Below are 121,896 nucleotides of genomic sequence, written 5' to 3'. Positions count from 1 at the left end.
TGAGATAAATGTGTATTCTATACCATAATTTATTCAGCAGTGAACGATCATTATAAACAAACAACCCAACTGTCAGAAATAAAAGTTATTTCTTGCAATTTTACAAACTTTTGGCCACAACACTAGTTCCACAATTACCAGTAAACAAAATGTGTAACAAGAGATAAATTCAAGCTCCCCATAGAATTAGTGAAGATGTCTAAATTTCAGTTTTTCTTTCAGTCACGAAAGAAACAAAATTAGTTAAAGGTGACGGACACATAATTGATAATTAGGAAATGTTACTAATAATTCTTCACAGCTGACATACAATGTTTGCATGTTATTCTCACATTTAAAGTCATGATGTTTTCTATATAACTAGTGTGAAAATAGAATTTTTGAATCACATTATTCACGGTACATCAATAAATGAGTCACCCATCCCTCCCCCCAACCAAAAAACATTTGAAGCATTATTAGCCAGTCTGCATTCCAACTAAATGCTGAAAGAATGGCTTTACCATCCAGTTTTTAGCATTTACCAGTCATTTGTCTACTAACTAGATTGTTTCCTAAGTACAAATGCCTCATATTAGTCCCTTCTTCTTTTTGTATTCTTCCAGGTTTAGGGATCTCTTAGGAGCTGAACCATTGGAACTCTCATTGGTGGCGTTCCCCAGTGTTTGTCTGGGTCCAAGCGGAGCAGAAGCTGAAACACAAACATTACATTATTATTACATATAGTACAAGATGACAGGTATATCTTGCTACTTCTACTTACACTTGGGTCGCACTACACATGCATGCGGAGATACACTGCAGTTTTTGAACTATAGTATTGGCATGCCTCTGGCAAGATAGTGATGGAGTGAGTGATGATGAAAGTGTTTCCTCTTTTTCAGGTCACCTGACTCACTGGGAAACAGCTAATGTGTTAAAAAATTCAAGTGGGAATAAATGGTATGGTGATACTGGCAAGATGTGGAAAAAAACACTTGTGTAGAGTTCAGCACATTTATTGAAGACAATATTTTACCAGCTCCATGGGGAAGTGGAAAAGAATTCCTCCTCAGTAAGCCATGCATGTCGTAAGAGGCAACTAAAGTGCCGGGAGCAAGGGGCTAGTAATCCTCTTCTCCTGTATAAATTGCTAAATTTAAAAAGAGAAACTTTTGTTTTTCTTTTTGGGCCACCTTGCCTGGGTGGGATACAGCCTATTTATTGAAAGAATAAGAAGAATATTTTCACTAGGAGTGGCTTCTTAAGCCATGATTACTGTACATAAGTGTCTTTCTCCACACAGGTGAGAATGGTTGGGTGTGAGAAGAACCTACCTAGCATAGGTCAGGAAGCCAACTCCAGTACTCCTTTACTTTTATGTAGTTAACTGTTAGTGATGAACAAAACTCACCGGGCATTGTGACATCCAGGTCAATCTTGACATCAAAGTCGTGGGCTGCAAACAGATCCTCTGCTTGTACTCTCTTACGTTCTTCATCTTTCTTCTTCTCTTCATCCTGCTTCTTTCTGCTTATCTCCTCATCCTACGATGTAAATAACAAATATTGAAACTGATTATTCTTATTAGTGTTGTATATTTAAGTAGACATGCTAAATTAAGTTATATAGAGCCTGGGGAATGGAAGGTAATTAACTCAGCTTGAAGGAAGGAAATGGTGGCTCCAATTCCAAGGATTAACCCTCTCAGTGTCCAGACTCCTGATCTGAGAGGTGCTCTCAGTGTCCAGACTCCTGATCTGAGAGGTGCTCTCAGTGTCCAGACTCCTGATCTGAGAGGTGCTCTCAGTGTCCAGACTCCTGATCTGAGAGGTGCTCTCAGTGTCCAGACTCCTGATCTGAGAGGTGCTCTCAGTGTCCAGACTCCTGACCTGAGAGGTGCTCTCAGTGTCCAGACTCCTGATCTGAGAGGTGCTCTCAGTGTCCAGACTCCTGATCTGAGAGGTGCTCTCAGTGTCCAGACTCCTGATCTGAGAGGTGCTCTCAGTGACCAGACTCCTGATCTGAGAGGTGCTCTCAGTGTCCAGACTCCTGATCTGAGAGGTGCTCTCAGTGTCCAGACTCCTGATCTGAGAGGTGCTCTCAGTCTCCAGACTCCTGATCTGAGAGGTGCTCTCAGTGTCCAGACTCCTGATCTGAGAGGTGCTCTCAGTGTCCAGACTTCTGATCTGAGAGGTGCTCTCAGTGACCAGACTCTTGATCTGAGAGGTGCTCTCAGTGTCCAGACTCTTGATCTGAGAGGTGCTTTCAGTGTCCAGACTCCTGATCTGAGAGGTGCTCTCAGTGTCCAGACTCTTGATCTGAGAGGTGCTCTCAGTGTCCAGACTCCTGATCTGAGAGGTGCTCTCAGTGTCCAGACTCTTGATCTGAGAGGTGCTCTCAGTGTCCAGACTCTTGATCTGAGAGGTGCTCTCAGTGTCCAGACTCCTGACCTGAGAGGTGCTCTCAGTGTCCAGACTCTTGATCTGAGAGGTGCTCTCAGTGTCCAGACTCTTGATCTGAGAGGTGCTCTCAGTGTCCAGACTCCTGACCTGAGAGGTGCTCTCAGTGTCCAGACTCTTGATCTGAGAGGTGCTCTCAGTGTCCAGACTCCTGATCTAAGAGGTGCTCTCAGTGTCCAGACTCCTGATCTGAGAGGTGCTCTCAGTGTCCAAACTCCTGATCTGAGAGGTGCTCTCAGTGTCCAGACTCTTGATCTGAGAGGTGCTCTCAGTGTCCAGACTCTTGATCTGAGAGGTGCTCTCAGTGTCCAGACTCCTGATCTGAGAGGTGCTCTCAGTGTCCAGACTCCTGATCTGAGAGGTGCTCTCAGTGTCCAGACTCCTGATCTGAGAGGTGCTCTCAGTGTCCAGACTCCTGATCTGAGAGGTGCTCTCAGTGTCCAGACTCCTGATCTGAGAGGTGCTCTCAGTGTCCAGACTCTTGATCTGAGAGGTGCTCTCAGTGTCCAAGAATTTAGAAAAAAAAAATATCTTATGAAATGATAGTGAATCATTTTTTGAAGGTAATGAAACTAAAAGTATTAAATTTAATGGAAAACTTACTGAATTACGCTCTTGCAAAATTAACAGTTTCGACAATATTTATGCATCAGCAATTTTGCGGACTTTGAGTCCTATTTTCTGCAAATTCCATTGTCCCAGTCAGCCAAAGTCATAGATATTTTGCTAGTATTCCTTCTATTCTATTGATTGAATACAAGAAAGAGCTCAATACCTATTTCAACTACCCAATAAAGTGATCAGAAATGAGTAATGCAGCTAATTTCACAGAACATTAAAACCTGTTAATTTAGAGGATCCAGAACAGACAATGTAGACATTCTTTGGAGTAAAACAACATTAGCTCTGTTCATTAGTTATGTCCCCAAACCTCTGCTCACTCAACAACAGAGTTGCATTCCTAAGACCACATCAGTAAACAAATTTGTTGCTAAGTGAGGAACATAGTATAATGGCAGTGGGTTTGTGTCAACCATCTTTGATACTGTTTTAATGTCACCTTTGTACCATTTACACTATATTACACTTGCTTTCTTCCTAACTAACTAAATACATACCAACACTGAAGAGTAAATAAATGAATACAAATTGATCCTATCAATAAATGTACAGTACTGAAGAGTACAAGAAATAAGTTACATAGTACAATGTACCATTGTAAAGTTGAGACACCATACAGCCAGGAGCAGCTGTATTATATTACGACTGAACAATATTGTACGTTACAAGAAACTGGAGACTTTTATCATGACATCAACGTATCATCCATGATATTATATATAGGTACCAATATTATATATAGGTACCAATATTATATATAGGTACCAATATTATATATAGGTACCAATATTATATATATGTTTTTTTTTTTTTCAACAAGTCGGTCGTCTCCCACCAAGGCAGGGTGACCCAAAAAAGAAAGAAAATCCCCAAAAAGAAAATACTTTCATCATCATCCAACACTTTCACCACACTCACACATTATCACTGTTTTTGCAGAGGTGCTCAGAATACAACAGTTTAGAAGCATATACGTATAAAGATACACAACATATCCCTCCAAACTGCCAATAACCCAAACCCTCCTTTAAAGTGCAGGCATTGTACTTCCCATTTCCAGGACTCAAGTCCGACTATATGAAAATAGGTACCAATATTATATATTATTATTATTATTATTATTATTATTATCACACTGGCCGATTCCCACCAAGGCAGGGTGGCCCGAAAAAGAAAAACTTTCACCATCATTCACTCCATCACTGACTTGCCAGAAGGGTGCTTTACACTCCAGTTTTTAAACTGCAACATTAACACCCCTCCTTCAGAGTGCAGACACTGTACTTCCCATCTCCAGGACTCAAGTCCGGCCTGCCAGTTTCCCTGAACCCCTTCATAAATGTTACTTTGCTCACACTCCAACAGCACGTCAAGTATTAAAAACCATTTGTCTCCATTCACTCCTATCAAACACGCTCACGCATGCCTGCTGGAAGTCCAAGCCCCTCGCACACAAAACCTCCTTTACCCCCTCCCTCCAACCTTTCCTAGGCCGACCCCTACCCCGCCTTCCTTCCACTACTGACTGATACACTCTTGAAGTCACTCTGTTTCGCTCCATTCTCTCTACATGTCCGAACCACCTAAACAACCCTTCCTCAGCCCTCTGGACAACAGTTTTGGTAATCCCGCACCTCCTCCTAACTTCCAAACTACGAATTCTCTGCATTATATTCACACCACACATTGCCCTCAGACATGACATCTCCACTGCTTCCAGCCTTCTCCTCCCTGCAACATTCATCACCCATGCTTCACACCCATATAAGAGCGTTGGTAAAACTATACTCTCATACATTCCCCTCTTTGCCTCCAAGGACAAAGTTATTATATATAGGTACCAATATTATATATAGGTACCAATATTATATATAGGTACCAATATTATATATAGGTACCAATATTATATATAGGTACCAATATTATATATAGGTACCAATATTATTATTATTATAATCAAAAAGAAGCGCTAAGCCACAAGGGCTATACAGCTTAGGTACCAATAGATCCCTTTACTAAGTAACCAAAAAATATTAAAATCACCTTTTTCTTTTTATCTTCATCCATTTTCTTTTTTCTTTCCATTTCCATTCTTAGCAACATTTCCGAGGAATGAATTTCTGGCTCTTTGGTTTTGGTGACCATGGTTGGCCGAGTGGAGCGTCTGGTGAAGGGATCTTCCACTTTTAAACCTTTCTTAGCTTCAATTTCTGCCTGAAATTATAAAGACAGGAAAGACATTAACTGAAGGTGTTAGCAAATTTTCAATGGGGAGAAACAAATGGGATTATGTCAGGTGTATGTGAGTTAGAGCTAGGCAAGAAGTTGCAGTAATGTTAAATGATCAGTTATGGAAGGAAAAGAGGGAATGTAAATGTATAAATTTAAGAATTATGTGAATTAAAATAAGGGTTGGATGCAAAAAGTGGGGGAAAAGAGGAGTGTACAGAAGAGAGATTTTGGCAGATGCTAAGTTAGTATTTATGGAGTTCTGAATCAAGTGAGAGAGTAATTGTGGTAGGAGACCTGAATGTTAAAGTGAAATAAACTGTTGTGAAGGACATGGTAGGTGAGTTTAAGGTGCCAGGGGTAAATGATAATGTGGGGCCCTTAACTCAATTTGTATAGAAACAAGTTTGGTAAAAAGTAATATATTTATAAAAAAAGGAGGATAAATAAGTATGCAAGATATGAATAACTCAAGTGAAATGAACACTTGTTAATGTTTAATAAAAACCCACATGGAGACAGAAACACAACAGACTGATTGATCTGTATATATTCAACCCTTCTGGGATCCTCTTTAACAACTGAAACTTATAGGAAAAGTTACACCTCTAACTGCACAGGGGAGTAGGGAGTGCCAGGTGAGTGCATGGGAGGACAGGTCAAGGAGGGAGTGCCAGGTGAGTGCATGGGAGGGCAGGTCAAGGAGGGAGTGCCAGGTGAGTGCATGGGAGGACAGGTCAAGGAGGGAGTGCCAGGTGAGTGCATGGGAGGACAGGTCAAGGAGGGAGTGCCAGGTGAGTGCATGGGAGGACAGGTCAAGGAGGGAGTGCCAGGTGAGTGCATGGGAGGACAGGTCAAGGAGGGAGTGCCAGGTGAGTGCATGGGAGGACAGGTCAAGGAGGGAGTGCCAGGTGAGTGCATGGGAGGACAGGTCAAGGAGGGAGTGCCAGGTGAGTGCATGGGAGGACAGGTCAAGGAGGGAGTGCCAGGTGAGTGCATGGGAGGACAGGTCAAGGAGGGAGTGCCAGGTGAGTGCATGGGAGGACAGGTCAAGTAGGTGAGTGCATGGGAGGACAGGTGAGTGCATGGGAGGACAGGTCAAGGAGGGAGTGCCAGGTGAGTGCATGGGAGGACAGGTCAAGGAGGGAGTGTCAGGTGAGTGCATGGGAGGACAGGTCAAGGAGGGAGTGCCAGGTGAGTGCATGGGAGGACAGGTCAAGGAGGGAGTGTCAGGTGAGTGCATGGGAGGACAGGTCAAGGAGGGAGTGCCAGGTGAGTGCATGGGAGGACAGGTCAAGGAGGGAGTGACAGGTGAGTGCATGGGAGGACAGGTCAAGGAGGGAGTGCCAGGTCAAGAGGGAGTGCAGGTGAGTGCATGGACAGGTCAAGGAGGGAGTGTCAGGTGAGTGCATGGGAGGACAGGTCAAGGAGGGAGTGGCAGGTGAGTGCATGGGAGGACAGGTCAAGGAGGGAGTGCCAGGTCAAGGAGTGCATGAGTGCAGGACAGGTCAAGGAGGGAGTGTCAGGTGAGTGCATGGGAGGACAGGTCAAGGAGGGAGTGCCAGGTGAGTGCATGGGAGGACAGGTCAAGGAGGGAGTGCCAGGTGAGTGCATGGGAGGACAGGTCAAGGAGGGAGTGCCAGGTGAGTGCATGGGAGGACAGGTCAAGGAGGGAGTGCCAGGTGAGTGCATGGGAGGACAGGTCAAGGAGGGAGTGCCAGGTGAGTGCATGGGAGGACAGGTCAAGGAGGGAGTGTCAGGTGAGTGCATGGGAGGACAGGTCAAGGAGGGAGTGCCAGGTGAGTGCATGGGAGGACAGGTCAAGGAGGGAGTGCCAGGTGAGTGCATGGGAGGACAGGTCAAGGAGGGAGTGCCAGGTGAGTGCATGGGAGGACAGGTCAAGGAGGGAGTGTCAGGTGAGTGCATGGGAGGACAGGTCAAGGAGGGAGTGCCAGGTGAGTGCATGGGAGGACAGGTCAAGGAGGGAGTGCCAGGTGAGTGCATGGGAGGACAGGTCAAGGAGGGAGTGTCAGGTGAGTGCATGGGAGGACAGGTCAAGGAGGGAGTGCCAGGTGAGTGCATGGGAGGACAGGTCAAGGAGGGAGTGCCAGGTGAGTGCATGGGAGGACAGGTCAAGGAGGGAGTGTCAGGTGAGTGCATGGGAGGACAGGTCAAGGAGGGAGTGCCAGGTGAGTGCATGGGAGGACAGGTCAAGGAGGGAGTGTCAGGTGAGTGCATGGGAGGACAGGTCAAGGAGGGAGTGCCAGGTGAGTGTATGGGAGGACAGGTCAAGGAGGGAGTGCCAGGTGAGTGCATGGGAGGACAGGTCAAGGAGGGAGTGCCAGGTGAGTGCATGGGAGGACAGGTCAAGGAGGGAGTGTCAGGTGAGTGTATGGGAGGACAGGTCAAGGAGGGAGTGCCAGGTGAGTGCATGGGAGGACAGGTCAAGGAGGGAGTGCCAGGTGAGTGCATGGGAGGACAGGTCAAGGAGGGAGTGCCAGGTGAGTGCATGGGAGGACAGGTCAAGGAGGGAGTGCCAGGTGAGTGCATGGGAGGACAGGTCAAGGAGGGAGTGTCAGGTGAGTGCATGGGAGGACAGGTCAAGGAGGGAGTGTCAGGTGAGTGTATGGGAGGACAGGTCAAGGAGGGAGTGCCAGGTGAGTGCATGGGAGGACAGGTCAAGGAGGGAGTGCCAGGTGAGTGCATGGGAGGACAGGTCAAGGAGGGAGTGTCAGGTGAGTGTATGGGAGGACAGGTCAAGGAGGGAGTGCCAGGTGAGTGCATGGGAGGACAGGTCAAGGAGGGAGTGCCAGGTGAGTGCATGGGAGGACAGGTCAAGGAGGGAGTGCCAGGTGAGTGCATGGGAGGACAGGTCAAGGAGGGAGTGTCAGGTGAGTGCATGGGAGGACAGGTCAAGGAGGGAGTGCCAGGTGAGTGCATGGGAGGACAGGTCAAGGAGGGAGTGTCAGGTGAGTGCATGGGAGGACAGGTCAAGGAGGGAGTGCCAGGTGAGTGCATGGGAGGACAGGTCAAGGAGGGAGTGCCAGGTGAGTGCATGGGAGGACAGGTCAAGGAGGGAGTGTCAGGTGAGTGCATGGGAGGACAGGTCAAGGAGGGAGTGCCAGGTGAGTGCATGGGAGGACAGGTCAAGGAGGGAGTGTCAGGTGAGTGCATGGGAGGACAGGTCAAGGAGGGAGTGTCAGGTGAGTGCATGGGAGGACAGGTCAAGGAGGGAGTGTCAGGTGAGAGCATGGGAGGACAGGTCAAGGAGGGAGTGTCAGGTGAGTGCATGGGAGGACAGGTCAAGGAGGGAGTGCCAGGTGAGTGCATGGGAGGACAGGTCAAGGAGGGAGTGCCAGGTGAGTGCATGGGAGGACAGGTCAAGGAGGGAGTGTCAGGTGAGTGCATGGGAGGACAGGTCAAGGAGGGAGTGTCAGGTGAGTGCATGGGAGGACAGGTCAAGGAGGGAGTGTCAGGTGAGTGCATGGGAGGACAGGTCAAGGAGGGAGTGTCAGGTGAGTGCATGGGAGGACAGGTCAAGGAGGGAGTGCCAGGTGAGTGCATGGGAGGACAGGTCAAGGAGGGAGTGTCAGGTGAGTGCATGGGAGGACAGGTCAAGGAGGGAGTGTCAGGTGAGTGCATGGGAGGACAGGTCAAGGAGGGAGTGTCAGGTGAGTGCATGGGAGGACAGGTCAAGGAGGGAGTGCCAGGTGAGTGCATGGGAGGACAGGTCAAGGAGGGAGTGTCAGGTGAGTGCATGGGAGGACAGGTCAAGGAGGGAGTGCCAGGTGAGTGCATGGGAGGACAGGTCAAGGAGGGAGTGTCAGGTGAGTGCATGGGAGGACAGGTCAAGGAGGGAGTGCCAGGTGAGTGCATGGGAGGACAGGTCAAGGAGGGAGTGTCAGGTGAGTGTATGGAAGGACAGGTCAAGGAGGGAGTGTCAGGTGAGTGCATAAGAGGACAGGTCAAGGAGGGAGTGCCAGGTGAGTGCATGGGAGGACAGGTCAAGGAGAGAGTGTCAGGAGAGTGCATGGGAGGACAGGTCAAGGAGGGAGTGTCAGGTGAGTGCATGGGAGGACAGGTCAAGGAGAGAGTGTCAGGAGAGTGTATGGAAGGACAGGTCAAGGAGGGAGTGAGAAAGCTCCTGTAGAGAAGCTAAGTATCTGTGTAAGAAGTTCCTTTGTGCTATGTGATTCCTGTTGTTGTACTGGCACAGGATCAGTCAACCTTCTATGTTTGTGTCTCTACACAAGATATTGGTAGATAAAAGGTGGATGGGTAAACTTCCAGATGTATATGCTTTTAGAGGGGTAACAGATATATCAGATCATTATTTAGCTACAGCTACAATGAGAGTAAGTGGTAGGTGAGGTACAAGGAGAATGGTATCAGTAAGAAAGAAGTGTAAATTTATAAATTAAAGAAGAGTGTAGTAACTATATGATATAAACAACTGTTGAGAGATGGTTAAGTGAGACTATAATGAGGAGGAGGAGGAGGAGGAGGAGGTTGAAGAGGTATGGGGTAGATTTAAGAATGCAGTGTTAGTGTGTTCAGGAGAAGTTTGTGGATACAAGAGGGTGGGTGTGGGAGGGAAGAGGAGCGACTGGTGAAACGATGACGTGAAGTGAGTGATAAGAGAGGAAAAGTTATCATGTGAGAGGGTTTTTACAAAGCAGAAGTGATATAAGGAGAGAGGAGTATATGGAGAGTAAAAAATTGGGTAAGAGAGTGGTGAGTGAGTATGAAAGGAGAACAAGTGAAAGAAAATACGAAAATGCTTTGGAGCGAGACTAATAAAGTTGAGAAAGCCTGGGGAATGAATGGATTTAACAGTTAAAAACAGAAGAGGAAGGAAAGTTACTAGATGGGGAAGATGGAGGTATTGGCAAGATTGAGGGAATATTTAATGTTCATGAGGATAAGAAATAATTTCATGGATTGGGCAGGGAGATATACCATCTTTTAGAAGTGAGGAAGAGCCATTCGTGAGTGTGGGGTACAGTACACAAGGTTGTGCATATAATGAGAGGGGGTAAACTAACCACATAGATGGGATCACGATAGAAATGTTATAAGTAGGTAGGAATATAGTTTTAGAATGGTTGGTGCTTTTTAATAAATGTATGAAAGAGGGGAAGGAAGTAGGCTGGTAGACAGCTACCATCAAGTGACATACCATCCTCATCAGGTTGGCAGACAGCTACCATCCAGGGAGGTACTATCCTCCTCAGGTTGGTAGACAGCTACTATCCAGGGAGATACTATCCTCCTCCAGTGAGAAATGGGAAACCCTTTTCATTTTTTAGCACTCCGATAGACTTGCTCATATTTTCTTTCTGTCTTAGTAACACAAGATGATACCTCCTTTCCAACCTAGGAGGTCTGGTCTGAATCAGCCATAGGGAAGGTAATCCCTGGAACCATAAACATTTTCCAATCTAAGAGGTCTGGTCTGTGATACAGCCACGGAAAGATGATCCACAGAACCAATAACAGATAACTCATGTTATTTTTTTTTTAATCTGACTTATATACTGTATTTTTCAACTTTCCCTTGATCCTAAAAATATGAATCAGTAATGTTTTATCTAAAGTGTACATATATCAAAAATTTGCAAGGCCTATCCTCCTATTATTATTATTATAATCAAGGGGGAAGCGCTAAACCCAGAGAATTATACAGCGCCTGGGGGAGGGGGGGGGGGATGTGGAAGGCATTCAGGCTTAATTTGGGGAACTGGAGCACAGATCCAATTCCCTAAATCAAGAGCCCCTCACCAACATCAAGGAACCTTCCTTGAGGGGGCCTACCCTCCTAAACTTACTTACCAAAATGGCCTTCTCTGCCTTTTCAACATTATTTTTTCTGTTTCGTTCATTGATGTATGAGATTGCTGCGATAGTTTGAGTTCTGCGTTTGTCAAGGCTGTTGGCTTTTTCATCGAGGTCTGCAATCTTTTCGTTAAGCTTTTCCACAGTCTGCAATTAAAAAAAATGTTTATAATTTTATATACTTCATTGAGCAAATTAAAATAAGTACAAAATGATAGTGAGCAGAGTATGAGAGGAAAGAAGTGAGGAAGAAGTGTGGAGGGAAGAAGAGTGGCTGAGAGGAAGAAGTGTGGAGGGAAGAAGAGAGGCTGAGAGGAAGAAGTGTGGAGGGAAGAAGAGTGGCTGAGAGGAAGAAGTGTGGAGGGAAGAAGAGTGGCTGAGAGGAAGAATATCAAATTATTACTTTTTTACTGCTCGGAAGCACCTCACAGCTTCTCTTAGGCTTTGAACAACTGCCAGCTTCTCTTACTTTTGCACTTTGGGATCATTATTATGCAAAATTAAGAGGTATTTTTGGGTCACAGTAGACCATGGATAACTAAAACAGCAGATACCAAATCAATGGATACGGGGTTCTACTGTATCCGTTTTATACAGCTTTGACCCTTCAACTGTCCAAACGTAGATCTACATTTACTTGCATAGCACTCCAAACGTAGATCTACGTTTTATTTTACATTTGAAAGTATGTAAAATAAAACGTAGATCTATGTTTGGAGTGCTACCGGTACAAACGTAGATCTACGTTTGGACAGTTTAATTTAGTTCAGTCTTGGGTTTTTGGAAGACTGAGCCTTCCAGTTTGATTTCAGTTTTTGCTAGGTTATTCTCTCTTTCAAACAGTGGTCAATATCATTTAAACTGGGTAACCAAATTTTATTTTTGCTTACATTACTGCATAATGAAACAATATAAATTATTAGTGTATGTAACATTGTTGAAGAAGATCATCTAGTGAAGAATCACTGACTCACCTCATCATCACCTTTCTGCTGGGCCATATCTTTCTCCTTCATAAGTAAAGTCTTGGCCACAGCAAAGTTGGTAGGGTTGTGGTTGAAGCGAGCTTTCTCCTCCACTATCTGGTAAGATACATATCTACTACAATCTTCTCCATATAAAGACACATAAACATTATCAAAATATAGCTGTGCATAATAAAGACCCACTGTGTTGGAAATCTTCTCAAATAAATATCTCCCGTGCCAAGTATCTCAATTATCTGTGGTTATTAAACACTGAATATATCAATATTATTATTTTCCCTCAGACACTCAAGGAAGTGGAAGTTAATCTGTAGTTATTTTACTAATATATACCTCTATTGCTTTCGTTTTTCTTTTTGGGCCACCCTGCCTTGGTGGGATACGGCCGGTTTGTTGAAAAAAAAAAAATTACCTCTATTGCTATTATGTCCAAGAGTAATGTAGCCTTGAGAAGTACTGCAGCCACCAGTCATCTGGTTAGACAAGCATACTCTACAATTATAGGGAGGCTAATACTGGCACACTGTGTGAGTGGCACACAAGACAAACTCTACAAGAACAGGTAGGTTAATACTGACACATTGTGTGAGTTGTAGACAAGTCATAATCTACAGGAACAGAATCGTTCAACTCTCAGAGCCTGGCCGTGGGCCAAGCTCATCAAAAGAACCATTTGCCCAGATGTGTATGTTATTCTCACAGGTCTATCATATATCAGACAAGACCCAGCTGAAGATGGGTCAAGGGTCAACTAGAGGAGAGGGAAAGCAGCAGCAAAAATATGAAGTTTAACACAGACAAACCCCAAATAATATTCAGAATTTGTTATAATGGTACTTCAAGACACAATATTGTTGCTGCCAACACAAACAACTTCTCAACATTTACCTACCCAAAAACTCACCTATAACAGGAAAAATATATTTTATTTTATAGAGTTTTACCTTGTAATAAAATAATAATTATACTAATCTGTGAAAGGTGAATTAAAGCTATGAGACTTACTCTGTCAATATCCTCACTACTAAACTGGTAATATAGCAGATCTTTGATATCTTTCTGCTTCTGTTCGACATGTTCCATAGTTGGCAGTTCTGTCCCGTGTGCAGCACAGTCCTCCACCCACTTGTTGAACTCAGAATCAGAGAAGGTGCTGTTACTGACAAATTCTAAACGGAAGACTCGTTCCTGATTGCCATGTCTGCAGGAAGAAAGATGCAAACTTTAATTCTGGACAAGAAGAAAGACAGGCAGAAGAAGCTGTGACCCAACAAGTACATGAAAAAATACACATTCTCACTTTTATGTTATACTTTATTTCTGTTTAGTTTTTTACATCAGACATCAGACATCACCATCATTCATTCAACACCTGTCTCGTCAGACGTGCGTAGATATTATTAGTTTAACTGACCCTTCCTTCAAATTTAAGCTTATATAGTATTTCAAAAACCACATTTCATTTAATATTGATCTAATCTGATAAATGCTGACACTGATAAAAAAAAAAAACGCATTAAAAAATTGAAAGATGTAGACATGGAAAAAGTCCTGAGCACATTTACTGCAAAATCCTACCATTAGTTATCCATTTATGTGTTGTTGTATACCAACCCCTAACTATCATGGTCTTACCTACACAGTCTAAGCTAATTAACCTAATATTGATGCAGTGTACTACAATTATTATTATTATTATATTCAGAACATAATGCTAAACCCACAAGAGTCATACAGTGCTGCAGGGTAGGACGTGCTAAAGATGTGCTATGCTAGATCAGACACTAGTGAAGGTGAAGAGTATGCCAGAGGTTGAGTTAGGAAGGGCAGTAGGGATCAGACACTAGTGAATGTGAAGAGTATGCCAGAGGTAGAGTTAGGAAGGGCAGTAGGGATCAGACACTAGTGAAGGTGAAGAGTATGCCAGAGGTTGAGTTAGGAAGGGCAGTAGGGATCAGACACTAGTGAAGGTGAAGAGTATGCCAGAGGTAGAGTTAGGAAGGGCAGTAGGGATCAGACACTAGTGAAGGTGAAGAGTATGCCAGAGGTAGAGTTAGGAAGGGCAGTAGGGATCAGACACTAGTGAAGGTGAAGAGTATGCCAGAGGTAGAGTTAGGAAGGGCAGTAGGGATCAGACACTAGTGAAGGTGAAGAGTACAAAGTCTGCTGTAACATACTGTGTACAAAGTCTGCTGTAACATACTGTGTACAAAGTCTGCTGTAACATACTGTGTACACAGTCTGCTGTAACATACTATGTACAAAGTCTGCTGTAACATACTGTGTACAAAGTCTGCTGTAACATACTATGTACACAGTCTGCTGTAACATACTGTGTACAAAGTCTGCTGTAACATACTGTGTACAAAGTCTGCTGTAACATACTATGTACAAAGTCTGCTGTAACATACTGTGTACAAAGTCTGCTGTAACATACTGTGTACAAAGTCTGCTGTAACATACTGTGTACAAAGTCTGCTGTAACATACTATGTACACAGTCTGCTGTAACATACTGTGTACAAAGTCTGCTGTAACATACTGTGTACAAAGTCTGCTGTAACATACTGTGTACAAAGTCTGCTGTAACATACTGTGTACAAAGTCTGCTGTAACATACTGTGTACAAAGTCTGCTGTAACATACTGTGTACAAAGTCTGCTGTAACATACTGTATACAAAGTCTGCTGTAACATACTGTGTACAAAGTCTGCTGTAACATACTGTGTACAAAGTCTGCTGTAACATACTGTGTACAAAGTCTGCTGTAACATACTATGTACACAGTCTGCTGTAACATACTGTGTATAAAGTCTGCTGTAACATACTGTGTACAAAGTCTGCTGTAACATACTGTATACAAAGTCTGCTGTAACATACTGTGTACAAAGTCTGCTGTAACATACTGTGTACAAAGTCTGCTGTAACATACTGTGTACAAAGTCTGCTATAACATACTGTATACAAAGTCTGCTGTAACATACTGTGTACAAAGTCTGCTGTAACATACTGTGTACAAAGTCTGCTGTAACATACTGTGTACAAAGTCTGCTGTAACATACTATGTACACAGTCTGCTGTAACATACTGTGTATAAAGTCTGCTGTAACATACTGTGTACAAAGTCTGCTGTAACATACTGTATACAAAGTCTGCTGTAACATACTGTGTACAAAGTCTGCTGTAACATACTGTGTACAAAGTCTGCTGTAACATACTGTGTACACAGTCTGCTGTAACATACTATGTACAAAGTCTGCTGTAACATACTATGTACAAAGTCTGCTGTAACATACTGTGTACAAAGTCTGCTGTAACATACTATGTACACAGTCTGCTGTAACATACTGTGTACAAAGTCTGCTGTAACATACTATGTACAAAGTCTGCTGTAACATACTGTGTACAAAGTCTGCTGTAACATACTATGTACAAAGTCTGCTGTAACATACTGTGTACAAAGTCTGCTGTAACATACTGTGTACAAAGTCTGCTGTAACATACTATGTACACAGTCTGCTGTAACATACTATGTACAAAGTCTGCTGTAACATACTGTGTACAAAGTCTGCTGTAACATACTATGTACAAAGTCTGCTGTAACATACTATGTACAAAGTCTGCTGTAACATACTATGTACAAAGTCTGCTGTAACATACTGTGTACAAAGTCTGCTGTAACATACTATGTACAAAGTCTGCTGTAACATACTATGTACAAAGTCTGCTGTAACATACTATGTACAAAGTCTGCTGTAACATACTATGTACAAAGTCTGCTGTAATATACTATGTACAAAGTCTGCTATAACATACTATGTACAAAGTCTGCTGTAATATACTATGTACAAAGTCTGCTGTAACATACTATGTACAAAGTCTGCTGTAACATACTATGTACAAAGTCTGCTGTAACATACTATGTACAAAGTCTGCTGTAACATACTTTGTACAAAGTCTGCTGTAACATACTATGTACAAAGTCTGCTGTAACATACTATGTACAAAGTCTGCTGTAACATACTATGTACAAAGTCTGCTGTAACATACTATGTACAAAGTCTGCTGTAACATACTTTGTACAAAGTCTGCTGTAACATACTATGTACAAAGTCTGCTGTAACATACTATGTACAAAGTCTGCTGTAACATACTATGTACAAAGTCTGCTGTAACATACTATGTACAAAGTCTGCTGTAACATACTATGTACAAAGTCTGCTGTAATATACTATGTACAAAGTCTGCTGTAACGTACTATGTACAAAGTCTGCTGTAACGTAACTCACTTGAGACGAAGACCTTTGTTGGTTCTAGTGTTGCCCAACTGATAGATTTTCGCAGTTTCACAAACTTCAGTAATCTCTGCCACCTGAAAAATATCAAATTGAACTTGGAACTTAACTAAGACTTTGATCATTATCTTCCACGGAGGACAAGTGACTCCAAAAAAGAAAAACTTCCTTATTAACTAACATGTCACACATTAACTTTCAAAATGGAATAATTTTGTTGACTATTATATAAATCTTAAGGGATTATATAATGCTGGACTTACAAAATAAATTTGTTTGCCCATATATATTAAAATATTAAAATATCAGTCTTCATTCTGGTAAAAACAGAAGTCCAAAAGTATAAGAGGACTAAATAATATAAAATGTTGAGTTCTACTTGACAAAATGTTAATATATTTGTTATTATTGTTATTTTTAGCACACTGGCCGTCTCCCACCTTGGCAGGGTGACCCAAAAAAAGAAACTTTCACCATCATTCACACTATCATTGTCTTGCCAGAGAAGTGAAGATATGACAGTTTAGATGTCACTCTCAACAGCAAATATCCCAAACTCCTCCTTTAAAAGTACAGCTGGCAATGTACTTCCCACCTCCAGGACTCAAGTACAGCTGGCAATGTACTTCCCACCTCCAGGACTCAAGTACAGCTGGCAATGTACTTCCCACCTCCAGGACTCAAGTACAGCTGGCAATGTACTTCCCACCTCCAGGACTCAAGTACAGCTGGCAATGTACTTCCCACCTCCAGGACTCAAGTACAGCTGGCAATGTACTTCCCACCTCCAGGACTCAAGTACAGCTGGCAATGTACTTCCCACCTCCAGGACTCAAGTACAGCTGGCAATGTACTTCCCACCTCCAGGACTCAAGTACAGCTGGCAATGTACTTCCCACCTCCAGGACTCAAGTACAGCTGGCAATGTACTTCCCACCTCCAGGACTCAAGTACAGCTGGCAATGTACTTCCCACCTCCAGGACTCAAGTACAGCTGGCAATGTACTTCCCACCTCCAGGACTCAAGTACAGCTGGCAATGTACTTCCCACCTCCAGGACTCAAGTACAGCTGGCAATGTACTTCCCACCTCCAGGACTCAAGTCTAGATAACTAGCTGCCCTGAATCTCTTGACAAATTATTATCATCATTATCAAAACATTATCTAGTTATATCTTCAGTCTTAGGTAGTAGGTTGGTAGACAACAACCACCCAGGGAGGTACTACCGTCCTGTGGTAGTAGGTTGGTAGACAACAACCACCCAGGGAGGTACTACCGTCCTGTGGTAGTAGGTTGGTAGACAACAACCACCCAGGGAGGTACTACCGTCCTGTGGTAGTAGGTTGGTAGACAACAACCACCCAGGGAGGTACTACCGTCCTGTGGTAGTAGGTTGGTAGACAACAACCACCCAGGGAGGTACTACCATCCTGTGGTAGTAGGTTGGTAGACAACAACCACCCAGGGAGGTACTACCGTCCTGTGGTAGTAGGTTGGTAGACAACAACCACCCAGGGAGGTACTACCGTCCTGTGGTAGTAGGTTGGTAGACAACAACCACCCAGGGAGGTACTACCATCCTGTGGTAGTAGGTTGGTAGACAACAACCACCCAGGGAGGTACTACCGTCCTGTGGTAGTAGGTTGGTAGACAACAACCACCCAGGGAGGTACTACCGTCCTGTGGTAGTAGGTTGGTAGACAACAACCACCCAGGGAGGTACTACCATCCTGTGGTAGTAGGTTGGTAGACAACAACCACCCAGGGAGGTACTACCATCCTGTGGTAGTAGGTTGGTAGACAACAACCACCCAGGGAGGTACTACCATCCTGTGGTAGTAGGTTGGTAGACAACAACCACCCAGCGAGGTACTACCGTCCTGTGGTAGTAGGTTGGTAGACAACAACCACCCAGCGAGGTACTACCATCCTGTGGTAGTAGGTTGGTAGACAGCAACCACCCAGGGAGGTACTACCATCCTGTGGTAGTAGGTTGGTAGAGAGCAACCACCCAGGGAGGTACTACCATCCTGTGGTAGTAGGTTGGTAGACAGCAACCACCCAGGGAGGTACTACCATCCTGTGGTAGTAGGTTGGTAGAGAGCAACCACCCAGGGAGGTACTACCATCCTGTGGTAGTAGGTTGGTAGACAGCAACCACCCAGGGAGGTACTACCATCCTGTGGTAGTAGGTTGGTAGACAACAACCACCCAGGGAGGTACTACCGTCCTGTGGTAGTAGGTTGGTAGACAACAACCACCCAGGGAGGTACTACCATCCTGTGGTAGTAGGTTGGTAGACAACAACCACCCAGGGAGGTACTACCGTCCTGTGGTAGTAGGTTGGTATACAGTAACTGCCCAGGGAGGTACTACCATCCTGTGGTAGTAGGTTGGTAGACAGCAACCACCCAGGGAGGTACTACCATCCTGTGGTAGTAGGTTGGTAGACAACAACCACCCTGGGAGGTACTACCATCCTGTGGTAGTAGGTTGGTAGACAACAACCACCCAGGGAGGTACTACCGTCTTGTGGTAGTAGGTTGGTAGACAGTAACCACCCAGGGAGGTACTACCATCCTATGGTAGTAGGTTGGTAGACAGTAACTGCCCAGGGAGGTACTACCATCCTGTGGTAGTAGGTTGGTAGACAGCAACCGCCCAGGGAGGTACTACCGTCCTGCCAAGTGAGTGTAAAATGAAAGCCTGTAATTGTTTTACATGATGGTAGGATTGCTGGTGTCTTTTTTTTCTGTCTCATACACATGCAATATTTCAGGTACGTCTTGCTACTTCTACTTACACTTAGATCACACTACACATACATGTACAAGCATATATATATACACACCCCTCTGGGTTTTCTTCTATTCTCTTTCTAGTTCTTGTTCTTGTCTATTTCCTCTTACCTCCATGGGGAAGTGGAACAGAATTGTTCCTCCATAAGCCATGCGTGTCGTAAGAGGCGACTAAAATGCTGGGAGCAAGGGGCTAGTAACCCCTTCTCCTGTATATATTACTAAATGTAAAAGGAGAAACTTTTGTTTTTCCTTTTGGGCCGCCCCGCCTCGGTGGTCCACCCCGCCTCGGTGGGCCACCCCGCCTCGGTGGGATACGGCCGGTGTGTTGGAAGAAAGAAGAAGATGTTCAGTCTATGTATTTGATGCATACTGACCCAACAAAAGTGATTTATACAGATAACATGCATTTAGGACACTGAAACTCATGATGGTAAGTGTGAGTTTGATAAGTGAAGTGTGAGTTTGATAAGTGAAGTGTGAGTTTGATAAGTGAAGTGTGAGTTTGATAAGTGAAGTGTGAGTTATTATTTGTTCATTGTTCCAGTACACATTATTATGACTTTCCAATCTTCAAAATTGTTTTACTTTGCATATGTTATACAAGTTGAGGAGTGGGAAGCCGGACCTCACAGGTGAACCAACTACTGCAATAATAATTGAGTTCATAAACAAGTGCTCGACTCAGTGGAAAAACTATTTTCCAATTATCATCAGAAAAGTCAATTAGAAGCAGAAAAACTGAACCAAGACTATGAAAGTAAAACAACATAGGGATGACCATTGTTTTGGATTATTATGTTCAGAGATAAGCTGCATCACAAAATGAGTGGTACAATATACAGGAGGGCAAGTTTCTACGGCTGGTAGGTTCCCGAAAATCACCCACGAGTGGAAAAGAGCAGTTGTTTTATTATCAAATGTGTCTAAAATACCTGATAACATGTTTACACTATCACATATTTAGTGCTTAATACAGCTAAGAATAAAAAAAAATACAGAAGTAAAATAAACAGTACATACAATATTCACGTTAAAATATTGTGGTGGTTACTCTTCCCTTACACAACTGTTGTTCAAAAAAGCCAGAAAAGCATAAAAATCACCAAATATAATGAACAATGGCTCAACTGTAAACCACCACAAATGTGGAACAAAAAGTGACTGCCAATAATGCAGGGCCCTCCTGTATATACTACTGTTAATAAAATTAAATATACAATTTAGGTAAGATAGACTGCAGTAATCAAAGTGATATTCACTCACCCTATAAACTGGCAAGCCTTGGTGATTGCCAATACCTATTTTAACAAAACAACCAATAATAGCCTTGGAGAAAATTGGTAGGTGGACAAAACGCTCCATTTTGTGACGAGAGAGACGAATTTTTTCAAGATCTTCTTTAGTGGATACGTGCTTGGGCTTCTCATCCCTCGAGCGATAACTGTCTTTGGATCTGTAGACACAAGAAACTTTCACATAACAAGTGTAAGAGTTTTTATAGCATCAGTATCATGATGGCAAAATTTCCTGAGGCATTTGTCAACAAAACTGTACCTGTACATAACTTCTCAACTCAGATTGGTTCTTAAACCCTTAAACTGTCCATACGTAGATCTACATTCACTTGCGTAGAGCTCCGAACATAGATCTACGTTTTTTTTTTTTACATTTGAAAGCATGTAAAATAAAACGTAGATCTACATTCAGAGCACTACGCAAGTGAACATAGATCTACGTTTGGACAGTTTAAGGGGTAATACAGTGGCCATCTTCCACCAAGGCAGAGTGACCAGAAAAACAAATGAAAGTTTTTTTCCTTTTACATTTATAAATTGGTACAGGTGTTACTAGTCCCTTGCTCCCTCAAGTGATACTAACAAAATCTATTTCAAACAAACCATTAGTTTTACAATTAAAAACACAACGCATGCATCTCAACACAGCTGTAGAACCCGAACGTTTATTATTTTTGCTGCTTTGAACAAGATGGTGGCTATGGGCAAGGTGATACCTGAATGACTGGTGGCTCAAGTAACAACTTGGCTGAGAAACAGTAAGTTGTGGCATCCATGGAGACCCTGAGTGTGATAATCGTTAAATGATTTGCAGTCTAATTAACAACTAAACAGTGAGTTGGAAGCCCAAGGTGGTTGTGAACCTTACATGACTGCTGGCTTGTCTGACAATGTTGAGAACCCAAGGTGGTTGTGAGCAAGGTGAACCTTACATGACTGCTGGCTTGTCTGACAATGTTGAGAACCCAAGGTGGTTGTGAGCAAGGTGAACCTTACATGACTGCTGGCTTGTCTGACAATGTTGAGAGCCCAAGGTGGTTGTGAACCTTACATGACTGCTGGCTTGTCTGACAATGTTGAGAACCCAAGGTGGTTGTGAGCAAGGTGAACCTTACATGACTGCTGGCTTGTCTGACAATGTTGAGAACCCAAGGTGGTTGTGAGCAAGGTGAACCTTACATGACTGCTGGCTTGTCTGACAATGTTGAGAACCCAAGGTGGTTGTGAGCAAGGTGAACCTTACATGACTGCTGGCTTGTCTGACAATGTGACTCACAAACAGTCTTAGATAACTTCAACAATGAGTCTTAGATAACTTCAACAATGAGTCTTAGATAACTTCAACAATGAGTCTTAGATAACTTCAACAATGAGTCTTAGATAACTTCAACAACTTCAACAATAAGAGTCTTAGATAACTTCAACAATAAGAGTCTTAGATAACTTCAACAATAAGAGTCTTAGATAACTTCAACAATAAGAGTCTTAGATAACTTCAACAATAAGAGACCTAACAAGATGTACCCAACTACTGCAGGTGTAATAATGGTAGAATTACCCATAAAGTGTTAGGTAAATGGCTACAAATGCAACTAATGTGGCAGTTCACTCTCCAGGATCTTTGTCAAGCTGGAGAGTGAAACATTGCCACAATACAAAGTCACATTAGTTGCATCTAACATATTGTAGGTGTACAGCCTCTCCTGACTTAGCGATGTACTTGTTTAACCCTTAAACTGTCCAAACGTATATCTACGTTTGGGCGAGTAGCGCTTCGACCTTGATTTTCTTCATAAGAATGTAAAAAAATGTAGATCTACATTCGGAGTGCTACGCGAGCGAACGTAGATCTACGTTTGGACAGTTTAAGGGTTAATGATGTGATCTTAGGAACGGAACTCCATCGTTAAGTGAGGAGAGGTTTTATTTCTATACTCTAGGAAGGTTAGCATGGGACCCACTATGATCACAATGCAGATTTTAAAACTGATTTGCCAAAGGTTCAAACCCCCATCCATTCTGCGAGATATTACTACTTATAAAAATTCAAGATGGGAAATGCAGAGGGTAATCTAAAAGTAAAAGCATGTACATGAATATTTTGAACTGATGACCATAGAAATATCTGAGTAGCTCCTGGCAACATGTTGATATTCATGCAGTATTTTATGAATAATATTGGAGAGTCAAATTTCTAAATTTTTCATAAAAACTTAAGAGTAAACATTGCCAGGGTTTATCATGCACAGATATTAATGTTTAACTTAAAAAAAACTTAAAACAGATGCATTAAACATACAAATGTATAAAATTTGTTAAAAAAATTCCAAATGCATATTTTTCACAAAAATATAAAGTTTTTATATTTACTTTGCAAAACGTATAATGTGACTCCATCTTATAGAGACTTGACATTATTTAGACCACATTCATAAGGTGCCTCTTAAAGCTTATAACAATGTGTTAAACTTACCATTAAATTCCCACACATACACACAAAATAATATTCAATATTATGGTTTGATCTTTTTCACTGAGCTCAAACAAAGCTAAGGTATTAATCAAATTCTCTTAAAAATAATGGGAATTAGTCAGTGGAATTAAGGTGGTCACTGCTGGTTGAATGTTAGCAGTGTTTAGTTACACACCACACACTGCTAAGATAACTACCTGCCAAGTTTACTGCTGGTTGAATGTTAGCAGTGTTTAGTTACACACCACACACTACTATGCTAACTACCTGCCAAGTTTAGCCTTCTTAGGTGCAATATCACTGTCGCTGGAATCACTAAAAGATGAAGAGGAAGAGAGAGAAGAGCAAGAGGAAGAAGAAGGTAGAATCTTTTGCTCTACCCTCTTTATCAACTTGGCATCATGTTGCTTGCTGGGTCGTCTTAACGTTGTCGCCCCGACACTTCTCTTCGGAGCTTCTTCACCACATGGGCTGAGTATTACCACCAATAATTGAGCAAAATTCAATAAGTCACAAAGATTCCTTTATGCAAAACCCTTTTAAGTTTGTAATAATGTTGGCAATATTACCAGCGATAAGTTAGGTAAAACATGCTTGTGCAACTGGTGCAATATTTTATTGTTGCAGTGTTTGGCTTCCAGAGCTGTGTCAAGATGTTGCAAACAATACAAGCATAGAGAGGATAGTAGGGTGAGATGTAGAGGAATAATATTATTGTTGTAGTAGTATTAGTGGTAGTAACAGTACTAGTTGTTATATTACTACTACCTTCAACAATAATATTATGCCTCTACATCTCACTCTATTATCCTGCGTGCACTTGTATTGTCTGCAACATCTTGGCACAGCTCTGGGAGCCAAACACTGCAACAATGTTACACTTGTCGTACAAGTGTCTTTTACCTTACATCTGCAGTTTAGTTGCACTGATCAACTGTATCTCACGTATTCAACGTTATTTCTTCTAGAAATAACTTAAGAAAACTCAAGTTACTACAGGTTGTTATACTGGCTACATTAACCCTTTGACTGTCGCGGCCGTATATATACGTCTTACGAGGTACCGTGTTTGACGTATATATACTCATAAATTCTAGCGGCTTCAAATCAAGCAGGAGAAAGCTGGTAGGCACATATGTGAGAGAATGGGTCTGTGTGGTCAGTGTGCACCATATAAAAAAAATCCTGGAGCATGCAGTGCATAATGAGAAAAAAAAAACTCCGACCGTTTTTTTTAATTAAAATGCCGACTTTGTGGTCTATTTTCGTATAGTATTTATGGTTGTATTCTCGTTTTCTTGGTCTCATTTGATAGAATGGAAAACATATTATAGAAATAGAGGTGATTTTGATTGATTTTACTATAAAAAGAACCTGGAAATGGAGATCAAAGTACGGGAAATGTTTGATTTTTGCCCATGTTTAAAAGTAAACAAATGATGTCATTGTCCAATAAATGTCCAACTAGCCATTCTAATATGCAGTCATGAATGGGTTGATGTTATTTATACAATTATTACAGTATTGCAGTAGTCTGCATAATAGTAAGTCTTCTATTTTTTGTTTGAATAAAAATTCAAAATAGAAAGCAAGAGTAATATCAGAGGGGCCTGGAGACATGACTGATGAACAAAGAAAGTGTTATTTTAGAGCCAGGAATGTCTGCATTGTTCATTCTGGACCTTATTTTGAAATTGTCATATTTTTTAGTTTTCGTGAAATTGGCCAAATTGCAAATTTCTGACCACATTATTAGGTAGTTGAAATCGGTAAATGGGCAGTTTCTTGTACTCAATCGATAGAAAAAATGGAGTTCTAAAGAAATAGCTATGAGTTTGGGCGACTGGGACAATAGAATTAGCCGAAAATAGGGCTCAAAGTGGGCGAAATCGCCGATTTGTAAACAGCGCCGAGGTCGCTAACTTCGCGAGAGCATAATTCCGTCAGTTTTCCATCAAATTTCGTTTTTTTGGTGTCAGTACAATCGGGAAAAGATTCTCTACCATTTCATAAGAAAAAAATAATTTTTTTTTATATTTTGCGACACCAGGAGACACCTCAGGATTGGGGGTTGCGACAGTCAAAGGGTTAATAAAATATAAATTTGAATATTAACATTGAGAAGCCATTGCAACAGTACAGGTTTAAGACTAACATGTTAGTAGTTGGTTAATACTTAATATAAGTCTCAGTAGTATGTGTGATATTGCTAGTTCAATTATCAGCCAGCCACCAGCTAGCTAGCTAGTTGTTGTATGATGTATAATACAGCTAGCTAGTTGTTGTATGATGTTGTATAATGCAGCTAGCTAGTTGTTGTATGATGTATAATGCAGCTAGCTAGTTGTTGTATGATGTATAATACAGCTAGCTAGTTGTATAATGTATAATACAGCTAGCTAGTTGTTGTATAATGTATAATACAGCTAGCTAGTTGTTGTATGATGTATAATACAGCTAGCTAGTTGTTGAATGATGTATAATGCAGCTAGCTAGTTGTTGTATGATGTATAATACAGCTAGCTAGTTGTTGTATGATGTATAATACAGCTAGCTAGTTGTTGTATAATGTATAATACAGCTAGCTAGTTGTTGTATGATGTATAATACAGCTAGCTAGTTGTTGTATGATGTATAATACAGCTAGCTAGTTGTTGTATGATGTATAATACAGCTATCTAGTTGTTGTATGATGTATAATACAGCTAGCTAGTTGTTGTATGATGTATAATACAACTAGCTAGTTGTTGTATGATGTATAATACAGCTAGCTAGTTGTTGTATGATGTATAATACAGCTAACTAGTTGTTGTATGATGTATAATACAGCTAGCTAGTTGTTGTATGATGTATAATACAGCTAGCTAGTTGTTGTATGATGTATAATACAGCTAGCTAGTTGTTGTATGATGTATAATACAGCTAGCTAGTTGTTGTATGAAGTTGTACATGTACCAGTGTGTTATTAACCCAGGATAACATCAGTGTGTTATTAACCCAGGATAACATCAGTGTGTTATTAACCCAGGATAACATCAGTGTGTTATTAACCCAGGATAACATCAGTGTGTCATTAACCCAGGATAACATCAGTGTGTTATTAACCCAGGATAACATCAGTGTGTTATTACCCCAGGATAACATCAGTGTGTTATTACCCCAGGATAACATCAGTGTGTTATTAACCCAGGATAACATCAGTGTTATTAACTCAGGATAACATCAGTGGGTTATTAACCCAGGATAACATCAGTGTGTTATTAACCTAGGATAACATCAGTGTGTTATTAACCCAGGATAACATCAGTGTGTTATTAACCCAGGATAACATCAGTGTGTTATTAACTCAGGATAACATCAGTGGGTTATTAACCCAGGATAACATCAGTGTGTCATTAACCCAGGATAACATCAGTGGGTTATTAACCCAGGATAACATCAGTGTGTTATTAACCCAGGATAACATCAGTGTGTTATTAACCCAGGATAACATCAGTGGGTTATTAACCCAGGATAACATCAGTGTGTCATTAACCCAGGATAACATCAGTGTGTTATTAACCCAGGATAACATCAGTGTGTTATTAACCCAGGATAACATCAGTGTGTTATTAACCCAGGATAACACCAGTGGGTTACTAACCCAGGATAACACCAGTGGGTTACTAACCCAGGATAACACCAGTGGGTTACTAACCCAGGATAACACCAGTGTGTTACACCCAGGATAACATCAGTGGGTTACTAACCCAGAATAACACCAGTGTGTTACTAACCCATGAAAACACCAGTGTGTTACTAACCCTGTGTGTGTGCACATGCATGTGTGTGTGTGTGTGTGTGCATGTGTGTGTGTGCGTGCATGTGTGTGTGTGCGTGCATGTGTGTGTGTGTGTACTCACCTAATTGTACTCACCTAATTGTGGTTGCAGGGGTCGAGACTCAGCTCCTGGCCCCGCCTCTTCACTGATCGCTACTGGATCCTCTCTCTCTCTGCTTCCTGAGCTTTGTCATACCTCTTCTTAAAACTATGTATGGTTCCTGCCTCCACTACTTCACTTGCTAGGCTATTCCACTTGCTGACAACTCTATGACTGAAGAAATACTTCCTAACGTCCCTGTGACTCGTCTGAGTCTTCAGCTTCCAGTTGTGACCCCTTGTCCCTGTGTCCCCTCTCTGGAACATCCTATCTCTGTCCACCTTGTCTATTCCCCGCAGTATCTTGTATGTCGTTATCATGTCTCCCCTGACCCTTCTGTCCTCCAGTGTCGTCAGTCCGATTTCCCTTAACCTTTCCTCGTACGACATTCCCTTGAGCTCTGGGACTAGCCTTGTTGCAAACCTTTGTACTTTCTCTAACTTCTTGACGTGCTTGACCAGGTGTGGGTTCCAGACTGGTGCTGCATACTCCAGTATGGGCCTAACATACACAGTGTACAGTGTCTTGAACGATTCCTTATTGAGGTATCGGAACGCTATTCTCAGGTTTGCCAGGCGCCCGTATGCTGCAGCGGTTATTTGGTTGATGTGTGCCTCCGGTGATGTACTCGGTGTTATGGTCACCCCAAGGTCTTTCTCCCTGAGTGAGGTCTGTAGTCTTTGTCCACCTAGCCTATATTCTGTCTGCGGTCTTCTTTGCCCCTCCCCAATCTTCATGACTTTGCATTTGGCTGGATTGAATTCGAGGAGCCAGTTACTGGACCACATGTCCAGCCTCTCCAGGTCTCTTTGCAGTCCTGCCTCATCCTCGTCCGATTTAATTCTTCTCATCAACTTCACGTCATCTGCGAACAGGGACACTTCAGAGTCTATTCCTTCCATCATGTCGTTCACATATATCAAAAATAGCACTGGTCCTAGAACTGACCCCTGTGGGACCCCGCTCGTAACAGGCGCCCACTGTGATACCTCTTCACGTACCATGACTCGTTGCTGCCTCCCTGTCAGGTATTCCCTTATCCATTGCAGTGCCCTGCCTTTTATGTGTGCCTGATCCTCCAGCTTCTGCACTAATCTCTTGTGGGGAACTGTGTCAAAGGCCTTCCTGCAGTCTAGGAAAACGCAATCTACCCAACCCTCTCTCTCGTGTCTTACTTCTGTTACCTTGTCATAAAACTCCAGGAGGTTTGTGATACAAGATTTGCCTTCCATGAACCCATGCTGGTTTTCATTTATAATCTTGTTCCTTTCCAGGTGTTCGACCACTCTCCTCCTGATAATCTTCTCCATGACTTTGCACACAATACATGTCAGAGACACAGGTCTGTAGTTTAGTGCCTCGTTTCTGTTTCCTTTCTTAAATATGGGGACTACATTAGCTGTCTTCCATTTCTCAGGTAGTTGCCCAGTTTCAAGGGATGTGTTGAAGATTGTGGTTAGAGGCACACACAGCATCTCTGCTCCTTCTCTAAGGACCCATGGGGAGATGTTGTCCGGTCCCATCGCCTTTGAGGTGTCAAGGTCACTTAAGAGCTTCTTCACCTCCTCCTCAGTTGTTCGTATGTCATCCAACACTTGTTGGTATATTCCCTCTTGATGTTCCCTTCTGTGCTGTCTTCCCACAGCCCTTCCTGTCTCTACTGTAAAAACTTCCTTAAATCTCCTGTTCAGCTCCTCACATACCTCCTGATCATTTCTTGTGAGTTCTCCACCTTCTGTCCTTAATCTGATCACCTGGTCTTTGACTGTTGTCTTCCTCCTGATGTGGCTATACAACAGTTTCGGGTCAGTCTTGATTCTCGATGCTATGTCATTTTCATACTGTCGCTGGGCCTCCCTCCTTACCTGTGCGTACTCATTCCTGGCTCTGCGACTGATCTCCCTATTTTCGTGTGTTCTCTGCCTTCTGTACTTTTTCCATTCTCTATTGCACTTTGTTTTTGCCTCCTTACACCGTCGGGTAAACCAGGGGCTTGTTCTGGTCTTCCCGTTGTTACTGTTGCCCTTGGGAATGAACCTTTCCACTGCCTCCTTGCATTTTGTTGCTACATATTCCATCATTTCATTTACTGGCTTTCCTGCCAGTTCTCTGTCCCACTGGACCTCCCGCATGAAGTTCTTCAACCCTATGTAGTCCCCTCTTTTATAGTCAGGCTTTTCCCATTCTACTCCTGTTATTCTCTCCACTTGCAGCTCTACTATGTATTCAAAGCACAGAACCACGTGGTCGCTAGCTCCTAGGGGACTCTCATACTTGATATCCTCAATGTCTGAGCTGCCCAGGGTGAACACAAGGTCCAATCTTGCTGGTTCATCCTCCCCTCTCACTCTGGTAGTGTCCTTAACATGTTGGTGCATGAGGTTTTCCAGCACCACGTCCAACATCCTGGCTCTCCATGTTTCGGGACCCCCATGTGGCTCCAGGTTTTCCCAGTCAATCTCCCTGTGGTTGAAATCCCCCATAACCAGCAACTTTGCTCTGCTGGAGTGAGCTCTTCTTGCCACCTCAGCAAGTGTGTCCACCATTGCTCTGTTGCTCTCTTCATATTCCTCTCTTGGCCTCCTGCAGTTCTGTGGTGGATTATACATCACTGCAATGACCACTTTGTGTTCCCCAGACTGAAGTGTACCTGCTATGTAGTCTCTTTCTCCTGTCTCATCTATTCCTTCCATTTTCTCGAATTTCCATCTGTTTTTTACGAGCAGAGCAACCCCACCTCCCCCCCTACCCCTTCTATCTTTCCTCATGATCTGGTATCCTTGTGGGAAGATTGCATCTGTTATTGTCTCCATGAGTTTTGTTTCTGTAACTGCTATGATGTCTGGGGACTTCTCATTGATTCTTTCTTGTGCGTGCATGCGTGCGTGCGTGTGTGTGTGCGCGTGCATGCGTGCGTGCGTGCGTGCGTGTGTGTGTGTGTGTGTGTGTGTGTGTGTGTGTGTGTGTGTGTGTGTGTGTGTGTGTGCGTACATGTGTGTGTGCGCATACATGTGTGTGTGCGTACATGTGTGTGTGTGTGCGTACATGTGTGTGTGTGTGCGTACATGTGTGTGTGTGTGTGTACATGTGTGTGTGTGTGCACGTGTGTGCACGTGTGTGCGCACATGTGTGCATGCATGCATGCGTGTGTATATATACAGGTACAACATCAATTTTCTGGAACCTTTGGTTCCAAAACCTTTCCAGATTACTGCTTTTCTGCCTGTAGAGAGTGCAATATTTCTTGGTTGGATAAGTGACGTACAGTTTGTTGGTAAATACAATGCTGTAGGAATTTCAAATTCCTGCTTGTAAATTTGTATGGTTCTGGACCATCAGTGTCCAAAACCATACAAATTTATATATACAAACAAACATTATCTCTATGTCCACAGCAGGACTCGAACCTGCAAACTCGGCATCAGAGTACACAGTACTTTATCTGCGAAGCCAGACCCCAGAATCAATAATATAGACATTGCTGGCACTAAAACAACATTTTCTCTCTTAATTAGTCATGTCCCCAGGCCTCTCCTATACAGTGGACCCCGCATAACAATATTATTTCAATCCAAAAGTCTGTTTGGGTGCCGTTACAGACTGAATTTGTTCCCATAAGAGATATTGTGAAGTAGATTAGTCCGTTTCAGACCCCCAAAAATACACCTACAAAAGCACTTACAAAAATACACTTACATAATTGGTCGCGTTGGGAGCTGATCGTTATGCGGGGGTCCACTGTATTACACTTGTTTTCCATTTTGAATTTTTATTCACACACAAAAAATAGAAGATTTCCTGTTATGTAGAACTACTGCAATATTGTAATAATTGTATAAATAATGTCAGCTCGTTCATAAATGCATATTAGACTGTTGTTTTTGACACGTTAGGAACGAGTTTTTCTCAGGCACGTACAGACTGGTGTAATGAAAGCCTCTGGAAGATATGTTTCAGATTCATGAAATTGTAAATTGTAATAACACACACACTGGCCTGTGAGTTTCAGGACTCACTTGCCATGGTTCAACCCCCACCTGTTCCCTGATATATTAAGTTTCAGGACTCACTTGCCATGGTTCAACCCCCACCTGTTCCCTGATATATTAAGTTTCAGGACTCACTTGCTATGGTTCAACCCCCACCTGTTCCCTGATATATTAAGTTTCAGGATTCACTTGCCATGGTTCAACCCCCACCTGTTCCCTGATATATTAAGTTTCAGGACTCACTTGCTATGGTTCAACCCCCACCTGTTCCCTGATATATTAAGTTTCAGGACTCACTTGCCATGGTTCAACCCCCACCTGTTCCCTGATATATTAAGTTTCAGGACTCACTTGCCATGGTTCAACCCCCACCTGTTTCCTGATATATTAAGTTTCAGGACTCACTTGCCATGGTTCAACCCCCACCTGTTCCCTGATATATTAAGTTTCAGGACTCACTTGCCATGGTTCAACCCCCACCTGTTCCCTGATATATTAAGTTTCAGGACTCACTTGACATGGTTCAACCCCCACCTGTTCCCTGATATATTAAGTTTCAGGACTCACTTGCCATGGTTCAACCCCCACCTGTTCCCTGATATATTAAGTTTCAGGACTCACTTGCTATGGTTCAAACCCCACCTGTTCCCTGATATATTAAGTTTCAGGATTCACTTGCCATGGTTCAACCCCCACCTGTTCCCTGATATATTAAGTTTCAGGACTCACTTGCCATGGTTCAACCCCCACCTGTTCCCTGATATATTAAGTTTCAGGACTCACTTGCCATGGTTCAACCCCCACCTGTTCCCTGATATATTAAGTTTCAGGACTCACTTGCTATGGTTCAACCCCCACCTGTTCCCTGATATATTAAGTTTCAGGACTCACTTGCCATGGTTCAACCCCCACCTGTTCCCTGATATATTAAGTTTCAGGACTCACTTGCCATGGTTCAACCCCCACCTGTTCCCTGATATATTAAGTTTCAGGACTCACTTGCTATGGTTCAACCCCCACCTGTTCCCTAATATATTAAGTTTCAGGACTCACTTGCCATGGTTCAACCCCCACCTGTTCCCTGATATATTAAGTTTCAGGAATCACTTGCTATGGTTCAACCCCCACCTGTTCCCTGATATATTAAGTTTCAGGACTCACTTGCTATGGTTCAACCCCCACCTGTTCCCTGATATATTAAGTTTCAGGACTCACTTGCCATGGTTCAACCCCCACCTGTTCCCTGATATATTAAGTTTCAGGACTCACTTGCCATGGTTCAACCCCCACCTGTTCCCTGATATATTAAGTTTCAGGACTCACTTGCTATGGTTCAACCCCCACCTGTTCCCTGATATATTAAGTTTCAGGACTCACTTGCTATGGTTCAACCCCCACCTGTTCCCTAATATATTAAGTTTCAGGACTCACTTGCCATGGTTCAACCCCCACCTGTTCCCTGATATATTAAGTTTCAGGAATCACTTGCTATGGTTCAACCCCCACCTGTTCCCTGATATATTAAGTTTCAGGACTCACTTGCCATGGTTCAACCCCCACCTGTTCCCTGATATATTAAGTTTCAGGACTCACTTGCCATGGTTCAACCCCCACCTGTTCCCTGATATATTAAGTTTCAGGACTCACTTGCTATGGTTCAACCCCCACCTGTTCCCTGATATATTAAGTTTCAGGACTCACTTGCCATGGTTCAACCCCCACCTGTTCCCTGATATATTAAGTTTCAGGACTCACTTGCCATGGTTCAACCCCCACCTGTTCCCTGATATATTAAGTTTCAGGACTCACTTGCTATGGTTCAACCCCCACCTGTTCCCTGATATATTAAGTTTCAGGATTCACTTGCCATGGTTCAACCCCCACCTGTTCCCTGGTATATTTCACATTACAAGACATACTTGAACAAAGGTTGTGGGTATGTAAGAGCCACATGTAGAGGGAAGAGTCTGTATCATGCTCTTTGTTTCCAGTCTTTCAAAAGTTTGTAAAAAATCAAACTACCCATAATTCTCTATCAATGTTATCCTCAGTATTTTAAAATACAAAAAAAATGTTCATCTGTGAACTGATTTTTTTCCTTTTTCCATTTTAAATACTGGACAGCATTTAATAGTTAAGATAAATTACACAATATACAAAGGCTTCTCATACATTAAAAATATTTTTTTTAACACATTGGCTGTCTCCCACTGAGGCAGGGTGACCCCACTGAGGCAGGGTGACCCCACTGAGGCAGGGTGACCCCACTGAGGCAGGGTGACCCCACTGAGGCAGGGTGACCCCACTGAGGCAGGGTGACCCCACTGAGGCAGGGTGACCCCACTGAGGCAGGGTGACCCCACTGAGGCAGGGTGACCCCACTGAGGCAGGGTGACCCCACTGAGGCAGGGTGACCCCACTGAGGCAGGGTGACCCCACTGAGGCAGGGTGACCCCACTGAGGCAAGGTGACCCAGAAAGAAGAAACTCACCAGTGGACAGGCATCTAAAGTCAGTGCCTGACCAGCCGGGCTGTAGTTCATACGTCAATTTGTGTCCGGCCAGCAGTAACAGCCTGGTTGATCAGACCCTGATCCACCACAAGGCCTGGTCTCAGACCAAGCCGTGGGGCGTTGACCCCAAAACTCTCTCCAGGTAAACTCCAGGTATTACTCACTCCATCACTGTCTTGCCAGAGGGGCACCAATACCACAGTTCAGAACTACAAATATGCCCGCACCTCCTCCTCCTTTCATCACTCCAGATATTTCTTCCACCATAAAGTACAACAAGGAAATCCAACAACTTTGAAGACCATCTTTGTTTTTGGAATGCTCTGGCCTCCTACACTGAGGTACAGTGACTCAACAAAGAAAAAATAATTTTCACTATCACTCATTCCGTACCTGCCAGAATCACTATCACTGTCGGAAGAGGAAGACGATGACGAGGAGGAGGAACGGCGCTTCGTTGATTTTTCAGATTTTGTCGATTTATCGCTTTCAGATCCACTGTCGTCCGAGCTGAATACTTCCGATGCCTGAAATATTAAGAAATAAATTATGATTCTTTATGTAGAGAAAGTAGAGGAGGATGTAGAGAAAGTTGAGGACCTACCTAGTAGGTCCAGTGTTATTATTCACTACCTAGTAGGTCCAGTGTTATTATTCACTACCTAGTAGGTCCAGTGTTATTATTCACTACCTAGTAGGTCCAGTGTTATTATTCACTACCTAGTAGGTCCAGTGTTATTATTCACTACCTAGTAGGTCCAGTGTTATTATTCACTACCTAGTAGGTCCAGTGTTATTATTCACTACCTAGTAGGTCCAGTGTTATTATTCACTACCTAGTAGGTCCAGTGTTATTATTCACCACCTAGTAGGTCCAGTGTTATTATTCACTACCTAGTAGGATCAGTGTTATTATTCACTACCTAGTAGGTCCAGTGTTATTATTCACTACCTAGTAGGTCCAGTGTTATTATTCACTACCTAGTAGGTCCAGTGTTATTATTCACTACCTAGTAGGTCCAGTGTTATTATTCACTACCTAGTAGGATCAGTGTTATTATTCACTACCTAGTAGGTCCAGTGTTATTATTCACTACCTAGTAGGATCAGTGTTATTATTCACTACCTAGTAGGATCAGTGTTATTATTCACTACCTAGTAGGTCCAGTGTTATTATTCACTACCTAGTAGGTCCAGTGTTATTATTCACTACCTAGTAGGTCCAGTGTTATTATTCACTACCTAGTAGGTCCAGTGTTATTATTCACTACCTAGTAGGATCAGTGTTATTATTCACTACCTAGTAGGTCCAGTGTTATTATTCACTACCTAGTAGGATCAGTGTTATTATTCACTACCTAGTAGGTCCAGTGTTATTATTCACTACCTAGTAGGATCAGTGTTATTATTCACTACCTAGTAGGTCCAGTGTTATTATTCACTACCTAGTAGGTCCAGTGTTATTCACTACCTAGTAGGTCCAGTGTTATTATTCACTACCTAGTAGGATCAGTGTTATTATTCACTACCTAGTAGGTCCAGTGTTATTATTCACTACCTAGTAGGATCAGTGTTATTATTCACTACCTAGTAGGTCCAGTGTTATTATTCACTACCTAGTAGGATCAGTGTTATTATTCACTACCTAGTAGGATCAGTGTTATTATTCACTACCTAGTAGGATCAGTGTTATTATTCACTACCTAGTAGGATCAGTGTTATTATTCACTACCTAGTAGGTCCAGTGTTATTATTCACTACCTAGTAGGATCAGTGTTATTCACTAGCTAGTTACTATGTATTATACAGTGTCTAGGAACACCTGGTTAGGCAACTTAATTAAGAGTCGTTATTTAAAGTGTTTAAAACAATGTATTAAGCTTCACCTTAAGTTTGTGCTTAGATTTTCCTTCATTATTAGAGTCCGAGTCCATCGATCTCTCCTTTTCTTCCTCTTTTCTTCTCTTCTCTTCTGCTTCCTTTTCTTTCTTTTGTCTCTCCTCTTCAGCTAAAACAGTAAAGACATAATTAGTAAAGTAACATTATTACGAGTACGGTGAAACATTACAACATGAGGGTAATACAAGACAGGGGCGGCAGATAAACTCACTTTATCTTGGGATCAAGAACACTTAATTAGCATCAAGACACTTACTCTATCAAGGGTAATGATGTAACAAATGGCTTAAAATTTGTAGCAGTTCATTATAAAACGATAACCGAGTGTGATGTGCTATTATTTTTATTGTTATTTTATTAACACACTGGCCGTTTCCCACCAAGGCAGGATGGCCCGAAAAAGAAAAACTTTCATCATCATTCACTCCATCACTGTCTTGCCAGAGGTGCATTTACACTACAGCTATAAAACTGCAACATTAACACCCCTCCTTCAGAGTGCAGGCACTGTACTTCCCACCTCCAAGACTCAAGTCCGACGTGCCGGTGATATGCTTCTCTATTGAAAATTCTTTGCAATGCAGCTAACCTTAATTACCATATACAGTGGACCCCCGGTTTACGATATTATTTCATTCCAGAAGTATGTTCAGGTGCCAGTACTGACCGAATTTGTTCCCATAAGGAATATTGTGAATTAGATTAGTCCATTTCAGACCCCCAAACATACACATACAAACGCACTTACATAAATACACTTACATAATTGGTTGCATTGGGAGGTGATGGTAAACCGGGGGTCCACTGTACATATAAAGCTAACCATGGCCATTATCACTGCATCAGCTGTGACACCTTACAACCAGTTGAAAGCTTACTATCTATTATATCACATCCAGCGCTTTTTTTTTAGCACACTGGCCATCTCTCACCAAGGTAAACTGACAGAGTACAGGCACTGTACTCACTACCTCCAGAACTGTGCTATCACCACCCCTCCTTCAGAGTACAGGCACTGTACTCACTACCTCCAGAACTGTGCTATCACCACCCCTCCTTCAGAGTACAGGCACTGTACTCACTACCTCCAGAATTATGCTATCACCACCCCTCCTTCAGAGTACAGGCACTGTACTCACTACCTCCTTGAATCAAGAGCCCTTCAAGAGAATCAGTGAATTTGGTTTAACTATATTTATAAATGCAATGGAAAACTATTTTTAAAGCTGATCTACTTACTAAAATAATATTGTTACTCCTAACATAATACATTGTTACTATTACAGTGGACTCCCGCATAACGATCACCTCCCAATGCGACCAATTATGTAAGTGTATTTATGTAAGTACGTTTGTACGTGTATGTTTGGGGGTCTGAAATGGACTAATCTACTTCACAATATTCCTTATGGGAACAAATTCGGTCAGTACTGGCACCTGAACATACTTCTGGAGTGAAAAAATATCGTTAACCGGGGGTCCACTGTATTATTAACCTTTAAATGGTCCAAACGTATATATACGTTTTTTCAACATTTGAAAGTATGTAAAAAAATGTAGATCTTCTTTTTTGTTTTACATTTGAAAACTTGTAAAAAAAAACTTTTATAAACATTTTTTTGTTATATTTGAAAATATGTAAAAAAAAGTAGATCTACTTTTGTAGCTACGAATTTGAACGTCGATCTGTTTGGACCGTTTAAGTGTTAAAGTCAACATAGGAAATATTAAATACATAAGGGATCATATAGCACTTGGGGAATGGAAGTCAATCATGTTTGATCCAAGAAAAAGGAGAGCAGCTCCATTACCTTGGAACACAAATCCTTCACCCTTGAAGGTTGCTAAAAGTTATGTATATAAAACTAAGACAATCTTATTAGTAAACAAATTACCAAGACATAAATTTTGCCTACCTTTCTGAATTTTATTTTCTCGCTTTGCTTTTAGAGCGGCAAATTTATCGTTCCTTCCCGCCCTCTCCTCTAGTGTTTTCTTCCTGTCAGTCAACACTGGCTGTTTTTTCTCCTGAATTAAGAAAATAAGACACAGAATACATTTTAATTTGAATCCATCGATAAAAAACATCCACATGAAAAACAATTCAGACAAGAACTAATAACAAAAGAACTAACTAAATGATACACTTCAATACTTACTAATCTAATATGGAAGTTCAAACAAATGTATTATGTAAACAGTTACAATGAAATAAAAGGTGATATGAAAAAGACCCCTTAAACCGTAGTCGTAATTCTACCTGGACATTCCATCAGTAATTGGCTACTATACGGTATTATTATTAAAGGGTTTTATTACTGTTAAAGGGTTTTATAATTGACTGGATGATTTTATGCAGTAGACTGAAGCTACTTTGTACCTGCAGTACCTGTGGCTGCTACTTTGTACCTGCAGTACCTGTGGCTGCTACTTTGTACCTGCAGTACCTGTGGCTGCTACTTTGTACCTGCAGTACCTGTGGCTGCTACTTTGTACCTGCAGTACCTGTGGCTGCTACTTTGTACCTGCAGTACCTGTGGCTGCTACTTTGTACACTATATTATTGAAGTCATATTAATTACAAAATGTTAAATAATTCTCATTAATTACTGTAATACATTCCTCACACATCACAACATTGTACATATCAATATGTGATCGGGCTTCAATGTGTTTTACTTATAATATAGAACCTTAATCACAAAAATTTGCATAATAATTGAGCAAAAACGTTCTTACATTAATGTGTAATCACTCGCTGTTAAGATTAAATATGAGAGAATAATGTTGGTGCTGCACAAAAGATCATTTTTGAAAACTTCCCAAATTGGCCGTCTCACATGACGGTAGAGAGACTCAGAAGAAAACACTCTGATAATCATCCATTCAAAGACATTATAATCTGGTAACTGTCTTGCCACAAGTGAAGTGTGGAGGATTTTTCTTCTTTTTTCAACATACTGGCTGTCTCCCACCCAGGCAGGGTGACCCATAGAAGAAGAAACATTTCTTCTGACATTTAGTAATTTACACAGGAGAAGGGGTTACTAACCTATTGGTGGCAGCATTTTAGTTGCCTGTTATGACACACAGAGGAAGGATTCTACTTGCCCAGTGTGGGGGTTATCACAAGGAAAGAAGCAAATTGTTACATCTGATATCTTAAATTACCTTAAATTATCTTAAATTCTGACTAACCTTTGGCTTGTCACCTTCTTTTTCTTTTCTCTTTTTCTGTTCTTTCTTCTTGGCAAGCTTCAGCTTTTTTTCTATCTCAAAACGGGTGCGTAAAACTTCTCTCTTCTCAATTCTGTTGTAAATCTCCTGTTCGCGCTCTTTCTCGGTCATTTGTTCCAGGCGCGCCCTGTCTTCCTCATCGCCAATCATGTTCTCGTCAAGTCCATCATCAAACTCTTCGTCCAGGTCGACTTCAGAATCACTGCTGTTGCTGTCCGACACTTCACCTGTACAGTATATACAAATGTAGTAACAAACATAATACACTACACTCTTACTGGAAATGAAAACCTACATTTAAATTGTAGAATACTGAGAAGTGGAGTTATGACTGTACGACTTAAACTTGTCCACTGAAGATCTTGTTTGTCTTCAAGAGAAAGATACACAAAAATAGGGTATTATATTTAGGCATCTCAGCAACTGCAACAACACTGCCCATACAGTGTCCCAACTATATTTATAATTTTCATTAAAAGAAATCATTGATTTATTACAGGTAAGAAACTCTGTCAAAGATGAATAAAAAGTATTATTCTGTGGTGTGTATGAACTTATACGACTTATGAATGTTCCTTGTTTTACCATGTTTCAACTGTGTGTATGAACTTAGACGACTTATGAATGTTCCTTGTTTTACCATGTTTCAACTGTGTGTATGAACTTAGACGACTTATGAATGTTCCTTGTTTTACCATGTTTCAACTGTGTGTATGAACTTATACGACTTATGAATGTTCCTTGTTTTACCATGTTTCAACTGTGTGTATGAACTTATACGACTTATGAATGTTCCTTGTTTTACCATGTTTCAACTGTGTGTATGAACTTATACGACTTATGAATGTTCCTTGTTTTACCATGTTTCAACTGTACCAATGTTCCTTGTTTTACCATGTTTCAACTTTACCAATGTTCCTTGTTTTACCATGTTTCAACTTTACCAATGTTCCTTGTTTTACCATGTTTCAACTTTACCAATGTTCCTTGTTTTACCATGTTTCAACTTTACCAATGGTGCCATAAAACTCTAAAACTTATTTGTATTCATCTATTTACTTTTCAAAAATGGTATTTAATTAGTAACAGTAATTATTTATTTGCTTATTCTGTGACAGTAGTTATTTATTTACTCATTTGTCTTTTTTTTTTATCATGCTGGCCGTCTCCCACTGAGGCCGGGTGACCTGAGAAAGAAACTTCCACCATCATTCACACTATCAATGTCCACTCATCCTTCAGAGTACAGGCACTGTACTTCCCACCTCCACCCATCCTTCAGAGTACAGGCACTGTACTTCCCACCTCCACCCATCCTTCAGCGTACAGACACTGTACTTCCCACCTCCACCCATCCTTCAGAGTACAGACACTGTACTTCCCACCTCCACCCATCCTTCAGAGTACAGGCACTGTACTTCCCACCTCCACCCATCCTTCAGAGTACAGGCACTGTACTTCCCACCTCCACCCATCCTTCAGAGTACAGGCACTGTACTTCCCACCTCTACCCATCCTTCAGCGTACAGACACTGTACTTCCCACCTCCACCCATCCTTCAGAGTACAGGCACTGTACTTCCCACCTCCACCCATCCTTCAGAGTACAGGCACTGTACTTCCCACCTCCACCCATCCTTCAGAGTACAGGCACTGTACTTCCCACCTCCACTCATCCTTCAGAGTACAGGCACTGTACTTCCCACCTCCACCCATCCTTCAGAGTACAGGCACTGTACTTCCCACCTCCACCCATCCTTCAGAGTACAGGCACTGTACTTCCCACCTCCACCCATCCTTCAGAGTACAGGCACTGTACTTCCCACCTCCACCCATCCTTCAGAGTACAGGCACTGTACTTCCCACCTCCACCCATCCTTCAGCGTACAGGCACTGTACTTCCCACCTCCACCCATCCTTCAGAGTACAGGCACTGTACTTCCCACCTCCACTCATCCTTCAGAGTACAGGCACTGTACTTCCCACCTCCACCCATCCTTCAGAGTACAGGCACTGTACTTCCCACCTCCACTCATCCTTCAGAGTACAGACACTGTACTTCCCACCTCCACCCATCCTTCAGCGTACAGGCACTGTACTTCCCACCTCCACCCATCCTTCAGAGTACAGGCACTGTACTTCCCACCTCCACCCATCCTTCAGAGTACAGGCACTGTACTTCCCACCTCCACCCATCCTTCAGCGTACAGGCACTGTACTTCCCACCTCCACCCATCCTTCAGAGTACAGGCACTGTACTTCCCACCTCCACTCATCCTTCAGAGTACAGGCACTGTACTTCCCACCTCCACCCATCCTTCAGAGTACAGGCACTGTACTTCCCACCTCCACTCATCCTTCAGAGTACAGACACTGTACTTCCCACCTCCACCCATCCTTCAGCGTACAGGCACTGTACTTCCCACCTCCACCCATCCTTCAGAGTACAGGCACTGTACTTCCCACCTCCACCCATCCTTCAGAGTACAGGCACTGTACTTCCCACCTCCACCCATCCTTCAGAGTACAGACACTGTACTTCCCACCTCCACCCATCCTTCAGCGTACAGGCACTGTACTTCCCACCTCCACCCATCCTTCAGAGTACAGGCACTGTACTTCCCACCTCCACCCATCCTTCAGAGTACAGGCACTGTACTTCCCACCTCCACCCATCCTTCAGAGTACAGGCACTGTACTTCCCACCTCCACCCATCCTTCAGAGTACAGGCACTGTACTTCCCACCTCCAGGACTCAAGTCCTGGGTATTTTCTACTTACATCGGTTTCATGAAACATAACCCCACTGTGAGTCAAGCAGCACAAATTTTGTTGTACAGAAGCTCAATCATGAGAAAATTTAAATCAAGTAGATAGAAGTTAAGCAATATAAAGACTCACCTTCTTCTGTCTCCGAGTCGCTAGCCTTCGCTGGTCGACTTTCATCGGAGTCACTGTCTCTTGCAACCACCGCTCGCTTGTTCCTAGTCTTGCTGCCACCTTTACCCTGACGACAAAATAAACCTTATATAAATGTGTACTGTATTATGGTGCAGGTGTTTCAGTGTGACTGGTCTACACAGGAATAATTATAAAGTGTAACAATAATTATAAAGTATAACAATACAGTGGACCCGCGGTTAACGATATTTTTCCACTCCAGAAGTATGTTCAGGTGCCAGTACTGACCGAATTTGTTCCCATAAGGAATATTGTGAAGTAGATTAGTCCATTTCAGACCCCCAAACATACACATACAAACGCACTTACATAAATACACTTACATAATTGGTCGCATTGGGAGGTGATCGTTATGCGGGGTCCACTGTAATTATAAAGTATAATAATAATTATAAAGTATAATAATAATTATAAAGTATAATAATAATTATAAAGTATAACAATAATTATAAAGTATAATAATAATTATAAAGTATAATAATAATTATAAAGTATAATAATAATTATAAAGTATAATAATTATAAAGTATAATAATAATTATAAAGTATAACAATAATTATAAAGTATAATAATTATAAAGTATAATAATAATTATAAAGTATAATAATAATTCTAAAGTATAATAATAATTATAAAGTATAATAATAATTATAAAGTATAATAATAATTATAAAGTATAATAATAATTATAAAGTATAATAATAATTATAAAGTATAATAATAATTATAAAGTATAATAATTATAAAGTATAATAATAATTATAAAGTATAATAATTATAAAGTATAATAATAATTATAAAGTATAATAATTATCAATGATCAGTAAATCACAGTATTTAAATAGCTGGTCACGACAAATTTTTATTTGCTTAATTAATTTTAATTAAAACCTTACTGAATTTAACTGACATTTTTAAATTGATTATTTATTATTCATGTCCGTAATTAAGCGCGAGAGAGACCACCAGCAGCACGAGACAGGTCAGCAGCAGCGCGAGAGAGACCACCAGCAGCACGAGACAGGTCAGCAGCAGCGCGAGAGAGACCACCAGCAGCACGAGACAGGTCAGCAGCAGCGCGAGAGAGACCACCAGCAGCACGAGACAGGTCAGCAGCAGCGCGAGAGAGACCACCAGCAGCACAGTCCTTCAGCAGCAGCGCGAGAGAGACCACCAGCAGCACAGTCCTTCAGCAGCAGCGCGAGAGAGACCACCAGCAGCACAGTCCTTCAGCAGCAGCGCGAGAGAGACCACCAGCAGCACAGTCCTTCAGCAGCAGCGCGAGAGAGACCACCAGCAGCACAGTCCTTCAGCAGCAGCGCGAGAGAGACCACCAGCAGCACAGTCCTTCAGCAGCAGCGCGAGAGAGACCACCAGCAGCACAGTCCTTCAGCAGCAGCGCGAGAGAGACCACCAGCAGCACAGTCCTTCAGCAGCAGCGCGAGAGAGACCACCAGCAGCACAGTCCTTCAGCAGCAGCGCGAGAGAGACCACCAGCAGCACAGTCCTTCAGCAGCAGCGCGAGAGAGACCACCAGCAGCACAGTCCTTCAGCAGCAGCGCGAGAGAGACCACCAGCAGCACAGTCCTTCAGCAGCAGCATCAAGGAATACTCCTCAACTTTCTCTTCTTCCTTCATGAACTAATTATAGTGGGAAGGGGAGGGGGGAGGGGGGAGGGGGGAGGGGGAGGGGGAGGGGGAGGGGGGGAGGAGTACTAGGTTTGTCGGGAAACAAGACGAGTGTTTCCTGACATGGATCATAGTCATGTGATGACCTACAGCAGCAGCTTTTGGTCATCTGACCGAGGCCTTCCACTGGCTTACCACTCCACCCCTTTCAAAATTATGGTTACAATTATAACCTAAGTTATATAGGGGGAAGCAGGTGGCTGGTAATAACAAGTGTAGTGGATAGAGAGATTGATTTAACTCTTAAATGGTCCAAATGTATATATACGTTTTTTCAACATCTGAAAGTATGTAAAAAAATGTAAATCTTCTTTTTTGTTTTACATTTGAAAACCTGTAAAAAAAAAACTTTTATCTACATTTTTTTTTGTTACATTTGAAAATATGTTAAAAAAAGTAGATCTACTTTTGTAGCTACGAATTTGAATGTCGATTTGTTTGGACCGTTTAGGTGTTAAAGTGATAGTAACAATAGTCAGTAAACAACACTACTGTGTTCACTGTTCCTGAATTAACCGACCCAATGGATTTTGTTACCAATTTATAGAGGTTCGATATATCCAACATTTAATTATAATCACAGGAAGATGTTAAATGCACAGGGAGAACATTCAGTGTTTGGAGGTTAATCAAGGTTGATCCAAGAAAGAGGAGAGTAGCCCCACATTCCTTAAATCAAGAGCCTTTCAACAACATCAAGACACCTCTATTTATTCAACAACATCAAGACACCTCTATTTATTCAACAACATCAAGACACATCTATTTATTCAACATCAAGACACCTCTATTTATTCAACAACATCAAGACACCTCTATTTATTCAACAACATCAAGACACCTCTATTTATTCAACAACATCAAGACACCTCTATTTATTCAACAACATCAAGACACCTCTATTTATTCAACAACATCAAGACATCTATTTATTCAACAACATCAAGACACATCTATTTATTCAACATCAAGACACATGTAAAGTAAAATGACACAAGTGCAACTAATGTGACATTTATTGTGGCAACGTTTCGCTCTCCAGGAGCTTTATCAAGCTTGATAAAGCTCCTGGAGAGCGAAACGTTGCCACAATAAATGTCACATTAGTTGCACTTGTGTCCTTTTACTTTACATATTGTCGGTAATTCTATCATCAAGACACATCTATAAATAGATGACCATGTTACTCATAATAAATATCTATTACAGTTAAGGTCATATCTCACCATTTTCTTTTTTCTGCCCTTGGGAGCATCCCAGTCTGAGTCGGAGTCGCTGGTTTCAGAGTCGGAGTCGGAGGCAACCTTAACCTTAGTCTGTGGCGCAGACTTTTGTTTGGGGGATGACCCGCCGGATGACTCGCTGCCAGATCGTTTCTTCTTCTTTTTGGCCAATGCCAGTAACTCCTGGAAAATATTAGCCACATTAATGTAGTGATAACAACATAAGAACACTGGCTGGGTCTGGGAGCCACACCTGAGGTCTGGCTCTGTCTGGGAGCCACACCTGAGGTCTGGCTGGGTCTGGGAGCCACACCTGAGGTCTGGCTGGGTCTGGGAGCTGCACCTGAGGTCTGGCTGGATCTGGGAGCTACACCTGAGGTCTGGCTGGGTCTGGGAGCCAAACCTGAGGTCTGACTGGGTCTGGGAGCCACACCTGAGGTTTGGCTGGGTCTGGAAGCCACACCTGAGGTCTGGCTGGGTCTGGGAGCCACACCTGAGGTCTGACTGGGTCTGGGAGCCACACCCGAGGTCTGGCTGGGTTCAGGAGCCACACCTGAGGTCTGACTGGGTCCATGACCCGGAGACACAGCCAGACTGATTCACGAACACGCGAGCGGCTGGCAGGCAGGCCAATAAGCGAAATAATGGCAGATACCGAGTTGGTTGATAAGAGGAACAGCCGATAACCCCTCGGTTACTGGCCGTTCCACCTATCGGCCAACTTGGTTATCGGCTGGTATTTGGGCTTCCGGTTATCGGCCGTTATTTTGCTTAGTGGCCGTATGGGATGCGTCAATCTGCCTGCCCACAGGCCACTCGCGTGTTCATGAGTCAGTCTGGCTGTGTCTCTGGGCAAGTGAGGGCACTTCTGCTCATTCATCCACTATACTGTAAATAAGAACGTTAAAACAATTTACAATACGAAGCATTACAATTTAAAACAATAAAACTGAAGCAATTTTAAGCTTGAAGTTCATGATCAAAGAGCGAAGCAGTCTTAAATTATACACAAGTTTCTTGAGTGGCTTTTGAGTAATTGGTAGGTATTAAGTATAGTGTTTGTCTGGTTAATGTTGCGTGATGACGTGACAACGGATATCGTAGAGTGTTTGTGTCTTGTATTATGGTAACTGTCGTAGTAGAGACAAGTAATAATGATACCAGTGGTAGTACAGATGAGTAATAATGATACCAGTGGTAGTAGAGATGAGTAATAATGATACCAGTGGTAGTAGAGATGAGTAATAGTGATACCAGTGGTAGTAGTGATAAGTAATAATGATACCAGTGGTAGTAGATACGAGTAATAATGATACCAGTGGTAGGAGAGATGAGTAATAATGATACCAGTGGTAGTAGTGATAAGTAATAATGATACCAGTGGTAGTAGTGATAAGTAATAATGATACCAGTGGTAGTAGAGATGAGTAATAATGATACCAGTGGTAGGAGAGATGAGTAATAATGATACCAGTGGTAGTAGAGATGAGTAATAATGATACCAGTGGTAGTAGTGATAAGTAATAATGATACCAGTGGTAGTAGAGATGAGTAATAATGATACAAGTGGTAGTAGAGATGAGTAATAATGATACCAGTGGTAGGAGAGATGAGTAATAATGATAACAGTGGTAGTAGAGATGAGTAATAATGATACCAGTGGTAGTAGTGATAAGTAATAATGATACCAGTGGTAGTAGAGATGAGTAATAATGATACCAGTGGTAGGAGAGATGAGTAATAATGATACCAGTGGTAGTAGAGTAATAATGATACCAGTGGTAGTAGAGATGAGTAATAATGATACCAGTGGTAGTAGAGATGAGTAATAATGATACCAGTGGTAGTAGAGATGAGTAATAATGATACCAGTGGTAGTAGAGATGAGTAATAATGATACCAGTGGTAGTAGAGATGAGTAATAATGATACCAGTGGTAGTAGAGATGAGTAATAATGATACCAGTGGTAGTAGAGATGAGTAATAATGATACCAGTGGTAGTAGAGATGAGTAATAATGATACCAGTGGTAGTAGAGATGAGTAATAATGATACCAGTGGTAGTAGAGTAATAATGATACCAGTGGTAGTAGAGTAATAATGATACCAGTGGTAGTAGAGTAATAATGATACCAGTGGTAGTAGAGATGAGTAATAATGATACCAGTGGTAGTAGAGATGAGTAATAATGATACCAGTGGTAGTAGAGTAATAATGATACCAGTGGTAGTAGAGTAATAATGATACCAGTGGTAGTAGAGTAATAATGATACCAGTGGTAGTAGAGTAATAATGATACCAGTGGTAGTAGAGTAATAATGATACCAGTGGTAGTAGAGTAATAATGATACCAGTATCAGAAGTACCAGTGATACCACTTACCACTGGTATCAGTGGCATTAGTGATACCAGTGGTAGTAATACCACTGGTAGTGGAATCAGTGGTACTAGTGATACCAGTGGTAGTGGTATCACTGGTACTAGTGATACCAGTGGTAGTAATACCAATGATAGTGGAATCGGTGGTACCAATGGTACTCATTGGAACCAGTAACACCAATGATACTAGTAACACCAGTGGTACCTGAGATACCAGTAGTAGTACCAGTGGTATCAGTGGTACCACAGGTACCAGTGGTATCAGTAGTACCACAGGTATCAGTGGTATCACAGGTATCAGTGGCGCCACAGGTATCAGTGGCACCACAGGTATCAGTGGTACCACAGGTATCAGTGACACAGGTATCAGTGGTACCACAGGTATCAGTGGCACCACAGGTATCATTGGTACCACAGGCATCAGTGACACAGGTATCAGTGGTACCACAGGTGTCAGTGGCACCACAGGTATCAGTGGTACCACAGGTATCAGTGGCACCACAGGTATCAGTGGCACCACAGGTATCAGTGGTACCAGAGGTATCAGTGGCACCACAGGTATCAGTGGTACCACAGGCATCAGTGACACAGGTATCAGTGGTACCACAGGTATCAGTGGCACCACAGGAATCAGTGGTACCACAGGTATCAGTGGGACCACAGGTATCAGTGGCACCACAGGTATCAGTGGTACCACAGGTATCGGTGGTACCACAGGTATCAGTGGCACCACAGGTATCAGTGGCACCACAGGTATCAGTGGTACCACAGGTATCGGTGGTACCACAGGTATCAGTGGCACCACAGGTATCAGTGGTACCAGAAGTACCAGTGGCACCACAGGTACCAGTGGTATCAGTGGTAGTACCAGTAGTACCAGTGGTACCTGTGGTACCAGTGGTACTAACAGTGGTACTCACAGAGTCAATATCAGTAGCACTTCCATCTTCACTCTCAGAGTCAATAACAGTGGTAGTACCACAGGTACCAGTGGTACAGTGGTAGTACCAGTAGTACCAGTGGTACTCACAGAGTCAATATCAGTAGCACTTCCATCTTCACTCTCAGAGTCAATAACAGTGGTAGTACCACAGGTACCAGTGGTACAGTGGTAGTACCAGTAGTACCAGTGGTACCTGTGGTACCAGTGGTACTAACAGTGGTACTCACAGAGTCAATATCAGTAGCACTTCCATCTTCACTCTCAGAGTCAATAACAGTGGTAGTACCACAGGTACCAGTGGTACAGTGGTAGTACCAGTAGTACCAGTGGTACCTGTGGTACTAACAGTGGTATCAGTGGTACTCACAGAGTCAATATCAGTAGCACTTCCATCTTCACTCTCAGAGTCAATAACAGTGGTAGTACCACAGGTACCAGTGGTACAGTGGTAGTACCAGTAGTACCAGTGGTACCTGTGGTATCAGTGGTACTAACAGTGGTATTAGTGGTACTAACAGTGGTACTCACAGAGTCAATATCAGTAGCACTTCCATCTTCACTCTCAGAGTCAATAACAGTGGTAGTACCACAGGTACCAGTGGTACAGTGGTAGTACCAGTAGTACCAGTGGTACCTGTGGTATCAGTGGTACTAACAGTGGTATCAGTGGTACCTGTGGTATCAGTGGTACTAACAGTGGTATCAGTGGTACTAACAGTGGTACTCACAGAGTCAATATCAGTAGCACTTCCATCTTCACTCTCAGAGTCAATAACAGTGGTAGTACCACAGGTACCAGTGGTACAGTGGTAGTACCAGTAGTACCAGTGGTACCAGTGGTACCTGTGGTACCAGTGGTACTCACAGAGTCAATATCAGTAGCACTTCCATCTTCACTCTCAGAGTCAATAACAGTGGTAGTACCACAGGTACCAGTGGTACAGTGGTAGTACCAGTAGTACCAGTGGTACCTGTGGTATCAGTGGTACTAACAGTGGTACTCACAGAGTCAATATCAGTAGCACTTCCATCTTCACTCTCAGAGTCAATAACAGTGGTAGTACCACAGGTACCAGTGGTACAGTGGTAGTACCAGTAGTACCAGTGGTACCAGTGGTACCTGTGGTACCAGTGGTACTCACAGAGTCAATATCAGTAGCACTTCCATCTTCACTCTCAGAGTCAATAACAGTGGTAGTACCACAGGTACCAGTGGTACAGTGGTAGTACCAGTGGTACCTGTGGTACCTGTGGTATCAGTGGTACTAACAGTGGTATCAGTGGTACTAACAGTGGTACTCACAGAGTCAATATCAGTAGCACTTCCATCTTCACTCTCAGAGTCAATAACAGTGGTAGTACCACAGGTACCAGTGGTACAGTGGTAGTACCAGTGGTACCAGTGGTACCTGTGGTACCAGTGGTACTAACGGTGGTATCAGTGGTACTAACAGTGGTATCAGTGGTACTAACAGTGGTACTCACAGAGTCAATATCAGTAGCACTTCCATCTTCACTCTCAGAGTCAATAACAGTGGTAGTACCACAGGTACCAGTGGTACAGTGGTAGTACCAGTAGTACCAGTGGTACCTGTGGTATCAGTGGTACTAACAGTGGTACTCACAGAGTCAATATCAGTAGCACTTCCATCTTCACTCTCAGAGTCAATAACAGTGGTAGTACCACAGGTACCAGTGGTACAGTGGTAGTACCAGTAGTACCAGTGGTACCTGTGGTACCAGTGGTACCTGTGGTACCAGTGGTACCTGTGGTACCAGTGGTACTAACAGTGGTACTCACAGAGTCAATATCAGTAGCACTTCCATCTTCATTCTCAGAGTCAATAACAGTGGTAGTACCACAGGTACCAGTGGTACAGTGGTAGTACCAGTGGTACCAGTGGTACCTGTGGTATCAGTGGTACTAACAGTGGTATCAGTGGTACTAACAGTGGTACTCACAGAGTCAATATCAGTAGCACTTCCATCTTCACTCTCAGAGTCAATAACAGTGGTAGTACCACAGGTACCAGTGGTACAGTGGTAGTACCAGTAGTACCAGTGGTACCTGTGGTACCAGTGGTACTAACAGTGGTATCAGTGGTACTAACAGTGGTATCAGTGGTACTAACAGTGGTACTCACAGAGTCAATATCAGTAGCACTTCCATCTTCACTCTCAGAGTCAATAACAGTGGTAGTACCACAGGTACCAGTGGTACAGTGGTAGTACCAGTAGTACCAGTGGTACCTGTGGTATCAGTGGTACTAACAGTGGTACTCACAGAGTCAATATCAGTAGCACTTCCATCTTCACTCTCAGAGTCAATAACAGTGGTAGTACCACAGGTACCAGTGGTACAGTGGTAGTACCAGTAGTACCAGTGGTACCTGTGGTACCAGTGGTACTCACAGAGTCAATATCAGTAGCACTTCCATCTTCACTCTCAGAGTCAATAACAGTGGTAGTACCACAGGTACCAGTGGTACAGTGGTAGTACCAGTGGTACCAGTGGTACCTGTGGTATCAGTGGTACTAACAGTGGTATCAGTGGTACTCACAGAGTCAATATCAGTAGCACTTCCATCTTCACTCTCAGAGTCAATAACAGTGGTAGTACCACAGGTACCAGTGGTACAGTGGTAGTACCAGTAGTACCAGTGGTACCTGTGGTATCAGTGGTACTAACAGTGGTATCAGTGGTACTAACAGTGGTACTCACAGAGTCAATATCAGTAGCACTTCCATCTTCACTCTCAGAGTCAATAACAGTGGTAGTACCACAGGTACCAGTGGTACAGTGGTAGTACCAGTGGTACTAACAGTGGTATCAGTGGTACTAACAGTGGTATCAGTGGTACTCACAGAGTCAATATCAGTAGCACTTCCATCTTCACTCTCAGAGTCAATAACAGTGGTAGTACCACAGGTACCAGTGGTACAGTGGTAGTACCAGTGGTACCAGTGGTACTAACAGTGGTATCAGTGGTACTAACAGTGGTATCAGTGGTACTCACAGAGTCAATATCAGTAGCACTTCCATCTTCACTCTCAGAGTCAATAACAGTGGTAGTACCACAGGTACCAGTGGTACAGTGGTAGTACCAGTAGTACCAGTGGTACCTGTGGTACCAGTGGTACTAACAGTGGTACCAGTGGTACTAACAGTGGTATCAGTGGTACTAACAGTGGTACTCACAGAGTCAATATCAGTAGCACTTCCATCTTCACTCTCAGAGTCAATAACAGTGGTAGTACCACAGGTACCAGTGGTACAGTGGTAGTACCAGTAGTACCAGTGGTACCTGTGGTATCAGTGGTACTAACAGTGGTATCAGTGGTACTAACAGTGGTACTCACAGAGTCAATATCAGTAGCACTTCCATCTTCACTCTCAGAGTCAATAACAGTGGTAGTACCACAGGTACCAGTGGTACAGTGGTAGTACCAGTGGTACCAGTGGTACTAACAGTGGTATCAGTGGTACTAACAGTGGTACTCACAGAGTCAATATCAGTAGCACTTCCATCTTTACTCTCAGAGTCAATAACAGTGGTAGTACCACAGGTACCAGTGGTACAGTGGTAGTACCAGTAGTACCAGTGGTACCTGTGGTACCAGTGGTACTAACAGTGGTACTCACAGAGTCAATATCAGTAGCACTTCCATCTTCACTCTCAGAGTCAATAACAGTGGTAGTACCACAGGTACCAGTGGTACAGTGGTAGTACCAGTAGTACCAGTGGTACCTGTGGTACCAGTGGTACTAACAGTGGTACTCACAGAGTCAATATCAGTAGCACTTCCATCTTCACTCTCAGAGTCAATAACAGTGGTAGTACCACAGGTACCAGTGGTACAGTGGTAGTACCAGTAGTACCAGTGGTACTCACAGAGTCAATATCAGTAGCACTTCCATCTTCACTCTCAGAGTCAATAACAGTGGTAGTACCACAGGTACCAGTGGTACAGTGGTAGTACCAGTGGTACCTGTGGTACCAGTGGTACTAACAGTGGTACTCACAGAGTCAATATCAGTAGCACTTCCATCTTCACTCTCAGAGTCAATAACAGTGGTAGTACCACAGGTACCAGTGGTACAGTGGTAGTACCAGTGGTACCTGTGGTACCAGTGGTACTAACAGTGGTACTCACAGAGTCAATATCAGTAGCACTTCCATCTTCACTCTCAGAGTCAATAACAGTGGTAGTACCACAGGTACCAGTGGTACAGTGGTAGTACCAGTGGTACCTGTGGTACCAGTGGTACTAACAGTGGTACTCACAGAGTCAATATCAGTAGCACTTCCATCTTCACTCTCAGAGTCAATAACAGTGGTAGTACCACAGGTACCAGTGGTACAGTGGTAGTACCAGTAGTACCAGTGGTACCTGTGGTACCAGTGGTACTAACAGTGGTATCAGTGGTACTAACAGTGGTACTCACAGAGTCAATATCAGTAGCACTTCCATCTTCACTCTCAGAGTCAATAACAGTGGTAGTACCACAGGTACCAGTGGTACAGTGGTAGTACCAGTAGTACCAGTGGTACCTGTGGTACCAGTGGTACTAACAGTGGTACTCACAGAGTCAATATCAGTAGCACTTCCATCTTCACTCTCAGAGTCAATAACAGTGGTAGTACCACAGGTACCAGTGGTACAGTGGTAGTACCAGTAGTACCAGTGGTACTCACAGAGTCAATATCAGTAGCACTTCCATTTTCACTCTCAGAGTCAATAACAGTGGTAGTACCACAGGTACCAGTGGTACAGTGGTAGTACCAGTGGTACAGTGGTAGTACCAGTGGTACTAACAGTGGTATCAGTGGTACTAACAGTGGTACTCACAGAGTCAATATCAGTAGCACTTCCATCTTCACTCTCAGAGTCAATAACAGTGGTAGTACCACAGGTACCAGTGGTACAGTGGTAGTACCAGTAGTACCAGTGGTACAGTGGTAGTACCAGTAGTACCAGTGGTACAGTGGTAGTACCAGTGGTACTAACAGTGGTATCAGTGGTACTCACAGAGTCAATATCAGTAGCACTTCCATCTTCACTCTCAGAGTCAATAACAGTGGTAGTACCACAGGTACCAGTGGTACAGTGGTAGTACCAGTAGTACCTGTGGTACCTGTGGTACCTGTGGTATCAGTGGTACTAACAGTGGTATCAGTGGTACTAACAGTGGTATCAGTGGTACTAACAGTGGTACTCACAGAGTCAATATCAGTAGCACTTCCATCTTCACTCTCAGAGTCAATAACAGTGGTAGTACCACAGGTACCAGTGGTACAGTGGTAGTACCAGTGGTACCTGTGGTACCTGTGGTATCAGTGGTACTAACAGTGGTACTCACAGAGTCAATATCAGTAGCACTTCCATCTTCACTCTCAGAGTCAATAACAGTGGTAGTACCACAGGTACCAGTGGTACAGTGGTAGTACCAGTGGTACCAGTGGTACCTGTGGTATCAGTGGTACTCACAGAGTCAATATCAGTAGCACTTCCATCTTCACTCTCAGAGTCAATAACAGCATTAACTTTCCTCTTGTTCATCTTCACAACAATTATAATAATAATAATTAATAATAATAATAATAATTAATAATAATAATAAAGGAGCCGCCGCCGCCGCCGCCGCCGCCGCCGCCGCCGCTCAACAACAACAACAATAATTTTGGTTCTAATTTATTATTTATATTTTGATGTTTTAAATAGTTTTTGTTAATAATGAAAGTTATATATTAATTAACAAATTTATATTTTATATGTACTCTCAGTTTTTTTTTGTTTTAAATTCAAAATTTTTTTTTTTTTTTTACTCTCGAAATTAACCAAATCGAAAGAAAAGTTAAAATAATGTTAAATATTTATGATAGAAATTAATATATGTTAAATAATAATGTTATTCTTGTTATAATGTTAATAACAATTATTATTTTAAGTATTTTGGTTTAATTTTGGATAAATAATTTTTTGGTTAGCAAATCAAACATTATATATCAAAAATACTCATTAAATTTTGTGTTATATTATAACAATGCCAGAAAAAAATTAACTTAACATAAATATAACATCAAAATACAGATAAATATTTTTTAACCCACCGCAAAATTACATCAAAAATAATAATTTTCTGGTCTTAAACCTCAATTATATCCCACAAAGAAAACAATAAACCATCAAAATATTTTTCCATGACATTTTCTTTACTAAAACACAAAGAAAAGTGAGAATAAATATAATAATAATATTAAATAAGAGTAATGGCGGCGCGCATGGTAAGTGTCGCCTCGTATATACCTTGGTGTGTATCCCCCTCCTGGGGGGGTATATACCGTGTCTGGTATACCTGCTGGGTACTGCTGCAACCCTCAAGCATGGCTGGTCTTGATCCAAGGCGGGGGAGCTAGTTCTATATTACTACTGACAACTGTGAGTTAACATCGTCTGCTACAACCTGTTATCCCTCCGGGTATACCAGGGTATACCTGGGTATACCTGGGTATACCTGGTATACCTGGGTATACCTGGGTAGACCTGGTATACCAGGGTATACTAGGGTATACCTGGTGTATACTGCAGCTACAACCTGTCATCCCTCCGGGTATACCAGGTATACCAGGGTATACCTGGGTATACCTGGGTATACCAGGGTATACCAGGGTATACCTGGTATACCTGGGTATACCAGGGTATACCTGGTATACCTGGGTATACCTGGTATACCAGGGTATACCTGTTATACCAGGGTAGACCTGGTATACCAGGGTATACCTGGGTAGACCTGGTATACCAGGGTATACCTGGGTAGACCTGGTATACCAGGGTATACCTGGGTATACTAGGGTATACCTGGTGTATACTGCAGCTACAACCTGTCATCCCTCCGGGTATATCAGGTATACCAGGGTATACCTGGGTATACTAGGGTATACCTGGGTATACTAGGGTATACCAGGGTATACCTGGTGTATACTGCAGCTACAACCTGTCATCCCTCCGGGTATACCAGGTATACCAGGGTATACCTGGGTATACTAGGGTATACCTGGGTATACTAGGGTATACCTGGGTATACCAGGGTATACCTGGTGTATACTGCAGCTACAACCTGTCATCCCTCCGTGTATACCAGGGTGTACCTGGGTATACTAGGGTATACCTGGGTATACGAGGTATACCTGGGTATACTAGGGTATACCTGGGTATACTAGGGTATACCTGGGTATACTAGGGTATACCAGGGTATACCTGGTGTATACTGCAGCTACAACCTGTCATCCCTCCGTGTGTACCAGGTATACCAGGTTATACCTGGGTATACTAGGGTATACCAGGTATACCTGGTGTATACTGCAGCTACAACCTGTCATCCCTTCGTGTATACCAGGGTATACCTGGTATACTAGGGTATACCAGGGTATACCTGGTGTATAATGCAGCTACAACCTGTCATCCCTTCGTGTATACCAGGGTATACCTGGTATACTAGGGTATACCAGGGTATACCTGGTGTATACTGCAGCTACAACCTATCGTCCCTTCGTGTATACCAGGGTATACCTGGTATACTAGGGTATACCTGGTATACTAGGGTATACCTTGTATACTAGGGTATACCTGGTATACTAGGGTATACCTGGTATACCAGGGTATACCAGGGTATACCTGGTGTATACTGCAGCTACAACCTGTCATCCCTTCGTGTATACCAGGGTATACCTGGTATACTAGGGTATACCAGGGTATACCTGGTGTATACTGTAGCAACAGCCTATCATCCCTCCGTATATACCTGGTATACCTGGTATATACTGCAGTATATACATTGTGACACGTAAGATATATTGACCGTGGTTTTTGTAATAGGAATAATAAGATGAGAGAGATAATATTAACAGGCTGGGTAATATTAACAGGCTGGATAATATTAACAGGCTGGGTAATATTAACAGGCTGGATAATATTAACAGGCTGGATAATATTAACAGGCTGGGTAATATTAACAGGCTGGATAATATTAACAGGCTGGATAATATTAACAGGCTGGATAATATTAACAGGCTGGATAATATTAACAGGCTGGGTAATATTAACAGGCTGGATAATATTAACAGGCTGGATAATATTAACAGGCTGGGTAATATTAACAGGCTGGGTAATATTAACAGGCTGGATAATATTAACAGGCTGGGTAATATTAACAGGCTGGGTAATATTAACAGGCTGGGTAATATTAACAGGCTGGATAATATTAACAGGCTGGATAATATTAACAGGCTGGATAATATTAACAGGCTGGGTAATATTAACAGGCTGGGTAATATTAACAGGCTGGGTAATATTAACAGGCTGGATAATATTAACAGGCTGGATAATATTAACAGGCTGGATAATATTAACAGGCTGGGTAATATTAACAGGCTGGGTAATATTAACAGGCTGGGTAATATTAACAGGCTGGGTAATATTAACAGGCTGGGTAATATTAACAGGCTGGATAATATTAACAGGCTGGATAATATTAACAGGCTGGGTAATATTAACAGGCTGGGTAATATTAACAGGCTGGGTAATAACAGGCTGGGTAATATTAACAGGCTGGATAATATTAACAGGCTGGATAATATTAACAGGCTGGATAATATCATATTGGGAAGGGTAGGAGAGAAGAGCTGCTAGGTAAGTACAGGTCAACTATAGATTATATTAAGACTAAGGGAGGGGTCCCAGTTATATGTAGCATCTTGCCTAGAAGGGGAGTAGGAAATAAATAACAAAAAAGGCACAATACCGTGACTGGAACTATACACAAATAACCCGCACATAAAAGAGAGAATCTTACGACGACGTTTCGGTCCGACTTTGTCAATGGTCCAAGTCGGACCTAAACGTCGTCGTAAGCTTCTCTCTTTTATGTGCGGGTTATTTGTGTAGGAAATGAATGGTTGTCTAGGGCAATTGGTGTAAATTGCTGGCTAGACAGATACTGCAAGGAACTTGCAATCCCATTCATTGACAACTGGAACAACTTTTATGGCAAACATGATATGTATGCAAGGGATGGGGTACATCTCTCTGGGGCTGGGGTGGTAGCACTTGCAAACTTAATTGAGAAGCCCATTGGTGAAATGCCTGTGATTTTAAACTGATAGAAGATAGAGGTATGGTTGTGTGTGGGAAACAGTCAGGTTGCAACACTAGGGTTGGACACAGTAAATGTATAAAAGGCATTCAGCATGAAGTTATAAATAAAGACAATAGATCAGGTCAGCAAACAAAGGGGGACAGCAGAGGGCAGCAAATGACTAGCTCCCTTAAGGTTTACTATACTAATAGCAGGAGTGTAAGAAATAAGATAGATGAGCTAGGATTAATTGCAAGTGCAGGAAACATAGATATTATTGCTATAACAGAGACCTGGCTCAATCTGAAAGATAGAGAGATGTTTTCTGAATGTCACATACAAGGCTATAAATTATTCCACACTGACAGGGTCAACAGGAAGGGTGGTGGAGTAGCGATGTATGTCAGAGACAATTTAAATTGTTGTGTTAGACAAGATATAAAATTAGAAGCGTCGGCCACTGAATCTGTTTGGTTACAGCTTCTCGAGGGCCGAGAAAAACTAATTTTGGGTGTGATTTACAGGGCCCCAAATCTTGATAGGGAGTGCAGTAAACTTCTATGGGACGAAATTCATAAGGCATCTACATACGAAAATGTTGTGCTAATGGGAGATTTCAACTATAGACAGATTGACTGGAGCAATTTGACAGGAAATTTAGAGTCAGGTGACTTTCTTGATACGATCCAGGATTGTTTTTTAAAACAGTTTGTGACAGAGCCAACTAGGGGAAATAACCTCCTTGACTTGGTTCTTGCCAGTAGGGAAACACTAATTAATAATCTTGAGGTTAATGATGAGCTTGGGGAAAGTGATCACAAATCACTCAGATTTAATATATCGTGGAATTCCCCTAATAATGGCAATCAAGTCTCCGTCCCTGACTTTCGCTTGGCTGATTTCATAGGACTGAAAAATTACTTAGGTGGGCTGAACTGGAATGACCTGACTAAGGGTCAGGTAGGTGGTGATGGTTGCCGATATGACGCTTTCCAGGGCATAGTTCTAGCTGCTCAGTCAAATTATGTTCCAAATAGGGAAATCAGATCAAACAAAAATGATCCTAAATGGATGAACAATAGATTAAAATATCTGATTGGTCAAAAGAGAGGCATATACAGTATAGGCAAATCAAAAGAGAAAAGGGGCAATTAAGAAATCAATATATTCAGTTAAAGAGAGAAATAAAAAAGGGAATTAGAAAAGCAAAAAGAGATTATGAGGTTAAAGTTGCAAGAGAATCGAAGACTAACCCAAAAGGATTCTTTCAGGTATACAGAAGTAAGATCAGGGACAAGATAGGCCCACTCAAAAGTTACTCTCAGTTTTTACAGAGGAAAATACTAGCGATATTCCAGAAATAATAAATTATGTAGAACAGGACGATAAGACTAACCCAAAAGGATTCTTTCAGGTATACAGAAGTAAGATCAGGGACAAGATAGGCCCACTCAAAAGTTCCTGGGGTCAGCTCACTGACAGTGATAAGGAAATGTGTAGAATTTTTAACACATACTTCCTCTCAGTTTTTACACAGGAGGATACCAGCGATATTCCAGAAATGATAAATTATGTAGAACAGGACGATAATAAACTGTGCACGATTAGGGTTACAAGTGACATGGTCCTTAGGCAAATAGATAAATTAAAACCTAACAAATCCCCAGGCCCTGATGAACTGTATGCAAGGGTTCTAAAGGAATGTAAAGAGGAGCTTAGCAAACCTTTGGCTAATCTTTTCAACATATCACTACAAACTGGCATGGTGCCAGATAAGTGGAAAATAGCAAATGTGATACCTATTTTCAAAGCAGGTGACAGGTCCTTAGCTTCGAACTATAGACCAATAAGCCTAACCTCCATAGTGGGAAAATTTATGGAGTCAATAATTGCCGAGGCAGTTTGTAGCCACCTTGAAAAGCATAAATTAATCAACGAATCTCAGCATGGTTTTACAAAGGGACGTTCCTGCCTTACGAATTTATTAACTTTTTTCACTAAGGTATTTGAGGAGGTAGATCATGGTAATGAATATATTGTGTATATGGACTTCAGTAAGGCTTTTGACAGGGTCCCACATCAGAGACTCTTGAGGAAAATTAAGGCACATGGAATAGGAGGAGAAATTTTTTCCTGGATAGAGGCATGGTTGACAAATAGGCAGCAGAGAGTTTGCATAAATGGGGAGAAATCAGAGTGGGGAAGCGTCACGAGCGGTGTTCCACAGGGGTCAGTGTTGGGCCCCCTGCTGTTCACAATCTACATAAACGACATAGATGAGGGCATAAAGAGCGACATCAGCAAGTTTGCTGATGACACCAAAATAGGCCGTCGAATTCATTCTGACTAGAACATTAGAGCACTCCAGGAAGATTTGAATAGACTGATGCAGTGGTCGGAGAAGTGGCAGATGCAGTTTAATATAGACAAATGCAAAGTTCTAAATGTTGGACAGGACAATAACCATGCCTCATATAAACTAAAGAATGTAGATCTTAATATTACGGATTGCGAAAAAGATTTAGGAGTTCTGGTTAGCAGTAATCTGAAACCAAGACAACAGTGCATAAGTGTTCGCAGTAAAGCTAATAGAATCCTTGGCTTCATATCAAGAAGCATAAATAATAGGAGTCCTCAGGTTGTTCTTCAACTCTATACATCCTTGGTTAGGCCTCATTTAGATTATGCTGCACAGTTTTGGTCACCGTATTACAGAATGGATATAAATGCTCTGGAAAATGTACAAAGGAGGATGACAAAGATGATCCCATGTATCAGAAACCTTCCCTATGAGGATAGACTAAGGGCCCTGAATCTGCACTCTCTAGAAAGACGTAGAATTAGGGGGGATATGATTGGGATGTATAAATGGAAGACAGGAATAAATAAAGGGGATGTAAATAGTGTGCTGAAAATATATAGCCTAGACAGGACTCGCAGCAATGGTTTTAAGTTGGAAAAATTCAGATTCAGGAAGGATATAGGAAAGTACTTGTTTGGTAAAGGAGTTGTGGATGAGTGGAACAAACTCCCAAGTATAGTGATAGAGGCCAGAACATTGTGTAGCTTTAAAAATAGGTTGGATAAATACATGAGTGGGTGTGAGTTGGACCTGATAGCTTGTGCTACCAGGTCGGTTGCCATGTTCCTCCCTTAAGTCAATGTGACCTGACCTGACTGGGTTGGGTGCATTGGCTTAAGCCGGTAGGAGACTTGGACCTGCCTCGCATGGGCCAGTAGGCCTGCTGCAGTGTTCCTTCGTTCTTATGTTCTTATATACATTGTGGCAGGTATATACATTGTGACAGGTATATACATTGTGGCAGGTATATACATTGTGGCAGGTATATACATTGTGACAGGTATATACATTGTGACAGGTATATACATAGTGGCAGGTATATACATTGTGACAGGTATATACATTGTGACAGGTATATACACTGTGGCAGGTATATACACTGTGGCAGGTATATACATTGTGACAGGTATATACATTGTGACAGGTATATACACTGTGGCAGGTATATACATTGTGACAGGTATATACACTGTGGCAGGTATATACATTATGGCAGGTATATACATTATGGCAGGTATATACATTATGGCAGGAATATACATTATGGCAGATATATACACTGTGACAGGTATATACACTGTGACAGGTATATACTGGGTATATAAACCACCTGGTCAACACTATATATACATTGTGACATATATATACACTGTGACAGGTATATGCAGTATACTGGGTATATAAACCACCTGGTCAACACTATATATACATTGTGACAGGTATATACAGTATACTAGGTATATAAACCACCTGGTCACCACTATATATACATTATGACAGGTATATACAGTATACTGGGTATATAAACCACCTGGTCAACACTATATATACATTGTGACAGGTATATACAGTATACTGGGTATATAAACCACCTGGTCAACACTATATATACATTGTGACAGGTATATACACTGTGACAGGTATATACAGTATACTGGGTATATAAACCACCTGGTCACCACTATATATACATTATGACAGGTATATACAGTATACTGGGTATATAAACCACCTGGTCAACACTATATATACATTGTGACAGGTATATACAGTATACTGGGTATATAAACCACCTGGTCAACACTATATATACATTGTGACAGGTATATACACTGTGACAGGTATATACAGTATACTGGGTATATAAACCACCTGGTCAACACTATATATACATTGTGACAGGTATATACAGTTTACTGGGTATATAAACCAGCCGGGATTGATGGGATAAAGATAGAAATGTTAAAAGCAGGTGGGGATATAGTTTTGGAGTGGTTGGTGCAATTAATAAATGTATGGAAGAGGGTAAGGTACCTAGGGATTGGCAGAGAGCATGCATAGTTCCTTTGTATAAAGGCAAAGGGGGCAAAAGAGAGTGCAAAAATTATAGGGGGATAAGTCTGTTGAGTATACCTGGTAAAGTGTATGGTAGAGTTATTGTTGAAAGAATTAAAAGTAAGACTGAGAATAGGGTAGCAGATGAACAAGGAGGCTTTAGGAAAGGTAGGGGGTGTGTGGACCAGGTGTTTACAGTGAAACATATAAGTGAACAGTATTTAGATAAGGCTAAAGAGGTCTTTGTGGCATTTATGGATTTGGAAAAGGCATATGACAGGGTGGATAGGGGGGCAATGTGGCAGATGTTGCAGGTGTATGGTGTAGGAGGTAGGTTACTGAAAGCAGTGAAGAGTTTTTACGAGGATAGTGAGGCTCAGGTTAGAGTATGTAGGAAAGAGGGAAATTATTTCCCAGTAAAAGTAGGCCTTAGACAAGGATGTGTGATGTCACCGTGGTTGTTTAATATATTTATAGATGGGGTTGTAAGAGAAGTAAATGCGAGGGTCTTGGCAAGAGACATGGAGTTAAAAGATAAAGAATCACACATAAAGTGGGAGTTGTCACAGTTGCTCTTTGCTGATGACACTGTGCTCTTGGGAGATTCTGAAGAGAAGTTGCAGAGATTGGTGGATAAATTTGGTAGGGTGTGCAAAAGAAGAAAATTAAAGGTGAATACAGGAAAGAGTAAAGTTATGAGGATAAAAAGATTAGGTGATGAAAGATTGGATATCAGATTGGAGGGAGAGAGTATGGAGGAGGTGAGTGTATTCAGATATTTGGGAGTGGACGTGTCAGCGGATGGGTCTATGAAAGATGAGGCGAATCATAGAATTGACGAGGGGAAAAGGGTGAGTGGTGCACTTAGGAGTCTGTGGAGACAAAGAACTTTGTCCTTGGAGGCAAAGAGGGGAATGTATGAGAGTATAGTTTTACAAACGCTCTTATGTGGGTGTGAAGCATGGGCGATGAATGTTGCAGCGAGGAGAAGGCTGGAGGCAGTGGAGATGTCATGTTTGAGGGCAATGTGTGGTGTGAATATAATGCAGAGAATTCGTAGTTTGGAAGTTAGGAGGAGGTGCGGGATTACCAAAACTGTTGTCCAGAGGGCTGAGGAAGGGTTGTTGAGGTGGTTCGGACATGTAGAGAGAATGGAGCGAAACAGAGTGACTTCAAGAGTGTATCAATCTGTAGTGGAAGGAAGGCGGGGTAGGGGCCGGCCTAGGAAAGGTTGGAGGGAGGGGGTAAAGGAGGTTTTGTGTGCGAGGGGCTTGGACTTCCAGCAGGCGTGCGTGAGCATGTTTGATAGGAGTGAATGGAGATGAATGGTTTTTAATACATGACGTGCTGTTGGAGTGTGAGCAAAGTAACATTTATGAAGGGGTTCAGGGAAACCGGCAGGCCGGACTTGAGTCCTGGAGATGGGAAGTACAGTGCCTGCACTCTGAAGGAGGGGTGTTAATGTTGCATTTTAAAAACTGTAGTGTAAAGCACCCTTCTGGCAAGACAGTGATGGAGTGAATGATGGTGAAAGTTTTTCTTTTTCGGGCCACCCTGCCTTGGTGGCCACCCTGCATTGGTGGGAATTGGCCAGTGTGATAATAAAAAATAATAAAAAAAAATAAACCACCTGGTCAACACTATATATACACTGTGGCAGGTATATACTTGGTATATAAACCACCCGGTCAACACTATACATATACATTGTGACAGGTATATACATTATGGCAGGTATGTACAGTATACTGGGTATATAAACCACCTGGTATATACACTGGGTATATACACTGGGTATATACACTGTGACAGGTATATGCAGTATACTGGGTATATAAACCACCTGGTCTACACTATATATAAACCAGTGTTTGAGCTACACTTGGTTTATATTATGATAAAGTTAAGACACATGTACAACATCTGTGTATCTTTATTGTAGATGTTTTGCCCTCCAGTGACTTTATTGTAGATGTTTCGCCCCCCAGTGACTTTATTGTAGATGTTTCGCCCTCCAGTGACTATTGTAGATGTTTCACCCTCCAGTGACTTTATTGTAGATGTTTCACCCTCCAGTGACTTTATTGTAGATGTTTCGCCCTCCAGTGACTTTATTGTAGATGTTTCGCCCTCCAGTGACTTTATTGTAGATGTTTCGCCCTCCAGTGACTTTATTGTAGATGTTTTGCCCTCCAGTGACTTTATTGTAGATGTTTTGCCCTCCAGTGACTTTATTGTAGATGTTTCACCCTCCAGTGACTTTATTGTAGATGTTTTGCCCTCCAGTGACTTTATTGTAGATGTTTTGCCCTCCAGTGACTTTATTGTAGATGTTTCGCCCTCCAGTGACTTTATCAGTACAGTTGCCAGGACATAACTTAAGACAGTGGAACTATGTACACAAGATGAGGTAATTAGTGCCTCAACCTGGCAGTAGGTGCCTCAACCTGGCAGTAGGTGCCTCAACCTGGCAGTAGGTGCCTCATCCTGGCAGTAGGTGCCTCAGCCTGGCAGTAGGTGCCTCAACCTGGCAGTAGGTGCCTCAGCCTGTCAGTAGGTGCGACGATCACCGTAGTCGTGGAGATCCTGAAGCAGAAGTATTTTTTTTTTATTCGCAGGTATTCTCCCGGTCCGGGTCTTTTACAAGTAGTGGTGACCCGGCCTTGGCTCTCTATCTGGGGAGTATCTCCAGACTTAAGTCTCCCATGGTAGGAGGTACAAGTTCCCCCTCATCTTTGGGACCAAGTGTCCCCAGGCCTAGCCACATTCCCTCATCTTTGGGACCAAGTGTCCCCAGGCCTAGCCATAGTCCCTCATCTTTGGGACCAAGTGTCCCCAGGCCTAGCCACATTCCCTCATCTTTGGGACCAAGTGTCCCCAGACCTAGCCACAGTCCCTCATCTTTGGGACCAAGTGTCCCCAGACCTAGCCACAGTCCCTCATCTTTGGGACCAAGTGTCCCCAGGCCTAGCCACATTCCCTCATCTTTGGGACCAAGTGTCCCCAGGCCTAGCCACATTCCTGACGCATATATAATAACGTCAGGTGCAAATGGGACGTGCAGCAGACGAGGACATAGTTACTGGTAGGTGGGCCTCCCCAGTGGAAGTAGGTCCTTCCCAAAGAGATGTGTTAGTTGCAGTAGTAGTGGTGAAGGTAATGAACATGTCCTCAGTAGTAGTGGTGAAGGTAATGAACATGTCCTCAGTAGTAGTGGTGAAGGTAATGAACATGTCCTCAGTAGTAGTGGTGAAGGTAATGAACATGTCCTCAGTAGTAGTGGTGAAGGTAATGAACATGTCCTCAGTAGTAGTGGTGAAGGTAATGAACATGTCCTCAGTAGTAGTGGTGAAGGTTATGTCCTCAGTAGTAGTGGTGAAGGTTATGTCCTCAGTAGTAGTGGTGAAGGTAATGAACATGTCCTCAGTAGTAGTGGTGAAGGTAATGAACATGTCCTCAGTAGTAGTGGTGAAGATAATGAACATGTCCTCAGTAGTAGTGGTGAAGGTAATGAACATGTCCTCAGTAGTAGTGGTGAAGGTTATGTCCTCAGTAGTAGTGGTGAAGGTTATGTCCTCAGTAGTAGTGGTGAAGGTAATGAACATGTCCTCAGTAGTAGTGGTGAAGGTAATGAACATGTCCTCAGTAGTAGTGGTGAAGGTTATGTCCTCAGTAGTAGTGGTGAAGGTAATGAACATGTCCTCAGTAGTAGTGGTGAAGGTAATGAACATGTCCTCAGTAGTAGTGGTGAAGGTAATGAACATGTCCTCAGTAGTAGTGGTGAAGGTAATGAACATGTCCTCAGTAGTAGTGGTGAAGGTAATGAACATGTCCTCAGTAGTAGTGGTGAAGGTAATGAACATGTCCTCAGTAGTAGTGGTGAAGGTAATGAACATGTCCTCAGTAGTAGTGGTGAAGGTTATGTCCTCAGTAGTAGTGGTGAAAGTTATGTCCTCAGTAGTAGTGGTGAAGGTTATGTCCTCAGTAGTAGTGGTGAAGGTTATGTCCTCAGTAGTAGTGGTGAAGGTTATGTCCTCAGTAGTAGTGGTGAAGGTAATGTCCTCAGTAGTAGTGGTGAAGGTTATGTCCTCAGTAGTAGTGGTGAAGGTAATGAACATGTCCTCAGTAGTAGTGGTGAAGGTAATGAACATGTCCTCAGTAGTAGTGGTGAAGGTTATGTCCTCAGTAGTAGTGGTGAAGGTAATGAACATGTCCTCAGTAGTAGTGGTGAAGGTAATGAACATGTCCTCAGTAGTAGTTGTGAAGGTTATGTCCTCAGTAGTAGTGGTGAAGGTTATGTCCTCAGTAGTAGTGGTGAAGGTTATGTCCTCAGTAGTAGTGGTGAAGGTAATGAACATGTCCTCAGTAGTAGTGGTGAAGGTTATGTCCTCAGTAGTAGTGGTGAAGGTTATGTCCTCAGTAGTAGTGGTGAAGGTTATGTCCTCAGTAGTAGTGGTGAAGGTTATGTCCTCAGTAGTAGTGGTGAAGGTTATGTCCTCAGTAGTAGTGGTGAAGGTTATGTCCTCAGTAGTAGTGGTGAAGGTTATGTCCTCAGTAGTAGTGGTGAAGGTTATGTCCTCAGTAGTAGTGGTGAAGGTAATGAACATGTCCTCAGTAGTAGTGGTGAAGGTAATGAACATGTCCTCAGTAGTAGTGGTGAAGGTTATGTCCTCAGTAGTAGTGGTGAAGGTTATGTCCTCAGTAGTAGTGGTGAAGGTTATGTCCTCAGTAGTAGTGGTGAAGGTTATGTCCTCAGTAGTAGTGGTGAAGGTTATGTCCTCAGTAGTAGTGGTGAAGGTTATGTCCTCAGTAGTAGTGGTGAAGGTAATGAACATGTCCTCAGTAGTAGTGGTGAAGGTAATGTCCTCAGTAGTAGTGGTGAAGATAATGAACATGTCCTCAGTAGTAGTGGTGAAGGTAATGAACATGTCCTCAGTAGTAGTGGTGAAGGTTATGTCCTCAGTAGTAGTGGTGAAGGTTATGTCCTCAGTAGTAGTGGTGAAGGTTATGTCCTCAGTAGTAGTGGTGAAGGTTATGTCCTCAGTAGTAGTGGTGAAGGTAATGAACATGTCCTCAGTAGTAGTGGTGAAGGTAATGAACATGTCCTCAGTAGTAGTGGTGAAGGTAATGAACATGTCCTCAGTAGTAGTGGTGAAGGTAATGAACATGTCCTCAGTAGTAGTGGTGAAGGTTATGTCCTCAGTAGTAGTGGTGAAGGTTATGTCCTCAGTAGTAGTGGTGAAGGTTATGTCCTCAGTAGTAGTGGTGAAGGTTATGTCCTCAGTAGTAGTGGTGAAGGTAATGAACATGTCCTCAGTAGTAGTGGTGAAGGTAATGAACATGTCCTCAGTAGTAGTGGTGAAGGTTATGTCCTCAGTAGTAGTGGTGAAGGTTATGTCCTCAGTAGTAGTGGTGAAGGTTATGTCCTCAGTAGTAGTGTTGAAGGTTAACTCCTCAGTAGTAGTCAGTAGTAGAAGGTTAAGTCCTCAGTAGTAGTGGTGAAGGTTATGTCCTCAGTAGTAGTGGTGAAGGTTATGTCCTCAGTAGTAGTGGTGAAGGTTATGTCCTCAGTAGTAGTGGTGAAGGTTATGTCCTCAGTAGTAGTGGTGAAGGTTATGTCCTCAGTAGTAGTGGTGAAGGTAATGAACATGTCCTCAGTAGTAGTGGTGAAGGTAATGTCCTCAGTAGTAGTGGTGAAGATAATGAACATGTCCTCAGTAGTAGTGGTGAAGATAATGAACATGTCCTCAGTAGTAGTGGTGAAGATAATGAACATGTCCTCAGTAATAGTGGTGAAGGTAATGTACATGTCCTCAGTAGTAGTGGTGAAGGTAATGAACATGTCCTCAGTAGTAGTGGTGAAGGTTATGAACATGTCCTCAGTAGTAGTGGTGAAGGTAATGAACATGTCCTCAGTAGTAGTGGTGAAGGTTATGTCCTCAGTAGTAGTGGTGAAGGTTATGTCCTCAGTAGTAGTGGTGAAGATAATGAACATGTCCTCAGTAGTAGTGGTGAAGGTAATGAACATGTCCTCAGTAGTAGTGGTGAAGGTTATGAACATGTCCTCAGTAGTAGTGGTGAAGGTTATGAACATGTCCTCAGTAGTAGTGGTGAAGGTAATGAACATGTCCTCAGTAGTAGTGGTGAAGGTAATGAACATGTCCTCAGTAGTAGTGGTGAAGGTAATGTCCTCAGTAGTAGTGGTGAAGGTAATGAACATGTCCTCAGTAGTAGTGGTGAAGGTAATGAACATGTCCTCAGTAGTAGTGGTGAAGGTAATGAACATGTCCTCAGTAGTAGTGGTGAAGGTAATGAACATGTCCTCAGTAGTAGTGGTGAAGGTAATGAACATGTCCTCAGTAGTAGTGGTGAAGGTAATGTCCTCAGTAGTAGTGGTGAAGGTAATGAACATGTCCTCAGTAGTAGTGGTGAAGGTAATGAACATGTCCTCAGTAGTAGTGGTGAAGGTAATGTCCTCAGTAGTAGTGGTGAAGGTAATGAACATGTCCTCAGTAGTAGTGGTGAAGGTAATGAACATGTCCTCAGTAGTAGTGGTGAAGGTAATGAACATGTCCTCAGTAGTAGTGGTGAAGGTTATGAACATGTCCTCAGTAGTAGTGGTGAAGGTAATGAACATGTCCTCAGTAGTAGTGGTGAAGGTTATGTCCTCAGTAGTAGTGGTGAAGGTTATGTCCTCAGTAGTAGTGGTGAAGGTAATGAACATGTCCTCAGTAGTAGTGGTGAAGGTAATGAACATGTCCTCAGTAGTAGTGGTGAAGGTTATGTCCTCAGTAGTAGTGGTGAAGGTTATGTCCTCAGTAGTAGTGGTGAAGGTTATGTCCTCAGTAGTAGTGGTGAAGGTTATGTCCTCAGTAGTAGTGGTGAAGGTTATGTCCTCAGTAGTAGTGGTGAAGGTAATGAACATGTCCTCAGTAGTAGTGGTGAAGGTAATGAACATGTCCTCAGTAGTAGTGGTGAAGGTAATGAACATGTCCTCAGTAGTAGTGGTGAAGGTAATGTCCTCAGTAGTAGTGGTGAAGGTAATGAACATGTCCTCAGTAGTAGTGGTGAAGGTAATGAACATGTCCTCAGTAGTAGTGGTGAAGGTAATGAACATGTCCTCAGTAGTAGTGGTGAAGGTAATGTCCTCAGTAGTAGTGGTGAAGGTAATGAACATGTCCTCAGTAGTAGTGGTGAAGGTAATGAACATGTCCTCAGTAGTAGTGGTGAAGGTAATGAACATGTCCTCAGTAGTAGTGGTGAAGGTTATGAACATGTCCTCAGTAGTAGTGGTGAAGGTAATGAACATGTCCTCAGTAGTAGTGGTGAAGGTTATGTCCTCAGTAGTAGTGGTGAAGGTTATGTCCTCAGTAGTAGTGGTGAAGGTAATGAACATGTCCTCAGTAGTAGTGGTGAAGGTTATGTCCTCAGTAGTAGTGGTGAAGGTTATGTCCTCAGTAGTAGTGGTGAAGGTAATGAACATGTCCTCAGTAGTAGTGGTGAAGGTAATGAACATGTCCTCAGTAGTAGTGGTGAAGGTTATGTCCTCAGTAGTAGTGGTGAAGGTTATGTCCTCAGTAGTAGTGGTGAAGGTTATGTCCTCAGTAGTAGTGGTGAAGGTAATGAACATGTCCTCAGTAGTAGTGGTGAAGGTTATGTCCTCAGTAGTAGTGGTGAAGGTTATGTCCTCAGTAGTAGTGGTGAAGGTAATGAACATGTCCTCAGTAGTAGTGGTGAAGGTTATGTCCTCAGTAGTAGTGGTGAAGGTTATGTCCTCAGTAGTAGTGGTGAAGGTAATGAACATGTCCTCAGTAGTAGTGGTGAAGGTAATGAACATGTCCTCAGTAGTAGTGGTGAAGGTAATGAACATGTCCTCAGTAGTAGTGGTGAAGGTAATGAGTGGTGAAGGTTATGTCCTCAGTAGTAGTGGTGAAGGTTATGTCCTCAGTAGTAGTGGTGAAGGTAATGAACATGTCCTCAGTAGTAGTGGTGAAGGTTATGTCCTCAGTAGTAGTGGTGAAGGTAATGAACATGTCCTCAGTAGTAGTGGTGAAGGTAATGAACATGTCCTCAGTAGTAGTGGTGAAGGTTATGTCCTCAGTGAACATGTCCTCAGTAGTAGTGGTGAAGGTAATGAACATGTCCTCAGTAGTAGTGGTGAAGGTAATGAACATGTCCTCAGTAGTAGTGGTGAAGGTAATGAACATGTCCTCAGTAGTAGTGGTGAAGGTAATGAACATGTCCTCAGTAGTAGTGGTGAAGGTTATGTCCTCAGTAGTAGTGGTGAAGGTTATGTCCTCAGTAGTAGTGGTGAAGGTAATGAACATGTCCTCAGTAGTAGTGGTGAAGGTTATGTCCTCAGTAGTAGTGGTGAAGGTAATGAACATGTCCTCAGTAGTAGTGGTGAAGGTAATGAACATGTCCTCAGTAGTAGTGGTGAAGGTAATGAACATGTCCTCAGTAGTAGTGGTGAAGGTAATGAACATGTCCTCAGTAGTAGTGGTGAAGGTAATGAACATGTCCTCAGTAGTAGTGGTGAAGGTTATGTCCTCAGTAGTAGTGGTGAAGGTAATGAACATGTCCTCAGTAGTAGTGGTGAAGGTAAGTGAACATGTCCTCAGTAGTAGTGGTGAAGGTAATGAACATGTCCTCAGTAGTAGTGGTGAAGGTAATGAACATGTCCTCAGTAGTAGTGGTGAAGGTTATGTCCTCAGTAGTAGTGGTGAAGGTTATGTCCTCAGTAGTAGTGGTGAAGGTTATGTCCTCAGTAGTAGTGGTGAAGGTTATGTCCTCAGTAGTAGTGGTGAAGGTTATGTCCTCAGTAGTAGTGGTGAAGGTTATGTCCTCAGTAGTAGTGGTGAAGGTTATGTCCTCAGTAGTAGTGGTGAAGGTTATGTCCTCAGTAGTAGTGGTGAAGGTTATGTCCTCAGTAGTAGTGGTGAAGGTTATGTCCTCAGTAGTAGTGGTGAAGGTTATGTCCTCAGTAGTAGTGGTGAAGGTAATGATGTCCTCAGTAGTAGTGGTGAAGGTTATGTCCTCAGTAGTAGTGGTGAAGGTTATGTCCTCAGTAGTAGTGGTGAAGGTTATGTCCTCAGTAGTAGTGGTGAAGGTTATGTCCTCAGTAGTAGTGGTGAAGGTTATGTCCTCAGTAGTAGTGGTGAAGGTAATGAACATGTCCTCAGTAGTAGTGGTGAAGGTTATGTCCTCAGTAGTAGTGGTGAAGGTTATGTCCTCAGTAGTAGTGGTGAAGGTTATGTCCTCAGTAGTAGTGGTGAAGGTTATGTCCTCAGTAGTAGTGGTGAAGGTTATGTCCTCAGTAGTAGTGGTGAAGGTTATGTCCTCAGTAGTAGTGGTGAAGGTTATGTCCTCAGTAGTAGTGGTGAAGGTTATGTCCTCAGTAGTAGTGGTGAAGGTAATGAACATGTCCTCAGTAGTAGTGGTGAAGGTAATGAACATGTCCTCAGTAGTAGTGGTGAAGGTTATGTCCTCAGTAGTAGTGGTGAAGGTTATGTCCTCAGTAGTAGTGGTGAAGGTTATGTCCTCAGTAGTAGTGGTGAAGGTTATGTCCTCAGTAGTAGTGGTGAAGGTTATGTCCTCAGTAGTAGTGGTGAAGGTAATGAACATGTCCTCAGTAGTAGTGGTGAAGGTTATGTCCTCAGTAGTAGTGGTGAAGGTTATGTCCTCAGTAGTAGTGGTGAAGGTTATGTCCTCAGTAGTAGTGGTGAAGGTAATGAACATGTCCTCAGTAGTAGTGGTGAAGGTTATGTCCTCAGTAGTAGTGGTGAAGGTTATGTCCTCAGTAGTAGTGGTGAAGGTAATGAACATGTCCTCAGTAGTAGTGGTGAAGGTAAGTAGTAGTGGTGAAGGTATGTCCTCAGTAGTAGTGGTGAAGGTAATGTCCTCAGTAGTAGTGGTGAAGGTAATGAACATGTCCTCAGTAGTAGTGGTGAAGGTAATGTCCTCAGTAGTAGTGGTGAAGGTAATGAACATGTCCTCAGTAGTAGTGGTGAAGGTAATGTCCTCAGCAGTAGTGGTGAAGGTAATGAACATGTCCTCAGTAGTAGTGGTGAAGGTAATGTCCTCAGTAGTAGTGGTGAAGGTAATGAACATGTCCTCAGTAGTAGTGGTGAAGGTAATGTCCTCAGTAGTAGTGGTGAAGGTTATGTCCTCAGTAGTAGTGGTGAAGGTTATGTCCTCAGTAGTAGTGGTGAAGGTAGTGGTGAAGGTTATGTCCTCAGTAGTAGTGGTGAAGGTTATGTCCTCAGTAGTAGTGGTGAAGGTAATGAACATGTCCTCAGTAGTAGTGGTGAAGGTAATGATGTCCTCAGTAGTAGTGGTGAAGGTTATGTCCTCAGTAGTAGTGGTGAAGGTAATGAACATGTCCTCAGTAGTAGTGTGGTGAAGGTAATGAACATGTCCTCAGTAGTAGTGGTGAAGGTTATGTCCTCAGTAGTAGTGGTGAAGGTTATGTCCTCAGTAGTAGTGGTGAAGGTAATGAACATGTCCTCAGTAGTAGTGGTGAAGGTAATGAACATGTCCTCAGTAGTAGTGGTGAAGGTAATGAACATGTCCTCAGTAGTAGTGGTGAAGGTTATGTCCTCAGTAGTAGTGGTGAAGGTTATGTCCTCAGTAGTAGTGGTGAAGGTTATGTCCTCAGTAGTAGTGGTGAAGGTTATGTCCTCAGTAGTAGTGGTGAAGGTTATGTCCTCAGTAGGAGTGGTGAAGGTAATGAACTGTCCTCAGTAGTAGTGGTGAAGGTAATGTCCTCAGTAGTAGTGGTGAAGGTAATGAACATGTCCTCAGTAGTAGTGGTGAAGGTTATGTCCTCAGTAGTAGTGGTGAAGGTAATGAACATGTCCTCAGTAGTAGTGGTGAAGGTTATGTCCTCAGTAGTAGTGGTGAAGGTTATGTCCTCAGTAGTAGTGGTGAAGGTAATATGTCCTCAGTAGTAGTGGTGAAGGTAATGAACATGTCCTCAGTAGTAGTGGTGAAGGTTATGTCCTCAGTAGTAGTGGTGAAGGTTATGTCCTCAGTAGTAGTGGTGAAGGTTATGTCCTCAGTAGTAGTGGTGAAGGTAATGTCCTCAGTAGTAGTGGTGAAGGTAATGAACATGTCCTCAGTAGTAGTGGTGAAGGTTATGTCCTCAGTAGTAGTGGTGAAGGTTATGTCCTCAGTAGTAGTGGTGAAGGTTATGTCCTCAGTAGTAGTGGTGAAGGTTATGTCCTCAGTAGTAGTGGTGAAGGTAATGAACATGTCCTCAGTAGTAGTGGTGAAGGTTATGTCCTCAGTAGTAGTGGTGAAGGTAATGAACATGTCCTCAGTAGTAGTGGTGAAGGTAATGAACATGTCCTCAGTAGTAGTGGTGAAGGTTATGTCCTCAGTAGTAGTGGTGAAGGTTATGTCCTCAGTAGTAGTGGTGAAGGTAATGAGTAGTAGTGGTGAAGGTAATGAACATGTCCTCAGTAGTAGTGGTGAAGGTTATGTCCTCAGTAGTAGTGGTGAAGGTTATGTCCTCAGTAGTAGTGGTGAAGGTTATGTCCTCAGTAGTAGTGGTGAAGGTTATGTCCTCAGTAGTAGTGGTGAAGGTTATGTCCTCAGTAGTAGTGGTGAAGGTTATGTCCTCAGTAGTAGTGGTGAAGGTTATGTCCTCAGTAGTAGTGGTGAAGGTTATGTCCTCAGTAGTAGTGGTGAAGGTTATGTCCTCAGTAGTAGTGGTGAAGGTAATGAACATGTCCTCAGTAGTAGTGGTGAAGGTTATGTCCTCAGTAGTAGTGGTGAAGGTAATGTCCTCAGTAGTAGTGGTGAAGGTTATGTCCTCAGTAGTAGTGGTGAAGGTTATGTCCTCAGTAGTAGTGGTGAAGGTTATGTCCTCAGTAGTAGTGGTGAAGGTTATGTCCTCAGTAGTAGTGGTGAAGGTTATGTCCTCAGTAGTAGTGGTGAAGGTAATGAACATGTCCTCAGTAGTAGTGGTGAAGGTAATGAACATGTCCTCAGTAGTAGTGGTGAAGGTTATGTCCTCAGTAGTAGTGGTGAAGGTTATGTCCTCAGTAGTAGTGGTGAAGGTAATGTCCTCAGTAGTAGTGGTGAAGGTAATGAACATGTCCTCAGTAGTAGTGGTGAAGGTTATGTCCTCAGTAGTAGTGGTGAAGGTTATGTCCTCAGTAGTAGTGGTGAAGGTTATGTCCTCAGTAGTAGTGGTGAAGGTTATGTCCTCAGTAGTAGTGGTGAAGGTTATGTCCTCAGTAGTAGTGGTGAAGGTTATGTCCTCAGTAGTAGTGGTGAAGGTTATGTCCTCAGTAGTAGTGGTGAAGGTTATGTCCTCAGTAGTAGTGGTGAAGGTAATGAACATGTCCTCAGTAGTAGTGGTGAAGGTAATGAACATGTCCTCAGTAGTAGTGGTGAAGGTAATGTCCTCAGTAGTAGTGGTGAAGGTAATGAACATGTCCTCAGTAGTAGTGGTGAAAGTAATGTCCTCAGTAGTAGTGGTGAAGGTAATGTCCTCAGTAGTAGTGGTGAAGGTAATGTCCTCAGTAGTAGTGGTGAAGGTAATGAACATGTCCTCAGTAGTAGTGGTGAAGGTAATGTCCTCAGTAGTAGTGGTGAAGGTAATGAACATGTCCTCAGTAGTAGTGGTGAAGGTAATGTCCTCAGTAGTAGTGGTGAAGGTTATGTCCTCAGTAGTAGTGGTGAAGGTAATGAACATGTCCTCAGTAGTAGTGGTGAAGGTAATGAACATGTCCTCAGTAGTAGTGGTGAAGGTTATGTCCTCAGTAGTAGTGGTGAAGGTAATGAACATGTCCTCAGTAGTAGTGGTGAAGGTAATGAACATGTCCTCAGTAGTAGTGGTGAAGGTAATGAACATGTCCTCAGTAGTAATGGTGAAGGTTATGTCCTCAGTAGTAGTGGTGAAGGTTATGTCCTCAGTAGTAGTGGTGAAGGTAATGAACATGTCCTCAGTAGTAGTGGTGAAGGTAATGAACATGTCCTCAGTAGTAGTGGTGAAGGTAATGAACATGTCCTCAGTAGTAATGGTGAAGGTTATGTCCTCAGTAGTAGTGGTGAAGGTTATGTCCTCAGTAATAGTGGTGAAGGTTATGTCCTCAGTAGTAGTGGTGAAGGTTATGTCCTCAGTAGTAGTGGTGAAGGTTATGTCCTCAGTAGTAGTGGTGAAGGTAATGAACATGTCCTCAGTAGTAGTGGTGAAGGTAATGTCCTCAGTAGTAGTGGTGAAGGTAATGAACATGTCCTCAGTAGTAGTGGTGAAGGTTATGTCCTCAGTAGTAGTGGTGAAGGTAATGAACATGTCCTCAGTAGTAGTGGTGAAGGTTATGTCCTCAGTAGTAGTGGTGAAGGTTATGTCCTCAGTAGTAGTGGTGAAGGTTATGTCCTCAGTAGTAGTGGTGAAGGTAATGAACATGTCCTCAGTAGTAGTGGTGAAGGTTATGTCCTCAGTAGTAGTGGTGAAGGTTATGTCCTCAGTAGTAGTGGTGAAGGTTATGTCCTCAGTAGTAGTGGTGAAGGTAATGTCCTCAGTAGTAGTGGTGAAGGTAATGAACATGTCCTCAGTAGTAGTGGTGAAGGTTATGTCCTCAGTAGTAGTGGTGAAGGTTATGTCCTCAGTAGTAGTGGTGAAGGTTATGTCCTCAGTAGTAGTGGTGAAGGTTATGTCCTCAGTAGTAGTGGTGAAGGTAATGAACATGTCCTCAGTAGTAGTGGTGAAGGTTATGTCCTCAGTAGTAGTGGTGAAGGTTATGTCCTCAGTAGTAGTGGTGAAGGTAATGAACATGTCCTCAGTAGTAGTGGTGAAGGTTATGTCCTCAGTAGTAGTGGTGAAGGTAATGAACATGTCCTCAGTAGTAGTGGTGAAGGTTATGTCCTCAGTAGTAGTGGTGAAGGTTATGTCCTCAGTAGTAGTGGTGAAGGTAATGAACATGTCCTCAGTAGTAGTGGTGAAGGTTATGTCCTCAGTAGTAGTGGTGAAGGTTATGTCCTCAGTAGTAGTGGTGAAGGTTATGTCCTCAGTAGTAGTGGTGAAGGTTATGTCCTCAGTAGTAGTGGTGAAGGTTATGTCCTCAGTAGTAGTGGTGAAGGTAATGAACATCCTCAGTAGTAGTGGTGAAGGTTATGTCCTCAGTAGTAGTGGTGAAGGTTATGTCCTCAGTAGTAGTGGTGAAGGTTATGTCCTCAGTAGTAGTGGTGAAGGTTATGTCCTCAGTAGTAGTGGTGAAGGTTATGTCCTCAGTAGTAGTGGTGAAGGTAATGAACATGTCCTCAGTAGTAGTGGTGAAGGTGTCCTCAGTAGTAGTGGTGAAGGTTATGTCCTCAGTAGTAGTGGTGAAGGTTATGTCCTCAGTAGTAGTGGTGAAGGTTATGTCCTCAGTAGTAGTGGTGAAGGTTATGTCCTCAGTAGTAGTGGTGAAGGTTATGTCCTCAGTAGTAGTGGTGAAGGTAATGAACATGTCCTCAGTAGTAGTGGTGAAGGTAATGTCCTCAGTAGTAGTGGTGAAGGTTATGTCCTCAGTAGTAGTGGTGAAGGTTATGTCCTCAGTAGTAGTGGTGAAGGTAATGTCCTCAGTAGTAGTGGTGAAGGTAATGAACATGTCCTCAGTAGTAGTGGTGAAGGTTATGTCCTCAGTAGTAGTGGTGAAGGTAATGAACATGTCCTCAGTAGTAGTGGTGAAGGTTATGTCCTCAGTAGTAGTGGTGAAGGTAATGAACATGTCCTCAGTAGTAGTGGTGAAGGTTATGTCCTCAGTAGTAGTGGTGAAGGTAATGAACATGTCCTCAGTAGTAGTGGTGAAGGTTATGTCCTCAGTAGTAGTGGTGAAGGTTGTCCTCAGTAGTAGTGGTGAAGGTTATGTCCTCAGTAGTAGTGGTGAAGGTTATGTCCTCAGTAGTAGTGGTGAAGGTAAGTAGTAGTGGTGAAGGTTATGTCCTCAGTAGTAGTGGTGAAGGTAATGAACATGTCCTCAGTAGTAGTGGTGAAGGTAATGAACATGTCCTCAGTAGTAGTGGTGAAGGTTATGTCCTCAGTAGTAGTGGTGAAGGTAATGAACATGTCCTCAGTAGTAGTGGTGAAGGTTATGTCCTCAGTAGTAGTGGTGAAGGTAATGAACATGTCCTCAGTAGTAGTGGTGAAGGTTATGTCCTCAGTAGTAGTGGTGAAGGTTATGTCCTCAGTAGTAGTGGTGAAGGTTATGTCCTCAGTAGTAGTGGTGAAGGTAATGTCCTCAGTAGTAGTGGTGAAGGTTATGTCCTCAGTAGTAGTGGTGAAGGTAATGAACATGTCCTCAGTAGTAGTGGTGAAGGTAATGAACATGTCCTCAGTAGTAGTGGTGAAGGTTATGTCCTCAGTAGTAGTGGTGAAGGTAATGAACATGTCCTCAGTAGTAGTGGTGAAGGTAATGAACATGTCCTCAGTAGTAGTGGTGAAGGTTATGTCCTCAGTAGTAGTGGTGAAGGTAATGAACATGTCCTCAGTAGTAGTGGTGAAGGTTATGTCCTCAGTAGTAGTGGTGAAGGTAATGAACATGTCCTCAGTAGTAGTGGTGAAGGTAATGAACATGTCCTCAGTAGTAGTGGTGAAGGTTATGTCCTCAGTAGTAGTGGTGAAGGTAATGAACATGTCCTCAGTAGTAGTGGTGAAGGTAATGAACATGTCCTCAGTAGTAGTGGTGAAGGTTATGTCCTCAGTAGTAGTGGTGAAGGTAATGAACATGTCCTCAGTAGTAGTGGTGAAGGTTATGTCCTCAGTAGTAGTGGTGAAGGTAATGAACATGTCCTCAGTAGGAGTGGTGAAGGTTATGTCCTCAGTAGTAGTGGTGAAGGTTATGTCCTCAGTAGTAGTGGTGAAGGTAATGAACATGTCCTCAGTAGTAGTGGTGAAGGTAATGAACATGTCCTCAGTAGTAGTGGTGAAGGTAATGAACATGTCCTCAGTAGTAGTGGTGAAGGTAATGAACATGTCCTCAGTAGTAGTGGTGAAGGTTATGTCCTCAGTAGTAGTGGTGAAGGTAATGAACATGTCCTCAGTAGTAGTGGTGAAGGTTATGTCCTCAGTAGTAGTGGTGAAGGTAATGAACATGTCCTCAGTAGTAGTGGTGAAGGTTATGTCCTCAGTAGTAGTGGTGAAGGTTATGTCCTCAGTAGTAGTGGTGAAGGTAATGAACATGTCCTCAGTAGTAGTGGTGAAGGTAATGAACATGTCCTCAGTAGTAGTGGTGAAGGTAATGAACATGTCCTCAGTAGTAGTGGTGAAGGTAATGAACATGTCCTCAGTAGTAGTGGTGAAGATAATGAACATGTCCTCAGTAGTAGTGGTGAAGGTTATGTCCTCAGTAGTAGTGGTGAAGGTAATGAACATGTCCTCAGTAGTTGTGGTGAAGATAATGAACATGTCCTCAGTAGTTGTGGTGAAGGTAATGAACATGTCCTCAGTAGTAGTGGTGAAGATAATGAACATGTCCTCAGTAGTAGTGGTGAAGGTAATGAACATGTCCTCAGTATCAAGACTCCATGATGTTACAGTGTCTGACAAGTTGTACAACAACGATATAATACCAACAACATGATGGTTTATATTAACTTAATTCTTAAACGGTTTATCCCATGTTTTATGTACTAGTGTGCTGGGGGTTTATCCTAGGTTTTTTACTAGTAGTGTCCTGGTGGTTTATCCTAGGTTTTATGTACTAGTAATGTCCTGGGGTTTATCCTAGGTTTTTTGTACTAGTAGTGTCCTGGGGTTTATCCTAGGTTTTATGTACTAGTAATGTCCTGGGGTTTATCCTAGGTTTTTTGTACTAGTAGTGTCCTGGTGGTTTATCCTAGGTTTTTTGTACTAGTAATGTCCTGGGGTTTATCCTAGGTTTTTTGTACTAGTAATGTCCTGGGGTTTATCCTAGGTTTTTTATATTAGTAGTGTCCTGGGGTTTATCCTAGGTTTTTTATGTTAGTAGTGTCCTGGGGTTTATCCTAGGTTTTTTGTATTAGTAGTGTCCTGGGGGTTTATCCTAGTTTTTTTGTACTAGTAATGTCCTTGGGTTTATCCTAGGTTTTTTGTATTAGTAGTGTCCTGGGGGTTTATCCTAGTTTTTTTGTACTAGTAATGTCCTGGGGTTTATCCTAGGTTTTTTTGTACTAGTAGTGTCCTGGGGTTTATCCTAGGTTTTTTGTATTAGTAGTGTCCTGGGGGTTTATCCTAGATTTTTTTTGTATTAGTAGTGTCTTGGGGGTTTATCCTAGGTTTTTTGTATTAGTAGTGTCCTGGGGGTTTATCCTAGGTTTTTTTGTATTAGTAGTGTCCTGGGGTTTATCCTAGGTTTTTTGTATTAGTAGTGTCCTGGGGGTTTATCCTTGGCTTTTTGTACTAGTAATGTCCTGGGGGTTTATCCTTGGTTTTATGTACTAGTAGTGTCCTGGGGGTTTATCCTAGGTTTTTTGTATTAGTAGTGTCCTGGGGGTTTATCCTAGGTTTTATGTATTAGTAGTGTCCTGGGGGTTTATCCTAGGTTTTATGTATTAGTAGTGTCCTGGGGGTTTATCCTAGGCTTTTTGTACTAGTAGTGTCCTGGGGGTTTATCCTAGGTTTTTTTTACTAGTGTCCTGGGGGTTTATCCTAGGTATTTTACTAGTAGTGTCCTGGGGTTTATCCTAGGTTTTATGTACTAGTAATGTCCTGGGGTTTTATCCTAGGCTTTTTGTACTAGTAGTGTCCTGTGGGTTTATCCTAGGTTTTATGTATTAGTAATGTCCTGGGTGTTTTTATCCTTGTTTTAGTTAACTCGGGTGTCGTATCCTATAATAATTTTTTTGTTACTATATAAGTAAGAAAATATAGTTTTAACTCCAGAATGTCAATGCATCATTGAGGACTGTCAGTCTTATTTCCATTGTGGTCCTTAGTCTTGTCCCCCAGGATGCCACCCTTACCAGTTACCTAACACCCAAGTACCTACTTGCTTGCTAGGTGAACTATGTCAGTGGGTGTTAAGTAACACACCCAGTGTTTCCATCCTTGCTGGGGATTGAACCCCGGACACTCAGCATATGAGGCCAGAGTGTTGTCTACCAGGCCACGGGCCTAACAATATTATATGTAAACTACAGTACTTGTATACTGTAGAAAACAAGTCCTTCTGATTGGTTCCTTCTTGTGTTGAATCAGTGTTGCAATTTTGTAGGGAATTGTTGGGTGCAACATGGCGCAGGTATGGCGGCGACGGCCGGTGTCACTGTACAGAGTGGAGCCAGGAGCTAGAGCACTAACAGCGGTTACTATCAAGTCCCATCAACACCTCACCCACAATCTTCAAGTGAGAATGACTCTTATGTATCTTCCATATTCTCCCTCTATGTATCTTCCATATTCTCCCTCTATGTATCTTCCATATTCTCCCTCTATGTATCTTCCATATTCTCCCTCTATGTATCTTCCATATTCTCCCTCTATGTATCTTCCATATTCTCCCTCTATGTATCTTCCATATTCTCCCTCTATGTATCTTCCATATTCTCCCTCTATGTATCTTCCATATTCCCCCTCTATGTATCTTCCATATTCTCCCTCTATGTATCTTCCATATTCTCCCTCTATGTATCTTCCATATTCTCCCTCTATGTATCTTCCATATTCTCCCTCTATGTATCTTCCATATTCTCCCTCTATGTATCTTCCATATTCTCCCTCTATGTATCTTCCATATTCTCCCTCTATGTATCTTCCATATTCTCCCTCTCTGTGTCTTCCATATTCTCCCTCTCTGTATTGTCTATATTCTCCCTCTTTATGTATCTTCCATATTCTCTCTCTCTGTGTATCGTCCATATGTGATGTTTGTTGATGACTGAACGAGGGTTGGAGGCTCCACCACTCCTTGTGCTCAACAACACAGACTGAACGAGGGTTGGAGGCTCCACCACTCCTTGTGTTGAATGACACAGACTGAACGAGGGTTGGAGGCTCCACCACTCCTTGTGCTCAACAACACAGACTGAACGAGGGTTGGAGGCTCCACCACTCCTTGTGTTGAATGACACAGACTGAACGAGGGTTGGAGGCTCCACCACTCCTTGTGCTCAACAACACAGACTGAACGAGGGTTGGAGGCTCCACCACTCCTTGTGTTGAATGACACAGACTGAACGAGGGTTGGAGGCTCCACCACTCCTTGTGTTGAACGCCCGGAACAAGTTGAGTGCCTCAGATAAATATAATAATAATATTGAGACACTCTCACCCTCCCAGATTGTGTTTGGCATTTCAAACGTTAATGCTCAGTAATAACCCACGTGGAAACAAACTCTGGGGATTAATTGGTGTGTATATTTCAACCCTCTTCTGGGATCCTCTTCTGTTGAAGAGGATCCCAGGAGTCAAAATACAAGTACCATCTGACTTCCGACCTGCTTGACATACTACCGCTCGCACTTATGACTGTACATCTGGCAGCATATACAGTAGTAAAATATTTAGTAAAAAGTAACATATGATACTGTGTAGGTACTTTATATAGCAAAGATTTGACATTATGCCCTGCCCAGTATGTCGGCAATTTTCTAAGGTTCGACTTGTGTCCATTTTGACTCGTGACCAGTTCGTCAGAACCAAGCTCGGTCATAAGTCGAATGGCACTTGTACTATACACATTAATTAATCTCCCGAGTTTGTGTCTCCAGGTGGGTTATTATTGAACATTGACAAATGTTCATTGCACTTTAGTTATTGATGGTATTTAATATTCAGGTAGAAAGATGTTACAGCGCTACACCGCCGCCTCAACGGCCGCCAACCTTCTTCGGCAAGATCATCGAAAATTTAAGAGAAGAGATGACCAGAAATCAGAAGATGAAAGAAAGTATAAAAGAGTTCAGAAAAGATATGCAGAAACTGGAGAAGTCTGAAGCGCTACAGAAAGTCAGGTTTGTAATCTTTGATGAGTTGAGCTCCAGCTCTGGTTCTGCTATGTGGGTTTGAAAAGAATAAGAAGGTGCAGTGCCGTGACTGGAACAATACACAACTAACCCGCACATAGGAGAAAGATTACATCGATGTGCATTTCAGTTCAACTTGTAAAAACGTATATCATGTTAAAATAAAATATCATTATTATTATTATTATTATTATTATTAACTTGGACTATTAACAAGTTACACACTTGTTAATAGTCCAGAACATTGTCATAAGGGTCAATCTCCCATGTGCTGGTTATTTGTGCGGTGCGGGTTAAGATCCAACTTCATGTTTACATCTCTGCAATCTTTCATATATTTAACCTTCATCAATTTGAAACCTTGAGTATTTCAACATTAAGTTCCCAGAATAAGTTTTGTTTCAGTTTTCTTTATTTTATATTTGATGGAGTTTATCACTGTAATATATCACTAATCTGGTTAATATTGATATCTTCAGAAATAATTGCCAGAAGAAACCAAAATTTAGTGTGGAAAAAGTCAATGAATCAAACAAGATGGAAAATTGAACCTATTAGTTGGTTCACAAAATTTAACCTATTAGTTGGTTCACAAAATTGAGCCTATTAGTTCACAAAATTGAACCTTTTAGCTGGTTCACAAAATTGAACCTATTAGTTGGTTCACAAAATTGATCCTATTAATTGGTTCACTAAATTGAACCTATTAGATCACAAAATTGAAGCTCTTAGCTGGTTGACAAAATTGTAATAAGAGAATTATAAAAGCATCAGGGACCGGCTGGGTCCCATGCTAACCTCTCTGTTAGGGTGTATAGAAATGTACTTAGTTGAATGACTCTTATTGTAGCCAGTTGGTGCAGTGGTTAACACACTGGCCTGGAGTTTTAGGTCTCACTGGCCATGGGTTGAAACTGCACCCGTTCTGGTTGCACTTCAGTGTAAATCATAGATAGTCAAAGTTTAAAGGGACGATTGTACTCCTTATTGTCAAGTTTTCATTATCTCCTTTGTTTCCTGCCTTTCTCTTCTGGCTGGGACACACGACCACGCATTCTGCACATGGCAGAATGAGCGGTTATGATCAGTGTTAAGATGAAATGCTTGAGACTAACATTATTCTGAATTATACAATTTCCCAATCCAAGAAATAAGTTTTATTGAACCAAACCATACCACAGGCAGGGATTGAACTCATGGCGAGGGAGTCATAAAACTCCAGGCCAGCGCGTAAGCCACTGGGCCAGCGCGTAAGCCACTGGGCCAGCGCGTAAGCCACTGGGCCAGCGCGTAAGCCACTGGGCCAGCGCGTAAGCCACTCGGCCAGCGCGTAAGCCACTGGGCCAGCGCGTAAGCCACTGGGCCAGCGCGTAAGCCACTGGGCCAGCGCGTAAGCCACTGGGCCAGCGCGTAAGCCACTGGGCCAGCGCGTAAGCCACTGGGCCAGCGCGTAAGCCACTGGGCCAGCGCGTAAGCCACTGGGCCAGCGCGTAAGCCACTGGGCCAGCGCGTAAGCCACTGGGCCAGCGCGTAAGCCACTGGGCCAGCGCGTAAGCCACTGGGCCAGCGCGTAAGCCACTGGGCCAGCGCGTAAGCCACTGGGCCAGCGCGTAAGCCACTGGGCCAGCGCGTAAGCCACTGGGCCAGTGCGTAAGCCACTGGGCCAGCGCGTAAGCCACTGGGCAAGCGCGTAAGCCACTGGGCCAGCGCGTAAGCCACTGGGCAAGCGCGTAAGCCACTGGGCCAGCGCGTAAGCCACTGTGCCAGCTGGCTACAGTAAGATTCATCCAACTAGGTATACTTATACACCATAGGGAGGTTGGCACAGGCCACCACTGCAACCACAAATGCAAGTTTTTTCAGATGAATCTCCCATCATTGTGGCGGGATTACGACTTCATGAGTCAATAAGTTATCATATAGAGTAGAACCCCTGCCCTGCATCAGTTTTAATATGCAGTAGAAACCCTGCTGTGTGTCAGTTATATTTGGTAGAACCCCCACCCTGTGTCACTTATATACAGTAGAACCCCCATTCGTATCTGGATTTGCTTTCCGCAGGTTCAGTCATCTCCGGTTTACCACGACCCAAAAATATTAAATGGAAAATTCAAGAAATAAATGATTCACAAGTTTCAAATTGTGGGCCATTCTGAATAATGTGGCAAAACCATCTTAAAAATGTAACGTGTTTAAGCTGTGTGTGTGTGTACAAAATATTTTTCATTGTTCCATTGTCCCTTGAGGGTTAAGCTATGATGTTAGAATCCCATGTATTAGAGAGGGAGGAGAGAAAAAAAAGAGAGGGGGAGAGAGGGAGGGGAGGGAAAGAGAGTGGGGGAGAGAGGGAGAGAAGGGAAAGAGAGTGGGGAGAGGGGGGAGAGAGAGAGAGAGAGCACAAATATGATAATGTACAATGTATTTTATTATTTAATGTTAGTAATGTCTTATTGTGTATAATTTATTAATTAAATTTTATCATAGGGATGTATGTTAGTGAAAAATAACTTACATAAAGTGTTGTATACCATCCTGGGTTTCAGGTAGTCTCAGCAGGTCTTGCAACTTATCATCCGTGGATACCAGGGGGGACTCCTGGGTTTCTGGGGGTCTCAGCAGGTCTTGCAACTTATCATCCATGGATACCAGGGGGGACTCCTGGATTTCCGGTAGTCTCAGCAGGTCTTGCAACTTATCATCCATGGATGCCAGGGGGGACTCCTGGATTTCCGGTAGTCTCAGCAGGTCTTGCAACTTATCGTCCATGGATGCCAGGGGGGACTCCTGGATTTCCGGTAGTCTCAGCAGGTCTTGCAACTTATCATCCGTGGATACCAGGGGGGACTCCTGGGTTTCAGGTAGTCTCAGCAGGTCTTGCAACTTATCATCCATGGATACCAGGGGGGACTCCTGGGTTTCAGGTAGTCTCAGCAGGTCTTGCAACTTATCATCCATGGATACCAGGGGGGACTCCTGGGTTTCAGGTAGTCTCAGCAGGTCTTGCAACTTATCATCCATGGATACCAGGGGGGACTCCTGGGTTTCAGGTAGTCTCAGCAGGTCTTGCAACTTATCATCCGTGGATACTAGGGGGGACTCCTGTAATGGGGAAAGTTTGTGTCTGGTTATTAGTGCATGGAGGATAAAGCCTTTGAAACTCCTTAATGACCCACACAAACTTTGCATTTCACAATTGAAATATTATCTAGTAGAACCCCCATATCCACTGTTTCGGTGTCCATGGTTTCGGTTATCCACTATTTACTGTGACCCAATTATGCCTCTTAATTTTGGATAATAATGGCCCCAAAGTGCAAAAGTAGAGAAGCTGGCAGTTGTTCAAAGCCAAAGAGAAGCCGTCAAGTGCTTCCTATCAGTGAAAAAGTGATAATTCCCCACTTATTGTGTATAATTTATCAATTAAACTTTATAATAGGACGTATATATAAGGTTTGCCACTGTCCAGGATTTAGTATCCCCAGCAGGTCCCTGGAATGTATCCCTGTGGATACAGGGGTCCCGCTGTATAATGAACAGTCATTTAGTGAGGATTATCTGTAATTATATCTGTAAGATGTCTGTAATACTGGACTGTGAGACAAAAACAGTATGGAATTTGATAACAGAAATGCTGTTTCTGCCTTATGAACAAAACATTGTAATCATTAAGAGTTCATGCTTTTGTCTTACTGTACCTTTCCAGAGTACAGATACAAAGTTATTGTACCTTTCTAGGGTGCAACTGTTATTGTAACTTTCCAGGGTACAACTCTGTTATTATACCTTTCCAGGGTACAACTCTAATTTTATTTTTGTTTGTGTTACAGAGAAAAGTATCACACTGTGGAGGAAGAGACCGCAGAAGGCAGCAAACGTGCCAGACAGCAGTTTTATACCATCAAAAAGCGAGTCGCAGAAACTGTAGAGGAAGCTCAAAAAGCAGAAATTCTTCAGAAAGCCTGTTAGTAAACTGCATTTCTTTAATTTGTGACATAACTCATCTTCTAGCTATTGAAAGAACTTTTTTACAGATGGAAAAAAGTTAGTTGTTCCAGTGACTGGTAGAGGAATGCTAGTGATGGTGTTTTGATCCAAGGAATTCTAACTAGCAGGTGCTCCTTGACTTACCGTGAGGTTACGTTCCAACGAACCCGTTGGAAATTGAAAATATCGCTAGTTGAATATGAATATATGATTAATAATTAAAATGCTACAGTTACTGAATAAGTAAATAAACAGTTGATGTAACTAGAAGTATTGAAAATTAAATAAATGGATACAAGTTATGGGTAGTTATCTTAAGTTTTATCTGCTGTTGGAGTGTGAGCGAGGCAATATTTATGACGGGATTCAGGGAAACTGGCAGGTCGGACTTGAGTCCTGGAGGTGGGAAGCACAGTGCCGGCACTCTGAAGGAGGGGTGTTAATGTTGCAGTTTTATAACTGTACTGCAGTTTTATAACTGTACTGTGTGCCTCTGGCAAGACAGTGATGGAGTGAATGATGAAAGTTTTTCTTTTTTGGGCCACTGTGCCTTGGTGTGAGATGGCTGATGTGTTAATAAAAAAAACATTTATCTGCAAAGTAATTCCTCTTGCACCATGGTAAAGCTGATGAAATATTCAAGTTGAACCATTGTAAGTCAATGATCACCTGTAGTCTCCCATTCCTCAACTCTCACTGCCTCCCATTCCCTAGATGATGTATGTCACTTTTTGGTTTCTTGTTTTCCCATGAATATAATATTATTGTAATGCTAATTTATGACAGAGTAAAAGTATGTGAAAGTAAAACAAAAACCTGTAATTTTTACATGATAGTAAGATTGCTGGTGTCTTTTTTCTGTCTCATAAACATGCAAGGTTTCAGGTACATCTTGCTACTTCTACTTACACTTAGGTCACACTACACATATATGTACAAGCATATATATACACACCTTCTTTCTAGTTCTTGTTTATTTCTGCTTATCTCCATTGAGAAGTGCAACAGAATTCTTCCTCCATAAGCCATGCGTGTCATAAGAGGCGACTAAAATACTGGGAGCAAGGGGCTAGTAACCCCTTCTCCTGTATACATTACTAAAGTTGAAAGAGAAAGAAGAAAATATGTACATTCTTGTTTAATATCTTTCCAGCCAAACTTACTGAAGAGGCCACTAAACAAGCACAGAAAGTTGGCCAGACAATCTCCCAGAAGAGTGAGGAACTTAGCAAAACACAGACTTACAAAACTATCTCGGACACAGCTAAGGCAGTCAAAGAAGAAATTGATCATTCCACTTTTGGCGGAGCCGGAGCGAGAGTCTACAGAGCTCCAGTCACCTTACGTAAGCGAGTGGAACGAGATCCAGAAGCTGAAAAAAGAATTATTCAGGTATTTGTGTGTATTTGGCGCATAAAATTAATCATTGGACTTTTACTTCGAAAGATAGTAATTAATCAGGTGTGAGTATGTCATAGTAGAGTGAGTGGAGAGGAGGTTGGTGGGAGGGAGTAAAGGAGGTTTTGTGTGCAAGGGGCTTTGATTTTCAGCAAGTGTGCCTGAGCACGTTAGATAGGAGTGTGTGGAACCAAATGGATTTTATGACTTGAAATGCTGTTGGAGTGTGAGCAACACAACATTTATTAAGGGATTCGAGAAACCAAGTAGCTGGACTTGAGTCCTGGAGGGTGGGAAATACAGTGCTTACACTCTGAAGGAGTTGTGGCAGTCTTGCTCCTCTGACAACTGTTTGAACTGTTATGTCAGCACACTTCTATTGAGACGGTAATTGACTGAGTGATGGTGAATATGTTTTCTCTTTTCTTTTGGGTCTCACACACTGGTGGGAGATAATTGGTGTATTAAAAGTGGCCAAGAAGAAATATTTACAATGTAAGTCATTCATTCCTGAGTAAAATAATAGTGATAACATTGACAATAATAGTGGTAACATTAACAATACTACATAGTGGTAACATTGCAGGCCAATACTGAGGCAAGAGGTGTAACGCTTCACAAGGATTCCCAGTTCGCTCAAAGTTGGCAAAACTTCCGAGACAATAATGCTTACATTAACCGACTACTGGTGTGGAAAACTAAGTTAGACGAGAGTGATAATCCCATTGTACGAGCCTCCGCTCTCGTCAAGGATAAGGTATGTGGCAGCACCTCTCTATTATTATAATAATAATAATAATAATAATCCTAGGTAGTAGGTTGGTAGACAGTAACCGCCCAGGGAGGTACTACCGTCCTGCCAAGTGAGTGTAAAACGAAAGCCTGTAATTGTTTTGCATGATGGTAGGATTGCTGGTGTCTTCTTTTTTCTGTCTCATAAACAAGCAATATTTCAGGTATGTCTTGCTACTTCTACTTACACTTATGTCACACTACACATACATGTACAAGCATATATATATACACACCTCTCTGGGTTTTCTCCTATTTTCTTAGTAGTTCTTCTTCTTGTTTATTTCCTCTTACCTCCATGGGGAAGTGGAACAGAATTCTTCCTCCATAAGCCATGCGTGTTGTAAGAGGCGACTAAAATGCCGGGAGCAAGGGGCTAGTAACCCCTTCTCCTGTATACATTACTAAAGTTAAAAAGAGAAACTTTTGTTTTTCTTTTTGGGTCACCCTCCCTGGGTGGGATACTGCCAGCGCATAGAAAGAATAATAATATTAATAATAATAATAATAATAATAATATTTTCTTTTTCGGGCCACCCTGCCTTGGTGGGAATCGGCCAGTGTGATAATAAAAATAATATTTCAGCATGATACAATGTGATGATTGACATTTAGTTACGCATGTTGCAACCCCATAGTTATTGCAGAACATTTTGGCCAAACTGAAGACTAAAATGGCAATAACTAATTAATTGCTTATATACAAGGACATTAAGAGTTTGTAAACAATAAATTTATGAATTTCAAGAAAAAAAAAAGTCAGTTATTACTTAAGGTTGGATTATGATTATAAGTATTTAAAATAGAATCTTTGGAAACTTATTTACAAAATGCACTATGTTATTAATCCTTAAACTGCCCAAACGTAGATCTACGTTTGCTCGCATAGTGCTCTGAACATATATCTATGTTTTTTTTTACATTCTTATGGAGAAAATCAAGGTCGGAGCGCTACACGTACAAACGTAGATCTATGTTTGGACAGTTTAAGGATTAAATATGCTTATTTAAGATTCAAATGTAAGTTTAAATTTTTGCAATGGTCTTATATACGGCCTCTCCTCACTTAACGACGAAGTTCCATTCCTACGACCACATCGGTAAACAAATTTGTCACTGAGGAGCATAATATACAACCATCTTTGATATTGTTTTAATGTCGCCTTTGTACCATTTATAACATTTTTAGTATATTTTTAAATGTTTATACAGCAGTGTACTGTATATTGTAATAAACAAAATAGAGGAAATCAGCTCTAATATACATTATTTAGGTATACAAACTGCTCAGAGACGCCGTCGTAAATTTGAATCGTCGGTAAACGAGTACGTTGCTAAACAAGGAGAGGCCATATTGTAGTAATACTGTAGAATGTAACTTAACATAATATGATAGGCAGTGTAGAACGTGATAAAGTTAAGCAGTATAGAACATGATGGTTAGGCAGTGTAAAATGTGATAGTCAGGCAGTGTAAAATGTGATAGTCAGGCAGTGTAAAATGTGATAGTCAGGCAGTGTAGTTTGTCAAACTATCAACACCACCGCATAAAATTATTTAATACACGCTTGTTCTGTATGACCCTTGTAGGTTCAGTGCTTTTTGATTATAATAATAATAATATACGTACACACATGTTGTTCACATTAATTTCCTGCAGTACATTTAGGTGAGTGGCGCGTTGAGGTATGTGTGGAGTCAAAAAACATTATCTATGGAGGCAAAGAAGGGAATGTATGAAAGTATAGTAGTATCAACACTCTTATATGGGTGTGAAGCTTGGGTGGTAAATGCAGCAGCGAGGAGACGGTTGGAGGCAGTGGAGATGTCCTGTTTAAGGGCAATGTGTGGTGTAAATATTATGCAGAAAATTCGGAGTGTGGAAATTAGGAAAAGGTGTGGAGTTAATAAAAGTATTAGTCAGAGGGCAGAAGAGGGGTTGTTGAGGTGGTTTGGTCATTTAGAGAGAATGGATCAAAGTAGAATGACATGGAAAGCATATAAATCTATAGGGGAAGGAAGTTGGGGTAGGGGTCGTCCTCGAAAGGGTTGGAGAGAGGGGGTAAAGGAGGTTTTGTGGGCAAGGGGCTTGGACTTCCAGCAAGCGTGCGTGAGCGTGTTAGATAGGAGTGAATGGAGACGAATGGTACTTGGGACCTGACGATCTGTTGGAGTGTGAGCAGGGTAATATTTAGTGAAGGGATTCAGGGAAACCGGTTGTTTTCTTATAGTCGGACTTGAGTCCTGGAAATGGGAAGTACAATGCCTGCACTTTAAAGGAGGTGTTCGGGATATTAGCAGTTTGGAGGGATATGTTGTGTATCTTTATACGTATATGCTTCTAAACTGTTGTATTCTGAGCACCTCTGCAAAAACAGTGATAATGTGTGAGTGTGGTGAAAGTGTTGAATGATGATGGAAGTATTTTCTTTTTGGGGATTTTCTTTCTTTTTTGGGTCACCCTGCCTCGGTGGGTCACCCTGCCTCGGTGGGTCACCCTGCCTCGGTGGGTCACCCTGCCTCGGTGGGAGACAACCGACTTGTTGAAAAAAAAAAAAAACATTTATGTGGCAGAATGAATACGACAGCTAGAAAATGTTTCGTGCTTAATAAGCTGCTGGAGAATCGGTGATATACTGTATCTACATTGGTTTACTAAGAATGTATTTATTGTATTATGGCACCAAAAATAAGTTAAATGGCTGGAGATACGACTAGATTTTGTAATAAATTAATTTTAGTTTTCAAAGCTAGACCAGTGTCACACAGTGATATCAGTATTTATAAGTACTTAAAAGTACAGAAAAGTACTTATACAATGTGCTACTGGTAGTGTACAGTACCAGTATTACATTGTATAAAGCCAACATATGTATGATGATTCTCCATGGAAGAATGGAACAGAATCCTTCCCCTGTAAGCCATGCTTGTCGTCAGAGGTGACTAAAGTGCCGGGAACAAGGGGCTAGTAACCCCCTTCTCCTGTATACATTACTAAATTTAACCCTTAAATGGTCCAAGCGTATATATACGTTTTTTGCAACATCTGAAAGTATGTAAAAAATGTAGATCTTTTTTGTTTTACATTTGAAAATGTGTAAAAAAAACTTTTATCTACATTTTTTTTTGTTATATTTGAAAATATGTAAAAAAAAATAGATCTGCTTTTGGAGCATTATGAATTTGAACGTCGATCTGTTTGGACCGTTGAAGGGTTAAAAAAAAAAAAATTTTCTTTTTCGGTCGCCTTGCTTCAGTGGGATATGGCCAGTTTGTTGGGGAAAAAAAGTATGATAGATATCCCTGTAGAGAGTAATATTGATGTTAATGTTATCCTTAATGTGAGTAAAATAACAATTTTAACTTTAGTACAGTATTATAGAGATAATTCATCTGCCAAGCACCAGTTATATACATCTTGATGTGAAGATAATCCCAGCTTAGGAGGTCTGGTCTGAGACCAGACTGTTAGGAGGTCTGGTCTGAGACCAGACTGTTAGGAGGTCTGGTCTGAGACCAGACTGTTAGGAGGTCTGGTCTGAGACCAGACTGTTAGGAGGTCTGGTCTGAGACCAGACTGTTAGGAGGTCTGGTCTGAGACCAGACTGTTAGGAGGTCTGGTCTGAGACCACACTGTTAGGAGGTCTGGTCTGAGACCAGACTGTTAGGAGGTCTGGTCTGAGACCACACTGTTAGGAGGTCTGGTCTGAGACCAGACTGTTAGGAGGTCTGGTCTGAGACCAGACTGTAGGGAGGTCTGGTCTGAGACCAGACTGTTAGGAGGTCTGGTCTGAGACCAGACTGTAGGGAAGCATACTCCCCAAAACCATTAACAGGTAACAGATTCTTGATCATAGCACATCTTAAAGAATAAAGACAATACTGTGACTGGAACAATACTGTGACTGGAACAATACTGTGACTGGAACAATACTGTGACTGGAACAATACTGTGACTGGAACAATACTGTGACTGGAACAATACTGTGACTGGAACAATACTGTGACTGGAACAATACTGTGACTGGAACAATACTGTGACTGGAACAATACTGTGACTGGAACAATACATGGATAACACATAGAGGGAAAATTATAACTAGTTAATGTTTGAAGTCAGAGCAAAAACGTCATGATAATTTTCTTTCTGCTCTTTGTGGGTTATTGATGTATCGTACATCTTAACTAAGTTATTGATGTATCGTACATCTTAACTAAGTTATTGATGTATCGTACATCTTAACTAAGTTATTGATGTATCGTACATCTTAACTAAGTTATTGATGTATCGTACATCTTAACTAAGTTATTGATGTATCGTACATCTTAACTAAGTTATTGATGTATCGTACATCTTAACTAAGTTATTGATGTATCGTACATCTTAACTAAGTTATTGATGTATCGCACATCTTAACTAAGTTATTGATGTATCGTACATCTTAACTAAGTTATTGATGTATCGTACATCTTAACTAAGTTATTGATGTATCGTACATCTTAACTAAGTTATTGATGTATCGTACATCTTAACTAATCATCTCAAATTGTAATTTTGCAGGTCACTGAATTATTTGGGGGAGTCTTCCAGCGCACAGAATTATCTGAAGCCCTCACTGAAATCTGTAAAATGGACCCAACCTTTGACAAGGAGAAATTCCTGCTAGAATGTGAATACGACATGATTCCTAATGTTTTGGAAGCCATGATCCGACCAGATTTAGAGGTAATATTGAAGGTGTAATTTTGTTATGAAGTGATTCCAGGCCGATGGCAACTGTACGAAGCTCATTTAGGCCATCAACACTTAGTGCTTCATAACAAGAATCTTGTATGTAAACTTGACCAATCATGTAGAATGTGTATTACTGATAGAAATGAAACATTACGTATTAGTGAATTAATTCATATATGGATTTCAACGTAGTTCTCTGTGTAGAATGTTATCTGTATGTTTAGACATTATCTTTGGCTGTCCAGTACAGTGGTCCCTCAATAATCGTCCATAATCCGTTCCTGGAAGTGGGACTATTATTGAAATGGACGATTTTCAAATCAATTTTCCCCATAAGAAATAATGTAAATCCAATTAATTCGTTCCAGACACCCAGAAGTATCAACAAAAATTTTTTTTTTTACCTAAAAGATAGATTTACATGCACAAAAGAATGAACATTCAACATGACAGTTACCTTTACTGAAGGCTGTTGTTGATGAATGGAAGACAGGGAGGAGAGAGGGAAGAGAGATTATTTGGAAGGGGAATCCCCCTCCATAAGGACTCTAGGGCACTAATAAAATGTATAAATGAACATTGGTAATAGGGGTAGTTGATGAGTGGAACGGTCTACCTAGTAGGGTGATCAAAGCTAAAACATTGGGTAGTTTCAAATTTAGGTTGGATAAATACACGAGTGAGAGAGGTTGGATTTGAGTCGGATTTGCACCTGAGCTTATTGCTTGGGTAGCATTTGTTCTGTTAGTGGGTTGGATTTGTGAAGGACTGGCCTAGTATGGGCCAGCAGGCCTGTTGCAGTGTTCCTACTTTCTTAAGTTCTTATTTAACATCACACTTACCAGTAGGGTGATCGAGGCTAGAACCTTGGGTAGCTTTAAGAAGAGATTGGACAAATATACGAGTTGGAGGAGCTGAGTTTGATTTGTGTCATTGGGTACGGGAGTAAATTGTTGGGTAGCTTTGGGTGGAGGTCATTTTGATAAGGACCTGCCTTGTATGGGCCAGTAGACCTGCAGTGTTCTTCCATTGTTATGTTCTTATTGGCTATTTGTTTGTGTGAGGGAGGGATGGCAAGTTTATTGTTGGAGAATATGACACTAATATCAACTCTATGGCTTATTTATCTATCACAATTCAACTAATATGACATAATAAACAATATTAATAACATAGAAACATGGAATATACTCTAGAATGAATAAAATAAGTCATTACGTATGTCATGAGAGGTGTTGTGTTGTTATTGGGTATATAAGGGCCACTGAGTGTAAGCCGTCCATAATGGTGGTGAAGCAGCAGCTGAGGCAGCGGTGGTTTTTGTAGCCTTATATAACTCCAACAACATTGGAGGAGTTGGTAGAATCACTGAATCACTAAAGAAGGAACCCACTACCACCATCACTACGACCTTCTACCACTATTACAACTGTTACCACCATCACTACTACTTTCTACCACCATCACTACTACCTTCTACCACCATCACTACTACCTTCTACCACCATCACTACCACCAAAGAAAGCTTCTAGTGCCAGCCCTTTGGTAAAGAATGTGAGAAACACATAATTTATGAAAAAATTTGTAGAAAAATACAAAGATGGTGGTGGTAGAGTGGAAGCAGTTGTGATAGTGGTTGATGAACATAAGAACATAAGAAAGGAGGATCACTGCAGCAGGCCTGTTGGCCCATGCTCGGCAGGTCCTTTACAATTCATCCCACTAACGAAACATTTTCCCAACCCAGTCCTCAATGCTACCCAAGAAATAAGCTCTGATAACTCTATCTACTCATTTGGGACTTGCAAATGAGTGGACAGAGTTATCAGAGCTTATTTCTTGGGTAGCATTGAGGACTGGGTTGGGAAAATGTTTCGTTAGTGGGATGAATTGTAAAGGACTTGCCGAGCATGGGCCAACAGGCCTGCTGCAGTGATCCTCATTTCTTATGTTCTTATGTTCATCAACCACTATCACAACTGCTTCCACTCTACCACCACCATCTTTGTATTTTTCTACAAACTTTTTCATAAATTATGTGTTTCTCACATTCTTTACCAAAGGGCTGGCACTAGAAGCTTTATTTGGAGCCAAGGTAGCTTATTTAGCACATGCAAGCACTAAAATCAATGGAATATTATGAAATATTTCATAGGAGCATGTGAGGGGACCGTCACTCACTGGTAAACAATGGCACACTGGCTGGGAAGGAAAGGCCGAGGCGGCTCAGAGCGTGAGTACGTGTCCAGGACGAAGGACTATTAGTGAGTTACCGGACCATTTGCGAGCCAATATTTTGATGAAAAACAGGACTATTTCCGAAATGGACGACTTTCAGGCCGGACGATTATTGAGGGACCACTGTATATAGTTTTGTACCAGGAACAATGTCTGATGGGAGGCCGTGGATGGCACCAAGTAACACCATTATGCTGGATTTTGCTCATCCATTACGATGACAAATATCTTTTATGGTGACTTTTTTCTGTCTCCAAGAAAATATACTATATGGGTTTTTTCCCCCTCACACTTTATCTTTAACCCTTTGACTGTTTCGGTCGTATATATACATCTTATGAGCCACCGTGTTGGACGTATATATACTCATAAATATATACTTCAAATCAAGCAGGAGAAAGCTGGTAGGCCCACATGTGAGAGAATGGGTCTGTGTGGTCAGTGTGCACCATATAAAAAAAATCCTGCAGCATGCAGTGCATAATGAGAAAAAAACTGATCGCTTTTTTTAATTAAAATGCCGACTTTGTGGTCTATTTTTGTATAGTATTTATGGTTGTATTCTCATTTTCTTGGTCTCATTTGATAGAATGGAAAACATATTATAGAAATAGAGGTGATTTTGATAGGTTTTACTATGAAAAGAACCTGGAAATGGAGCTCAAAGTAGGGGAAATGTTTGATTTTTGCCCATGTTCAAAAGTAAACAAATGATGTCATTGTCCAATAAATGTCCAACTAGCCATTCTAATATGCAGTCATGAATATGTTGATATTATTTATACAATTATTACAATAATGCAGTAGTCTGCATAACAGTAAATCTTCTATTTTTTGTTTGAATAAAAATTCAAAATAGAAAGCAAGAGTAATATCAGAGGGGCCTGGAGACGTGACTGATGAACAAAGAAAATGTTATTTTAGAGCCAGGAATGTCTGCATTGTTCATTCTGGACCTTATTTTGAAATTGGCATATTTTTTAATTTTCGTGAAATTGGCCAAATTGCAAATTTCTGACCACGTTATTGAGTAGTTGAAATTGGTAAATGGGCAGTTTCTTGTACTCAGTCGATAGAAAAGATGGAGTTCTAAAGAAATAGCTATGAGTTTGGTCGACTGGAACAATGCAATTAGCCGAAAATAGGGCTCAAAATGGGTGAAATCGCCGATTTGTGAATATCGCCGAGGTTGCTAACTTCGCGAGAGTGTAATTCCGTCAGTTTTCCATCAAATTTCGTTCTTTTGGTGTCATTACATTTGGGAAAAGATTCTCTATCATTTCATAAGAGAAAATAATTTTTTTTTTCTTTATTTGGAAATTTTGCGACACTAGGAGACACCTCAGGATTTGGGGTTGCGACAGTCAAGGGGTTAAGTGACCCATATTTATCCACTTGTTACAAAATTACACAGAACAAATTCTGGGCAGTTGGAAGTAGAGCAGTGCACTTTATCCCACTGCTGTATACAAGTGCACTGAGAGGCAATACTACATTAACTCAAGAGAGTTGATAGGTACGTCCAGAAAACATTCAGTTGAATTATAACGTCAAATACACAGTATGAATCTGCTCTATACTGTTTATAATGAAGGCAGGTCTGAATTATTATTACTGGCATTGTATGTACTGAGGATTAAAACACTTAACAATATATGTACTAGGAATATATGTACCAGAAATAAAGGAGCTACCGTATTTTGCGGCTTATTAAATGCACGTTTTTTCCATAAAATGTCTCCAAAAACCACCCTGCATCCTGTAAACTGAAGGTCAGTGACGGGAGCTATAAGTCTGGCATGTGGGATGGGCTATAGCTCTCCCAGTTACCTCCGATGCTGAGCCATTGAAACTAAAGCGAGTCTTATAAGCCGTGAAATACGGTAACACTAATGTTAGGAATGTTGTGTATAAGAGTTGATTCAAGGAGAATGTATCTGTTAAATGTATGTGTTAAAACTTAGAGAAGGGATGTAGAGTATTAACTGAGCACCACCACATTAGTGGACATAGGTCTCTTAACACAGCCACAAGACAGTAGTATACAATACCTGTGGATATTTGCAGTTTTGAACTGTAGTATTGGAACCCCTTGGGCAAGACAGTGATGGAGTGAATGATGATCAAAGTTTCTTCTTTTTTGGGTCACCCTGCCTAGGTGGGAGACAGCCAGTATGTTGAAAAATATGACAAGTTCCTGAATAACACACATGCCAGTTGAACATTGAAGACATCAGAATTAGTTGTAGTAGTTGTGAAGTGATCAGTTTTAAGGGGCTGACCACTTCCTACCAAGGCTTGAGGGGCTGACCACTTCCTACCAAGGCTTGAGGGGCTGACCACTTCCTACCAAGGCTTGAGGGGCTGACCACTTCCTACCAAGGCTTGAGGGGCTGACCACTTCCTACCAAGGCTTGAGGGAGTGACCACTTCCTACCAAGTCTTGAGGGGCTGACCACTTCCTACCAAGGCTTGAGGGGCTGACCACTTCCTACCAAGGCTTGAGGGGCTGACCACTTCCTACCAAGGCTTGAGGGGCTGACCACTTCCTACCATGGCTTGAGGGGCTGACCACTTCCTATGAAGGCTTGAGGGGCTGACCACTTCCTACCAAGGCTTGAGGGGCTGACCACTTCCTACCAAGGCTTGAGGGGCTGACCACTTCCTACCATGGATTTAGGGGCTGACCACTTCCTACCAAGGCTTGAGGGGCTGACCACTTCCTACCATGGATTTAGAGGCTGACCACTTCCTACCAAGGCTTGAGGGGCTGACCACTTCCTACCAAGGCTTGAGGGGCTGACCACTTCCTACCATGGCTTGAGGGGCTGACCACTTCCTACCATGGCTTGAGGGGCTGACCACTTCCTACCAAGGCTTGAGGGGCTGACCACTTCCTACCAAGGCTTGAGGGAGTGACCACTTCCTACTAAGGCTTGAGGGGCTGACCACTTCCTACCAAGGCTTGAGGGGCTGACCACTTCCTACCAAGGCTTGAGGGAGTGACCACTTCCTACCAAGGCTTGAGGGGCTGACCACTTCCTACCATGGCTTGAGGGGCTGACCACTTCCTACCATGGCTTGAGGGGCTGACCACTTCTTACCAAGGCTTGAGGGGCTGACCACTTCCTACCAAGGCTTGAGGGGCTGACCACTTCCATTTCATGGATTTAGGGGCTGACCACTTCCTACCAAGGCTTGAGGGGCTGACCACTTCCTACCATGGATTTAGGGGCTGACCACTTCCTACCAAGGCTTGAGGGGCTGACCACTTCCTACCAAGGCTTGAGGGGCTGACCACTTCCTACCATGGCTTGAGGGGCTGACCACTTCCTACCATGGCTTGAGGGGCTGACCACTTCCTACCATGGCTTGAGGGGCTGACCACTTCCTACCAAGGCTGGAGGGGCTGACCACTTCCTACCATGGATTTAGGGGCTGACCACTTCCTACCAAGGCTTGAGGGGCTGACCACTTCCTACCAAGGCTTGAGGGGCTCACCACTTCCTACCAAGGCTTGAGGGGCTCACCACTTCCTACCATGGATTTAGGGGCTGACCACTTCCTACCAAGGCTTGAGGGGCTGACCACTTCCTACCATGGATTTAGGGGCTGACCACTTCCTACCAAGGCTTGAGGGGCTGACCACTTCCTACCAAGGCTTGAGGGGCTGACCACTTCCTACCAAGGCTTGAGGGGCTGACCACTTCCTACCAAGGCTTGAGGGGCTGACCACTTCCTACCATGGCTTGAGGGGCTGACCAATTCCTACCATGGCTTGAGGGGCTGACCACTTCCTACCAAGGCTTGAGGGGCTGACCACTTCCTACCATGGCTTGAGAGGCTGACCACTTCCTACCATGGCTTGAGGGGCTGACCACTTCCTACCAAGGCTTGAGGGGCTGAACACTTCCTACCATGGCTTGAGAGGCTGACCACTTCCTACCATGGCTTGAGGGGCTGACCACTTCCTACCATGGCTTGAGGGGCTGAACACTTCCTACCATGGCTTGAGAGGCTGACCACTTCCTACCATGGCTTGAGGGGCTGAACACTTCCTACCATGGCTTGAGAGGCTGACCACTTCCTACCATGGCTTGAGAGGCTGACCACTTCCTACCATGGCTTGAGGGGCTGAACACTTCCTACCATGGCTTGAGAGGCTGACCACTTCCTACCATGGCTTGAGGGGCTGGCCACTTCCTACCATGGCTTGAGGGGCTGAACACTTCCTACCATGGCTTGAGAGGCTGACCACTTCCTACCATGGCTTGAGGGGCTGGCCACTTCCTACCATGGCTTGAGGGGCTGAACACTTCCTACCAAGGCATACACTCACGGCTATACTTTCCACGCACTATATCTCTCTTCATCTCATTCTCTCTTATCCACAATAACGACAATTTTTCCATCTCCGTGATAATTTCTCTGCGCCTTTTTTCACTAGTTTATGTTCATCAGCCACTTTAATACAGACATACCTGACTAATACAGACATACCTGACTAATACAGACATCCCTGACTAATACAGACATACCTGACTAATACAGACATCCCTCACTAATACAGACATACCTGACTAATACAGACATACCTGACTAATACAGACATCCCTCACTAATACAGACATCCCTGACTAATACAGACATCCCTGACTAATACAGACATACCTGACTAATACAGACATGCCTCACTAATACAGACATGCCTCACTAATACAGACATGCCTCACTAATACAGACATGCCTCACTAATACAGACATGCCTCACTAATACAGCATGCCTCACTAATACAGACATGCCTCACTAATACAGACATGCCTCACTAATACAGACATGCCTCACTAATACAGACATGCCTCACTAATACAGCATGCCTCACTAATACAGACATGCCTCACTAATACAGACATGCCTCACTAATACAACATGTTACGTGCCAGACCACCGCTGTAAAGTCAGTATCACATTATAGTGAGTCACAGCCTTTTTTTTTTTCACTTGCCAGTGCATATAAAAGCCTAAAAACACATTTACAATATCATTCAGTAAGTGTGCAGTAGCACTTGGCCTGAAAAAATTATACAAAAGTGAAAATAATAATTTTTTTTTTTTTGGAAGATTGCCGAAAACCATGTTAAGAGGAAGGCGAACGTTGATATAGTAAGTTAATTGTTTGTGGAAAGTTATGTTGCTGCACTCTTGATCCTCGGACAAACTAAGTTATGTTGCCGCACTCTTGATCCTCGGACAAACTAAGTCATGTTGCCGCACTCTTGATCCTCAGACAAACTAAGTCATGTTGCCGCACTCTTGATCCTCAGACAAACTAACTCATGTTGCCGCACTCTTGATCCTCAGACAAACTAAGTCGTGTTGCCACACTCTTGATCCTCAGACAAACTAAGTCATGTTGCCGCACTCTTGATCCTCAGACAAACTAAGTCATGTTGCCGCACTCTTGATCCTCAGACAAACTAAGTCATGTTGCCGCACTCTTGATCCTCAGACAAACTAAGTCATGTTGCCACACTCTTGATCCTCAGACAAACTAAGTCATGTTGCCGCACTCTTGATCCTCAGACAAACTAAGTCATGTTGCCGCACTCTTGATCCTCAGACAAACTAAGTCATGTTGCCGCACTCTTGATCCTCAGACAAACTAAGTCATGTTGCCGCACTCTTGATCCTCAGACAAACTAAGTCATGTTGCCGCACTCTTGATACTCTGCACTTTACAACGTACATAATAACTCAGAGTTATTATAAAAGTATTATAACTCAAGGTACCACTGTAGGGACCATTGTACATTATAACACAAGGTACCACTGTAGGGACCACTGTACATTATAACTCAAGGTACCACTGTAGGGACCATTGTACATTATAACTCAAGGCACCACTGTAGAGACCATTGTACATTATAACACAAGGTACCACTGTAGAGACCACTGTACATTATAACACAAGGTACCACTGTAGGGACCACTGTACATTATAACACAAGGTACCACTGTAGGGACCATTGTACATTATAACACAAGGTACCACTGTAGGGACCATTGTACATTATAACACAAGTTACCACTGTAGGGACCACTGTACATTATAACACAAGGTACCACTGTAGGGATCACTGTACATTATAACACAAGGTACCACTGTAGGGACCATTGTACATTATAACACAAGGTACCACTGTAGGGACCACTGTACATTATAACACAAGGTACCACTGAAGGGACCATTGTACATTATAACACAAGGTTCTACTGTAGGGACCATTGTACATTATAACACAAGGTACCACTGTAGGGACCATTGTACATTATAACACAAGGTACCACTGTAGGGACCACTGTACATTATAACACAAGGTACCACTGTAGGGACCACTGTACATTATAACACAAGGTACCACTGTAGGGACCATTGTACATTATAACACAAGGTACCACTGTACATTATAACACAAGGTATCACTGTAGGGACCATTGTACATTATAACACAAGGTACCACTGTAGGGACCACCACTGTAGGGACCACTGTACATTATAACACAAGGTACCACTGTAGGGACCACCACTGTAGGGACCACTGTACATTATAACACAAGGTACCACTGTAGGGACCACCACTGTAGGGACCACTGTACATTATAACACGAGGTACCACTGTACATTATAACACAAGGTACCATTGTACATTATAACACAAGGTACCACTGTAGGGACCACTGTACATTATAACACAAGGTACCACTGTACATTATAACACAAGGTACCACTGTAGGGACCACTGTACATTATAACACAAGGTACCACTGTACATTATAACACAAGGTACCACTGTAGGGACCACTGTACATTATAACACAAGGTACCACTGTAGGGACCATTGTACATTATAACACAAGGTACCACTGTACATTATAACACAAGGTACCACTGTAGGGACCACTGTACATTATAACACAAGGTACCACTGTACATTATAACACAAGGTACCACTGTAGGGACCACTGTACATTATAACACAAGGTACCACTGTAGGGACCACTGTACATTATAACAAGGTACCACTGTAGGGACCACCACTGTAGGGACCACCACTGTAGGGACCACCACTGTAGGGACCACTGTACATTATAACAAGGTACCACTGTAGGGACCACCACTGTAGGGACCACCACTGTAGGGACCACCACTGTAGGGACCACTGTACATTATAACAAGGTACCACTGTAGGGACCACCACTGTAGGGACCACCACTGTAGGGACCACTGTAGGGACCACCACTGTAGGGACCACCACTGTAGGGACCACCACTGTAGGGACCACTGTACATTATAACAAGGTACCACTGTAGGGACCACCACTGTAGGGACCACCACTGTAGGGACCACTGTAGGGACCACCACTGTAGGGACCACCACTGTAGGGACCACTGTACATTATAACAAGGTACCACTGTAGGGACCACCACTGTAGGGACCACCACTGTAGGGACCACCACTGTAGGGACCACTGTACATTATAACAAGGTACCACTGTAGGGACCACCACTGTAGGGACCACCACTGTAGGGACCACTGTACATTATAACAAGGTACCACTGTAGGGACCACCACTGTAGGGACCACCACTGTAGGGACCACTGTAGGGACCACCACTGTAGGGACCACCACTGTAGGGACCACCACTGTAGGGACCACTGTACATTATAACAAGGTACCACTGTAGGGACCACCACTGTAGGGACCACCACTGTAGGGACCACCACTGTAGGGACCACCACTGTAGGGACCACTGTACATTATAACAAGGTACCACTGTAGGGACCACCACTGTAGGGACCACCACTGTAGGGACCACTGTACATTATAACAAGGTACCACTGTAGGGACCACCACTGTAGGGACCACCACTGTAGGGACCACTGTAGGGACCACCACTGTAGGGACCACCACTGTAGGGACCACCACTGTAGGGACCACTGTACATTATAACAAGGTACCACTGTAGGGACCACCACTGTAGGGACCACCACTGTAGGGACCACCACTGTAGGGACCACCACTGTAGGGACCACCACTGTAGGGACCACTGTAGGGACCACCACTGTAGGGACCACCACTGTAGGGACCACTGTACATTATAACAAGGTACCACTGTAGGGACCACCACTGTAGGGACCACCACTGTAGGGACCACCACTGTAGGGACCACCACTGTAGGGACCACTATACACTGTATTATACAGTCTTGTACAGTGTTATACAACTTGTAATATAATTATACCTTACTAGAGTACATTATATAACAAAACTATCATGTAGAACTGTTAACTATCATGTACAACTGTTAACTATCATGTACAACTGTTAACTATCATGTACAACTGTTAACTATCATGTACAACTGTTAACTATCATGTACAACTGTTAACTATCATGTACAACTGTTAACTATCATTTACAACTGTTAACTATCATGTACAACTGTTAACTATCATGTACAACTGTTAACTATCATGTACAACTGTTAACTATCATGTAGAACTGTTAACTATCATGTACAACTGTTAACTATCATGTACAACTGTTAACTATCATGTACAACTGTTAACTATCATGTACAACTGTTAACTATCATGTACAACTGTTAACTATCATGTACAACTGTTAACTATCATTTACAACTGTTAACTATCATGTACAACTGTTAACTATCATGTAGAACTGTTAACTATCATGTAGAACTGTTAACTATCATGTACAACTGTTAACTATCATGTACAACTGTTAACTATCATGTACAACTGTTAACTATCATGTAGAACTGTTAACTATCATGTAGAACTGTTAACTATCATGTAGAACTGTTAACTATCATGTACAACTGTTAACTATCATGTACAACTGTTAACTATCATGTACAACTGTTAACTATCATGTACAACTGTTAACTATCATGTACAACTGTTAACTATCATGTACAACTGTTAACTATCATGTACAACTGTTAACTATCATGTAGAACTGTTAACTATCATGTACAACTGTTAACTATCATGTACAACTGTTAACTATCATGTAGAACTGTTAACTATCATGTACAACTGTTAACTATCATGTAGAACTGTTAACTATCATGTAGAACTGTTAACTATCATGTACAACTGTTAAAAATATTAAAATCATTCTAAAATAAATTACAGTTAGAAGAGAGTGTATTAAACACAATATATTAGACAGATCCTGCGAGACTGGTGCTACCAGATCGTGTATTAAATACAATATATTAGACAGATCCTGCGAGACTGGTGCTACCAGATCGTGTATTAAATACAATATATTAGACAGATCCTGCGAGACTGGTGCTACCAGATAGTGTATTAAATACAATATATTAGACAGATCCTGCGAGACTGGTGCTATGAGAGAGTGTATTAAATACAATATATTAGACAGATCCTGCGAGACTGGTGCTACCAGATAGTGTATTAAATACAATATATTAGACAGATCCTGCGAGACTGGTGCTACCAGAGAGTGTATTAAATACAATATATTAGACAGATCCTGCGAGACTGGTGCTACCAGATAGTGTATTAAATACAATATATTAGACAGATCCTGCGAGACTGGTGCTACCAGATAGTGTATTAAATACAATATATTAGACAGATCCTGCGAGACTGGTGCTATGAGAGAGTGTATTAAATACAATATATTAGACAGATCCTGCGAGACTGGTGCTACCAGAGAGTGTATTAAATACAATATATTAGACAGATCCTGCGAGACTGGTGCTACCAGAGAGTGTATTAAATACAATATATTAGACAGATCCTGCGAGACTGGTGCTACCAGATAGTGTATTAAATACAATATATTAGACAGATCCTGCGAGACTGGTGCTACCAGATAGTGTATTAAATACAATATATTAGACAGATCCTGCGAGACTGGTGCTACCAGATAGTGTATTAAATACAATATATTTGACAGATCCTGCGAGACTGGTGCTACCAGAGAGTGTATTAAATACAATATATTAGACAGATCCTGCGAGACTGGTGCTACCAGAGAGTGTATTAAATACAATATATTAGACAGATCCTGCGAGACTGGTGCTACGAGAGAGTGTATTAAATACAATATATTATACAGATCCTGCGAGACTGGTGCTACCAGAGAGTGTATTAAATACAATATATTTGACAGATCCTGCGAGACTGGTGCTACCAGATAGTGTATTAAATACAATATATTTGACAGATCCTGCGAGACTGGTGCTACGAGAGAGCGTATTCAGTGATTGCAACACCGGTCAAACAAGCCTTTCAACTAGGATTTACCTTCGATTCTAAGGTGGGAACATAATGATAATAATAATAATAATAATTATTATTTTCACATAAGATTAAGAGGCAGTGATTTTTATGCATTGGCTGGGGAGGTTAACATCTTTTAGAAGTAGGGGAGAGCCAGATGTGAGTGTGGGGGAGGTGCTTGAGGCTGTGTGAGTGTGCTGGAGGTGCTTGAGGCTGTGTGAGTGTGCTGGAGGTGCTTGAGGTTGTGTGAGTGTGCTGGAGGTGCTTGACGCTGTGTGAGTGTGTTGGAGGTGTTTGAAGCTGTGTGAGTGTGCTGGAGGTGTTTGACGCTGTGTGAGTGTGTTGGAGGTGTTTGACGCTGTGTGAGTGTGCTGGAGGTGCTTGAGGTTGTGTGAGTGTGCTGGAGGTGCTTGAGGCTGTGTGAGTGTGCTGGAGGTGTTTGACACTGTGTGAGTGTGCTGGAGGTGCTTGAGGCTGTGTGAGTGTGCTGGAGGTGCTTGAGGCTGTGTGAGTGTGGGGGAGGTGCTTGACGCTGTGTGAGTGTGCTGGAGGTGCTTGAGGCTGTGTGAGTGTGCTGGAGGTGCTAGAGGCTGTGTGAGTGTGCTGGAGGTGCTTGAGGTGCTTGAGGTTGTGTGAGTGTGCTGGAGGTGTTTGACACTGTGTGAGTGTGCTGGAGGTGTTTGACGCTGTGTGAGTGTGCTGGAGGTGCTTGAGGCTGTGTGAGTGTGGGGGAGGTGCTTGACACTGTGTGAGTGTGCTGGAGGTGATTGAGGCTGTGTGAGTGTGCTGGAGGTGCTTGAGGCTGTGTGAGTGTGCTGGAGGTGCTTGATGCTGTGTGAGTGTGCTGGAGGTGCTTGAGGCTGTGTGAGTGTGCTGGAGGTGTTTGACGCTGTGTGAGTGTGCTGGAGGTGTTTGACGCTGTGTGAGTGTGGGGGAGGTGCTTGACGCTGTGTGAGTGTGCTGGAGGTGCTTGAGGCTGTGTGAGTGTGGGGGAGGTGCTTGATGCTTTGTGAGTGTGCTGGAGGTGCTTGAGGCTGTGTGAGTGTGGGGGAGGTGCTTGAGGCTGTGTGAGTGTGCTGGAGGTGTTTGACGCTGTGTGAGTGTGCTGGAGGTGTTTGATGCTGTGTGAGTGTGCTGGAGGTGCTTGAGGCTGTGTGAGTGTGGGGAAGGTGCTTGATGCTGTGTGAGTGTGCTGGAGGTGCTTGAGGCTGTGTGAGTGTGGGGGATGTGCTTGATGCTGTGTGAGTGTGCTGGAGGTGTTTGATGCTGTGTGAGTGTGTTGGAGGTGCTTGAGGCTGTGTGAGTGTGGGGGAGGTGCTTGATGCTGTGTGAGTGTGCTGGAGGTGCTTGAGGGTGTGTGAGTGTGGGGGAGGTGCTTGACGCTGTGTGAGTGTGCTGGAGGTGTTTGACGCTGTGTGAGTGTGCTGGAGGTGTTTGATGCTGTGTGAGTGTGCTGGAGGTGCTTGAGGCTGTGTGAGTGTGGGGAAGGTGCTTGATGCTGTGTGAGTGTGCTGGAGGTGCTTGAGGCTGTGTGAGTGTGGGGGAGGTGCTTGATGCTGTGTGAGTGTGCTGGAGGTGTTTGATGCTGTGTGAGTGTGCTGGAGGTGCTTGAGGCTGTGTGAGTGTGGGGGAGGTGCTTGATGCTGTGTGAGTGTGCTGGAGGTGCTTGAGGCTGTGTGAGTGTGGGGGAGGTGCTTGAGGCTGTGTGAGTGTGCTGGAGGTGTTTGACGCTGTGTGAGTGTGCTGGAGGTGCTTGAGGCTGTGAGAGTGTGCTGGAGGTGCTTGACGCTGTGTGAGTGTGCTGGAGGCGCTTGAGGCTGTGTGAGTGTGCTGGACGTGCTTGAGGTTGTGTGAGTGTGGGGGAGGTGCTTGAGGCTGTGTGAGTGTGCTGGAAGTGCTTGAGGTTGTGTGAGTGTGCTGGAGGTGCTTGAGGCTGTGTGAGTGTGGGGAAGGTGCTTGAGACTGTGGGTAGAATGAAAGGGGGTAAAGCAGCTGGGGATTGATGTGATCAGAAGGGTAAGGTACCTGGAGATTGATGTGGTCAGAAGGGTAAGGTACCTGGAGTTTGATGTGGTCAGAAGGGTAAGGTACCTGGAGTTTGATGTGGTCAGAAGGGTAAGGTACCTGGAGTTTGATGTGGTCAGAAGGGTAAGGCACCTGGAGTTTGATTTGGTCAGAAGGGTAAGGTACCTGGAGTTTGATGTGGTCAGAAGGGTAAGGTACCTGGAGTTAGATGTGGTCAGAAGGGTAAGGTACCTGGAGTTTGATGTGGTCAGAAGGGTAAGGTACCTGGAGTTTGATGTGGTCAGAAGGGTAAGGTACCTGGAGATTGATGTGGTCAGAAGGGTAAGGTACCTGGAGATTGATGTGGTCAGAAGGGTAAGGTACCTGGAGTTTGATGTGGTCAGAAGGGTAAGGTACCTGGAGTTTGATTTGGTCAGAAGGGTAAGGTACCTGGAGTTTGATGTGGTCAGAAGGGTAAGGTACCTTGAGTTTGATATGGTCAGAAGGGTAAGGTACCTGGAGTTTGATGTGGTCAGAAGGGTAAGGTACCTGGAGTTTGATGTGGTCAGAAGGGTAAGGTACCTGGAGTTTGATGTGGTCAGAAGGGTAAGGTACCTGGAGATTGATGTGGTCAGAAGGGTAAGGTACCTGGAGTTTGATGTGGTCAGAAGGGTAAGGTACCTGGAGATTGATGTGGTCAAAAGGGTAAGGTACCTGGAGCTTGATTTGGTCAGAAGGGTAAGGTACCTCGAGTTTGATGTGGTCAGAAGGGTAAGGTACCTGGAGATTGATGTGGTCAGAAGGGTAAGGTACCTGGAGTTTGATGTGGTCAGAAGGGTAAGGTACCTGGAGTTTGATGTGGTCAGAAAGGTAAGGTACCTGGAGTTTGATGTGATCAGAAGGGTAAGGTACCTCGAGTTTGATATGGTCAGAAGGGTAAGGTACCTTGAGTTTGATATGGTCAGAAGGGTAAGGTACCTGGAGCTTGATTTGGTCAGAAGGGTAAGGTACCTGGAGATTGATGTGGTCAGAAGGGTAAGGTACCTCGAGTTTGATGTGGTCAGAAGGGTAAGGTACCTTGAGTTTGATATGGTCAGAAGGGTAAGGTACCTGGAGTTTTATGTGGTCAGAAGGGTAATGCACCTGGAGATTGATGTGGTCAGAAGGGTAAGGTACCTGGAGATTGATGTGGTCAGAAGGGTAAGGCACCTGGAGATTGATGTGGTCAGAAGGGTAAGGTACCTGGAGATTGATGTGGTCAGAAGGGTAAGGTACCTGGAGTTTGATGTGGTCAGAAGGGTAAGGTACCTGGAGATTGATGTGGTCTGAAGGGTAAGGCACCTGGAGATTGATGTGGTCAGAAGGGTAAGGTACCTGGAGTTTGATGTGGTCAGAAGGGTAAGGTACCTGGAGATTGATGTGGTCAGAAGGGTAATGCACCTGGAGATTGATGTGGTCAGAAGGGTAAGGTACCTGGAGTTTGATGTGGTCAGAAGGGTAAGGTACCTGGAGTTTTATGTGGTCAGAAGGGTAATGCACCTAGAGATTGATGTGGTCAGAAGGGTAAGGTACCTGGAGTTTGATGGGTTCAAAGGAATTAAAACCTAATTACTCTGTCTCAGTCCTCAGGCACTGTACAACCCTTATGGGTTTAGTTCTTCCCTATGATTATATTAATGATTCCTTTTATTTATCAAGCGCAGTGTTACCCCTTAGGGTTTACCACTTACCATTAATATGTAAATTAATAATCACTTGAATGGTCTGTAGTGTTGACCAGTTGATAAATTAGACTCTGGCAACACTGCAACATATTATTATGAAGATGTTTCTGCAACAGCGGCTTTAAATTGAAAGATTTGCTGGTTATTGTTTGTAAGAACGGCGGCCGCCTCCCACCAACACTGTGTCACCTTAGTTATTGTTTGTAACAACGGTGGCCGCCTCCCACCAACACTGTGTCACCTTAGTTATTTTTTTGTAAGAACGGCGGCCGCCTCCCACCAACACTGTGTCACCTTAGTTATTGTTTGTAACAACGGCGGCCGCCTCCCACCAACACTGTGTCACCTGAAAAATAAATAAATGTAAACTTTTCTTTATTTTACATTTAATATTTGATACAGAAGGGTTACTAGCCCCTTCGTGCTATTATTTAATATTTGATACAGAAGGGGTTACTAGCCCCTTCCTGCTATTATTTAATATTGATTCAGAAGGGTTACTAGCCCCTTCCTGCTATTATTTAATATTTGATACAGAAGGGGTTACTAGCCCCTTCCTGCTATTATTTAATATTGATACAGAAGGGTTACTAGCCCCTTCCTGCTATTATTTAATATTTGATACAGAAGGGGTTACTAGCCCCTTCCTGCTATTATTTAATATTTGATACAGAAGGGGTTACTAGCCCCTTCCTGGTATTATTTAATATTTGATACAGAAGGGTTACTCGCCCCTTCCTGCTATTATTTAATATTTGATACAGAAGGGGTTACTAGCCCTTTCCTGCTATTATTTAATATTTGATACAGAAGGGTTACTAGCCCCTTCCTGGTATTATTTAATATTTGATACAGAAGGGGTTACTAGCCCCTTCCTGCTATTATTTGATATATGAAACAGAAGGGGTTACTAGCCCCTTCCTGCTATTATTTAATATTTGATACAGAAGGGGTTACTAGCCCCTTCCTGCTATTATTTAATATTGATACAGAAGGGTTACTAGCTCCTTCCTGCTATTATTTAATATTTGATACAGAAGGGGTTACTAGCCCCTTCCTGTTATTATTTAATATTGATACAGAAGGGTTACTAGCCCCTTCCTGCTATTATTTAATATTTGATACAGAAGGGGTTACTAGCTCCTTCCTGCTATTATTTAATATTTGATACAGAAGGGGTTACTAGCCCCTTCCTGCTATTATTTAATATTTGATACAGAAGGGGTTACTAGCCCCTTCCTGCTATTATTTAATATTTGATACAGAAGGGGTTACTAGCCCCTTCCTGCTATTATTTAGTATTTGAAACAGAAGGGGTTACTAGCCCCTTCCTGCTATTATTTAATATTGATACAGAAGGGTTACTAGCTCCTTCTTGCTATTATTTAGTATTTGAAACAGAAGGGGTTACTAGCCCCTTCCTGCTATTATTTAATATTGATACAGAAAGGGTTACTAGCCCCTTCCTGCTATTATTTAATATTTGAAACAGAAGGGATTACTAGCCCCTTCCTGCTATTATTTAATATTTGATACAGAAGGGATTACTAGCCCCTTCCTGCTATTATTTAATATTTGATACAGAAGGGGTTACTAGCCCCTTCCTGCTATTATTTAATATTTGATACAGAAGGGATTACTAGCCCCTTCCTGCTATTATTTAATATTTGATACAGAAGGGCATACTAGCCCCTTCCTGCTATTATTTAATATTTGAAACAGAAGGGATTACTAGCCCCTTACTCCTATTATTTAATATTTGATACAGAAGGGGTTACTAGCCCCTTCCTGCTATTATTTAATATTTGAAACAGAAGGGATTACTAGCCCCTTCCTGCTATTATTTAATTGATACAGAAGGGCTTACTAGCCCCTTCCTGCTATTATTTAATATTTGATACAGAAGGGGTTACTAGCCCCTTCCTGCTATTATTTAATATTTGACACAGAAGGGCTTACTAGCCCCTTCCTGCTATTATTTAATATTTGAAACAGAAGGGATTACTAGCCCCTTACTCCTATTATTTAATATTTGATGCAGAAGGGGTTACTAGTTCCTTCCTGCTATTATTTAATATTTGAAACAGAAGGGATTACTAGCTGCTTCCTGCTATTATTTAATATTTGATACAGAAGGGCTTACTTGCCCCTTCCTGTTATTATTTATTATTTGATACAGAAGGGCTTACTAGCCCCTTCCTGCTATTATTTAATATTTGAAACAGAAGGGATTACTAGCCCCTTCCTGCTATTATTTAATATTTGATACAGAAGGGTTACTAGCCCCTTCCTGCTATTATTTTATATTTGATACAGAAGGGCTTACTAGCCCCTTCCTGCTATTATTTAATATTTGAAACAGAAGGGATTACTAGCCCCTTACTCCTATTATATAATTGATACAGAAGGGGTTACTAGCCCCTTCCTGCTATTATTTAATATTTGATACAGAAGGGCTTACTAGCCCCTTCCTGCTATTATATAATATTTGATGCAGAAGGGCTTACTAGCCCCTTCCTGCTATTATTTAATATTTGATACAGAAGGGGTTACTAGCCCCTTCCTGCTATTATTTAATATTTGATACAGAAGAGCTTACTAGCCCCTTCCTGCTATTATTTAATACAGAAGGGCTTACTAGCCCCTTCCTGCTATTATTTAATATTTGATACAGAAGGGGTTACTAGCCCCTTCCTGCTATTATTTAATATTTGATACAGAAGGGCTTACTAGCCCCTTCCTGCTATTATTTAATATTTGATACAGAAGGGCTTACTAGCCCCTTCCTGCTATTATTTAATACAGAAGGGCTTACTAGCCCCTTCCTGCTATTATTTAATACAGAAGGGCTTACTAGCCCCTTCCTGCTATTATTTAATATTTGATACAGAAGGGCTTACTAGCCCCTTCCTGCTATTACTTAATATTTGATACAGAAGGGGTTACAGCCCCTTCCTGCTATTATTTAATATTTGATACAGAAGGGGTTACTAGCCCCTTCCTGCCATCATTGTAGTCGCCTCTCACAACATGCATGACTTGTGAAACAAGGATTCTTCTCCACTTCCCCATGGTGATACAGCTTCAAAATAAAAACACCCAGGTGTTGCATATATAACTAACTCATTATCCTAATAATGATGTAATCATGAAGGATGTTAGTAATATAAATTTGTTGCAGGTATTAGATGTGGATAATGTTGACCTGGTTATGGGTAAAGTGATGGAGGAAGGTCCTGTGTTGGCTGTAGCTTTTCAAGCCCAACAGATAATGTGTCTTCGTAATAACAAGCAAGAGGTCAGTTACTTAATGTGGTGTGTTTATACTTAGTAACAACAAGTGAGAGGTCAGTCACTTAATGTGGTGTGTTTATACTGTCTTAGTAACAACAAGTGAGAGGTCAGTCACTTAACATGAAGTCTTTAGATTATTTCAACATGCTAACCATCTCCCACCTAGGTGAAGTGATCAAAAAAAAAAAAGGGGGGAAATACTTTCACTGTCATTCAATCAATCACTGTCATGTTAGAAGTGTGCTGAGATCACAATTCAGATGACCCTCTGAACTGTAACATCCCCACCCATCCTTCATTGTATAGGCACTGTATTTCTACCACCAGGACTGCAACATTCCCACTCATCCTTCAGTGTTGCAGACACTGTACTTCCCACCACCAGGACTGCAACATTCCCACCCATCCTTCAGTGCTGCAGACACTGTACTTCCCACCACCAGGACTGCAACATTCCCACCCATCCTTCAGTGCTGCAGACACAATACTTCCCACCACCAGGACTGCAACATTCCCACCCATCCTTCAGTGCTGCAGACACTGTACTTCCCACCACCAGGACTGCAACATTCCCACCCATCCTTCAGTGCTGCAGACACAATACTTCCCACCACCAGGACTGCAACATTCCCACCCATCCTTCAGTGCTGCAGACACTGTACTTCCCACCACCAGGACTGCAACATTCCCACCCATCCTTCAGTGCTGCAGACACAATACTTCCCACCACCAGGACTGCAACATTCCCACCCATCCTTCAGTGTTGCAGATACTGTACTTCCCACCACCAGGACTACAACATTCTCACCCATCCTTCAGTGTTGCAGACACTACTTCCAACCACCAGGACTGCAACATTCCCACCCATCCTTCAGTGTTGCAGACACAGTACTTCCCACCACCAGGACTACAACATTCTCACCCATCCTTCAGTGTTGCAGACACTACTTCCAACCACCAGGACTGCAACATTCTCACCCATCCTTCAGTGTTGCAGACACTGTATTTCCCACCACCAGGACTGCAACATTCCCACCCATCCTTCAATGTTGCAGACACTACTTCCCACCACCAGGACTGCAACATTCCCACCCATCCTTCAGTGCTGCAGACACAATACTTCCCACTACCAGGACTGCAACATTCCCACCCATCCTTCAGTGCTGCAGACACAATACTTCCCACCACCAGGACTGCAACATTCTCACCCATCCTTCAGTGTTGCAGAGACAATACTTCCCACCACCAGGACTGCAACATTCTCACCCATCCTTCAGTGTTGCAGAGACAATACTTCCCACCACCAGGACTGCAACATTCTCACCCATCCTTCAGTGTTGCAGAGACAATACTTCCCACCACCAGGACTGCAACATTCCCACCTTCATTGTTGCAGACACAACACTTTCCACCTCCAGGACTCAAGTCCAGCTAACTTGTTTTCCCTTCAAAAAGGTTAGTTTACTCACACTCCAACAGCAAAGTAAATCATACAAAGTACTGTAATAATGAGGAACGTCAGTCACTTTGTGGTGTGTTGAAAACTGATCACTATTGATGTGTAATTATTTTAATATATTTTTTGGAGCTTTTAATAGTGGCCTTTGTATAGTAGGACCCTTCCATGGTGCCTTGATGCTGGTGAAGGGCTCTTGATGAAATGAAGCTCCCTTCCCTTGGATCAGACTTGATCACCTCACATTCCCTAGGCATGGTATGACCCCATACTAATTATTTTTTTTTTTGTAAACTTCCAAAAAATAAATCATTTTCTTATAATTAAATTTAAATTGAAAAAAATTAGTTAGCATAACAAGCTTTCAATAACTTGAAAGATGTAAGTCTTCTGATCCAAGGATTTAGAGCTACCCTTCCCTTTCATAATTCATAGATCATAGCTGACCATTTTCCCAGCACTACCTCATAATGGTGAGTGTTGGAGAGTGAGGTAACCCCAGCACTACCTCATAATGGTGAGTGTTGGAGAGTGAGGTAACCCCAGCACTTCCTCATAATGGTGAATATTGGAGAGTAAGGTAACCCCAGCACTACCTCATAATGGTGAGTGTTGGAGAGTGAGGTAACCCCAGCACTTCCTCATAATGGTGAGTGTTGGAGAGTGAGGTAACCCCAGCACTACCTCATAATGGTGAGTGTTGGAGAGTGAGGTAACCCCTGCACTTCCTCATAATGGTGAATATTGGAGAGTAAGGTAACCCCAGCACTACCTCATAATGGTGAATGTTGGAGAGTAAGGTAACCCCAGCACTACCTCATAATGGTGAGTGTTGGAGAGTAAGGTAACCCCAGCACTACCTCATAATGGTGAATGTTGGAGAGTAAGGTAACCCCAGCACTACCTCATAATGGTGAATGTTGGAGAGTGAGTAAGGTAACCCCAGCACTACCTCATAATGGTGAGTGTTGGAGAGTGAGTAAGGTAACCCAAGCACTACCTCATAATGATGAGTGTTGGAGAGTAAGGTAACCCCAGCACTACCTCATAATGATGAGTGTTGGAGAGTGAGTAAGGTAACCCCAGCACTACCTCATAATGGTGAGTGTTGGAGAGTGAGTAAGGTAACCCCAGCACTACCTCATAATGGTGAGTGTTGGAGAGTGAGTAAGGTAACCCCAGCACTACCTCATAATGATGAGTGTTGGAGAGTAAGGTAACCCCAGCACTACCTCATAATGGTGAGTGTTGGAGAGTGAGTATGGTAACCCCAGCACTACCTCATAATGGTGAGTGTTGGAGAGTGAGTAAGGTAACCCCAGCACTACCTCATAATGGTGAGTGTTGGAGAGTGAGTAAGGTAACCCCAGCACTACCTCATAATGATGAGTGTTGGAGAGTGAGGTAACTTTTATGAAGGAGTTCAGGGAAACTGGTTAGCTGGACTTGAGTCCTGGAGGTGGGAAGGGCAGTGTCTGCACACTGAAGGATGTTACAGACAGAGGCTACTCTGATTTGTAGTGTCAGCGGTCGTCTGACAAGATGGTGATTGAATATATGATGGTAAATGTATTTGCTGTAGGTCAGCCTACATTACCTTGGTGGAAGACTGTTGTTAAGATACAGACAAAACTATGATCTAGTCTTGTGGATGACTAAATACTCTAGAATATGCAACATATGTTGTTCTTGCCTTACCACATACCTCTGAGGGATTTCCTACTTTGTTCCGAGTCTGACCTGCAGTCAGACTTCATTGTTTACTACTTTGTCAAATAGGCTGTTGGTGCTAGCATCAGCAGGCCTGTAGATCCAGCACAACCTGCTTGATTTGTCACTTGTAGTAGGAAGTGTCCAATTTTTCCAGTGAAACTCTGTACCTCTAAATCACTTGCCAGGTAAATAACAATAATATTCCAGCAGAATAAAGTCCCTTTTTTATTTGTAACTTCTTCAAGGACAACAACTTGATGCTTGATCCAAGAAGATGGTTCTATCTTACCGTCTTCAAGGATGACAACTTGATGCTTGATCCAAGAAGATGGTTCTATCTTACCGTCTTCAAGGACGACAACTTGATGTTTGATCCAAGAAGATGGTTCTATCTTACCGTCTTCAAGGACGACAACTTGATGCTTGATCCAAGAAGATGGTTCTATCTTACCGTCTTCAAGGACGACAACTTGATGCTTGATCCAAGAAGATGGTTCTATCTTACCGTTTTTAGGATCTAACTTATGACCTATTTCCCCAATACTGTATGGCCAACACCGATGTTGTATTTCGTCACAATATTAAGTCAGTTTGTTTTGCCAACAGAAAGTAATAATTCAGTACAAATGTAGTATAATGAATTGTTTTACCGCAGGTTGTGGAAGGTGACCCCAGTAAGGTGCTGAGAGTGCAGTATGTGTGGGTACTATGTAGGGACCAAACAGAAGTCAACGCTCGTGCTGCTTGGAGAATACTCGACCTCTCCGCTCAGAGTACACAACAATTTGTATAACCCTTGTAATAAAATGTAAAGCATTTTTTTTTTTTAGTTTGAGCTCGATGTAAGTTTAATTACTACTGCAGTAGTTGTTTATATTTGTGAGGGGTGTCATTCAATACATTTTTACCATTTTATATGGTATTACTGGAGTCAGAATGTCACTTAAATATTTCAGATAAAAATGTTGATGACTGGAGTCGTAGGTACAAAATTGGAATCCATTGAGCTGTTAATTTTGTGTAAGTGTCTTAATTTAAGGAAAATATCTGAGATTAATTTATTTTCATAAAGTAACTTATTGTTAATGAGTAGAAAGCATCTGAGAATAAAGTACAGGAGACCTCTAACTTATGGGAACATCCACACACAAACCAGCTCCTTCAGCAATAACATTTGAGAACACTTTCCTGGGTGTTGATCCAGTGTTACAAATGTATGGCACACAAACATTCTTTGTAGTATTATTGTTTTCCATCATAAATTAGGTTTCATATTACAAAGAACTTAACAAGTAACAAAAGATGTGACTGATTCCGGACTAAGCAAAATGTCACGCCAAGTTTGCCCTCTTAAGTACGAGTTATTTATGATTTCTTCCAGCCAGAGTTAATGGCACTTTTTGTTCTTTATGAACAATTTGCTTGTAACTTACCACACTAAACTTATTTGTAAGTTACAGCACCAGAAATACAAATTGTTTATTAGTTAGGGAAGCCTGTATTTTGAGGAATTTCTTCACTGTAAATATACACATTAAGTCTCGCAAAGAGGTGTATTAATTAATTATTAAGTTATAAAAAGCATCCTGTCCATGGGAGAAGTGGAACAGAATCCTTCCTCCGTAAGCTGTGCGCATTGTAAGAGGCAACTAAAATGCCGGAAACAAGTGGCTAGTAACCCCTTCTGTATACATTATTAAATTTATAAAGAGAAACTATTGTTTTTATTTTTGGGCCACCCTGCCTCGGTGGGATACGGCCGTGCGTTGAAAGAAAGAAAAAGCATCCTACCTTCTACCTTGAGGAAAGTGGGAGGTAGCCTGCAGGATGGTTTGCTATGCTCACCTGCACCACAAACCCACCATTCCACCAGTAACCTACAATATTTTGCTGAGTGGACAAAGCACCAGCAATTTGTACATAGTGGTGTAGGGATGAATTCTTGTACAGTGGACCCCCGCTTAACCCTTTGAGGGTCGACAGGCCCTCTCCGAAACTCGTTCTCAGGGTCGGCCAAATTTAAAAAAAAAAAAAAATTATTTTTTCTTATGAAAAGATAGAGAATCTTTTCCCGATCATAAAGACACCAAAAGTTTGAAATTTGATAGAAAACTTACGGAATTATGCTCTCGCAAAGTTAGCGGTCTCGGCGATGTTTACGCATCGGCGATTTTGCCCACTTTGAGCCCCATTTTCGGCCAATTTCACTGTACTAGTCGACAAAAAACATGAATATTTCGCTAGAACTCCATTTTTTCTATCGAATGGGTGCAAGAAACCACTCATTTATGAAATTCAACTATCCAGTACAGTGGTCAGAATTTAGCAATTTTGCCAATTTCACACAAATTTCAAAAGATGCCAATTTCCGAATAGGGTCCAGAATAAACAAGAAAGACATTCCTGGCACTAAAATGACATTTCCTCTAGTCATTATTCACGTCTCAAGGCCCCTCTTATATTCTTTTGCTTTCCACTTTGAATTTTTATTTTCACAAAAAATATAAGATTTACTGTTATGCAGACTACTGCATTAGTGTAAAAAATGGTATAAATATTATTGGTGCACTTGTGAAAGAATATTAGACTCACCAGTTGACGTGTATTGCACGCTTGGCACGATTTATTTACTTTTGAAGTTTGGTAAAAATCGAACATTTCTGCTACTTTGAGCTCAATTTCAAGGCACCTTTCTTTGTAAAACCAGTCAAAATCATCTCTATTTCTGTAATATGTCTTCCATTCTATAAAATAAGACCAAGAAAACTAGAATACAACAATAAATACCATACGAAAATACGCTGCAAAGTCGCTGATTTGTTAAAAAAAAATGGTCAAAGTTTTTTTTTTCTCATTATGCACTGTGTGCTGCAGGATTTTTTTTAGACTGTGCACACTGACCACATAGACCCATTCTTTCATATGAAGGCCTACCAGCTTTCTCCCACTAGATTTGAGGCCGCTAGAATTTATGAGTACTAGTACGTCAAAAACCCCTACGCGTAAGACGTACTAGTACGACGAAAACCCTCAAAGGGTTAATGATCACCTCCCAATGCGACCAATTATGTAAGTGTATTTATGTAAGTGCGTTTGTACGTGTATGTTTGGGGGTCTGAAATGGACTAATCTTATTCACAATATTCCTTATAGGAACAAATTCGGTCAGTACTGGCACCTGAATATACTTCTGGAATGAAAAAATATCGTTAACCGGGGGTCCACTGTACTCGTAAGCACTGTCCTACTGTATAAACAGAAGTTGAAGTTGACAACAGTCGAAAGTTAACTTAGCTGTATTACAAGGATAGCGTCTTCGCCCATGAGCTGGTAGGACATAACTGTCTACGTCAAGAATTGGAAGATCCTGGAGCTCGAGTTACTCCATAATGTCTGCATCTTATGTTAGAAAGTCTCCTGGAACAACGGTATGCGGACAAACAACAGTTCCCCAGCAAGAGTTGATGGAAATGTGTTTATGGATTGTAACAGGAATATTGTCAGTGGTGTTAAGAATATTGTGGGCTTACCTAGCATTATGCACCATAACAATGGTGTTAAGAATATTGACTGTGGGCTTACCTATAGTGGGAAAGATAGTCTATGAGAGATGTTGGATGAAGAGTAAATAATTTATTCCATGAGGTACTGTCAAACTTAGAGTTGTAGGAAAAGAAATTGTCTCCTGGTTGAGAAGGGTGAGAGGTACTATATTTTATGGCACACAAGATGCTCCAGTGTGCCGAGGATGCTCACCTTCCCGTTCCTGGCACACAAGATGCTCCAGTGTGCCGAGGATGCTCACCTTCCCGTTCCTGGCACACAAGATGCTCCAGTGTGCCGAGGATGCTCACCTTCCCGTTCCTGGCACACAAGATGCTCCAGTGTGCCGAGGATGCTCACCTTCCCGTTCCTGGCACACAAGATGCTCCAGTGTGCCGAGGATGCTCACCTTCCCGTTCCTGGCACACAAGATGCTCCAGTGTGCCGAAGATGCTCACCTTCCCGTTCCTGGCACACAAGATGCTCCAGTGTGCCGAGGATGCTCACCTTCCCGTTCCTGGCACACAAGATGCTCCAGTGTGCCGAGGATGCTCACCTTCCCGTTCCTGGCACACAAGATGCTCCAGTGTGCCGAGGATGCTCATCTTCCCGTTCCTGGCACACAAGATGCTCCAGTGTGCCGAAGATGCTCACCTTCCCGTTCCTGGCACACAAGATGCTCCAGTGTGCCGAGGATGCTCACCTTCCCGTTCCTGGCACACAAGATGCTCCAGTGTGCCGAGGATGCTCACCTTCCCGTTCCTGGCACACAAGATGCTCCAGTGTGCCGAAGATGCTCGCCTTCCCGTTCATTCTCCTTCCAAGTTTGACTGCCTAAATTTTGGAAAAAAAAAAAATATTATTCATGGTAATGGTAATAAAGTTATGTTAAGCCTTAGACATTACACGTAAAAGCACGTATTGATGGTTCATTCTGGGTTTTTTTATCACTGGTGCAGCTTACTGGCAGATTTGCTAGCTGACTGGTAGGTTTGCCAGCTTACTGGCAGGTTTGCCAGCTGACTGGTAGGTTTGCCAGCTTACTGGCAGGTTTGCCAGCTGACTGGTAGGTTTGCCAGCTTACTGGCAGGTTTGCCAGCTGACTGGTAGGTTTGCCAGCTGACTGGTAGATTTGCCAGCTGACTGGCAGGTTTGCCAGCTGACTGGTAGGTTTGCCAGCTGACTGGTAGATTTGCTAGCTGACTGGCAGGTTTGCCAGCTGACTGGTAGATTTGCTAGCTGACTGGCAGGTTTGCCAGCTGACTGGTAGGTTTGCCAGCTTACTGGCAGGTTTGCCAGCTGACTGGTAGGTTTGCCAGCTGACTGGTAGATTTGCCAGCTGACTGGCAGGTTTGCCAGCTGACTGGTAGATTTGCTAGCTGACTGGTAGATTTGCTAGCTGACTGGCAGGTTTGCCAACTGACTGGTAGGTTTGCCAGTCATAAAACAAATTATCATATATAATAACATGTGTAAATTACCTAGGATAAGCCCCAGAAAAGTCAGAGAAGTGACTTATTTCCACTGGGTCTCCGGTGTATCCTTGATTTTCATTGTTTGTGTATATGTGCTGGTTCTTCAGTTTTATTGTGTTTGGCAATATTTTGTGTCTTTCAGTGTCACTTGTTTTAGCTGCAGTTGTTATGCAAGACACATATGCAACAGTTAGGTATATTGCATATGTGTCTTACCTAACAACCTGTCGGTATTTTATACCATTTTTAATACATATTTAGTTGCAGTTGAACATTGGATGACACGCACTCATGTGAGTCATGTACAATACTTGACCTGTACCTGACTGGTCATGTTCTCTTTCTACCCAGTGTCTGGATGCGTGCAAGTGGATGTGGCTATGGCTAGGACTGCATACCCTGATGAATTTAGTGCCTAGTTATGATCATACCCTGATGGGTTTAGCGCTCCCCCAGAACAATAATACAATACCTTGAATCAAGCCTGAGTGCCTTCCGTTCCTGGGGTGAGTGTGACCCCAGTGGGGCACCACCCATATGGGTTTACCACTTACTATTACCCTGAAGGCTGTTGAAGGGCTCTTAATCCAAGAAATAAGATGCTAAGTGACCTCCTATGGGTTTAGTGTTTTCTCCCGATTAATGGTATTCAAGACAGCGCTGTATGACCCTGGTGGGTTTAGCGCCTCGATGACTTCCATTGTTTGAGTGTATGATCCATGACTCCCCTACCAGGACCTTGGTAGGGGACCTAACAGGGGTGTATGACCCCCTGCCAGTGACAGCTTGGACCCTGGTAGGGGACCTAACAGGGGAGTATGACCCCCTGCCAGTGACAGCTGGGACCCTGGTAGGGGACCTAACAAGGGTGTATGACCACCTGCCAGTGACAGCTGGGACCCTGGTAAGGTACCTAACAGGGGTGTATGACCCCTACCAGCGACAGCTGAGACCCTGGTAGGGTACCTAACGGGTGTATGACCACTATCAGTGACAGCTGGGACACTGGTAGGGTACTTTACAGGGGTGTATGACCACAATCAGTGACAGCTGGGACCCTGGTAGGGTACCTTACAGGGGTGTATGACCACTACCAGTGACAGCTGGGACCCTGGTAGGGTATCTAACAGGGGTTTATGACCACTACCAGTGACAGCTGGGACCCTGGTAGGGTATCTAACAGGGGTGTATGACCACTACCAGTGACAGCTGGGACCCTGGTAGGGTATCTAACAGGGGTGTATGACCACTACCAGTGACAGCTGGGACCCTGGTAGGGTATCTAACAGGGGTGTATGACCACTACAGTGACAGCTGGGACCCTGGTAGGGTACCTAACAGGGGTGTATGACCACTACCAGTGACAGCTGGGACCCTGGTAGGGTATCTAACAGGGGTGTATGACCACTACTAGTGACAGCTGGGACCCTGGTAGGGTATCTAACAGGGGTGTATGACCACTACTAGTGACAGCTGGGACCCTGGTAGGGTATCTAACAGGGGTGTATGACCACTACTAGTGACAGCTGGGACCCTGGTAGGGTACCTAACAGGGGTGTATGACCACTACAGTGACAGCTGGGACCCTGGTAGGGTACCTTACAGGGGTGTATGACCACTACCAGTGACAGCTGGGACCCTGGTAGGGTACCTAACAGGGGTGTATGACCACTACCAGTGACAGCTGGGACCCTGGTAGGGTATCTAACAGGGGTGTATGACCACTACTAGTAACAGCTGGGACCCTGGTAGGGTATCTAACAGGGGTGTATGACCACTACTAGTGACAGCTGGGACCCTGGTAGGGTATCTAACAGGGGTGTATGACCACTACTAGTGACAGCTGGGACCCTGGTAGGGTATCTAACAGGGGTGCATGACCACTACCAGTGACAGCTGGGACCTTGGTAGGGTATCTAACAGGGGTGTATGACCACTACTAGTGACAGCTGGGACCCTGGTAGGGTACCTAACAGGGGTGTA

General features: G+C 42.6%; 2 protein-coding genes across 7 annotated transcripts; one reads left to right on the top strand and one right to left on the bottom strand.

Moving 5' to 3' along the window:
• Window positions 1–426: 426 nt before the first annotated feature.
• On the bottom strand, window positions 427–53,385 carry Rtf1 (RNA polymerase-associated protein Rtf1). Of its 2 annotated transcripts, XM_070079963.1 has the most exons (16): window positions 53,220–53,385; window positions 44,411–44,590; window positions 41,435–41,540; window positions 38,496–38,761; window positions 37,214–37,325; window positions 35,285–35,406; window positions 33,792–33,925; window positions 23,245–23,448; window positions 20,473–20,662; window positions 16,401–16,483; window positions 13,118–13,313; window positions 12,101–12,208; window positions 11,124–11,273; window positions 5,106–5,276; window positions 1,394–1,526; window positions 427–691 (listed from the first exon to the last, which is right to left on the bottom strand). In XM_070079963.1, the coding sequence occupies exons 1-16, from the start codon at window positions 53,289–53,291 to the stop codon at window positions 570–572; spliced, it is 2,349 nt and encodes a 782-aa protein (XP_069936064.1). In that variant the 5' UTR covers window positions 53,292–53,385; the 3' UTR covers window positions 427–569. The 2 variants fall into 2 exon arrangements, with proteins under 2 accessions (XP_069936064.1, XP_053650547.1); XM_053794572.2 differs by lacking the exon at window positions 23,245–23,448.
• A 599-nt stretch (window positions 53,386–53,984) lies between these two features.
• LOC128701017 (mitochondrial import inner membrane translocase subunit TIM44) lies at window positions 53,985–116,610 on the top strand. Of its 5 annotated transcripts, none has more exons than XM_070079960.1 (11): window positions 53,985–54,016; window positions 79,465–79,596; window positions 81,027–81,202; window positions 85,042–85,175; window positions 86,352–86,590; window positions 87,183–87,353; window positions 91,950–92,114; window positions 104,649–104,741; window positions 111,614–111,730; window positions 113,004–113,181; window positions 115,551–116,610. In XM_070079960.1, exons 1-11 carry the CDS (start codon window positions 54,002–54,004, stop codon window positions 115,562–115,564), a joined length of 1,434 nt encoding a protein of 477 aa, XP_069936061.1. In that variant the 5' UTR covers window positions 53,985–54,001; the 3' UTR covers window positions 115,565–116,610. The 5 variants fall into 5 exon arrangements, with proteins under 5 accessions (XP_069936061.1, XP_069936060.1, XP_069936062.1 ...); XM_070079959.1 differs by having other exon boundaries at window positions 112,946–113,181; window positions 115,551–115,713; XM_070079961.1 differs by lacking the exon at window positions 113,004–113,181.
• The last annotated feature ends 5,286 nt before the right edge of the window (window positions 116,611–121,896 follow it).

This window comes from Cherax quadricarinatus, unplaced genomic scaffold (assembly GCF_038502225.1).
Source record: "Cherax quadricarinatus isolate ZL_2023a unplaced genomic scaffold, ASM3850222v1 Contig58, whole genome shotgun sequence".
Classification (NCBI taxonomy): domain Eukaryota; kingdom Metazoa; phylum Arthropoda; class Malacostraca; order Decapoda; family Parastacidae; genus Cherax; species Cherax quadricarinatus.
The sequence above is the reverse complement of the archived record's forward strand: the minus strand, read 5'-3'. Positions and strand labels throughout refer to the sequence as shown.

Coding starts and splice junctions, on each gene's coding strand:
- LOC128701017 (XM_070079958.1), top strand. Junction 85,176..86,351: donor AGAAATTCTTCAGAAAGCCT/GTTAGTAAACTG, acceptor ATATCTTTCCAG/CCAAACTTACTGAAGAGGCC. Junction 86,591..87,182: donor CTGAAAAAAGAATTATTCAG/GTATTTGTGTGT, acceptor GTAACATTGCAG/GCCAATACTGAGGCAAGAGG.
- Rtf1 (XM_070079963.1), bottom strand. CDS start 53,291: ATGAACAAGAGGAAAGTTAATGCTGTTATTGACTCTGAGAGTGAAGAT. Junction 44,591..53,219: donor GTGCTACTGATATTGACTCT/GTGAGTACCACT, acceptor AATATTTTCCAG/GAGTTACTGGCATTGGCCAA. Junction 11,274..12,100: donor AGCAGAAAGGTGATGATGAG/GTGAGTCAGTGA, acceptor TTTTAATTGCAG/ACTGTGGAAAAGCTTAACGA.